Genomic DNA, 115,843 nt, shown 5'->3' with positions numbered 1-115,843 from the left:
AGGACGAGTCAGGGAGAGGCCCCTTGGCGTGAAGACCAGAGAAGGCCTCGGGGGGAGGTGGCCCTGAGGCCCAGGCAGCAGCCACAGGCTTGCAAGGGAGAAGGGAGCCCCTGCCTCACTCCCAGCCCAGCCTCTCCTGGACCCAGCTGATGTCCCTTCTTAGCCTTGGGCCAAACCCCGAAGGACTATGGCTGACCCTGGTCCCTGTCGCAGGGCACAGCCCTCAGACAAGAGCTGAGGGAGTGACAGGACCCAACTCTTGGAACCAAACCAGGGTCCAAGCTACTTTCCAAAACAGAGCTGAGGGCTTGGGGCCAGAGCTGCTGCATGGGTGGGAAGAGGGAAGGAGCCTGGTGGGGGTTGGGAGGGTGGAGGGGGTGGGGCCTGACCCAGCAGCTGGAGGTGGGAGGGCCCAGAGACAGTCCCAGCAGCCCCGGCCCCTGTCTGACAGGATCAGCTCTGAGCCACAGGTACCACGGTTGACAGGGCCCATCAGCTCTGGGGGCTTCGAAGTTTTCTAAATCGCAAAGGTACTTCTTTAAGAAATAGACAAAATCACAAGTACAAAATGTCTGCGTGGAGGCCCCTGACACTTAAGCTTCCTGTCCCTTATGGCCCACACGTGACAGTCCATCATGGCTCAGTCCCCGGGCCTGGCCCGCACACCTCTACTCACACTGCCCACCAGTCAGGCCTGCTTGCCCTATCACCAGGCCGATTTCTGGGGACTCACACTTGACATCACCTCCAGGAAGCCGGCCTTGATTTGTGCCCCGCTCCAGAGTGCCTTTTGGTGTTCCCACGAACCCTCCTCATCCCTGTGCCATTTACAATGTCTGCCCATCTCCACCCCTTGCCCAGTTGGTAAACTCCAAGACGGGACAGACTGTGGCTGGCCCAGTTTCCCCTGGTACCTGAAACCCAGGAGGCACTCTGTCAATATTGAACGACTGTGTGAGGGGTGACAGCTGAGAGAACACAGGGCTGAGAGTCTGTCCTGGCACCTGTGGGATGTGGGACCGTTCATCTGAGGCCCTGGGGTGAGGATCAAGTGAGATTATGGCTGGAACACCTCTGGGTCCCAACTCCTCTTGGGCAGCTACTTTGGGACGTGGCTAGGTCTGGGCCCTCCAAGCAGCCTGCCCCACACCGGAAGGAGGCGGAGGACCGCCATAGCCCCCATTACACAGGAGTGAACAGACAGCCTGCTCGTTCCTCGTTGGTTTTGGGGTTCCCTGCTTGAGTGGGGGCAATAACATGCCCACAAGCTCCCTCCAAATCTAGGATGCTGTGGCTCTGGTAAGACTGCCCCGATTGTGTCCTCTGAGCCCCCAACCTGCAGTGACCCCCGACTCCTGGCCCAACATCCAGAGCCCTGCACCATGTGGTCCAGATGCCGGCCCCAGTGTGCGCCCCTCACCCCACTCCAGCCTCCCTAGGGCCTTCCCCCCTGAGGGAGCCCACCAAGCCTTTGCCCCTCAGAGCCCCCTGCAGCCACTGGCCCTCACATGGCCCCCCTTCAGGTCGGCCTCCCCTCCAACCCTGGGCTCAGAGGCCAGCCCCTCGAGCTCCTCGGGAAGCTCAGGCTTTGGGTCAGATTGAGCTGGGTTCAAACCCACAGCAGGGCCATGTCACAGCCCCGTGACTGGCAAGCTCGTTGGTGGGTGCTCTGAACCTCATTGAAAATAGGGTCTGTGACCCTGACCTCGTGAGGGTGAGCTGAGGGCACAGGTGGTTGCCTGGCTGGGGGAGCCCCAACCCAGGATAAGGCCTGTGATGGTCAGTGTGGGACTCAGTGAGGGTGAAGAGCAATGACCCTGAGTCCCCCGTTCATATTCACAGCTGGACTTGGTCACTCAGAGCTGAGTGACCTTGATCGCCGGGGCCATTGTTCATGTATAAAATGGGGTGAAATCACTGAGCACGCAGGGAGGTCCTGTGCAACACTACCCCTAAAGGCTGCGGCACCCCGGTGGTGGGCTCCCTCCTCCCTGGGCTCCTTCCCACCCCTCTGACTCCAACCAGGGCTGCAGCCAGGGACAGGCTGGACCTCGTGTCCAGCCTCCTGCCAGGAGAACTAGAAGAGGTGTAGAGGAGTAAGGGGCAGACTGACCTCCTTGCCTGTACTCCGCGTCCGCGGGGCCGCCTCCAGGTCCTCTGGCCCAGCCGTGAACCCAGCCGGCCTCTGCAGGTTACACGTGGGGACCAGGACAGGACAGCGCTGTATATTCGGAGACTCCCGTGTCTTCAGGTCTCCACCCCAACCCGGCCCAGCGCCCGACGGCCCTCACCCGCTTGGGTTTGGGGCGGCAGGAGGTCCCAGCGGGCGCGCGAGGCATAAAGCAGGCAACGGGGCGGGAGACGCGTGGGACCCGCCGCGCCCTGGGCCCTCGGTGCGCTGCGGTGAGGCGCGGCTCTGATGCACGCGCTGTCCGCGGGCCCCACAAGCCCCGCGTGCACGCGATCGTGGACGCGAGGCCCGGCGGCCCCGGCAGGGTCCACCCACCGCCGCCCGCGGGAGGGAGGCCGGCGCGCCTCCCCCCCCCCCCCCACGAGCGCGCCCCCGAGCTCGCGCGGCGGCGCCCGCCCCTCACACCTGCGGCGGGCGGGGCGGGGCCGCGGCTGTCCCCGCCCACCCGGCCGGAGCCCGGGAGCCCGGGCGGAACCGTGCAGCGGGGCCCGAGCGGCCGGCGGCACAGCGCGGCGCAGACAATGGGAGCGGCGCGGGAGGCGACGGAGCGGGCGGCGGTGGTTGCGGAGCTCCGGGCCCCGCGGGGACGGAAGGCCGCGCCATGAGCCCCGCAGCCGGGCGCCCCCCTGCGCCGCGCGCGGGCCGAGGCGAGCGGCCTCTGCGAGCCCCGGGCCCCGCCCTGGGGCTGGCGATGCGCTGCCAGGGCTGAGGATGATGGTAGATTGCCAGGTGAGTGCCCGCGCTCGGCCCTGGCCGCCCTCCCAGCCGGCGGGGGTGGAGAGAGGACCACATGTCCCGGGCCCACACCCCATCCGGCGAGGAGGGAGCACGGCGCCCGGTCCACGCTGAGCGCGCGCTTACGCAGTTCCGCGTCCAACCCCTCCTGGTACAACTGGGAAACTGAGACCAGGAGAGGCGGGGACTGGCCCGGGGCGCGTGAGGTGAGCGGAGTCCGGAGGAGAAGGGAAGGTTCTGGCCTCCCAGGCCAGGGCTCAACCCTCCCATGGGTTTCCAATGGGATTAAGAGCCCCTAAGATCCTGGGGGACCCCGTTCACCCCCTCCCAACTGGGGCCGTTTCCCCTGAGCATCCCCACGCGCCCACAGGTACATACACACATTGACTTCACAGATGGGGACCACGGGATGGGGTCGGAGGAGGAGTGAACACTGGAAAGGTGACAAGGGAAAAAGAAGAAAGGCATTGGAGGAGCCATGGGGCAGGGGCATCCAGTCTCCTGGCAGCATGCCCAGGACTCATACATGGGGAGAGGGGACATGTCAGACTGATGACCAGGGGGTCCGCAAGGTGCCCAGGGTCCCTAGGGCTCCTGGAGAGGACAGGCTCTGGGGTCCTAGGTACACCATTCTGGGCACCTGGACTAGGAAGACACCCCCCAGCCTAGTGCGGTCGGGTCTACAGGACAAAAGGCCTCAGCTTACTCTTCTGTCCGCTGGGCTGTAGAGATGGGCTGTCCCTAGGGTCCCACGGGCTTGTGGAAGAATCTGTTGGCTTTGGATCTCTGTCCCTGACCCGCTGTGCTCCCAGTCCTGGGAAAATGCTTTGTATTCCCTCAAGGTCCTTTTGAGCAGAGGGCAGCCTGGGGCTTGGGGGGCTGAGGACCTGGGTATGCAGAACGTGGCAGAGCACTGACCACTGGTCTGGGGACCAAGGTCAAGACCCTCCTTGGTGCAGCGTCGGAGTCCCCATTTGGAAGAGGTTCCAGATTCCATGTTCTGGCCAGGGTGAGGAGGCCTTAGGAAGGAACCGAGCACAAGGACAGGGGAGAGAAACAGGGACAAGGGAGGCTTCCGAAGTTCCTCACATCACTCCTGGAGCCCCCAGGTCCTGCTCCTTTACCCTCTAGGGCCAGGGAGAGCCCCTGCCTTGGCTACACCCAAACAAAGGTGTGTGTTTTGTTTTCTGGTTTTCCTGCTGGGGCTGCCATGCTGGTGCTGACCACCAGGGGTCAGGCTGTGCCCACGGTGCTCCCTGACGCCACCAGAGCAGGGAAGGGACACCCAGGGGTCATGCTGGGCGTCCCCTGCCTCCACCCCAACAGGCACCTCTGATTATTAGCCTCCACGTCCACGATGTGAGCTGCTCAGAGGCAGGAGGGGGCTCTGAGACCCTCTCGTGGACTCATTCAGCTCCTGTGCCCCTCACACTCACCCTGAGCAGGGGCTGTGCTAGGCCTGGGGGGGGGGGGGGCTGGCAGGTCCCTGGGGGGGGGGTCCGCTGTCCTCCAGGAGCTCCCAGCCCAGAGGGGGAGATGGACCAAAGCACAAGAGCAAATCCAGGTGAAAGGGAAGAACAGACGCTGCAGGGGAGTGAGGCAGGGTGAAGGGGGGCAGGCAGGAACCCCTGGCTGGGGTCTCACTGGCCTCCGGGGTGAGCCCGATGCTGGGAGCAGAAGGACAGCAGGACCCAGTCCCGCACACGTCTGCTAGCAGTGGCTGCGGGGCAGGGCCAAGCTGCAGAGACTCCGAGGCAGAGAGCATGTGGCCAGAGAGGAGCTGAGAGAGAGCTGGGGAGCGCTCTGCAGGGAGGGGGGCAGGGCCCGACCCCAGCCTGGAAGGCTGTGCTACTAGCTGTCTGGGCCCTGGGACACGCTGGCCTCCCTTGGACCATCTCACAGTTCTGTGCCAGAATCCCCCCCGCCCAGCTCAGTGGGGAGCCTCTGCCTCCAGGTCACCCAGGAGGCCGGGGCCTCAGCCTCCACTCAGGCTCCACTGGGGCAGGGTCTGTGTCCCAGACCATTCACGTGGTATTGGCAGGATTCATCTGGGCAATGGGTGGGCACAGAGAGATATTCCAGAAGGAAGTATCCTGTGGTCAGGCTTGATTCAAGGCGGGGAGGCTGAAGATGAGGATGATAATTGGGGCCTGTATCTATTGTGTGCTCGTATGTGCTCCGTCCTCACTGCCCTGGGTCACCTCCTGAATTGCCATCAGGTTCCTGGGGCTCTGCCTGGAACACTGGCGTGGCTGCACTTGTCCAGGGTGGCCGAGTGGGGGTTGGGACTGCGGGAGGGGGTGTATTCAGTTTTTGTTGCCGCTGGAACAGATTTGGGTGGCTCAAAACAGAAGAAATGTATATTCCATCAGTTCTGAAGGCAGAAAGTCCAAAATCAGATGTCGGCGGTTCCATGCTCTCTCTGGAAGTTCTAGGACAGGGTCCTTCCTACCTCTTCCAACTTCTGGTCGTGCCAGCAACCCATAGCGTTTCTTGGCTCCATAGGTGCATTGCTCTGAGCTCTGCTTCGGTCTTCACATGGCCTCCTCTGCGTGTCTGTGTCGTTTTCCCCTTTTTCTAAGGACACCAGTCATTTGATTCGGGCCCACCCTCCTCCAGTGTGTCCTCCTCTTAACCTGATGACATCCGCAGAGACGCTATTTCCAAGTCAGGTTTATTCACAGGTGCTGGGGTAGGACGGCAACATAGCTTTTTGGGGACACAGTGCAACCCACAACAGGAGCACTGGAGTGATTCCCGCCCCGAAGCCCAGGTACCCACGTGCCCAGGAGGCTGGGGGGAGCAGTTGGGGTCTGGGGAGGTCTCAGGGACCCCTCAGGGGCAGAGGCCCCTGGCCCCGGGGTTGTGGCTTGAGTGCCCTCTGAGTGTTGCCCTTAGGAACAGCAGGTGGCGCTGTGACCCCCTTGCCGCATCCCCAGCCCCACTTCAGGGCTGGGGTAGACAAAGGTCTCGCATTCCAGTTACGAAGAGACAACACTCAACTGTAAACACAACAGGAGCCCTGTCATTTCAAGGGGGACACGCACCGCAGAGGAAGTCAAATAAGGTGGGGCCACAGGGTAGTGACGCGGCGGCTCCATGGACGGGAGGCCCGGGAACCCAGCAGGGCCAGGCCTCCCCGGGTCGGGAGCTGGTGTTTCCTTCTTCACCTGCAAGCCGAGCCGGCCCTTCTCAGCCGTTTTCAAGGCCCAGGCTTCTCCCAGGGCAGCTTTGATTACCCTTTGTGGTTTCCTGGCAGCTCACCTGGTCCTGCCGGGCAGGACTGCTATGTCTTATGTCTGAGGGGCACGCAGAAGGCAGCCATCTGATGGGTGGGGTCCCTGTGTCCAGAGACCCTCCCCGAGGGAGGGGGGCAGGGCTGCCTGAGCTCCCCCACTGCTCACCTGGTGGGATTCTGCCCTGTCCTCACACAAACCGGAGAGGGCCACCTGGGGCTGAGGAATAGGGGCCCCCAGCTCCCCATGGGAGAGTAGGCTCCTAGGGCCATCCGTGAAATGAAGCAAAGTGCCCAGGGTGGTACTGGCCCCAGAAGTGAGGCCCCTGGGCACTCCTGGGTCCCATGAGGCTGAGGCTGCTAGCCCTTCACAGTGGGTCACCCGCTAATTCTCCCCACGGATACTAACAAGGGCGTCTGTGCAGAGTCCGCCTTGGCTCCAGGCTGAGAAGACGGGACCGTGGAGAAGAAATACAGGAATGGGGGTGTAGGACAGAGAGCGGGTCCTAGGAGAAGGCATCGATCGGGCTGGAAGGCTGGGCATCTGGGGTCGGTGGCCGCCCTGCCATCGGCAGCACACCAGCCGTGGGACTGTGCTCTGCAGGGTAACTCCCAGACCCTCCCCCCCTTCCGCAGGGTGCTGTGGACAGCCGGGCTGTGGCGCCTTCCCTGCGCCTGGCCTTGGGCTGCAGCGTTTCATCATATCCACAGTGTAGGTACCACTGCTGTCTTCATGTGCAGAAGGGGAAACTAAGACACTGGAAGCTGAACGGACTCCCCAGCTAGGTCGTGACAGGGCTGGTGGGGACATGTCCCTCTGTGCAGACATGCCTGGGAGGGGCTGGGCCTAGGGGCTGGCACCAAATTCCTTGCAATTGCAATGAGCTTCCAATGTCAGGGCTGGGCAGGCCCCAAGGTGACGGTTAACAGCGGGAGTGGAGACGTAAACAGAGTTAATGAGCCCCTTCGTCCTCTCCCCACTTTAATGAAGGCCTTGAGCTCTGGGCTCTGCATTTTCTCAGGGTTCTGGGGTTTTGAGCCTCGGTCTTCACTTAGGGTCGCTGCTGGGTGCGTCTCTGTGGGGGTTGGGGAATGAGCTTCTGGAACCTAGATGTCTCCTCCCAGGGCAGCCGAGCCAGAGTGAGGAGGTGGAAAAGAGAGGGCATCCCCCTAAAAATGACAAGCCCCAGAAGGAGGGAGAGTTCCCATGGTAACCTGGAGCAGTTGCTTGGTAACTACAGGCCCCCAAAATACTTGCGGGCAGGAAGGCTCAGGGCTGGGGCTTTCCAGTGGCCTCTGTAGACCCTAGCTGTGGGGTCTGATCCACCCCCACCCAGCAGCCCCCGCCCTGGATCCTTCCTGAGGGAAACCCCAGTCTACTCCTCCCTCCTGCCAGCCAGCCACCTTCTGTCAGGCCATCCCCCTAGCAACAGAAGCTACTTCCTGGATACCTGAGTGACAGTTGGTGGTGGCACGATGTCAGAAAATGTCGGGTCAGAGGGCAGCGTAGATAGGGCCGGGTGCCAGCCAGGGGAAGGGAAAAGCTGGGCTTGGTGCCCTGGACCTTGTACCCCCTGCAGCCGTGAGTGACCTGGGCCTGGGGACAGGGTGGCAGGGCAAGGTGTGGCTGGGAGGGTGGAGTGGTTAGAGCCCCTGGAGTAGGGGACTGTGGTTCTGGCCCAGGCCAGCTGAGATTGACTAGCTCTGTGACCTTGGCCTCAGTTTCCCCATCTGTGGCCCCATCTTCCCCTGTGCCTGTGTGTTCACCATTCAGTGCATGAACACTGCCCTGTGAATCATGCCACCTACTAGGACTTTGGGGTGGCCAGGACCAGACTAGCTTGTGTTCCTCCTGCTGCCGGCCTGCTCCCTATCTGGGTGCTGGGGGAAGGCACGCGGCTCATGGTTAAGGCCATCGGCTTTGGAGACAGACACCTGTGTCCGGAGCCCAGTGCAGTGCTTGTTACTGAGTGTCCTGGAATGGGCGCGAAACCCCTCTGAGCCTTGCTGTTCCTCCAGCTGTAAGCAAAATGTGGAGACGGAAGGAAATCCAACCCTCCGGGCTCTGGTAGGGCCTGCTTTCCTTTGTGGGTGCTGACCCCGTCCCCAGCAGTGAGCACACAGAGCAGGGTTGTGTCCGCAGGGAGGGAGCAAGGCCCCGGAGCCCCCTGCCTTGCCTTGGAATGGAGGAGAGAGGGCCTTTGGGGTCCAGACTGCCCTGGGGGGTGGGTTTTGGAGCTGGGAAGGGTGGGAGGCCCAGGTACCCTCAGGTGTTCTCTCTGGGGAGGGCAGTGATGGGTGGTCCTGTTGGTGACCTCAGGGCTTCCCCAGTGTCCTCGGGGAGCCAGGATTCTAGTCTGACCTTGATGATCCACTCACTCTGTGATCTTGGGCCATCACCCCATCTTCTGAGCCTCCCAGGCCCCAGCTGTAAAACGGGGAGGGGGCGTGCCCACCTCCGGCCTTGGGAGGCGCTTTGGGTGGCATCTGCCCCGTGCGGGGTGCACGTTGGATTTGGGGGCGGCGGCTCTGGCTCCAGTTGCTCCCACGCGGCACCTCTGCCCACTCTGCCCAGCCGCCCCTCACTCACGAGCGCGGCGGGAGGAGGGGCGGGGTGAGGGCGGCGCAGACAATGGCCCAGGCCCGGGTGGCGACGGCAGTGCCCGGAGCAGGGCGGGGCGCTGTGGGGCCGGGCGCTGGGCAACAGCAGGCGGCGCGCTCCTGTCCTCGGCCCCAGGCGGGGTGCAGCCCCTGCCCGCGTTCATGCTTGTGGTCCCGCCGAGCGTGCGGGCGGACGAGGTGAGCCCCAGCCCCGCGGGCAGCCGGGGAGGGGACGGGGCAGGGCCACACAGCAGCCGGTGGCTGCCGCCGGAGCTGATGCGGAAGCGCTGCCCCCGGCCTCCCAGGCCTGAGAGGGGCGAGGTCCCCCTTGAGGCTGGAGGGCACCGGGTTCTTCCCCCTTTCTGGGTTGGGAATGGGAATGGGTTTGCCTGGGGAAGGCACAAAGTATCTTCTTTGCACACCACCTGAGGTTCCCGGTGTGCCCCCCTGACCTGTGTGTGCCCGCTGGGGTGGGGAGGGCGTGGTCCTGGCCTGAGAGGGGATGAGTCCAGAAACCTACTCCCTCCCCCGCCCCCGGCCCCTTTGGGATTCTGTGGCGTGCAGGCCTGCCTTGTCCCAGGAGGTCCTTTACCTGTAACTGTGCAGGTCAAAACCGGGAGGGCGGGGACCAGGGTGTTTAAGCCCTGGGAACTGGCACCGCGTCAGCGGCCGCTGTGGGCCCGATTCCCGCTCCACCCACGGCACCTGGCTGGGCTGTGGTGGGCGGAGGAGGAGCCCAGCCCTGAACGTCTCTGTCCACAGCTCTCAGCATGCAGGCGGTCAAGGCTGTCTTGAGGTCAAGGGGGAGAGAGAAGTCTGGGAAGGCCGGGTGGGAGTGCAGGCTTGGACTCGCAGGATCCCAGACAGGTGGTTCCCTCAACTTCCCTGTGGACTCATGGACGTCAAGGTGTATGAAATGTTCCTGAAGTCCCTGGTACTGTCACCAGCGAGCCCTCCGCAGGTGGCAGGAGATGTCTGTCCCCTCCGAGGAAGGCAGATGGTGGTGTGGCCCACCAGCTGTGAAGACAGGTGGTGCTGACTGCCCTTGGGGAGCTGGGGGCTGGCCCTGAGTTGAATCCACAGGTTTTTCTAGGTGGGGAAACTGGGGCCCAGAGAAGCTGCGTAGATCGCTGGGCGCGCCGCCTGCAGGTCGGACCCACCCGGATCGCCTTCCTCCCTGAGGCCAGAGTTCCAGGGTGTGCTGCCCCGACAGTTGCCCGGGGGTGCCCTCCGGCCCTCTGGTGGCTCGGGGTTGAAGTAGAGGGTGAGACAGTCCACCTGGCCCGGGCACCGGGTGGCCACAGGTGGCAGCTGCGGGCTGCAGAGCGAGGCGAGTGGAAGGGCAGGTCCGTGGTGCCCGGTGCCCGGTGCGGAGAGGCTGAGTTGGCAGCATCACCCACCGGCCCCCCCGCCATAGCGGAGGATTACAGTTCTCCAGTATTTCCAGGAGTTTCCTTTGCGGCCACGTGGGGCCAGGAAATCCTTGTACAAAACACGTGCGTCCTTCTCCTTCCCTTCTCGCCAGCCCTGCCGGAAGCAGGCACGGGGTGGGCCCCGAGGGGGCATGCCCCCCCAGGGTCTGGGGACGCAGGGTGGCCACTGTTGTCAGGCAGCTGTGCGGGAAGTGGGGGCTACAGCCGAGGCAGTCCTGCACCTGCCTGTGGTAGCGTCTGTGGCCACGTGCGCGACAAGCCCAGCGGTGGCTGAGCGCGCCTGTGTGTGAAGGGACTCGTGCGGTGCAAGTAGGAGCACATGACTGATTACGGGGTGGGAGGAGACGCGCACGTGGGGCACGAGAGTGCATGCGTATGTGCGTGCGCACATGTTTGCATCTTGCTCTTTCGAAGCGTGGGGCCTGGGCGGAGACCCCGAGGAGGCCTGCGTGTTCCTGCCCCGTCCACTTCTCCGTATCAGTGTGTGAAAGGGGTTAATAAGTGTACGCGGCTCACACGGTTGGGGTGGCTCTGCTCGGCACCGTGCCTGATGGTGGCGTGGAGATCGGTACCGCCCTTGGAGGGTCCCTGGCAGGGGCGTCCCCCTGGTGCCTGGCCGTCCTTGCCACATCTCCCATGTAGGAGCAGGTAGAGGCAGACAGGAGAGGCCCAGGGACCTTGCCAAGGAGGAGAAACCAAGGAAGGAGCAAAGTGGTGGGCTTGGCAGAGGGTCAGTAGGTGGCAGGAGGGGGGACAAAGGCTGTGTCTCTGCAACTGTCACTCAGCCCCAAGGCCCTGCCCCCATCCTCCCCTGCATCCTCCCCTGCCTCAAGGGAAACTTCCTTGCGGGAAGACTGTGGGAAAGAGGGCAGCAGGCACCAGCCCCACCACCTCCCGGCAGCCAGCTGGAGCCCCAGATCCCTTCCAGAGGCTAGGGCAGCTCAGGAGGTCCCCCTCTGAAAGGGGAGCCCTGCTTCCCAGGCCCTGGGCCCCCGCGTGCAGTCAGCGGGTGGGTGGTGGCACCGGGCACACGGTGTCCCTGGCACGGCGGGCAGCCTCCTCACCACAAGGGCCCATTTGTCCCAACTCCGCCGGCCCTGAAGCCCCAAATGACCAGGCCTGCTGGGCACAGGGGCCTGACTGTGGGCTCAGCTCCCCCCACTCACCCCGCCTCAGCCAGCCCCGTCTGTACTTCCGGGGCCGGCTCCTTAGCACAGGCCAGAGCAACCTCTACTTACCCAATGAGCGGAGACCCATTCCCTAAGAGTTATTACTGCGCTAGGAGTTTCCGAAGGAGAAAAAACCCCAGGTTGAACCAGAGCTGAACTGCCTGCCTGCCTCCCCACCCTGACATCCCACGGCAGGCTGGCTTCTGGGAACCTCCTGGCTCCCGCTTCCCAGAAAGCCTGGCTTGCCTCCAGCCTCGGCTCCCAGCCTCGCTCTCTGGAAAGCACTCGAATGGCAGGCTGGCAGAGAGCGCCTTGCCCTTCCTGTGCCCTTCCTCCTTGCCGTCGCTGGGGTTCCCCTCCAGCCTTGCCGCCTCCTCCAGGAAGTTTTTCTGGTGATCTCCCCACAAGCAACTCATTAGCCCCGAACTCTGAATATTTTTGAATCTAGGAACTTTGAAACCGGAGGAACTGTCTGGACCATCGAGCTTACCGGTGCATCCTACGTATTTGTCGAGAGCCCACTGTGTGCCAGGTGCTGTTGTAGGCATCGGTACCTCAGGGAACCGAGTCCCTGCCTGCTCTCGAGGAACTTACACCCCTTCCAATTTTTAAAAAGAGGGAAGAACTGAAAACACACTTAGAACACGCAGCGCTCTTTCCACTCCTGTGATGGTGTGTGCGTACGGGAGTGGTATAGTCACCCGCCCACCCGTTAGCAGTTATGGGAATGCGTCATGGGCCAGGCACTCGGGTATGAGGGGTGAGCAGGACAGATGCTGCCCCCAGGGAGCTTAGAGCCCAGTTGGGGGGGTTATGAAGCCACCCCACAGGCTGTGAAATGTTTTCTTAATCCCCTTCTCGCGGCTTTCCCCACATGGCACTTTCTAGCTCGCCCACCCTCGTCCGCCAAAGAACACAGCATGCTCAACCCCTCGGACCCTATTCTGCTTTTTCTTCTATAGCACACTCACCTTCCAACACGCCTTTTACTTCTTACACCCCCCAGACCAGAAGGTGATCGTGACCTGTTTTGTTCCCTGGTGTAACGCTTGCACCTGTACCCGGTCTGACACCTCGCAGGGGCTCAGTCAGTCGTGTGGGCTGAATGCTGTGGTCGTAGCCTAGGGCTGCTCTGGTCTGCAACGCCGTGCTACAAACTGTGGCTGGTCCCCAGGGACATGGGGTGAACGGAAATTATTTAGAGACTCTCACAGCAGTTTGACTTTGCTGGAAGGATTTTCTATTGCATTTTCCAAAGTGTCAGTTGTCCCCGACTTGGAGTGTCCTAGGCTGCTTCAGGGTAATGTCAGGCCCCATCCTAAGGGCTTCCATCCACTCTTTCAAGCTTTTGGAGGCGGAGGCCATCCCCACGTGTAGGCCAGGACGAGGATCAGCAGGTGGCAGGCTGGGGGTTTGAACCTGGACTCGGTCTACCCAGAGCCCCAACTCGTAGCTGCTGCTCTAATTCTTAAAGCTAGATGTCAGGCTCATTATCGAGATGGGCATGGGGCAGGCCTAAAGGGGCGGGGAGCTGTCCTCGGTTGCTGTAGGAGGGGGGCTGGTGGTGCCCTGGGCAGTGCCGGATCCTGCCAGGCAGGCAGCCAGAAGGAGCAGCTGGGGCAGGGCCTTGATTCTCGGATCCTCAGCCTCTTGGCAACCTGTGTGACTCAATGGGCTGGTAAAAAGGGCCGGCCGGCGGGCAGCCAGCACAGGGGAGCCCCGGGCAGCGGGTGAGTCAGCAGCTGGAGCAGCCCACCAACCTAGCACTGGATTACTGTTCTGCCTGGAGTGGGGCCAAGCCTCAGCGGCCGAAATAACTAGTCCCTCCTTGCCTTTCTCCCTGCCAGCTCTCCTGGCCGGTGTTTCTTGTGGTCTCCCCAGCCTGGAGCCGGGGAAAGGGCCTTCCTCTGGCCCCTCTTGGCCCTTACATAAAGCAGGGGTCCCCTGCCCACAGAAGGGCACCGGGAGGATAGAATCACACTCAGCCCTTCCTGTAGAGAGCTGAGAGCAGCTGAGAGCACCGTCTTCCAAGCCAGACTGCTATGTGACTTTGGGGGAGTTTGGTAGGTCTCCAGGCTCCTGTCTCTGAGCTCGCCTGCACACCTGCCTCTCCCATCGTGACACTTAAATTATACCCACACGGCGCATCAGTGAATGGTAGAAATATTGGGGGGAGGGGAGGTCACTGACTCCGGCTTAGACACAGGGTTGCGCAGGTGGGGGGCAGAGTGACGGGGGAAATCAAAGTCAGAATCCCGAGCTGGGCCTCATACAGGGGGCAGACCACCCACCCTGCGGACAGGGACCCAGCAGCCCCAAGCCTGCCTGTGCTGCCAGGAACAAATCCACGTGTGATCTTTAGCCCCGCCCAGAGTGGAGGAAATTGAGCTGCCCTAGGGGCCAGAGAAGCCAAGGCATGCACCTGGCCTTGGAACTGACCGCCTGTGCATCCTTGGGCAAGCGGTTTGCCCTCTCTGGGCCTTGATCTTCTCAGCTTTATGACAGAGATGATCACTGGGGCTGCATCTGTTTGACAGATGGTTCATGGAGGAGTGCTTTGCCCCCATCGAGGAGCGCCAAAGGCAGAGCCAAGCTGGGCTCAGGGAGTCGTGGTGGCCTCAGGAGCTGCTCATGCCTCCAAGTGTGGGCAAGCCTTCGCCTTTGGCTGCAGGCAGCGGCTTGCAGTGCCCTGGGTCCTGGGCCTCTTTCACAAAGAAGGAGGGGAGTAGACGCACTCCCACTGCGGTTCAAAGCCCTTTTCCTGGTTCCAGGGGCTGGTCTCTCACGTGCAAGGCTGCAGTGTCACCTGACCTAGCAGAGCCCAGCCACCGCAGGTCCCCAGAGATGAGGGGGAGGGGAGCTGGGCTGTCCCATGCCCCCAGTGGGACCCCGAGTCAGGTCAGGAGGCTGCAGGAAAGAGGAGACGAAGCCAGCCAGGCCTCTCCTATCTGCTTCCTGGACAGGATGTTGTGCTGAGTAAACAGCTTCGAGAAGAGTCACCACTCCGGCTCTGAGTCACAGCTCCTAGCGACAGCCACTAGTGTTTATAAACAATGTGCTTTGCACCCACCAGGGCCTGCCCCCAGGAGCCCGCAGAGGGTGAGAGGAACCCCCCAGATGTCGAATGCAGCAGGCCCACCCAGGAATCCCTCCCCGCCAAAGGGCTTGGGTCTGGGTGGCGAGGAGCGGTGGCTCGCCTGTGCACGCAAGCGGGTTCAGGACTGGGGTTTTGCTACGTCTGGGCTTGTGTGTGGCTGCCCAGGTGCATTACCTAGAGCCATCTGGTACCGTGGGCAGGGCTAGGACCGTGGGCAGGTCACGAGACCTCGGGTCCTGAGACAAGCGTCTCAGGGATGGTGCGAGTGTTCCCCGAAGCACTGTGGGTGCACAGGAAAAGCTTGTGTGCGCTTCGGTTCTCTGCGGGCCCAGCCCCAGAAGGGGGCAGCGCGGTGGGAGCGCAGGTGGAATGCCCCAGCTGTCCCCAGCCCCCAGAGCCCTGGTGCTCCGTGGCTGGTCTTTGGTTCCAGGCGGTGACAGTGATGTGGCGCACCATGTGGTGACACCAGACTGGCAGGGAACAAAGGCGCCTCTGCTCTCCCCCTCTGGCTGGGAGGAGGGGTGGACGCGCCCCGCCCCGCCCCTCCCTTGCCCCGCCTCCTCAGGGCTCCCGCTCTTCGTGCCTCTTCTTGCCAACCGCTGGCCTCCCGCAGCCGCTGCCTGGGCCTTCCCGGTGGCCCGGCCCCCAGAGGAATAGCTCCAGACTGGGTTCTGAGGCCAGGCGGACGTGTGTGGGAAGGCTGGGATGGGGGAAGGGCAGGTAACAGGTGTGGACGGCTGGGGGATCTCTGGACAAGAGCACAGAGCCTTGTTTGACACCCAGGAGCTACGGAAAGAGAGGTGGTCCCTTGCAAGGGGCCTGGTCCCTGGGAAGTGCTCAGTTAATGCTTGTAGAATCAGAGGCGTTAACACGGATATACACCTAAGGTGCAGCCTGGTTCCCACTGGTTCCCACCCCCAAGAGCCTCTTGAAGCTCCCCCCCCCACCCCCAAACACGTTTGCCCACTTGGAAGCACTTGCCCATCCTCTGTCCCCTTCCAGGGCACTGGGGTCAGGGGCCCATTTTGAGATGGGGAGGCCAAGCCTCAGGAGAGGCCCTTGCAGCCCCTCATTTCATCTAGTGCCCCCAGAGGCTTGGCGAGCTCGCCGGTCCACGCAGAGGGCAGCCAGGCTGCATCAAGCAATGCCCCGGGTCCCACAGCCAGGCAGCCGGCAGCTCGGGGCTGAGCAGCCCAGGTTGTGAACAGCCTCCGCGCCCCAGGGCCATCTCCTTCCGTGGCGCTCTCCTGCCCCGGCTGCGCCCCGGCCTCTGTTTGCTGCTTGTAGACAACACACATTTCGGAGTTATCCACTGGGATCCAGTTGCGGGGCCCATGCTAGCACTGGCAGCAGTACCCGCCAACACCAGTTGAGTGTTCATTATGTGCCAGGCACCGGAACAGGCCTGCGACTGCGGGAATGCTTAGAATGCACATCCCTTGGGTGCCGGCCACCAGCCAGGCCCCTGCTGAGCTCTTGCTGAGTCCCCAGGCACCTTTGGGGCTGATTTTACAGATGAGGAAACCGAGTCAGTAAGTCATGCTAAGTCAGGGGCCCAGGGGCTCAGGGCGGGCTGATTCAGGGCCCGGTCACCTCTGCTGTTTCTCAAAGGTCAGGGTTAATTTAGGCGTCACCGTGTGCAGGAGGCCCTGGTGGCTGAGGAGGGGTAGGGGCCGCCTGCGTAGAGGGGAGCACGGGGAGGCGCCTGGCGGCTGGCGGCAGGGAGGACTGGGATTCTCTTGTGTGCAGGACAGAAGCTGTTGGAGGGATTTGGGTGTGGGGGAGCTGGTCTCTGGCTGTAGGCACGAGGGTGGCATGGGGGGCATGTTTCACCAGGAACCTCCAGCTCAGTGTCTCTGATGCCCACCCAGCCCCCATCCCCAGGGATTCCTAACTTGTGTTCACAGAGATTCTTTCTTCCCTAAAAGAGATGTCCTCTGGAGCCCAGTGATGAGAATTCCAGGTCAAGGGAGGCAGTGAAACCAGGGGTGGGGGAGAATTTGTGTTTGAAAACCTCCGTTTTGCTCCCACACACCCCCAGATCCATAACAGATCAGGAAACTGAGGCTTGGAGAGAAGAGGAACCTGCAGGTCCCACAGGGAGGCAGGGCTGGGTGGGGACAGGAACAAGGTTGGGCTCTGGGCAGCCTGCTCCGCCGGGTCCCCTGCACCCCACAAAGCCACCGGAAGAGGATGTGAAACTCGGAGAGGCAGAGCGAGTGCTGGCGGGGCTCTGTGTCCGGGCGGCATGCTGGGCCCCAGCCACCCCACCGCAGCCAGGGGACCTGATGTGCCTGCAGGCCGGCTCCGGAGCCCCTGTGGCACCCTCTTTGCTCCCAGTCCCCGCGGCCCCCTGGCAGCCAGGGGTGGGACGTCCACCCGGCCACAGTCCCAGCAGGGTAAGGAAAACACCTGGCCCCTTGGCCTCTGTCTTTGCCTTGGGACCTCTGGGTTTAGGGTTCAGGGCTCTGAACGCCGGCGGAAGGAGCGTCTGTGGGCTCTGCAGAGCTGCAGACAGAAGCAAGTCCTGGGTTCTCCCTGTGAGATCTCGGGCAAGCCCCTGCTCCCCCTGGGCCTCGGCTTTTCCATTTGTCAAATGGGTGTATTGGACTTGATCAGTCATTTCCAATGGCTGGTTTGCAGCAAAATGAGAAAAATGGGCACAAGGTTGTGAGCTTTTCTTAAAGCCAAGTGCCTGCATTTAACGATTGCTAAATGGTGTTTCTGATGGTATGTCTTCCTAGTTAACTTTTGGTGGTGTCTTTTCTGGAATAATGGTAACGATGTTTGTGTTTGGGGGTTTTTTACTACCCTACTTGGCAGAATGAGCAGTTGGCAACCCTCGGTTCGTCCTTACAGTTTAAAACACGATCTTGTGCCTGGCTCCCAGGCCAGAGGGGCTTGAGGGCAGAGAGCAGGGAAGGCTTCAGGAATGAAGCGGTAGCTTGGGGTAAGTGGGGATCTCCTGTGCTGCCCCTGACGGCACCTAGCTGGGCTCACACCTGCCTGGTGGCCCCACTGGCTGTGCCCTGTTTCGATCTCATACCCGCCACTAGGGTGATGATTTCCCAGCAGGCAGGGGGCTGGGGATGGGGCTTTGGGGTACTGGAGGAGACAACGGGGCCCACCCCAAGAAGAGCTGGTCTGAGCTGGAGCTGCTGGCCCAGCTCAGGAAAGAGCCCCATCCCCCTGGCCTTGGCTGGCCCATGGCCTGGTATAAGCGGGAATTCCTGGCCCTGCCCATCATGGGAGCAGGTATGACAGCCACGCCGATGACACCAGGCCTAGGCACTCGGGTGTCCAACCCATCAGGGCAGGCAGGCAGACAGACGGGCAGACTGGCAGAGGGCCTCCCCGGGAGCCCACCCCCTGCCTGGCTCCCGTGCCGCCATGGCCCGGGAAGCCAGGCCCACTGCGCCCAGGGTCAGGAAGGGCTGGGTATTCTTTGCCTGTGTCTCTGTGGTGACTGCCAGGCGCTGGGCCACCACCCGCCGCGCCACTCTCCGAAGCCCCGCAGCTTGGCCAGCCCCCGTGCCGGCGGCAGCCCCCGAGGTGAGTTTCCAGGGCAAGCGGGGCCTCTGCCGGGAGGCCAGGCGGGTCACAGGCAGGGCCCGCTGCCCGTGAGGTGGTTCCCCTGACCGCCTCCCCTCTATCGGAACTGGTTGAAGGAGCCCGGTTGGAAGCCAGTGGGCGTCCCCAGCCCCCATCCGGCTGTGAGAGGAGGGGCACAGCGGGCACCCACCCAGGCCGACCTGCCCCCAGCCTGCTCGGCCGCTGCTGGCGGACTGTGGGCTGTCCTGGCGGCTCCTGTTCCTCTGGTGCTTCTCAGGTTTCCAAGGGCTTCTGTGCATTGTTTTATCATCTGCTCTCCTGAGAGCCAGGTGATGGCGTTATTAGTATCACCCCATCTTCCTGATGGAGAAACTGAGGCCAAGAAGGTACAGAGCAGGGACTTGAACACAAATCAAGGCTCCAAATCTTAAGAGAGAGATTCCGAAACCTCCAGGCCCCCTCCTTGGTGTGCACTGTGCTTCTCTGACGCGGGCTCTGCGAGCTCTGTTCGCCTCTCCCACTGTCCCCTCTCCCTGACGCTCTGTGTTTTGGGTTCTTTTGCATTTCCATCTATTTGTTCCTCCTCTGCTTCTTTCTCCTCTCCTCCCTTCACCTCTGGCCATCACAGGGCAGATGGGCAATGTTGAGAAGTGTCCGGTGTCCGTGATCCCTGGGGTGTTGGGCACTGAGCACTCCAGGAGCGGGGGGACCATTGTCAGAGTGACCCCCGCTCCCCACTGTGTGGATGGTGTTTATCACGGTGAACGGGCTGCACTATGCTCCTCTGAGTGCCCCCCCCCAACACCCTGGGAGTTGGTGTCGGGGGTGGTGAGCGCCCACTTCCAGGGGAGGACAGAGAGGCCCCAGAGCAAGCTCAAGGCTGATCCGGAACCCTCAGCATGCCAGTCCTGGGCCGTTTCCATGGCTCCAGGCATTGATGTATTTTGTTCTCATTGCCCCGGGACAGTAACGCCCTGTGAGATCAGAGATTGGGGGTGATAATGATGTCACATCCCTCCACCCAAGATGGTCTCCTGGAGGTTTGGATGCTTCATTTTCTGCCTCCTGACCAACTCTGAGCTCGCCCTCCCACCCGTGGGAACCCTCCCCCCAGGAGGAGGAGGAGGAAGAGAAGGAGGCCCCCGAAGGTTTCCAGGAACCCGGAGACAGAGGAGGTGGGGCTCAGCCTACGCTCTTGGCCCAGGTACATCACTCCTGCCAAGGTGTGTGCTCACCCGCCCACTTAAGGCCAGCCCAGGAGCCAGGCAGGCCAGGAATGGTGACGCTGACATCAGGAAGTGACCCAGGAGCCCAGACAGGCTACACCCTCTTCATGTCCTCCTCGGGCTCTAAATATAGACCGTGAAGGGACAGGGGCCCTCCACCTGCCCAGAGAGACGTGAAAGGTCTTCCACCGAGGCCTGACCCAAGTCTGGATAGCCAGCTGCTCTTCCTCACTCGGCCACCAGCACCCTCTGCGGCCTTGGCCGAGCCCAGGTTGGAGGAAGTGATGGGCAAGGCCTGTGGTTGCCTAGACATTGCCTTGAGCCCCCCTGTGGTTCTGAGGCCTCCCTAGCACAGCAGCTGGACTCAGACCCCATTCCCCGGGACCCTGTGCCAAGGCAAAGCCGGGTCCTGATTTGTAGGCTGGCTGGAGCAGCACATATGAATCACCTGTCATGTACTGGACGGGGGTGGGAGGCGGGGGCCAGGCAGGAGACAGGGAATGGCTCGAGGCGCTGGGGACCATCGCAGTTCTGTGTGAGCCTGGCTGGGCGCATGAAAGAGGGCCCCCAGATGCAAGCTGGGGCCACACCAAGCGGTTTGGTCTTTTGCCCTGAAGGTAGTGGGGGCACTTTTGAAGGGTCAAGACCCCTCTGGCTGCCGTACGCTTGTGGGAGCAATGGTGGGTTGGGAGCAGGAAGGAGAAGGGGTCCCAGAGGTTTGGCCTCAGTACCCCTCTCCCTTTAACTAGAGGCGGCTGCTCAGGGGGCTTCCAAGCCAGGGAGTGATGGAAGGCCCGGTGGGGCCTGAGCCTTGCCCAAAGGAGACAGCTGCCGGTCAGCTCCCACCCAGCCTCCTGTTGCTCGGAAACACAGATCCCATGTGGCCAGATTGTCTGAAGTTACGGGAGAAGCCAGAAACGTGGATTTTTATATGAAATCACCTGACCTTTTACTGTTGGCTCAAAAATTTAAAAATACTTTGCAAGCCAAACAAAACACACGTGTGGGCTGGATGTGGCCTGCTTCCAGCCCCTGTCAGTTCTCAGCCTGTCTTGGAAGCTTCCTCTGCGGGGAGCATCCTGGCTGCAGAACGGTCTGTACAGCGTAGCGTTGTTCTCGGGGCTTCTCGTGACCCCCAAGGAAGGGCAGGTGCACTCCCCAGGGAAAGATTGGGAACCTGGGACTGCTGGGGGTGGGGTGAGCTGTGAGCAGGATGAGGGATGAGAGATGAGAGGAGGGCCCCAATTCTAATAACCCCACACTTTCTACAGCGTTCTGTGCTGTTTCTCCCAGCAGACCTTCCAAAAGGCAGGGGTGATAACCTTGGTCTTCACTCACCCGAGGTCACTGGGCTGCCTCCAGCTGCGTGGGAGCTATGTGGCTCAGTTTCCCAGCCTCCAAAGTGAAGCCCCCAGCCTTCTTTGCTGTAAGGATGCTAGGAGTGGCCCTGGGCGCGGGGCAGGTCAGGAACACGGAAAATGGGGAAGCTGGCCAGGTGTCCACTGCCATGACCTGGGGTCTGGAGACTGTCGCCCTCCCTTGATGGCTGCTGGGAGCCTCAGGGACTTCCACGGTGAGACTCAAACTCTGTCCTTTTTCCTTTTCTAATTTCTATAATGGCAAATTCCAACTAGACAGAAGAGTGGAGAAAGTGCATAAATGTATCCGAGCTGTAATGCTCCCAGTGTGCGAGGACACTCGTTTCCGCTCCCCGCTCACAGCCCTCACGTCCTGCCGTCCCCGGCGGCAGACAATGTTTGCGCAGATCCCGGGCATACACATTCCAATATGTTACTCTAGCCGGAACTGCATTACCACGATCACACCCAGAAGGAGATGTTGAATATCAACAAATACCCAGCACTGTTCAAATCTCAATTGTCCCTTAGGTTTTTAGTGTTTTTTTTTTTAAATAGTTGCTCTGTTCAACTCACAATCTAAAATCCGCATGTTGCATTTGGTGACATCTCTTACCTTTCTTTTAATCTATGGCTTCCCCTTTATTTTTTCCCCCTGGAATGTATTTGTTGAAGAAACGGGGTGGTGTGTCCCTTAGAGATCCCTCCAGTTTCGAATTTATGGCTTGTATCCTCATTAACACGTTCCTCTCTTCCCCCGGGGACCTCCCCCAAATGGTAGTTACATGCAGAAGGCCGGTTGGATTCGCGGTTAGTTTCTGGCAAGAACACTTTGTGGGTGACTTTGTTCTCCCATCAGACGGTGCCTACTGCCCTGGGCCCCTCTTTTGGGCTCCCCCTGCCCGTGGTGAGGGGTCTGCCCCACAGCTTTGGGGCAGGATTACGAAGGGAAGCGCGGGACGGCTCAGGAGAGGGTCTTGCGAGCCCGAGGCGCCCATGGACCGCAACCCCGGTCACTGACAGTGTGGGGCAGAGTCTGCCCTGTCTGACGTGGGGGCACCGAGCACCTGTGTGACGTGCTTTACCCGTGCTGTCTCCTTAGTGATGCTCTGCTTACGCAGGAGAAAGCTAACTTGGAGCGGAGGTGATTTGCCTGGGGAGAGGGGGTCACACGGTAAGAAAAGGGCGGAGCTGGGTTGCAAACCCAGGCATCTCCGTGTCCCAGCCTGCCCTCTGCTACACCAACGCTCTGGGAACTAAGGTGTGTGTGGTGTGTGTGTGCCCGCGTGTACACACATGTGTGCGTGCAGCTGGAGTGGTAAGCAGGCTTGTCAGGACCCCACGGGGGAGCCACAAAGTTAGGTGTGGGGGAACAAGGCAGGGAGGGGGAACCAGGCAGAAGGACTGGTCGACTAAGGCTATGCCACCCTGCCCCCTCCCCCCAGATAATGTGCAGGTAGGGCAGCCGGGATGGGAGGCAGCCCAGCCAGCTGTGCTGGTGGGGGAGAGGGGTAGTGCTGGAATTCCCCACTCCTCACCTCTCCAGCCTACCTGGGCCCCTCCACTGCGGCACCTGGACCTTCAAGGCTGGAGAGGTGGGGACATCAGGTGCATTCCTCCAGCCCTCGTGAGTCACTTGGCCTGCATGGGCCCTTTTCCATGCTGTAAAATGGGCTTGAGCTTGCTTCCCAGGCCCCTCCCTGGGAGAAGAAGATAAAGAGAGCAGAGCAGAGAGAGATAAGTGAGGGCAGGCAGGTGCTGGATTCACTCCGAATTCCGAGAGGCGCTGAGGGCTTGGCCCCAGGAGAAGGAGTGGGAAGAGGAGCTTCTAGCCAGAGGGCGGTGGCCAGTGGCCAGGTCACCCTTTTGTTGCTCTGTGAGGACCTCCTTCGTCTAACTCTGCCTCCCCAACTCACCCTCCCTGGGGGGAGAGCCCAGAAGCTTCCTAAACAGCGTCCTGGGGACCCTCACCCCAAACTAAATCTACTTATCTTGCTTAAAAAGAAAAAAAAAAAAAGCAAACAGTATTTATTACATGTGCGTGATTATTAAAATATTGTAGAAAAATTAGAAAATTCTGGAAGTGAAAAAAAATGTACAACACTGCTCAGAAATAACCACCATCACTTTTGCAAAGCAGCAGCGTCTGGTCTCAAAGCATGTTTGACAGCCTGGTTTTCCTAGTCCGTGGTTACAGCCGAGCGTGCCCTGCACCATGGTTCCCCGGGGCACAGTGGCGCCAAGGGTCCTGTGAGTTAGCAGAGGGTATTTGAGTTGGTTCAGTTTGGCAGAGCTGTAATCCACGTCTCCATAAATATGCTTGTCCAGAGACCCATGTTCATCCCTCTGTGTGTGTCCTTAGCGTGAATTCCTAAGAGTGGATCATTGAATCAAAGGGCAAGAGCATTTTTAATGCCCTTAATAGAAACTGCCAGATTGTTTTCTACCTGTCTTTGTCAAGGCCTTGCTTGCTGGCTGGATGGTGCTGGTGCTCCCCTGGTGGGTGGGGCTTGCTGGGGCCCCACTATGCGCGGAGATCTGAGGCTTGGCACACAGTGGGAGCACACGATATGCTTATGGAATGTGTAGTCTGGTCCTGCCCTCTCGTTTTACAAATAGAGAAACTGAGGCCCAGTGGTAGGAGACGAGTTATGGTGAGGTTGGTAGTATTGCCTGGGCTGCTAACAGCAATGGCTGGGGCTCTTTGAGGGCTGAGGGCTGAGGCCAGCGGCCAGGCAAGGCCCCAGCAGTGGGTTAGGTGTGCAGGACTGTCCCATTCATTTATGCACCTATAAATACCCTCTTGACCCTGCTGTTAACGCTCAGCCTCCCTCTACCTCACGGGCTTCTAGAAGGTGTCGCTGGGTCTCCCTAGCCCTGCAGCCTGACTCCCAGCCTGACCGCTGCACTGAGATGTTGAGCACTCAAGCCACCAGTGGCCCCAGCTGACCAGCCAAGGGACGGGTGCTCGCAGGCAGTTGTCCCTCTTGACCCCTTACTTTCTTGAATGTCTGGAAGGCTCCAACCCCGGTGACATCTGTTGTGTTCTACCCCACCCCCCACCTCCCTTCTGCTCCTACCTCCTCAGCACGGCTGTGGCTGTGGCGCTGACAGGTAATAGCGCAGACAAAGCAAGGGTGGGGCTTCTCCCCACACACCGAACACACATCAACACGCGCCTGAGCGCTGAGCACACAGCCAGGCGCAGGCACCGGCCGAGCGCTGCACATCAGTTCCGCGGTGAGATCCTCTCCGATGAAGAAACAGGCTCAGAGAGGTTAAGCAATTTATCCAAGGCCACAGAGCCAGACTTAACTGGAATTCCTGGGAGGCAGTTCTGACACCAGGGCCGCTCGACCGCGTGTCAACACCCACGCAACACAGGCACTGCACCCACGCAGGGCGCCTAAGCGCGGCCCCCGCAGCACGCACCGCACGTGCACTCCCGGGCACGGCCGGCCGGCTCGCGGGGGCGCGCGCGCGCGCACAAGCCCCGGCATCTGCGGCCCCGCCCCCCGCGTCGCCGGCCCCGCCCCGAGGCCCCGCCCCCGGCCTGACCTCCGCGGGGGCCGGGCGGCGGGCGCAGAGCGCAGGCAGCGCCGAGCCGCGCTGGCCGCCGCCGCCCCCGCCGCGCGCCGGGCCGGCCCCCCGCCCGCGCCGCCCCGGGTCCCGCGGCCCGGCCGGCCGCCCACGCACCCGCGAGCCGTCCATGGTGCAGCGCATGTGGGCCGAGGCGGCCGGGCCTGCGGGCGCCGCCGAGCCACTGTTTCCGGGCTCCCGGCGGAGTCGCAGCGTGTGGGACGCCGTGCGCCTGGAGGTGGGCGGCCCCGATAGCTGCCCGGTGGTGCTGCACAGCTTCACGCAGCTCGACCCCGACCTGCCGCGCCTGGAGGTGGGTGAGCCCGACCGGGAGGGAAATCGCGCTCCTCGCGCCGAGCCCACGGGCGGCGAGGCGGGCGTGGGGGCTGCCGCACAAACGGTCCAAACGTTTGGGGACCGGAGCCGGCATTTCGTGCCCCCCTGTATCTGTCCCGGTGCCCGGCCCCACCGAGCCTAGGTGTGCCGGCCCCGCGCCCGGCCCAGGTAGATCTGTTCCCGCGGGCTGTCACTGTCTGTTTACGCCGGCGAACTTCTGACAGCAGGGGCTGGGCCGCAGTCCTCCCTCGCCTGCCCAGGGCCTGCACCAGTCGGCAGGCTTCGCGGTGCAGGAGGTGAGCTAGTGGTTAGGGTGGCAGACTCCTAGGTAGTTGGGCTACAGGGGTACCCCTTGGGGGCAGACGTGGATCCGGTGTTCAGGGCTGCCCAGAGAAGGGAGGTGGAGGGCACACAGGCAGGCTTCCAACCTGTGCAGCTAGGTGTCCAGGCAGCGAGGTTGCGAGAAGGGCCTCTCAGGCCAAGGGGGTGACTCATTTCTGCTTGATTAGAAAATATGCCGACACCCTGAATTCATAAGGATTCAGGAGGATTCAGAAAAGGGGGTGTGCCTGTCACGAATGGGGGTGGGGATAACTAGGTGAGGGCTGGGTCTCTTGTTTCTGGTGTGCTCTGGGCAGTGGGGCCCAGTGGGTCATGGGGTCACGGTGGGGGGGGTGCCCTCCCCCTCCCATCTGACTGTTCACCTGACTGCCACATAGGTGGTGGAATCCAGGGATGGGCCCCCTGGCCGCATTCTGTCTGGGCATGGGGCCTGGACAGAGGCCGTCTCTGGGTCCAGGGCCTCAGCGCACATCTAAGCCAAGCCAGAGCCTTAAGGGTGAAGTTTGAGCCCCTTGCTGGTTAGGCACCCCTCCCTCTTGGTACCCCCTCCCCTTTCATCACTTTAGGCCACAGTACCTTGTAATTGCTGGAGGTTGCCAGCCTGGATCTTGTGCCTCTTGTAACCCCAGTGCCTAGGCAGGGCCTAGATGCGTATTTGCCCAAGGATAAAGCATGTCTCCATGCCCGGTGTGGGGGGAGGATGAGGGTAGGGGGAGCTCTTGGTGGGGGAACTGTGGGCCTGGGAGATTCTTCCTGAGCTTGGCGGGTGGCAGGGCCAGGCGAGTTCTCCAGCCCTCATCCACCCACAGCTCCAGTCTTTGGCGGCTGGAGCGACCCCCAGGGAGGGTGGGGGTGGGAGCCCTGACACCAGCCCAGTACTCATCTGACTTTCATTACGTCTGGCAGCGGCTTGGGCTTTGTGTGCTGGGAGGGTCTGGCCTGCACGCTTACAGGGGCTGGGCAGGTTCCTGGCCTGGGTGGGGCGGGCCTCTGCTGCTTCTCTTCCTCCCTCTCTGTCCGTCTGCATCCCAGAGGAACTGAGCCCGACCCCTGTCCAGGGCTCTGCCTTCCCTCCATCTCCCCCTCCCCTCCCCCTCTCCAGCTCCCTCTCTCGCTGCTGCTCTCCCTCACCCGGCCTCAGCACTGAGATCCAGGCCATGGCCGCTGTTTAGAAATCAAAGGGGAAGCTTCTGGCTGGGGCAGGAAAACCAGGGTCCTGGCAGGAGAGGAGCCACTGCCGGAAACCAAACACAATGACCATTTACCATGGGCCGAGGGGAGGGGGGAACGGGGAAGTCCCTGTCCCTCCTGCCAACACACCCCCACCCCCCATCCTGGAGCTGATTTCCTGGTCTCTGTAGCATGCCAGAGCCGAAGCAGCCCTGCTTGGGGTCCCTGTCCTCTCTGGAAACCACCAGGGAGTTTCTGCCTGCCCTACCCCCGTCCCCATTTCCCTACCCCGCCTCGACCCAGTCCTTCCCTCTCCGAGCTGACAGAGGTCCTTGCACATCTGGACATCCACTCATCATCTTGATCGTAAGCCAAGTCGCTGCCGACCCAGCTCAGCCCGAGGGGTTCTGTGCTTTCTCGAAGTCACCTGGCCCATGCCCTTGCCTTGGGCAGGCCACTGCCTTGGCCAGGCAGGAGATCTCGGTCTGTAGCCCCTACTGGCTGCAGCACCACCCCTTCACTCCAGCTGCCGTTGCCCAACCCTGCAGAGTATTGTCGACCCCACTTTATAGTAGATGGACTATAGTAGATGGGAGCTCAGAGAAGTGAAGCCCCTGATCTTAATGTATGCACAGCTAAGGAGGACGTGCAGCCAGGATTTGAACGTGGGCCGTTCTTTATTGGGCGCCTACTGTGTGCACGAGCCCGCTGCAAGGATCAGAGAAGAATAGGGCAGAGCTCACTGTTGAGGCAATTATAAGTGCATGGGCATCGGGAGGGCAGGCAGTGGAGCTGTCGGGGCAACAGAACCAGGCCCAGGCAGCCCAGGAGCCCCCTGGTCACGTGAAAGGTAGCGAGGCAAAAGTCCTCTGGGCCAGAGGACACTGGGAAGAGCTCCTGGGAAGGAGCAGGCCTGCAGCTGGACCCCAGAGGTTTAAAAACATAGCAAACAAGAGCCAGCACTTTGTGGGAGGCCCTGTGCTAAGTAACTTACATGCATTTTTGTCTCTCTGGGGTCAGGATTGCCCATTTAACAGGCGAATCACCTGAGGCCCTGGAGGTTAGATTGCACAAACTCACCGAGCTAGGGAAGTGGCAGAGCTGGGACTCTGACCCCCACCGTATGACCCTGTGAGCGCAAGGTCTGAGCACAGTCTGGGGGGAATGGAATGAGGAGGGCTTCTCTGTTCTTCAAATAGGGATAAATAGGAGAGTCCGCACCCCCCCCCCCCCCCCCGCCCCAGCCTCCTGTCTCCTTCCTGATTGTCTGCTCTCTTGATCACGCTGTGGGCCGCTCAGTTTAAGCCCCAGGGCTCATTTGCCTTTGACACCCGAGGCCCTAGAGGCATAGCCTTGTGGGGGGTCTTTATCTGGCTGCAGACTGTAATCTGTGAGGAGAAGGGCTTCTTTGCACACTCCAGCCTCGGGGCCTGTGGAGTTCTGGAGGGGACTGACTGCCACCTGCTGGGCCCCCACAGACCCTGGGGTTCCCCTCTTGCTTGACTCCTCAGGGGTCCCAGAAGAAGAGGAAGAGGGGCCAGGCTGGCTGTTCTGGGCCCTCCTTCCTTCTGTGGGTGGGACACACTGACGCATGCCACACGGTCTCCACTGGCGGGGCTCAGGTGGATCCCCCACCTGGAAGTCAGACGTGTGTTTCGGACCCCGTCTTCACGGCTGGTAGAAGGAGTTGGAGTAATGACACACTGGCCCTGGACAGCTCTGAGCAAGCCAGTGGGGGTGCTTTCAGGACCCTGTGCACAGAAGTCAAGGACTGGCTCCCGGGGGCTGCTGGCCCGCCGCCCAGACGGCTCCCAGGGCACGGCACCTCGCGGTGGCCACCCTGTCCCGGGCTCGGGCTTCCAGCCTCCTGGGCTCAGAAACGCCGTGTTCCCGGACACGCGGCTCTAGCGAAGCGACTCTCCCCGCTCCCATTCTGCGGGCACGGAGCTGAAACCTCAGCCTAGTGCAGGAGGAGAGAACTTGGAGCAGTCCCAGTCCTGCCGGTGTCGCAGCCGGCCCGCGGCGGGGAGTGAGCGGAGGCGAGCTAGAGGATTGCTTGGTGAGCAGGGCAGGTGCACGTGGCTCAAGGGCCTGCGTGTGGGGGGGGCTCTGGGGTGTGGGTGTTGCCTGTGCGCTCCGGGGGCCCGGGGAGGGGTTGGATGCTCGCGCAGCACTGTGTTGCCACACCTGGAGCCTGAATGTCCTTTGAACCAAGGGGCGGAGTCACACACCAGTCAAGAGCTGGGGCGCTAAGGGGAGAGAGCTGCGGGGGATGCAGGCGTGGCCCCTCACGGCCCTAGACTTCCTCCCATTCCCCGGAGCCTCGGTTATCCTCATCTGTAAAATGGGCTTGGTACCAGTTCCTCCCCTAGGGTTCAGGTGAGGACCAAGTGAGACTGGCAGCTTGACAAGGTCCCCATAGTGTCAGAGCCAGACAGGTGGCGGCTGCCATGATTGTGTTTTCTGACAAGGTGCCAGGGGCGTGCCCGTGCCCTGGGCCTTGGGGTTATGCTGCCCGCCGCCCGGCACGGTTGGCGTGGTGCTACTCAGGCCTGGTGCTTCTCAGGCCCGGTTCCTGTAGCTGAGCTGTGGGCCCACAGCAGGAACCCCAGCAAACCACCCGCTCCGTGGGAAGGTGCCAGGTGCGAGGAAGCTGGGCCCCGCCATCCCCAACCAGAGGTGTCGCCTGAGGAAGGCCTTCCCACCTCTGGCCTCTGCTCTGAGCCTGTGAGTACGGCAGCCACAGCGGAGCAGGGTAGGGGACGGGCCTAGATGGGAGGTTCATGGGCTGAGGTTAAACTCCCTGTGCTGGCTGCCACTTCCGGGCCTCTGACGTGAGTGAGTTCCCCACCCAGCTCCTCCCTCACCTGTCAAGCGAGGTGTTGGGAGGATTAGATGTGATGAGTGTGTGAAAAGTCTGGCCCCCAGCAGGTCCCACAGACATTGGACTCTGTGGTTGGTGGTGGACGCTTGGTTGTGGCTCTTGGGGCTGGACCTTCAGCTGGCCCTGCCCTGCACCCCCTTTGGGACCGGGCCACCCTCCTCCTCAGCTGTCACCCGCTACACTCCCTCAAAGGCCTGATGTGTGGTGGCCTGCTAGCCTGACAGTGGGGAGCTGGCCTTGGATGGACAAGAGGTCCCTTCGCCCCTCCCCACCCGGGGTATCCTTCCTTCCTTCTCTTAACATGCTCATGAGTAATTGGGCTCAGGCTGGTGGGCAGGGCCCTTGGGGACAGCCTCTTTGGGGACTTGGCAAGGCTGGTCCCCAAACTCCAGGAGCTGGGGTCACTGAGCTCCCTTGTTGCCCCGGCAAACCAGCAGGTCCCCAGCCCAGGCTGCCTCTGTGCCTGGGGCCAGGAGTGTGGCCCGCCCCCTGTCCAGGGCTGACCCGGGGTTCCCACTTGGTCCTGTCCGTGTCCTCAGGCTCGGGTCACCTCAGGACACCCACCAGAGGTCAAGGGCAGGGCCCTGCTACACACCAGGAGGCTTTTTCTTTTCCCCTACTTGTAGCTTATGGTCTAAGAGATAAATCGGGACTTGGACTTGAGAAGTCCTGGGTTCTCTCCTCAGCCCAGACCTGCAGCCACGGGCCTTGGTCTCCACTCTACAGATGTTTGTGGGATGCCACAGTTAAACTGTCCCAGGAGCCTCAGATCCCAGGAGGGCTGGTCAGGCCCTCTGGTCTGTCTCCCGTTGCGGCTCCTTCATTTGAGCAAAAAGCCAAAAAGTCGGGAAGCTGCAGGTCTGGCTTCGGCAGTTTTAGGAGTCCCGCCCTCTCCGTAGGGGCCCTGAGGGTTTCCCTGCTGGGTGTCTTTCAGCACCTCCTGGGGGCTGTGGTCGGCAGGTGTGCCCAGCATCATTCGTTCCTGTTTCCTGGGTGCCCAGGGCTGCAGGGTGCTGACCAGTGTCCAGGTGAGGGCCTGGGGTGGCCTCTGTGACTCCGTGGCCCTGGGCAGTGGCTCAGTGGGGTACAGTAAGGACCCATCTGATGCACGTGCAAGCACTGTGGTCGGAGCCACCCCCGCCCCACCCGAGTGGGACCGGGGCTCTACACGCGGCCTAAAGAGACAGGAGGACCCCGTGGTGCAAGCTCGAGCCCTTCTCCATGTGCCCCAGCCCTGGACCAGGTCTCCGTAGGAGAAGCCCGTCTGCAGAGGACGCACCTGTGGGCCTGGAGGCCCCTTATGGCCCCTTGTTGTACCTTCCATGGGGAATATACACCCAAGGGGAGCAAAGGGGTGATGCGAGTGAAGGTGCCATCTCCATATGCGCTGGCACGAGCCGCCTTCTGGGAGAGATGGCGGGGCTGGGGACAAGCCAGCGGGGCCCCTCGGGTCTATCCCAAAATAGGGGGTGGGATGGGCCCTGGCGACCCCATTATTCTCCCTTGAGAGAACGGGGCCTGGCCTGCAGTCCGTTGGGGACAGGAACCCTACTGAGCTGTCACCCTGAGAAGGCTGATCAGATGACACCCAGGCCGTTTCTCCTTCTTGTCCCTGGGGCTCTGGGCTGCACTCAGAGGGACAGCAGGGTGCCCATTCTGTTGGCCTCTGCTTACCAGGGCCTGGGGGCACCGCTGCGCCCTCACTCCCCTTGCCCCAAGCTGTGGAATTCCGGGCAGCGTGTGGGAGGCCCAGCTGTCAACTGGGTCCCAGGGCCCTGGGGACATTGGCCCCCCAAGGACACAGCAGTCCCTGTGGCCTTCTGTTCCCCTAGAAGTCCGCCAAGGGCCGCCCTGCAGAGGCCTCCCCTGGGGACATCTGTTTGGTGGGCCACTCCCGTCCTCCCCCAGGAACCCCCCAGCCGTGTGGGCCTGCACACACCCTGCTCTGCCTGTCCTGCCCCAGAGGGCTCTGGGGGGCAGATGCCAGACTGTTGGCTGCTTTCCTTCTCTGTCCCTGGAAGGGGGTAGGAGCAGGAAACAAATGTCCCACTCCGCCACTGTCTGCCCGTGCCCGGGGCCTGGCCTTAGAGCCGGCCCGTGTGCCATCTCTCGGGAGGCCGTTTACATGGCGCGTGCACTCAGCGTTGCTCTGAGGATCTGCTTTTGTTCCGGCGGCGGCGGTGCTGAGACACCCACCAGAGCAGCTCCGCGTCTGTGTGACAGGGCGGTGACTCCCCCGGTCCCAGCCAGTGTGGCTCCCGCCATCCCGCCCCGCCCCCCACCCCCCCACTGGCGGCAGAAGGGGGCCCCTGCGGGGTGGGGGAGGGGCTTGGGGACCATGTGATGCTCAGGCCAGCTGCTCTGACAGCGAGGCCCTCAGCCCGGAGTGGGGGCTGCTCTCTGGACCTGCAGGGGATGGCCACTGCCTGTCTACAGCCCCCGCTGTGGCCGGCCTGGCTGAGAGGCCTTGACGGAGCCCCACTGGGAGCCAGGTGCCTGTGGAGTTCAAGTGCAGGGCCCTCTGGCGGCCCATCCTACATGGGGCCTCCAGATCACTGCCCGCAACCGGAGTGTTCCTCCCAGCTGGGCCACGCGTGGCTAAAATAACCCTGGAGAAGGCCAGGCCCTTCCAGCCCGGGCTGGGCCTCTGCGGGAAGTAGCCTTGGACTGCTGAGGACATGCCAGGGTGGCCGGGCCCGTCCGGGGTGGCGGGGGCAGCTGGTGGTGGGGCCCCGTCTCGGGGGGCCTGCTGGTCTCTGCAGCCTGTCTCCTCTGAGGGCTCTTCCAGATGGGGGAGGGAACATGGGCATATGTCTCAGCTTTTCTGCTCTGGGAGGCGTCTCCCCTGCTCAGTGGACCTCCCCAAGCCTGGGTCATTAGAGGGGTGTGGGTGTGGGGGGTGCCGCTCAGGGGGCCCTCCACCTGTGGGTTCCCTGCTAACTTCCCAGAAATAGGCTTGCGCTCTCTCCGGAGAGAATGTGATGGCAGCGGCTTCCCCTTTGGTCCAGTGCCCAGCGTGGGAGGGCGGCCACAAGTCAAAGGAAGTGCCCTTCTAGAGGGCAGCTGGCTTCCCGTGGCCCACAGGGCTGGGCAGGAGGTGAGAGGCCCTGGCACCCCGTCGCTGACCCCAGGGGTGCAGCACGGCCCAGCTAAGGCCGAGGGCTTCAGGGAAGGCTGTGGGTGGGCTGAGTCAGCACTTTGGCCTGGGTCTTCCGTAAGCTCCACACCCACCTTGGGTTAAGGCAGTGACCCGTGGTCCCAGCTGCTGGTATGGACCTTGCAATTGATGGCCCTTTGCCAGCTGGCACCTCCCAGCTCCTCCCCAAACCTTCAGAGGCCCCCTACCTCACTGCAAGCTCCCCCTTCCCTGGACAGGGGCAGATGGGCGAGGGGGCTGTGAAGCCCAAGCCCATGTGGCTAAGCAGCCTTAGCCAGCTAGGGCTTGGTTACAGCCCCCAGACCAGTCTGCCCAGTGGGAGGGGTCACTGCCGCCTAAAACAAGGGCCTTTCCTTTCTGCTCAGGGTCCAGGGAGCAGCCAGATGATCCCGCTTCTTGTCCCAGCCAAAACCCCATGGTTTTGGGTCCGGTGACACCCCAGTCATCTGCCCAGACACTTGCACCGTCACTGTTTGCACCCTGTCCCCATGCATGTGATGTCAGACGGGGAACTGGGAACTCTTCTATTGCCCAAGAAGGCACCAGGGCATGAATGAGCAGAAAGGGAAGGAAGTGGCCTCGAGTGTGGCCGTCGGGGATGCCCTGCACCTGCCCCTGACCCGTGATGCTGACTCCAGGGCTGGGCCAGGAGGAGCTGCCCATGCCTGCTGACTCAGCTGGGGTGGGGGCAGGATGGGCTGGGGAGAGATGAGGAGGGCCTTGGGGGTCCTGGGTCTGCCATTTGCCCACAGCAGGCTTGACTTTAGACTGGCTTTCTTTCTCTTAGTCTCCACATACTCATCTATGAAATGATGAAACAGCAATACCTATCTTGGGGGCAGGGGGAGTGACCCCGCCTGGGCGTGAGCAGATTGCTGGCAGCTTCAGGAACCTGGAGGGCTGGTCTTGTTCACACCTACCTTGTGGCTGATGGGGTGGGAAGGCGAGGGCTGGGGGCAGCATTCACCAGCCCTGACATCACTCCCGAGCCCTTGAGCTGCCGGCCCATTTCATCCTGGCTTGGGAATTTGTGTGGACGCTGTGTCTCAGCTGGGGACCGGAAGGCTCATGGGGCACTGTCTCTGCAGAGCTGCACGCAGGAGATCGGCGAGGAGCTGGTCAACGGGGTCATCTACTCCATCTCCCTGCGAAAGGTGCAGGCGCACCATGGAACCCACAAGGGCCAGCGCTGGCTTGGGGTGAGTGCAGGCGCGGGGCCTCCACCCCCCGGACCCTGAGAAGGCGCCAGGTTCCAGACTCTCTGGCCACTCTTTTGGGCTCCCTCCCGTGGCTTCCTGCCTGAGAGCCCCACAGTCCCACTCCTGAAGGAACCTGGGCCTCCACACCCTCCCCACTGTCTAGGCCTGGGCTCGGTCAGGGGCAAGGTCACTGCACAGGGGCGCCTGCGAGGCTCAGTCGGTTGAGCGTCTGACTCTTGATTTTGGCTCCGGTCATGATCTCAGGGTCATGAGATCGAGCCCTGCATCGGCCCTGCGGGTGCATGGGACCTGCCTAGGATTCTCTGCCTCTTCCTCTGCCTCTCCTGTGCCCGTGCACACACGCTCGCTCTCTCTTAAAAAGAAAAAACAAAAACAAAAAAAAACCGCTCTGCACATACCTGCGTGAACATCAGAAAAGACACTTTTCTACTGTTCCACTTCACATTGGGCCCCAGGTGATGTTGTATTTTCCCCTGTCTGTTTTAACTCCTTCCCCCAGTTGTCTCAAGTAGCTGGCAGCCCCTCCTTGCACACCTGCGAGCCTTCCACGTCACCACGCTTAGAAAGGCGAGTTTCACCCCAAAGGCGTGAGGCTCAGGCTCCTGTACAGTTTACTGTCCCCTGGAGCACAGCCATGTGACCCCTCCAGGTCAGAGGTAGGGCCTGGCTCTGCTGCATAACATTCCAGAAGGGAGGCCAGTTGTCACGGTGATTCAGCCCTTCTGTGCCCTGGGCCTGGACGTGACCCCCTTGCCGCAGCCATTCCCCGGTGCGGCCCGAACACCCAGGATCTCCCCACCCTAGAAGGAGGCTCTGTCTTCTCGTCTCTAGAATGGGCATGTTTTGCCAGGGCTCACCCGGGGAATGCGCTTCCTCCTCCGGCTAACAGGCTGACCCAGAAGGGTCGGGTCTGTGTTTGTCGTCGTTCCCCATCTCAAATTCCGCTTCCAAAGCTGAGCATGTTTCTCTGCGGGGGACGCGTGTCTGAGCTCCAGTCCCCCACCCTCCTGGCAGCCCACGGTGCTGCCGCTGACCACCCGCCCCTCCTTCGTCCCACCGCAGTGTGAAAACGAGTCCGCGCTGACGCTGTATGAGACCTGTAAGGTGCGGACGGTGAAAGCGGGCACGCTGGAGAAGCTGGTGGAGCACCTAGTGCCCGCCTTCCGGGACAGCGATCTCTCCTACGTCACTGTCTTCCTGTGCACCTACCGAGCCTTCACGACCACCCAGCAGGTCCTGGACCTGCTGTTCAAAAGGTGAGCAGGGCCCCTGTCCTGCACAGCAGGCGCCGCTCACCTGCGGGCTGGGTGTGTCGGGCATGGCGCGTCCCCTCTCTGACATAAAGCCCCTTCTGGACATGTCGCCTAATTCGGTGCACAGGGCAGACCATCTCCCTGCCCTCCCGGGCTTCCGTTCTAGTCGGGGAGTCAGCCGGTAACCCTAGACATCATAGCAGGTACGGTAGACGTGACGCCCTCACGGCCTCCTCTAGATACGGATGCATCCTCCCTTATTCTGACGAGGACGGCGGACCCCAGGACCAGTTGAAAAAGTGAGTGGACTTTGGGTCTGCTGGGAGGGTCCCCTGTGTCCCAGGTGGGGGACATGCGGGGCTTTGGCGGGGCCGGGGGTGCCGGGCAGAGCCCTGGCCCCCACACGTCTCGTGATTGCTGCTGGAGGATGGGGGTGTGGGGGCCTCTCCTGCAGAAGGACAGGAGTCAGACAGCTGGGGCTGCGGTCCCGGGGCTTAGGGAGCAGAGGGGAGGCTGGGGGCTGAGGCTGGGCCCTGAGGGGAGTGTGTCCTGTCCGCTGCCCACCCCAGCCCTGCGTGTCCTGACCCGATCCGGGGGCCACCTGCTCATGCAGGGGCCTCACGCCTCGGTCTCCCAGGCCAGCTGCACGTGGGGCCTGGACAGGCCGGACAGCAGTTCCCGAGAATAGTGTTGCCGAGAAGAGGAGACCCCACGTGCCTGAAAGGGCGTCAGGCAGCCGTCGGAGCAGGAGCTGGGGGTCGAGGGGCTGTGAGAGCCCGGGCAGGCTGGGCAGAGGGACGCTGCCTGTTCCGTCCTCCCTCACAGGCCTCTGCAGGGCCTACTGTGTGCACCAGGGCCGGGACAGAGCAGACACCACCCCCCCCCGACCCTCCTGGAGTTTCCAGTGCAGCAGGGAGGGACCCAGACAGACAGAGGAGTGGGTCAGGCTCCCCTGAGGAAGGCAGGGGTGCTCACAGCAGTGATGGAGGGCTCCCTCCCGTGGAGTTGCCGGCTGCACCTGCTGGCTGGACCTGCCCCTGCATGGATGGCGGTGGGGGTAGGCTGGGCGGGCCTGGCCTCTGGACGGAGCATCCCCAGGGGTGTGGCAGGGGGCCGTGTGCAAGGAAAGGCCAGGCACTGACTCTGCTCCCTGTCTGCCTACCTCCAGTGCCATCTCCTCCATTCTGGGCACCTGGCTGGACCAGTACTCGGAGGACTTCTGTCAGCCCCCAGACTTTCCCTGCCTCAAGCAGCTGGTGGCCTACGTGCAGCTCAACATGCCTGGTTCTGACCTGGAGCGCCGTGCCCACCTTCTGCTGGCCCAGCTGGAGCACGCAGGGCCCCCGGAGGCTGAGCCCGAGGGTGAGAAGGCTGGGGCTGGGTGCGTGCGGTGTGTGGGGATGGGTCGGTGCTGGCCCCACAGGGAGGAGCCCCCAGAGGCTGGTGTGGGGCCAGGAGCAAGGACTGGGCTCAGAGCACCCAGCGGGTAGAAGGCAGTCGGGGAGACGTCCTGGGGAGGGTTCCTTCCTGGCTGCGGCTTCTCTGGGCGCCCCTGGCCTGGGCTCTGTCTCTGCAAAGGCACATGGAAACTTCTCTCCTCCTGTAGCTCTGTCTCCAGCTCCAGCTCCAGCGCCAGTTCTAAAAACAGCTCCAGAACTAGAGCCAGCTTTAGCACCAACTCTCCTGCCTGCCCCAGAGCTCCAGACACCCCCGGCACCCACCCCAGAGCCCGAGGCAGCCCCAGCACCTGCTCCAGAGCCCGAGGCAGCCCCAGCACCCACCCCAGAGCTTGAGGCAGCCCCGGCACCCACCCCAGAGCCCGAGGCAGCCCTGGCACCCACCCCAGAGCTCGAGGCAGCCCCGACACCCACCCCAGAGCCAGAGGCAGCCCTGGCACCTGCTCCAGAGCCCAAACCATCTCTGTCACAAACTCTCGAGCTGGAGGCAGCTCCAGCACCCGGGCCTCCCTGGCCTTCACCTGTGGCTGCAGAAAATGGCCTGAATGAGAAGCCTCACCTCTTGGCCTTCCCTCCCGACCTGGTGGCAGAGCAGTTTACCCTGATGGATGCGGTGAGCACCTCTCCCCGGCAGGACAGGGCAGGGCAGGGCGGGGCAGGGGCGCACCTCCCTCCGGCCTCTGGTCCATTCCCTGACATCCCCCGGTCCAGAGCGGATGTCCTGGTCCGTATCCCGGTTCCACCAGGACTCACTGTGTGATCTCCGGACTGTGGACGTAGAGATGGGACCCTCCGCACCCCAGCCGTCCACACAGCGACTGTGGATTACGTGGTGTGGGACAGTTGCGGGCTGGGCGGGGCCTGGCCCACATGGTGAGGAGTGGATCTCCCTGAGTGCATCCAGCTCCACAGTCAGCCCCTCGATCGGCCAGTTATTAGGCACCTGCTGTGTACCAGAGTTATGGCAGGCAGCAGAGCCTGTAGGTGTGGCCCCCGCAGCGAGTGTGCATCTGGGCGGGGCAGAAGTGAGGCATGATGGGGGAGCTGGAAGTGCCACCCGGTATGGGCAGCTGTGAGCCACCTTCTGGGGCTTGGAGTTAGGGAGGACAGGCTGCTAAAAACGCCACACTCTTTCCTCCAGCGCGTCCTCCTGGGTCCCTCCTCTGTGGGGCGCCCGTGGTAGGCAGAGGACAAAGCCCAGACACACCCCCTGCCAGCCCTGCAAGCCTCGAGCCGCATGCTGAGCTCGGGGGTGTGGCAGCTGGTGACTCTCCCCCTGGTCCCCAGGAGCTGTTCAAGAAGGTGGTGCCCTACCACTGCCTGGGCTCCATCTGGTCGCAGAGGGACAAGAAGGGCAAGGAACACCTGGCTCCCAGCGTCCGGGCCACTGTCACCCAGTTCAACAACGTGGCCAACTGCGTCATCACCACCTGCCTGGGGGACCGGAGTGTCACGGCCCGGGACAGGGCCAGGGTGGTGGAGCACTGGATCGAAGTGGCCAGGGTACGCCTCCGAGGGGGCCTCGGGGAGCCCCTGTCTCACTTCATCTGGCCTCAGGGTGCTGGACCATGGTCCCGGGCCCCGCAGAGACCCCAGCATTCCTTCCCAGGGGCACTCCGGCCTGCACATCCCACTGCCCCGGTGATCTCTCCCCCGTAACTTCCTCCCGTGGCTTGAGCTCGGCTCCTTCTCCCGGGAGTGCTGCTTACCGGGGCCCAGGGGATGCTCTCGGGGCTCTGCGGGCATCCGTCGCCCCCAGGACGGGAGGTCCCGGCCGCGGGGACCGCAGTCACACCTCGGCCCTTCTTTTCCTCCCCCAGGAGTGCCGCGTCCTCAAGAACTTCTCGTCTCTCTACGCCATCCTGTCAGCCCTACAGAGCAACTCCATCCACCGGCTGAAGAAGACGTGGGAAGAAGTTTCCAGGTGGGCCAGCCTCTCTCGGCAGGAGCTCCAGGGTGACCCGGGACCTGCCAGGAAGCAGTGAATCCTGGGCCAGGCCTGCTGGTGGGGCCTCCAAGGGTCCATTGGCCTTAGGCCAGCAGTTCTGCCTTGGGACTCAGTTTCCTTACCTGTCAGCCACTAGACTGAGCCACACTGGAGATTTTCCTGTGTTTACTCGGCAGCCACACCACTCTATCCACTTAAAATCAAAACGGGTCAGAACAGACCCCCACACACAGAGCTCCCCTCCCCGGGCCCGCAGAGCGCACCCAGCCGGGCAGTTTGGGGCCTTGGGCTCTAAAATGAAGTGGATTAGCACGCACAGCTACGTGCGCCATTCCCAAGCCTGTCCTTCCTTCCCACAGGGACAGCTTCCGAATCTTCCAGAAGCTATCGGAGATCTTCTCGGATGAGAACAACTATTCTCTGAGCAGAGAGCTGCTCATCAAGGTACAGCCGGGCAGAGGACGGAGGTTCTCCGCAGGAGTTGCTCTGAAAAACTCCAGGCCTGTCTTGTCTGGACTTCGGGGAGAATGGGGGCTTTTCGGTCCGTGGCCGGTGGGGGACAGTTTGGGGAACAGGAGGCCCTGGGGATGGGGTGGGGGCAGCTGGGGTGTTCCAGAAGGAATGGGTGAGCTCATAGGATTAGCAGGTCACCTGCTTCCTCCAGGCTGGTGGGTGGATGGGGTCAGGGCTGGGGGGCTCCCTCTGTCCACACTGCAGCTCAAGGGGAGGGCACCCTGCCTGCCTAGGGATGCGGTACCGCAGGGGGAGCCAGAGGCCACATCCCAAAGGGGTTGCCCAGCCTTGGGTCCATATGAGCAGACCCGGGAGGCAGCTCTGGGTGCACTGGGGGACTCTGCCCCGGGCCAGACACTACAAATGGATCCCAGGGAGTCTTGTTGGGCTCTTGCCACAAAGGCTTCAAATTAGCCAGAAGATCAGTTAGCGGGAGCAGGTCTCAAGCCAGGAGGGAGGAGCCCGCTCTCCTCTGAGTCCCTCTGGGACCTCGGGCGAGTCACTGCCCCTCTCAGAAAATGGAAGAATGAGGAGCCTAGGGTCCCTCTGGTCTCATGACTCGTGGGGAAGCAGCGAGGTGCCAGGAGAAAAGGAATGTGCATGAGTTTTGTGCGGAGCCCCGACCCCTGAGCGGGCGAGGGCAGCAGGAACAGGCATGGATGTCGAGTGCCTGGAGACCCCCAGGAGGCGGGGGTCGTGCCCACCTGCACTCGACAGACGAGGAAACAGGCTCAGGGAGGCCAGGCTGCTGGCCCACATTCCCCCGCCCAGTGAGTGGTGTACCAGTGACCGAGGCCCAAGGTCAGGTCGGCTGGAAGGGAAGCTGGGGAGGAGAGGAAGATCTCACTGACCCTGTCCTCAACCTGGCAGGAGGGGACCTCCAAGTTTGCCACCCTGGAGATGAACCCCAAGAGAGCCCAGAAACGGCCAAAGGAGACGGTGAGTGTGTGCGAGGCCTGGGAGAGGCAGGGGGCTGGCCTCCCAGTGAGGAGAGGAGGGGGTCGCCCCCAGCCCTTGCCCCCTGCTGCTGCAGTGCCTGACCTGCCCGCAAGACCTGACCTCCTCTGGGAGGCCGTGCCCTGACCAGCTGCTGTCTTGATGGTGCCAGGGGCAGCTACCAGAGCAAAGGCCTGGGAGAGCCGGGCCGGGGTGGGTTTAGCAGTGGGGAAGGTCCAGGAACCACAGAACCTTGGTGATTTGCCAAATACCGGGCCTGGAAGGTGACTAAGGGGAGTTTGGGATCCGTGGCCACTAGGAGGGAGTCTGGGGAGACAGCTGAAGATCCCCGGGCTGCTCTGAGAGGCTGGGGTGGAGACTTCGGCTGAGGGGAGCCTTGGTCCTGGCTCATCGGCCCCACGCCCATGCCACAGGGTGTCATCCAGGGCACTGTTCCCTACCTGGGCACGTTCCTCACAGACCTGGTGATGCTGGACACCGCGATGAAGGACTATCTGTATGTGAGTGAGCCCCAGGGGCCCGGCTGGGGTGGGAGTGGGGCCGGGGTCCTGGAGCCCTGGAGGGAGGTGCCCCTCACTGAGCCCTGAGCTCTCAGCGCTGGGCACACCGCATCTGAGAGCCCCCAGCCGTCCCCAGGGGCCAGGGCACCTGCCCATCTCACCAGTGAGTAAAGAGCTAGGCGCCCAGCTGGTGAGGCCTAGAGCTGCAGGAGGGTTTGGCCCAGGGGCACGCAGCCCTCCCTCAGGCAGTGGCCACGGGCGGAGAGGGGCTGGCCCTCCAAGGTCAGACACGGGGTGCCCACGGTGGGGCAAGAGGTTCCTCGAGGCTCTGCCCACCCCCCACCGGCCGGCCCCCAGATCCTAGGACCCACCCTAAGCCCCAGTGCGTGTGCCCACCTGCCCCCTGGTGTTTGCTCTCGGGAGTGCAGCCTGAGAGAGGCTGAGGGGCGGTCATGGGCAAGGGGACACTTTCTGATGGTCGCCGGCCCTTTGCCTTCCAGGGGAGACTGATCAACTTCGAGAAGAGGAGGAAGGTGAGCCACTGCAGCCCATACATGTTGGCGGGGGTGTGGAAATCAGAGACCCGCCCGGGTAGAACACTTGGCCGCATCCGGCTTCCTGTTATATTTGTGGGGAGAGTCGGATACACAGAGGAGTGGGGACCTCTCCCACTGGAGGGGGGGCGCAGGAGGCCGGAATCAGGGATGGCTTCCTGGGAGGGGCTGTCTGGACCCAGCTCCGAGAACAGGGTGGGCCTGGGCAGGAGTAGAGAGTAGGGGGGCCCCAGAGGCCCTGGGCCCCAGGCCACGCCCAGCACCCCATCCGTGCCAGCCCTGACCTGCCCTTCCCTCTGGCCCCAGGAATTCGAAGTGATCGCCCAGATCAAGCTGCTACAGTCGGCATGTAACAACTACAGCATCACGCCCGAGGAGCACTTCGGGGCCTGGTTCCGGGCCATGGAGCGGCTGAGCGAGGCGGAGAGGTGCGCCTGCGCAGGAGCTGGGCGCGGCTGCGGCGGGCTGTGCTGTGCAAGCTTGGTCGGCACCGGACTGGCTCTGGGCGTCCGGACCTCCGCTGCCGGCAGGTTGCGGGAGGGAGGCCTGGGTGCGCCTCCCCGTGGCCTCACAGCTGCACCTCTGTCCTGTAGCTACAGCCTGTCCTGTGAGCTGGAGCCCCCCTCCGAGTCGGCCAGCAACACGCTCAAGGCCAAGAAGAACGCGGCCATCGTCAAGCGCTGGAGCGAGTGAGTGCCAGGGCTGCGGGAAGGGCTCCCTGCGGGCTCGGGGGCGCCTCGGGCTGAGCGTGCCCCTGTGAAATAGGGTGACCCTAACTCGACAAATGTGGGACAAATGTGGGGCTGGTGATGGACTGAGCACTTGGCACAGAGCCTGGAATGTGGAGCGGAGGGGGCAGGGCAGGCTGTGTCCCTGGGGAGGCCCCCAGCTGAGCGGACCCTTCCCTGCAGCCGCCAGGCCCCCAGCACGGAGCTCAGTACCAGCGGCAGCTCGCACTCCAAGTCCTGTGACCAGCTCAGGTGCGGCCCCTACCTCAGCAGCGGGGACCTTGCCGACGCCCTCAGCGTCCACTCGGCCGGCTCCTCGAGCTCCGACGTGGAGGAGATCAACATGAGCTTTGTCCCAGAGTCCCCCGATGGTCAGGAAAAAAAGGTGACTGTTCCACTCCTTCTCCCCCGAGGCCCTTCCCCGGGCCCAGGCCCCCACCCCGCCCTCCCCGCAAGGGGCCGGGACGCCCCAGCTCCTACCCAGAGCTCCCCGGAGGCCCCGGTGCCGGGCGCTGGCCCGGGCGCCCTGCAGGGTCCGGGGCTCCTGCTGATCGTGCCATCCCCGCAGTTCTGGGAGTCGACCTCCCAGTCGTCCCCGGAGACATCCGGCATCAGCTCGGCCTCCAGCAGCACCTCCTCCTCCTCAGCCTGCACCACGCCCGTGGCCGCCGCGCGTGCGCACAAGCGCTCCGTGTCCGGGGTCTGCGGCTGCGGCGCCTCGCTGCCGCTCTACAACCAGCAGGTGGGCGACCGCTGCATCATCCGCGTCAGCCTGGACGTGGACAACGGCAACATGTACAAGAGCATCCTGGTGAGCCCGTCCCGCGCCCGCCGTGCGCCGCCTAACCTGCCAGGGGGGCGGGAAGGACAGACGGTCAGCGGGGATGATCGAGAAGCTTCCCTAGAGAGAGGGCCAGGGAGAGCCTCACCGAGAAGGCGCCTGAGGAGACACGGGGAGGCAGGGAGGCCCGGGGGTTGGAAGAGCAACAGGAGGCCCGAGGTTGAGGGCCCAGGACTTGGGTGTGGATCTCCTCAGAGGAAGACAGAAGCTCCCGGTGGTTGGAGCGGAGGGCGGGCAGCGGGGACTTTGGGCTTCTCTGTGGGGGTGGGCTGGGGCCAGGAAGTGCAGGGAGGCCTGCGAGGAGGCTGTGACCAGGCCAGGCTGGTGGCCTTGGGGGTGGCCAGCGGCGTCAGACCGTGAATGTCGTGCAGGGCTTATCAAGCCAAGGGGCTTTGTCTCCAGGCACTGTGTGTGTTCGGTTGGGGAGGGGGGAGAGCGACTCTTCTCACGTTCCAGAACTCACTGCAGAGCAGCCATGTGCACTCCGCGAAGGCCCCCCATCCGCTCACATTGGGTCAGGTGCCCCATGACACAGCCACCCTGTGCTGAGCTTCCTGCCCACCAGGACCTAGCCCGACTGTCGTTAACAGTCGGCTGTGTGACTCCATGTCCAAGGCCTGTCTGCATGCTGGCCTTTGGGGTCAAGGCAGGATGGGTTGGCCTGTGCTGACCACCACGGCAGCCTCCAGCCAGTGCAGGCCTGGCACAGACGCAGCCCCTGGGCATCTGGCCAGCTCCTCTCTTGCCTCCAGGGCTGGAACTAGATGCTGTCTTTTCCCTGGGTTCATTGATCCCATTGTCCTGCAGGGGCGGGCTCGAGGGGAGCGGCCCCCAGGCGCAGGCAGGGTTCCAAGGTGGCATGGGAGGAGGTAGCAGGCTTGTACGAGATTGGGGGGCAGGAACAGTTGGGACAGGCCCCCCATCCCTGCATGGAGGCCCCCCGGGGCAGGACGAGGGGGAGAGGCCCCCATGGACCTAGCTGCAGCCAAAAGCTGGGCCTTTGTATGCAGGGCCAGGCCACTCCAAATGTCCCTGGGGCTGCACTCCGAGGGGGCTGCTCCAGGCCCCTCGCCCTGACGGTCTGCCCCTTCCCGATCTAGGTAACCAGCCAAGATAAGGCTCCGGCCGTGATCCGCAAGGCCATGGACAAACACAACCTGGACGAGGATGAGCCAGACGACTACGAGCTGGTGCAGGTTATTTCCGAAGATCGGAGTAAGTCGGGGGGCCAGGTGGGCGGGCTGTGGGGACGCAACACCACGCCCCAGGCCCACGCCCCAGCCCCAGGCCCACACCCCAGCCCCAGGCCCAGACCCTCAGGCCAGCCCCAGGCCCACCGCCCAGCCCCAGGCCCAGCTCCAGCCCCAGGCCCAGCTCCAGCCCCAGGCCCACAGCCCAGCCTCAGGCCCACAGCCCAGCCTCAGGCCCACAGCCCAGTCTCAGGCCCACGCCGCAGCTCCAGCCCCAGGCCCAGGCCCACAGCCCAGCTCCCGCCCCAGGCCCACAGCCTCAGCCCCAGGCCCACACCCCAGCCCCAGACCCACACAGCCCATGCCCCAGCCTCAGGCCCACGCCGTAGCCCCAGGCCCACGGCCTACAGTCCAGCTCCAGCCCCACGGCCCACAGCCCAGCTCCAGCCCCAGGCCCATGCCCCAGCCCCAGGTCCACGCCCCAGCCCCAGGCCCACAGCCCACGGGCATGCCCAGAGCACAAGCTGCCATGGTGGAGGCGGGCAGCCTTGTGCGGGTGCTGCCCTGCCCCGGGGCAGCCTCCTCACCGGCCCCTGGCATGTGCATGCCCTTGGCTGGATGTGAACAGGCTGTGGGAGACCTAGTTCAAAGCTAGCAGCACCAAGGAGTGAAGAGAAAAGGCTTTTCTTCTGGGCCAGGCAGCCAGATGGCCAAGCCCATGGGCCATTCACAGGAGCACCCTGGCTGAGATGGGAAATACGTGCTTCAGAAAGAATCTTGCCAGCCACGGACCTGAGCCTCAACTATGTTAAAACCCACGCGCATGTGACATTGTCTCCGTCTGCTGGGGCTGCTTGACAACCCACCATAGGCTGGGGGGCTGGTCAACTCCCGAGATTTCTGTCCTACAGTGGTAGGGCTGCAAGTGCACGAGGAGGGTGCTGGCATGGTCAGGTTCTGGCGAGGGCCGTCTTCCAGAGGCCATACAGACGCCTTCTCCTTGTGGCCTCACGTGGTAGACGGGCGAGGGGCCTCTTGGTGGGGGGCCCCTTTTATCAGGCGTCAGTCCCATTCCTGAGGCTCCACTCCCACGACCTTTCCACGGCCCGAAGGCTCCATCACTTTGGGCGTGCGGATTCCCACACAAGTCTGGGGGGACACAAACATTCAGACCACAGCAGACATTAAGCACAGGCTCTGAGGGCCCAGCGCAGTGGGTGAGAGCCAGGAAAGCGCCGGACCCCAGGGGCAGCACGGACTTGGAGCAGGATGACGGGGTCGGAAAGCTCGAGCTCGGCCCTTCCGCCGTCCCGCCTTCCTCCCCCCACGAGGGAGATAACGAGCAGGGGTTAACCCACACGTGCATCTGGAGGCACGTGCTCTTCTTTCCCTGAGCTGCCAGCCGTGAGCCCAGACAATGTATAGTGACCCCCAGCACCCCCCGAAGTTGTCTCCTGAACCTCTCACCTTCTCGCACCATTTTGGTGGGGGGCAGGGGGGAACAGGGCAGGTGCAACCCCCGGGATGGGAGGACTGAGGCCCAGGGCAGGGTAGGGAAGGTGAGGCAGGGGCAAGAGCTCAGTGGGTCTAGGCCGTAGCAGGCTCCCGTCCACAGCAGACGGGAGAGGAGGAGCCACGCAGGGGGCATGGAGGCCTCCTGGGCCCTGGCACAGAGGACCGAGGCAAGGCCCAGCCTTTGCTAGGCCCCCAACCTTGGTCCTGAGTAGGGCAGGGCTTAGGGGAGGTGTTCTGGATTCTAGAAAGCTGCTTCCAGCTCGAGAGCGTGGTCAGTGATGGCAGCAGGGGGTGAGATGGATGGCCCTTTGCCAACTCCAGACCGAGGTGGGGACTTGTGGAGTCAGAGTCCCTTTTTAAACAAGAGTCACTGGATTTCCTGAGTGCCCAGCAGTCCCCTCGGCAGGCGTCATTCAGAGGGGTCATCAGAATTCCTGAGGTTGGATTGGGGGTCTCAGGTCTTTGGCTCAGGCCTGCCCTAGCGGGGCCCTCAAGTGGTGGGTGTTCTGTGGGGCCCCCTTTGCAAGCATCACTGACTCTCCCTCCACCCTCTCCCCGCAGAGCTGAAGATCCCTGACAACGCCAACGTGTTCTATGCCATGAACTCCACCGCCAACTATGACTTTGTCCTAAAGAAACGGACCTTCACAAAGGGGGCAAAGGTCAGGCATGGCGCCAGCTCAACTCTTCCTCGCATGAAGCAGAAGGGACTCAAGATTGCCAAGGGCATCTTCTGATTAGTCCCTAGTGCTGGCCGGCCACAGGACCGCTGTCAGGGGCTGGCTGGCTGGGTGACTAAGCACTTAGAGACTCCAGTGGCCCGGGCCAGGCGGGCGCCTTCTGTCTGACCTGCCAGCTCAGGCCACCCCCAGACTCCAGCTTCACCCTGAACCTTTCCTGCTGCCGGGATTGACGCCTACTGTTTGCTAGGCTGACCTGGCCTCCCGTGGACCACTCGCTGCCTTAGGTGCCTTCTGCTCTCTTGAACCAGAGGACTAGCTGACTTTTGCCAAGGAGCACTGCCGATGGGCAGGGAGCCCTGCGTGCTGCTGGGCTCTGCCCTCTGCGGGCTTCCCTCACACCTACTCAGGTGGGGGTCACTGCCATCTGTGCCCACGGGCACCCCAGGGCACCCATTCATCCACTGGGTCTGACCACTGCACTTCTCTCCTCGTGCCCACGGGCACCGGCCCGTGCCCTTCTCGGGTCCCGGGCCCTCTTTCCACCATGCTAGCCTTTCCCAGGCTGCACCAAAGATTCCACCGTCAGGGCCAACAGAGCGAGGGAGTCTCACCCACCCCCGCCCAACCCTCCCCCAGGAGAGGAGGAGGGGGACCCTCTTCACAGATCCCACTCTTCAGCCGGTGAGTGAGGACGGTCTCAGCCGAGTCCCATTGCCATGGACTCTCATCACACTGCAAGTGCCGTTCACCACTGCGCCCTGGGCTTCACGAGACCACGCGAGACGGGGGTTAGTGGGAAAGGAGAATTGGGGGAAGGGGGGGGTGTTGAATATTTGTATAAAAGGCAAAAACAAAACAAAGTTTACCGGTTGGGGAGGGGCAATATTTATTTGTTGTAAATAGCAAATGCTAGACTTGAAGATTATATTAAAATCCGGTTTCTACTATAGCCTGGGAGCTGTGGTTTGCGTCTTTCACTTCCTGTGCTAATTTAAATGAGACACACACTCTCACATTCCACGTTCAAAAAGGAAATCTTGCATGGTTACCGTTTATTTGTGTAAGGAGAAGCGAGAAGAGCCGGCCACCCGTCCCTGGGTCACTTAAGGAAACATGCGAGCCTGTCTTTCACAGAGCAAATGCTCACCTCAGTGTCATTACACTGCGCACCGAGCTGGGTCAGCCCGCCAAGCACGCCTGGGATTCAAGGTTAGAGGTGCTTTCACAGGGCGTAGCAACAAGCCCTGAAACTTGGGTGTCTTCAAACATAACATTTGGGGGGCTCAGTTGATTGTCTGCCTTCAGCTCAGGTCATGATCTCAGGGTCCTGGGATCAAGCCCGCGTCAGGCTCCCTGCTCAGTGGGGAGTCTGCTTTTCCCTCCGCCTCTGCCCCTCCCCGCCGTCCGTGTGCTCTCTCGCTCGCTCTCTCTCTCAAATAAATATAATATTTAAAAAATAAAATAAAAATAACATTTGTGAGAGAAAATTATGGAATAAGAACTCCAGGGTCAGTCTCTCCCTGGAGACCATTAGTCTGGGGGGCGGGGGGAGTGATCAGAAGGAACCATCTGGGGACTCCGGAACCTCGTCCAACACAACGGCCAGGGGAGTGCTTGGTGACAAACACAGCCGTGGGACCTCAGCAGTTGAGATCTCTGCCGGGCCTCACCCTAACCACCAAGGCAGCAAGACAGAAGCTTCAGTCCCTGAGCAACAAAGAATACTTGGAACAACATAGTCTGGAAAAGTCACTATAGAAACGGAAGACTGCAGCTCTCAAACAACAGAAGTAAGCTTGGAGGAGGGGGACAATCTGGTTTCCAGAGTTACCACATTGTCATCCTCAATATTCAGTTCCCAACAAATTACAACACATACAGAGAAATAGGAAAACAGTGCTGGTACGTAGGAAAAAGAATTTGACAAACTCCCTGAGAAAGTCCAGGCATTGAAGTTACTAGTCAAAGACATTAAGTCAACAGTCTTAAATATGCTCAGTGAGCTAAAGGGAACCCCAGACAGAAAGCAAAAATCCCTAAAGGAACTCAAGAAAGTGATGTAAGAACAAATAGGAAACTTAATAAAGAGAAATTATGAAAAGGAACCACACAGAAACTCTGGAGTTGAAAGTACAATGACTGAAATGAAAAAACTCACCAGAGGGGTTCAATGGCAGAGTTGCACAGGCAGAAGAGAGAATCGGTGACTTCGAAGATAAGGCTATTGACATTATTCTCCCTGAAGAGCAGAAAGGAAAAAGAATGAAGAAACATGAACAGTCCCGTCCGGGAGTCAGGTGACATCATCAAATGTAAGCATACCGAAAGTCCCAGAAGAAGAGAGAAAGGAGCAGAGATGATCTGAAGTAACGATGGCCGAAAACTTCCCAGATTTGATGAAGACATAAATCTACACATTAAGAAGCTCAACAGACTCCAAGCAAGATAAACCCAAAGACACCCACACCGAGATACGTGGTAATAGAATTGTTGAAAGACAAAGAGAAAATCTTGAAAGCAGCAAGAAAGAAGCAGTCACGTACAGTGGGTCCTCAATAAGATTAAAAGAAACCATGTGGCCACCATGGTGGCCAGAAGGTAGTGGGATGACATATTTATATTTAAAGTACTGAAAGGACTTTATCCCGCACACCATCCTTTCAGGATGAAGGGAAACGAGGACATTCCCAGATAGAGGAAGTTAAGGGATTTTGTTATCAGTAGACCCGCCTAAAAGAAATCCTACAAGTGAAACTTTCAGGCTGAATGAAAGAACGCTAGATAGTAACTCAAAGCCATATGACAAATAAAGAGCACTAGTAAGAGATCATTAGGAAAACTTGTATGGTTTCACTTAGGTTTGTAACTCCCTCTTTTTTTTTGTATAATGTAAAAAACAAACTTTTAAGACAGTGCAAATCTGTGTTAATGGGAACAGAATACATGAAGATGTGATCTGGACAGTAACAACACAACGTGGGGATGGGAATTTATACGAGCTGAGTGTATACTACTGAATGAAGTTGGTATTATTCAAACGAGGTTGCTCTTAAGTGTGAGATGTTAATTGTAATCCCAAAGGTGACCAATAAGAAAATCTTCTTTAAGAAATATATGCAAAACTGCAGAAGGGAATCAAAAGGGTGGACTGTAAAAATAATCAGCTAAATCCATAAAAAGCAGTGATGGAGGAATTGAACAAAAAGCACATAGGACATACAGAGAACAAATAGCTAATGGAAGAAGGAAGTCATCAGTAATTATATATAAATGGTTTAAACTGTCCACATAAAAAGCAGTTTGGCAAAATGGATTTAAGAAACATACTCCAGCAATATGCTGTATTCAAAGAGACTTTGTTGTTGTTTTTTACGATTTTATTTATTTGAGAGAGAGAGAGAGATAGCAAGAGAAAGCACGAACGGGGAGGAGAGGGAGAAGCAGGCTCTCCACAAGCAGGGAACCCGATGCTGGGCTCGATCCCAGGACCCTGGGATCATGACCTGAGCCGAAGGAGACGCTTAATGGGCTGAGCCACCCAGGCATCCCCAAAGAGACTCACTTTGAAAGAAATCTACAAAAAGTTTAAAAGTAAAAGGGTGGGACAAGATATTCCACAAAAATGAACAGCTAGGGTGGCTGTATTATTATCTGACAAAATTGATTTTAAGTCAAAAAGGTAACAAGAGACAAAGAAGGTCAGGATACACCGATAAAAATTTCCATTCATCAAGAAAAAATAACAACTGTAAACCTCCATCCCTAAAGCAAAAATTGACATCTCTGAAGCGAGTTGGAGACTTGACTACCTCACTTCCAATAATGGCTAGAGACATTCAGGTGGAAGATGGCTACGGACAGAGGATTTGAACCACGCTCTCTTAGACCTAGCAGGCAGACACAGAACGCTTCACAATGCCAGCAGGGCACACGTGCTTCTCAAGGGCACATGGAACATCGTCCTGGACACGCCATCAGTGAGGCCACAAAACAAGTCCTAATAAATTTTAAAGAATGAAATCATACAAAGTCTCTTTTCCAACCAGGTGGAATAAAAGCAAATGGCAACAGTGGAAGGAACACTGGGGTACTCAGAAGTACGTGGGAATTAAGCAGTGCACCCTTCAATAACCCGTGGGTCAAAGAAGAAATCACGAGGGATGTCAGAAAATGCCTTGAGACAAGCGGAAAAAAAAACAACGTACCATAAGTTAGGGGACACAGCAGAAGCAGTGCTAACAGCAGAATTTCTAGCTGCCAATGCCTACGTTACACAAAAAGAGGGATTTCAAATTAGTAACCTAATGATACACTTGAAGGAACTAGAAAAAGGACAACCAAAGATGGCAAACCTTTTAGCGAGACTGACCAAGAAAAAAAAAAAAGAGATACTAAAATCTGCAGTGAAAGTGGGAACATTACTACCAACTGCACAAAAACAAAAAGGATTGTAAGGAAGTGCTATGAATAACTATGCCAGCGACACCCACTGGCATACGATTCAGCCATCAAAAGGGATGGAGTTCTGGGGCACCTGGGTAGCGCAGCGGTTAAGCATCTGCCTTCGGCTCAGGGCGTGATCCCAGCGTTCTGGGTTCGAGCCCCACATCAGGCTCCTCCGCTACGAGCCTGCTTCTTCCTCTCCCACTCCCCCTGCTTGTGTTCCCTCCCGCGCTGGCTGTCTCTCTGTCATATAAATAAATAAAATCTTTAAAAAAAAAAAAAAGGGATGGAGTTCCGATGACGCCACAACAGACAGACCTTGAAAACACGGTGATCCCACTTCAGATATATCTAGAAATATCTAGAGCAGGCAAACTGATTGAGACAGAAAATAGATGAGACTACCGGGTGGGGGAGAGGAGAAAGGAGAATGGGGTGTTATTGATCAATGGGTACAAAGTTTCTGTTGGGGGTGATGAAAAAGTTTTGGAACTCGATACGGTGATGTTTGCACAACAGTCTGAACGGCACTAATGTCACTGGATTGTACTCTCAGTGGTTAAATTGGCATATTTTATGTTATATATATTTTACGTTGGTTTTTAAACAATAACATTTGCAAGGACCATTTCCTGACCCACCACGGAGGCTGCCTTTCAAATCTTTGGAAGAAGAGGGAACATTTTCTCCTTGTTTTATTGGGGTTTCTGTTGACCAGCAATTAGGAACTTACAGGTTTCAGGATTAAATTTGAATTCCATCAGCATTAAGCGGGAGGGGGGTGGGGTGGGGATTGTAAACAGATCAAAACATGCAACGTGGGAGGGAAAAGGCCGGGGGGGGGGGGTTATTAGCCAGTGGACTATGGTCGGGCAGGACTTGGCACGAGTCCATTTACCTGGACTAGAATCCTCCCAGCATCCTCGCCTCTGTCCTTAGACTTTCTTCTCCTGCTTGCTTTGAATCCAGGGGAAAGATCTGTAACGCAGCCTTAAGGCTTCAGCTGAGCCATATTCCATAAGCATTTCTGCTACCTATGAACTAGGATTTTCAGCCTCCCTGCAACTCTACATATAATTGATTTTGCCCAGAAACACGCTAGAAGCCCTCACTCTCAGCCAGGCTCATGGTGGCCACGCCTCCTGGCTGGAATCTGATGAGTCCCAGCTGAGTGCTGGTTTGTGAGGATAACGATGCTGAGCCTGCCTGTGAAAGACCACCCCACTCCCCCTCACAGGCCAAGATGAATTCCTAGGCTACGTGATTCTGAAGTCCACTGTATCGGGCAATCACCAGCTTATGCCTCAGCCCTGTTGTACCAACTTATCCTAAAAGGTAGCTAGGCCAGAGCCCTTAGAGCTTGCAGCCCCTGGGATGGCTGTGTTCTTTGTCCAGATCTATGATTTGGTTATGTCATGGAGGAAGTGGGTGGTTCGAACCTTTCCTGCAGGGAGGTTTGAAAGATGAGGCATGGGAGGGAGGAGGAGGAATCCCAAGACTGGCAGCCCAAGGGCAGAGCCTCACCAAGGAAATAGTGAGGCATGTCACCAGGGTGGTAAACCGGTGCTGTCCTCAGCTTCCGCAAGTGTCCTCCTTGGGCTTCACCATTAAAGGTTAACATAAAGGGTTAACTTCTGGCTTGTAGGGGAGCCTTCAGGACCCTGGACAGCCGCCAGCTTGCACCTCCCTAATTAGAGTTGACCTTGAGCAAAGGACACAGGTTTGAACTGTTCGGGTCCCTTTCACACAGCTTTTTCTCCATATAGTCCAGGACTATAAATGTATTTTCTCTCCCTTATGAGTTTCTTTTCTTTTTTTTTTTTTTTAAAGATTTTATTTATTTATTCGACAGGATAGAGACAGCCAGCGAGAGAGGGAACACAAGCAGGGGGAGTGGGAGGGGAAGAAGCAGGCCCATAGCAGAGGAGCCTGATGTGGGGCTCGATCCCATAACGCCGGGATCACGCCCTGAGCCGAAGGCAGACGCTTAACCGCTGTGCCACCCAGGTGCCCCCCCTTATGAGTTTCTTAACATTTTCTTTTTCCTTGCTTTCTTATTGTAAGAAGACAATTTATAATACATACACAAAACGTGTTAATCGTGTATGCTGTCGGTAAGGCTTCGGTCAACAGTAAGGCTGTTAGATGTTAAGTTTTGGGGGGTCAAATGTTTTATGTGGATTTTTGACTGTTGGGGGGGTCAGCACCCCTAACCCCCGGGTTGTTCAGGGATCGGCTATTTTCCTTCATCCTCCGGCTATAGGCCGTAAAGGCAAAAGCCCAATGAGTTGTGGATGACCCGACAGCGGCAGGTGTCCCCCAGACATATAGCAAGGCTGGCCTCTGCCAGAGAGGCCTTCTCTGTGCAGCCCAGGGGCTAGGCACACACCTGGATCCCAATGCCCCAGCCGTTCTGACGTGGACTAGCCCTCCAGGGATGTGATTTTCTGAATGACAAGCAGGCACGACTGTACTTTCCCCCAACAGGGACATGCCCCATCCCAGGGCCAGTCCAGGGCCGGGGTTCGAGAGGTTTCTCCTGCAGTGCCGGAGGCTCCTGAGAGCAGACAGAGGCACTCAGAGAAGTCGAGTGCATACTAATGTGGCAGAGGAGGGACACACTGTTGCATCCTTGCAGAGACGGTCACCGGGAGAGGCCCACACTGCCACCAGGTCCATCCCCCCAGTCTATGACAAGGAATCCCCTCTTCACACTGAGAGCCCTCTACCAAGTCAGGAAGCCCAGGGTAGCCACGGTGGTCACAGGCCAGCCCAAGTGCACCCTGCTTCTTGGGGGGACGGGTTTGCCCCCTGTGCAGCTCTGCTACGTGGGGCCATAGGACTTGGTTCCCCAGACCACAGTGTTCCCTCTAGAGGGGGAAAGTGTGCTGGCTGCCTCCTGGGTGCTGCTGTCCCCAACACCACCCCCACCAGGCAGAGCCACTTAGGACTCCAGAATCTTCTCTCCTTTGAGCCCTCAGCACTGCCCCACAGAGTTGAAAGAACGGGGAAGACACCCCCCCCCCAAAATCATTTTGAGCACTAACTTTGGAGTTTCATGACCTGGGGCACGTGACCCCCTCTCGGTGCACCCCCCTCCCCCACTGTGGACATGGTGACATCAGGCTGATTAATTAAGCACTTGGCTCAATGCCCCATGCCCAGACTCCCAGATGTGGGAATGGCCCTGATTCTGCCCTCTGCCTCCTCCCCCCCAACTCTGCCAGAGCCACTCAACACCCAGCCCTCTTCACCTTTTGCTTCTGACCTTCCAGGGTGATACTCTGTTCTCTCTTCAACTCGCATCCAGCTGGAAGCAGAGTCCATTTCTCCTCCTAGGCCAGGTGCCCAGACAGAACACAGAGGTCACTGCTCGCACCCTAGAGGACTTGGGGAGGCTGGGATCCACCGTCCGGGGGGGGGCCACAGCTCACAGAGCCCAGCTCCTCTCTCACCTGTGGCCACCGGCCGTCCTATCCCCTGGGAACCAGCATCTCAGGGCGGAGGGACCCGCACCTGAAGCCCAGTCCTTCTCTGACACTTCACTTCTTCAAACCTGCTTCCTCCTCTCTAGAATGAGGGTGGCTGTCCAGACTGATGGACACCATGGGGAAAGGTGGTGGGCCCAGCGTCTGGGGCCGCAACATGACTGAGACACCTGCTTCCTCCAGCTGGGGCCTCAGGAGCAAAGAAAAACGCCAGACAGAGAGAGATGAGGCTTTATTCAGGAAGAGCTCTGGAGAGGAGGTGGGTCCCCTGGGTCTCACCCTATGGCTTCTTGGGGCCGAGGACATTAGAAGCCGATGACTGCGGGCATCTGAGCCCCTTCAGAGTCCCCCGAGGGGGGCGCGGGGGCGGCATCAGAATCCCCGGAGGGGGGAGCGGGGGCGGCATCGGAGTCCCCCGAGGGGGGAGCGGGGGCGGCATCAGAATCCCCGGAGGGGGGAGCGGGGGCGGCATCGGAGTCCCCGGAGGGGGGAGCGGGGGTGGCCCCATTTCCGGTCACTGTGGGCAGTGCCTCGTAGGTCAAGGTCCAGTAGCGCAGATAATTAGTCCTCAGATGCTGCTTCATGGAGTTGCGATCTATCTTCTTGGTGATATCCAGGTAGTTGCCATTTTCGACGGTATAGGGATCCCACAGTGTGGGCACAGCCGAATGTCCCATGTTGGGGTCCCTGCAAGGAGGAGAAAGGCTGGGTGGGGGCTGGGGGCTCACAGGAGGCTGGAGACCCCCTGGGCCCTGGCTTGCCTGGACAGTCCTCCGCCCTCTGCACTGACCCTTACGGTCAGGGCACCTCACAATGTGGTGTATGGGCATGTGGAGCGCGGAGAGGTCTGATCTCGGGGCCCAGGCAGTAGCCCTATCCTCACAGACAGACAGAGGTAGCAAGGCTAAGTGTAAGCGAGGGAACGGGAACTGGAACCAGGCCTGTGGGGCCAGGTGTCGGGGGCTCCGGGCTCAGGCTGCCTTACCCGGTTCTGGCAAAGTTGGTCCAGTAGGCAATCATGGCCTTGGAGACAGTCCTGTCTTGGGTCCGGTAGCCCAGGGGGGTGGCGAAGGGCTTCCCAAAGACGTACTGGATATCATCCGCGTGGTCAGCCCCCACCCATTTGGGGTAGGTGGGCATCCGAGAGGGGTGGGAGAACACGTAGGTGTAGGTTTTGGCACTCCTGGGGAAGGCAGGGGAGACCACCCAGGTTGGCCAGGGGCTCACCTGGGGCCACCCAGTGCAGGGATGGGCTCTGGAGGGAGCCATGGGGGGAGCAGGGAAGGGTCTGGGGAGTCCCCACCAGACTCATGAAGAAGCTGGGATCCTGACACCTGGGGACGGGAAAGCTGTGGGCCAAAGCCACGGACTCGGGGCTTCTACGGTTTCAGGTGGGTTTATAATTCACCTCCACAAAACACACCGGGGCAGCTTCCTCCTGCAGGTCAGTATCAAGAAAGATCTTTTGTGTTCCGCAAGTGAATCTGTAGCTCAATTTAATTGGACAAGATGCATGCCCTCAGATGTTTCCCTTTTTGCCTTGACTGACAGGAAGCTCAGAGCTGCATTTAGGCCCTGAGGAGATTTCCTTCTAGATTCTAGGTGTAATATTGTCTTCCTACTTTTCAAGCATTCCTAACCTTTTTTAAAAATTTCATTGGCTATTATTATATGGAGATTTTTAATGTGGTCCCAGGCTGAAGTTATTCTGAAAGCTGGTCAAGTGGAAACCCACCACAGAGATCCTCATCACCCAGGATTCTTTCCTTCTGCACAGCATGAGGGGTGGAAGGTCGACTCAAGAACTTTCCAGTGGGAAGGACTGTGGGTGAGGGAAGGCACACGGTGCCGGGCTGGGCAGAGGATTGCGGGAGGGTTTGGCAAAGCCGCCTGAGACTGGGAGGTGAGGAGGGGCCCTTTCAGGTCTTGTCAGGCCTGGGCAAGCAGGTGGCGCAGAACCAGGGGGGGACCTGAGCCCGGCTTTCCTAGGCCTCGCAGACACTTGTGAGCCAGCCTTCTGAGAGGCCTCAGGGCGCAGGTGCACCATCCCAGGTGGGTGGGCCTCCCCAGGGAGCCTCCCTGCCCAGGTCCTCACTTGGCATTGGCTCTGTGCTGGGCCACGGCAATCTTGGTGGGCATCAGGAAGAGGATGTCAGTCTCTAAGTCCACCACGGTCTTCTTCTTGGTCTCCTGGGACGCGTCGAGGGCCCAGGGCTCGGTGTAGATGTCAAAGGTGGTGTTGGCACCCCTGAGCCCCTTGGTGATGGTGAGCCCGCTGACCAGCTTGTAGAAGTCCTCTCTGCGGGGACCATGCCAGCACTGGACCCTCCACCCAGTGCCCGTGGGAGGGAATCTGCACCCCCACCCAGCAGAGGGCCAGGGACGGCCCCTCCCCCCGGGCCCTGCCCCCTGGGCCCTGCACCCACTGCTTACTCTGTGACCTCCTGTCTGTCCTTGTTGATGGCCGGCACATCGATGCTGGCAAAGATGTGGCCGTCCATGTCGTTGGTACCTGCCAGGTAGTCAATGTCGGCCGCGTTGGCGTACAGGTTGACGGGGTCATCGGGGATGAGGTCTCCATCGACAACAGGGAGAAAGCCCAGATAGTGCAGCGTGGGATCTGGGGGGGCGGGGGAGAGCGGCAGGCTCTGACACCTCTGGTACCCATGCTCCTCCCCTCAGCCTCTGGGGCAGGACTCAACTCCAGCCCTGTCTCCTGCCTCCTCTGATCTAGACCCGGCTTCCCCGGCCTCAGCACTGTCGACATTGCGGGCAGGCTAATTCCACGTCCAGCGCCCTGCAGGATGTCCAGCCACATCCTTCAACCCGCGGGACGCCTCGGGCTCCCCCTCTGCAGTCGTGACAACCAAAACTGTCTCCGGACGCTGTCACACGTGCCCTGGAGCAAAACCGTCCAGGTTGAGAACCACTGGTCTGGAGCCCAAGGCTGTCCTCCCTCTAGCCTCTCTTCTCACCGGGCCTGAATCAGGAAGGAGGAAGACAGGAAGGAACTGAGAGGACCGACGGAGAAAGAGGCAACCCCTCTCGGGGCTGGGTTCCAGCATGTTTGCCAGAAACTGTGAGGTCCACATTGCCCTCCAGACCCCTGAACTGACCCCGAAAGGACCGTAGAGCTGGCTCAGGGTCAGTGGAGACACTGGCCTTTCGGAGGCCCCGCCCGGCTGGTCTTCCTCCCGTGCATGCCAGAGGAAACGACTGGTTTGCATCTGGGGCCACGTGTTTGCTCGGCTTCCGCTTGGCTTTAGCACTTCTGGTTTAACTGGCATCAGGTAAAGATGCAAATGATGGGGCCTCTTACGTAGCATCAAAAGGGTGAGCAAGAACGGATCCCAGCCTACTGGGCTGATGAGGCCCCCAGCATTCCGGGGTACAGAGGGGCAGAGCTGGGAGGGCCAGATGCTCCTGCGGGCACTCAGTGGGTGAGTGCCCGATGCATGAGTGGCAGGAAGAACAAAGGACCGTCTAGGACAAAGGCTCTTGGTTTTGGGTCCATGAACATCCCTACAATTGTGCACAAATGACCACAGATGTGTGCCTTGTCGGGGGCTAGAGCCCACATATTCATCAGCTTCTCAAAGGGCTCATGACCCTCGGGGGATAAGAAGAAAGAATGGCCCTCCTCCTTACAGGGGGGTCACTGGGCCTGCGAGGGTAGCAGCAAGCTGCCCAGGGACGCCAGCAGTCTGGGGCGGGGCCAGCCTCAGACCCGGCGATTCCTTTCTTCTCCAGAGCATGGCCCCCCCACCGACCGGGAACCCCCAGGCGCCCCCAGCAGCCTCCACTCACACTCCACGCCTGCCAGGGGCAACTTATAGGCCAGCGTCAGGGCACGGGGGTCGGTAACCTTCAGGCACTTGGCCATCCTGGCAGTGTCGTCCAAGGGGCAGCCCACCTTCTCGGCGATCTGGAGTGGGGGGCGGGGTAGGCAGGTAGGTGAGGCCAGTGCTCTGGGCAGAGGGTGATGGAGTCCAGCACAGGGTTGAGAGGGGGGAGGCCCCTCCCCTGCCCACCACAGCTCCTCCTTACCCTCTTGGCCCAGAAGAGGGGGTTCCTCTGGATGGCCCAGGGGCACAGTGCCACGCCACTCTGGCTGATGGCTCGCTGGATGAGGCCCTTGTTGTGGGGAGAGAGGGTCTGCAACACACAGAGGTTCTGTCACCAAGGCCTCGCCCCACCTGCCCACCCTGGGCTCATCCAAGGACACCCCACACATCAGTTCGAGCCCCTCTCCTCCCTGTCCTCACTGGCTCCCTCCCATACCCTTGGGTCAGGTCCTCCCTCTGGGGCCCCCAGACCTGCAGAGAAACGCTGGCACCTCCAGCAGATTCCCCAAAGAGAGTGATGTTGTTGGGGTCCCCCCCAAAGGCTGCAATGTTCCTCTTCACCCAAGCGATGGCCATGTGCTGATCCCAAAGGCCATAGTTACCTGGGGGCAGGGTGGGGGATGGGTCTTCATCAGGGACCCTTGGCCAGGGTGGGGCTGGGGGTGCCACAACAGTGCACATGGGTGGGATGAGAATGCCCTCGACTGCACAGAGACCCCGTCTGAGCCCCAGGGTGTTGAGTGGTAGGTCCCCTGGAGGCTGGCTGTGTGGTGCTGGGGCAGGTGTGGGGCTCAGGCTGGGGGCGGGGGCGGGGAGCAAGAGGGCCCGCCTGCTCTTTCCTCTCCCTCCCTGGCCCAGCCCCCCTTGTCTGTCCAGCTGTCTTGCGGCTCCTGTGTTGCTGCCTTAATGTCTTATCTTCTGTCTCTTTCCCACGGCTCCCTGCACCTGCTCCCCTGGACCTCTGGGTCCCACTGTCTGTCTGTGTGTCTGTCTGGCAGGCTGGCAGCCTCTGTTCTTTCGCTATAGCTGCCAAGGGGCTCCGGTGTCTCACAGCACATCTCCAGCCCTGGCTCTGCGAATAGCCTTCTGGGCCTTTGCAGGGGGACGGGCAGGAGCTGTTCACGCACGATGGGAAGGCGCGTCCCCGCCAGGCTCAGCGCTCATGGGGCCGGGCGCACTTGCCCCCCCCCCCCCCCCCCGGCGCCCAGGACCCCGGCGGACCTGGCAGGTTGGCGTCCCCAGTGCTGAGGAAGCCCAGCGGGCCAACGCGGTAGTTGAAGGTGACCACAATGACGTTGCCCCGCGTGGCGATCTCCTCCCCGTCGTATAGGTAGTTGCTGAGAAAGTTGGCCCCGTGGCCGGCCCCCATGAGGAAGGCGCCCCCATAGATCCAGATCATGACGGGCAGGTTCCGGGACACTAAGGCAGAGCGGAGCAGGCCCAGTGACCCCAGATGCCCGTGCCCCCGCCCCCCTGCCCCCTGCGCTGATTTCAGGGAAATTCGGCTCTGGAGCCCCCCAGGCACAAGGGGCAGGGCCTGGGCCTCTGGCTGCTTGGGGATCTCCCACAGAGTGTGGGGGGCGCGAACCTACCATCCTTCTTGCCCTGAGGGACCCAGATGTTGAGGTAGAGGCAGTCCTCCTCCCCGTAGGTGCTGTCCTGGGTGATGGTGGCCTGCAGGCACCGCTTCTTGAAGTCCTTGGCCTTCAGGGTTCCTGTGGGCGGCCGACGGGCCCGGTGTGAGGGTGGCGGGCGCCCCGCAGCACCCCCAGGCACAGGGCCTCACCAGCACCTGCCCGGTCCCACCTTGCCAGCCGGGGTGCCGCTGAGGGTTCTCCAGGGCCTTAGGGGGGGCGGCGAAGGGGATGCCCTTGAAGATGTCGACATAGTCGCCGAAGAGGCCGAGCTTCTTGTTGACGCCTTCCACGAAGCCCCCTTCCGTGTACACCGCGCCCAGCTGGGGGTGGAGGCCGGGGCTCAGGCGGGCTCAGGCAGGTCTCCCGAAGAGGGCGGGGGCAACCTGAGCAGGCCCCAGGGTGCCCAGAGGCTCCGCAGAGACGGCTTCAAGGAGGGGCCAGTCTGCACCTGAGCCCTGCCACTTGCCCACGTTGCTAGAGGAACAGCTTAGCACCTTGGTCCTGGCCCCTGAGGGGGTCCTGCTCCCTGAATCTTGGAGGAAGCGGGGTTGACCACTGTGGTCCCACTTCGGGGAACCTTCCGAGTACGCCCGGAGAAATGGGGTCGAGGTTTGGATCTCGGCTGTGGCCACCTAGCTGTGACCGTGAGGCCGTTTCCCCATCTATAAGATTGGCAGCAGGAATGCCTCCCTCACAGCCTGTTGGCTCCCCTGGTGTCCCCCCCTCCCCCAGTGTCCAGCTGGCCTGGAGTTGGTGGCCTGGTGCCAAGTCCTCACAGCCCTTGTACTCACTGCTGGAGAGAGCCCCGCCCCCCGAGCCGTCAGAACCACTGCTGTGTATCCAGCCCTGGCACTCAGCTGGCCCCACGAGGCCAATGCGGCCAACCTCCACTAGGGTCCTGGGGGCTGGTGCTCATCTACCCATTGTCCCAGAAGGGAACTGAAGCTTTCCTGCTTGAAGTCACCCTGTGGGAAACAGCCATCTGACCGCAGAGTCAGGCTCTCGTCCCCTCCTAGGGCCACCTCCCCATCCGTCTGGTCCCGTGGCCGGTGTCTGCTTCCTGGCTCTCACCTGTGCTAGGCTCCAGGGCCCAAGGGCAGCCCTGCACCCCCAGGCCCGGCTGGAGTCCCAGCACCCTGTAAGGTCTGGGCTAACAGGGGAGTGGGGAGGCTGGAACCGGAGAGGAGGCCAGAGCAACTCCTGCCGGGTGCCTCAGGGGTTGGGCCAGGGCAGGTGCAGGTCTGCTCCCCCACCCCCACCCCATCTCTCAGGATGAACAGCCTTGTTTCAGGCCTCCAGGCAGCTCTTCTGACAGGCTTCCCGGCTGCTGGGTTGGGACAGCAGGCCCGGTCAGTGCCTGGGGACTGGGAAGTCACCTCTCAGAACGGAGACTGGCCTAAGGGCCCTGGGGGAGGGGGGCACCGGCTGCTGGAACAGCAGGAATTAATTCCGGTCCTCTCTGCCCTCAGAGAAGCCCCCCGAAGAGAGTGACCTTTTGGGGGCAGCAGGGGCCCAACGCTAGCACCTGAACCTCCAGGGCCAAGGGGCAGGTTCCAGGGCAGCTGGGACTGAGGTGGCAGGAGGAGGGTGGACACCGTGGGGGCTGCGTGTCTGTGGGGTTTCAGTGCCGAAGGCCCTTTCCCTCCTTGTTCCTCATACTGTGGTCGATAGCATACACGAGCCAGGAGGCCTCCTGACTCCCTAGCAAGCAGGTGGGGACCTCCCTTTTGGGAGATGGAGGTTACATGGGGAGCCAGACTCGGGTTCCAGGTTGCTGTTCAGCCACTGGCGGCTGTGTGAGCTTGGGCAAATTGCTCGTCTGCCCTGGGCCCGTCTCCCCTTCTGTGCAAAGGGGACCCCATCACCATCTCTGGAGATGAAAGAGCCAGAGAGGTGTTAGGTTCCCAGACTCGGCAAAGATAAACTGAGGACTCCCAGTTACATTTGAATTTTAAATTGACTTTTTTTTTTAAAAGTATATCCCAAACATCGCACAGAACATACCCACACCAAAACCTTTTCGCGGTTTGTACGACATTCAGATTTAATTTGGCATCCTGTATTTTATCTGGCAGCCTGTCGTATGAATGAGAATATACACGAAGCATGAAATGCCCAGGAAATGCCATTTTCATTGTTGGGGTCTCTTTCTCAGGCTGGCTCTTCCTGCCGGTGACCCTGCTTGTCTTCCGTCTGCTGTGCCCTGTCCCATTTCCAGGTCTCGCTTAGTGAGAGGAGAGAGGGGCCCCTCTGCTGGGCCCTCGCTTACCTTTGCTGCACTCACTACTGCCCAGCAGCAGGTCAGGCCCAAGACGACCAGCCCCAGGTGCCCCATGGTGTGCTCCAGCCTGTATGTGGCCCTCCCCTCTGGCCCGCGGGTATTTATGGGGTTGGAGCTGGCCGGGAGTCCGAGTTGGCAGCTGCCCACAGACTCTTCCCTCCTCCAACCTCTGCCCCTTCCTCCAGGCTGGCCACACTCCAGGCAGTGTACCTGGGGCCAGGAGACAGCTGCTGTTTCCACTAGCCTCAGGCTGGGCCAAGGCCACACGGCAGGTCACACGTGTGCACACACACACACGCACACACACGGTGCAGGGACAGGTTGTCTTTCCCAGGGCTGGCTGCCCCCGATGCCCTGGTGCCGCAGTGCACCTGTGCGGGTCACTGCCTACCTGGGAGCAAAAGCAGATGGCACAGGGCAGAAGGTCGCCGGGCTGTCATCGGCTTGCCTGGGTGAACAGTGCCCTGCATTCTGGCTCACTGATCTACAAGGACTTGGTTCTGCCCTCAGAGAAATGGGCATGCTTGGTCTCCATGGCCCGCCTGCCAGCTCAACAGAGGGAGCTTGTAGGGCACTGGGCATGTGACTTCTGTGACACAGATGGCTGGGTGCCACTGGTCAGCCAGTGTGGTTGACCCTTGTTACCAAGGGCCCACCGGGCCTGCAATCTGAGCCAAGTGTGGGGACGCAGAGCCGCCCAGGTGATCCTGCCCTCGGGGTATGGGGGAGGCCTCACGTGCAGTACAAGTCCTGGGACGGGAAGACAAGAGGCTCAGGTGGACAAGGGAAAGGGGGAAGTGGGGCTCGGGCCCAGCCTCGAGGGCTTCCTTAAGGAAAAGGAAAAGCCAGGCTTTCTGGCCACATAAATGGGCCACACAAAGACCCTGGGGCAAAGCCAAGCAGAGATGGAGACCAACCGACAGACAGCAGAAGGGCAGAGGCCAAGACAGAGTCAGAGAGAATGGGAGGGAGAAAACTGAGCACAGTAGGGGCGACAGCAAAAGCAGCCACTATTCTCTCCTGTGGCTGTGCAGGACTCTGGTCACCAGGGTTACTTATTAGAAAAGGTAGGCCACCAAGGACAAGGCCGGAGACTGGGCCTTAGAGTCCGGCTGCCCCTGGGGTCACGGCTCACCAAGGATGTTGAGGCCCCACTGCACAACGCTCTCCAGTGAGGGGGCGCACTCAGGAGCCAGGGACCAGCGGAGCCCCGTCAGGCCAACAGCTCTGCAGACTGGCGCCCCGGACGCAGGCCACAGCCCCGCTACCGGGGTGCCTGCTGCTGCCACCAAGCCTGCCTGCCTGCCTGCCAGATCCAAATCTTTTGGGACAGAGAGTGGACGAGAGGCTAGAGAAGGGGGGGAGGGGGGGAGGGGCGGGAGGGGTGGGCAGCTGTGGGAGGGAGGGAGGGAGGAAGGAAACCAGGAAGGCGCTGTGCAGGCCAGGCCGGGGCTCGTGCTCGCTCAGCGGGGCAGTGTGAGGATAAGGGCGGACAGAGCTTGAGGCCCCCGCCCCGCACAAGGACAGGGATTCGCTAACCCACGCCTTCTGTCCAGCTCTTCCGAGAACCTGCTCTACAGGAAGTTATACTGAATATGGGGGAGGCGACCCTTCCTGGTCCACAGCAGCAGGGAGCGGGGCCACCAGGGGCGGTCAGCCTGGCCAGCTCCCCCTCCACAAGACAGGTGGCCAGACTAGCCACTTCAGGCCAACTGTGAGCCACCGGGGCTCCTGATCTGTCCCCCGAGGGCATTCCCCAGGGGCCTGGGCAGACTGGGGCTTGCCTGAGGCATCGGACTTTAGAATTAATGTGACTCTGGGACCTGTCACCCTAGGTGGCCCAGTCTGCCAGCTGAGGAAGGGGGTGACCGGGCTCATCTCTGGCTCAGGCTGCTCTGCGGGACTGTGGCACAGTTGCCCCCTGGTGTGGGTGAGAGTGTTCCCGAGGGAGGGCAGGCTCTGTCCCACCAGATGCCTACATGGTCTCTGGTTTCACAGCAGGCAGCTGAGACGCAACCAGGGCCTGTGTGCCCGCGAACTTCTCAAGAACACATCTAGAGCAGTAAGGGATGAGTGAGGCTGCAGGGCCTCTGGGACCTGGCGTCTGGGGTGCTCCCAGCTGCTCTCAGCCAACCTGCAAGAGGAAACTCTCCTCTGGCTCCCACACCCCAAGAGAGACACCGCTTTCTCCTCGGGAAAGTGTATTTGATAAGAACAACTCCAGCTAGGTCCTAAATGGATGGGACCCAAACGCAAGGACAGTCTTCACCCACCTGTGACCACGGCCCAGCTTCCGTGCTGGTCACCAGTCATCAGCTCCAAGGCGGGACCGCCCTTCCATGGCCACATCATCTCCACCCCCAGCTTCTGTTCTCAGCCAGAGAGAGGTGCTGGGCACCTGCTCAGCTGCTGGACCCTGGACTGGCTCATGGCTGCGTAAAGCCAGGTCACACCCTCTGGGGATGTCCCTAAGCACCCGGGGCAGAGGGCAGCCCCACGCAGCAGATGTCACAGGCAGACGGGCAGGACCAGGGTCAGCAGCGCCCGGAGCCGGGCCCCCAGCTTTCCTCTGGTGGGGCTCCTAGGGCCGCTCTGGTTACTGTGGGCAGCACTGGGGAGCCACGGCTTGTCCCGGCTCCGTCACCAGTGTTGCATGATCAAGGAGGCCCGGCCTTGCAGTAGGGCTGTGTCACACGTAGTCCAGAATCTCTGTCTCCATCTCGTTGTCACTGCCATCAGATGGCTTGAAGTCCTCCTCCTCCTCTTCCTCGTCCTCCTCGTCTTCCCCGGACTCGAACGTCAGGGGCTCTTTCCCCCTGTCGGCCTTGGCCGGGCTGGAGAAGAGAGCTGGGGCCAGGAGACAAGGCCATGTGTATCCCAGCACAGGCTTCCTGCGTGGCCCCCAGACCAGCTACTGCTGGCCTCAGCCTGAGAGAGGTGCCGGCCAGCCCAGCGTCCAGACCAGCAGTCAGCTTGCAGGAGGCCTATTTACAATGATGGTGTCTGGGCTCAGGCCCTGGAGAAGCTGCCTGGGGAAGTGCAGGGCCGGGAGCCTGGCAGTCTACAGCCTAACAAGCACTTCAGGGAATACGGAAGCCAAGAGCTTTGATAACCACTTCCCCAAAGGAGGCTGGTGGCTTCATGGGTCCAAGGAACCCCGAGAGTGTATAGGACGTGCTGTGTGCTTTTTTCTGGGGAGAGGGTCCAGAGCCTCAAGCAGATTCTCAGATGGGGCCGTGTCCCAAAGGAGGCTGAGAGCCCCTACTCCCGCCAGCTCCGTGGAGTCTGGCGGGGTCCAGGAGGAAGCCGTGGGAGGGGCCCTCTCACTCACGCTTCCCCGGCCTCATCAGACACGCAGACCAGCAAGTGCTCCCCTTTCCTCACATCCCCCCACCACAGGCCAGTGGCCAGGGCTGCCTGGTCCTGGGAAAGGGCCAGGCCACGTGGGGTGACAGGCCCCCCCCCCCCCCAACTGCTGCCCCTGCTTTCCGGGGCAAGACAGGCCGGACATGCCCACCAACAGCTGGAAGGTGGTGGGCACAAAGCGGGCTGGTCTCCTGCCTTGGACCCCCAGGGCTGAGCGGCAGGACTCCCACCCAGGGAGAGGCAGGCAGCCTGGGGGATCTGGCCCCCGGAGGGACGATTCTACTTGGGTGTAATTTCTTAGGGAGCAGGGCCTTTAGGGATACTTGCTGTGTCCCAGAGCGAGGCCCCCTTCACCCCGAGCGCTCTCACCAGGCCTCTTGGAGCGGATGGTCTGCCGGATCATGAGGGACATCGTGTCCCTCAGGTCATCACTGGTCTTGGGGAGGCACCAGCCATCTCGCTCGGTGCAGCAATTCTCGGCCCCGTCATTGCGGTGAATGATCCTCTGCAACCTGGGGGGGGGGGGGGTGTTTCAGGCCGCGGCTTCTGCCCACAGGTGCCCTAAGGGTCTGCAGAGGCGGGGCAGGGCCGGCGCTCAGACAGCCAGCACTGAGGCACCCCCACGGAAGCCGGCCCCTCCCAGCTGGGTCCTGACTGGTATGGTCCCCGCACCGAAGCTGCATACAACGTGGGGGGCGGCCACGCATCTTTCCTGCGAGAACCCTGGGCTCTCACCTGACTCAGCTGTGTCTAACGTGCTCCCGTCTCTTCCCATCCCAGCGCCCCCACACCCCCTTTTTAAACCTTGCTAAGGACAACTGGCTGGGAGGCTGCTAGGACTGTGGTGTCGGCTGGGAAACTCAGGTGATGTGTCCCGAGCCTCCAGGTGGCCGGAGGAGGAGGAGGGCCCAGCATGGCGGCTCAGGGATGCAATGCAGGTGGACCCTGGAAACCGCTCCTGCAGGCCACGAGGCTGATGGAGGTGCCCCCAGCAGGTGCCCCATCCCAGGCAGGGCTTCCCGCCAAGCCCGATGCTGAGTGGAAGCGGCAGGGAATGCCTTGGTCCCGAGCCCCACCGTGCCCACCCTGGCGGTGTCAGGGCCCCTCGCTACGTACTCTTCCACATTCAAGTCACATAACTGGTAGAACATCTGTCGATAGGGCGGCAAGGCCCCCTCCCGGAAGACGTAGACCGAGTCCTGGGGAGAGGACGGGAGGGCGGGACAGTGAGTCAGAGCTCGGAGCTCTGCCTGGCCGGTCCGCACCTGGCGGGCCTGGCTCCTCCCCGCCCCCGGATTCAGGGGAGCCAGGGGCAGGCGTGCAGAGGCTCCGACATCCCCGGGCCTGGGGCCACATGGTACGGCGTGGACTGTCACGCCAGCTTCGCGAGCCTTCTGCAGTCCGCCCTCATTCCTCACCACCTCCTACCAACAGGTCCTGTTCTGTGGCCCCACAAGCCGCCCACTGAGAAACAGGGTTTACCGAGTATCCGTTTTCTAGAGGTAGGGATGGTGGCCCGAGTGAGAGTGCTTGAGGGGAAAGATGGCCACTGAGGTGAAGACGTGGCTGCCCTCATGAGAAGAGGACGCCGACGGCACCTGTCTCTGTGCCCCCCGTGCCCCCCACCACGAGGCAGTCGAGCCAGGGCTGGGGGTGCAGCTGGCAGCAGCCTGGGCGGGTAGAAGGCCCATAGACTCCCACCATCGGGTGTGCTGAGGACCCCCGCGAGCCCGTGAGGGGTCCTGGGCTCTTGGCTATGAGCACCCCGGCTGCCCACACCGGGGGGGGGGGTCTGCCACAGCTCAGCACGCACGCCCCCACTCAGCCCATCTGGGCAGCGGCCACGGGCTCACAAAAGGCAGCCACGCACAGTTGCTAGTGTCGCCTATCCCTCCCTGAGACATGCCCAGACGGCCCTCAGTGCCCGCAGCGCTGGGCGGGTGACACTGAACTCTCACCGTGCTTCCCAAGGCCGTCCTGGAAGCCGGGAGTCATGCAAAGGCACCGGTGGGCAGAGCGGCCTGTCAGAGCCCTTCCCGGTGGCCCAGACCGGGGACTCGGGGAGCGCGTGTGCGCCCAGCCTGCACGAGGGAGGTGCCTCCTCTCCACGGTCCACTGCGCCCTCAATCGGGGGGTGGCTGCTCTGCTTTGGGGACCGGGGCACCCACCTTGAGCTTGTACTTGTTGGAGGTCGATTTCCGTGTGCTGGCCATCCCCGATGGGCCCAGGCCCTGCTTCAGGTCGTGCATGGTGACGAGCGGGCTGGCTGCAAGGGGACAGCGCAGTACTTTGGAATATAGGGGAACGTTTCTCCCCGACCCCTCCCCGGCACGCTGGCCGCTTGGGAAGCCCCACCGTACCCCAGAGTCCAGATGCCCACCTTCCTCGGCGTCTCTGTGAGGGCAAATCAGCCGTGGCCCGCAGGGCGCGCAGAGGCACTTACGCATCTTCTTGACAGTGATGGGAAGGCTGTAGTTATAGGTGCTGCGCTTGGCCTTGACAGGCATGTCACTCGGGGCGTAACCTGCAGACGAGGAAGGGCGTGTCGGGTGCAAGTGGGCGCAGAGCCCCTTCTGGCGAACAGAACTGACTTCGCGCTCAGTGCACCAGGGGTTCGCTGGGGCCAGCTCCTGAGAAAGGGACGCCAGGCCCCTGTGCACCAGGCACCAGCAACCACCATTCCAGCGCCAACCACACAGGACTGCGTGCAGCGGCTCACTGCAGGCCCGGGGACCGCACGCTTACTGGGTGCCTGGCCCCCACCTCAGGAACCGGAAGTAAGCGGAATAACCGAGTGGATGAGTAACGGGTTCAGCAGCTCGAGGGCCAACGGTGGAGCCAGGACTCAAGCTGGGACCTTCATTTCTATGCTATTCTGCAAAGATCTTACCAAGGAGCAAAGAAAGCCTTTTTTTAAAAAAATTTAATTTAACTTATTTTATTTATATTATTATTATTTTTAAAGATTTTATTTATTTATTTGACAGAGAGAGAGAGACAGCCAGTGAGAGAGGCAACACCAGCAGGGGGAGTGGGAGAGGAAGAACCAGGCTCCCAGGAGAGCAGGGAGCTCGATGTAGGGCTCGATCCCAGGACCCTGGGATCATACCCTGAGCCAAAGGCAGACGCTTAACGACTGAGCCACCCAGGCGCCCCAAGAAAGGCTTTTTTATCTTCACCACATGGATACATTCTTATTACGAAAGAGAATGCCAGCAGAAGAAAGATATTAAGAGAAAGCTAGAAAGGCAAGGTTTTAGTAATTTTTACCATATTTCATTCCACAACGGATTCGGAAATCAAGGACTTGATAAATCTTGGCATCTGGGTTTTTTCGGGGATCATACCCATATCGGATCCACAGGCTTCTCCAGGGACCTGTTATCTGGAGACCAAAGATGGGAGTATGAAGTGGGGCCAAGGCTGGTCCCTGGCTCCCTCAGAGATGCAGGCCCAGGCCGGGGCAGCTGAACACACTGAGAGTTGGCGGACACAGCTCTGGAACCCCACCCTGGCTCTGTTGTGTGTGGCTCTGTCACCTTGGGCAGGTCGTCTGGCCTTTCTGAGCCTTGGTCTTCCTGCTGGAGGTGACAGGAGCCCCTTTCCCGTCGCTTCTGTGAGGATTACATGAGATGATGCCCTGGGAGCCCTTACCACTCCACCTGGCACACAGGACGTGCCCAGTGCATGTTTCTGCCACCCCAACAAGCAGTACTTCTAAAGTCCTTAGGTCTAGAAAGCCAATGCTAAAAGACAAAGAGCGGCTCTCTGAAGTCTGGGGTCTAAGCACAGGAGGGATGAGCCTTCCTTGTGCTCCACTTGTCATCACCGTCATGGTCACATCTCAGGCTTGCCTCGCCAGGGCTCCACGTAGGGACCCTTGGCAGGTAGGATGCCTTCCTCCAGCACCTTTGGGAACCGTGGCAATGATACCCCATCCCCAGGCCCTCCTGGACTGAGCCCAAGGTGGACCTACCCCTCCCACCCCCACCCCTACTCAACCCAGGCAGAATGAGCCAAGGCTGGTAGACCTGTGGTTAGGGGGCCTGGGCTCTGCGCCAAACAGGCTGGGGTCCCAAGTGGCTCTGTCACGTGCTGGCTAGAGGACCTTGGCACATCGAGTCACCTCTCTGAGCCTGGCTCTGCCTCAGAGGTAAGAAGGGAATGCTGCTGCCACCCCCCAGGGAAGAAAAAAAGGATATAATAGGTACACAGCACTTAATCCAGCATCTGGTCCTTAGAACGTTCTCAATACAAGAGCATTTAAAAACGTATAATCCCTTTATTTAAAAGTACATAATTACTCTTTACTCCTAAAATCATCCCAGTATAGCTACCGTTACTAGGAGATGGTGGAGGGACTTCCTGGGGCTATAATGAGCTGCCCGCGGTGCCCAGGGTGCCCGAGGGCACTTGCTCTGGCTGTAGCTCTGAGAGATCGTATCAGTGATCAGGGCGACCCTGGTGGGAACGAAGGCGAGAGGCTGGGCAGGCACTCACCATGTAATAGGCCATGAAGGGCAGCAAGACCTTGAGCTTGTCAGGGTGGACGCTGATGTTGGCCTTGACGGCGTTTCGTGACCAGATGGGACGGATTTCAAACAGCTGGGGGGTCAAGGCAGAGACTGAAATGAGCACCAGCAGCTTCCCGCCTGCCTGGCTCAGACTCTCCAGCATGGTCTGGTCCCCAGCAGACCCTTCGGGAGAGGAGCTGGAGAGCAGCTGGAGAGCAGGGGCTGACCAGGCAAGGGGCAGCCTCTAGGAACGGCTGCACCGACTGCACACCACACCCAGCCTGTGTGCCTGAAATGACCACGAAGGACATGGTCTCTGTCCTCATGCAGCTCACAGGACGGTGGGGGAGGCAGATGACCAAAGGAGCCAGAGCAGGGCCAAGAGGGGAACATGCCAGAGTTCTGGGACCCCGAGCCCCAACCTAGAGGGTGGAGCCTCAGTTGGGACGTCGTGAAGGCTGAAGAGGATGGCCTGGCCCAAGGGAGAACTGTACCAGGCCAGTGTGGCTGGAGCGCTTGCGTGGGCTGGGGATTGGGCTGTGTCTGGAGGACTAGCAGGGCCCTCGGATAGTGGTCCCCCATGGTTCCCCTCCAGTGACCAGTGATTGCTGAGGCCAGTCAGGTGTCCATACAGTCTCTTTAAGAAATAAACCCCGCAAGGAAACAGTCTGCTTCAGCAAGGGCAGAGGTAAGCCTCCGTCAGCAGCAGGGTGGCCTCCCCGAGAACCTGCCATCCATGCCCGGGAAGGCATGAGCAACAGAGGCCCCGCTGACTCCTCCCAGGACCTGCCAGCCAGGGTGCAGGCGGAAGGCCGCTCTGTCCCCTGCAGCACTAACGGGGATGAAGCATCAGGGGGCACACAGTAGGTGCTCCATCTGCTTTCTTGCCACTAGTGATGGATAAATGAAAGCTTCTTGAACCCCAGAGCTCCACTGTGAAGTCACGAGCAGACAACGCAACAACTGCTTACCACCCCTAAGAGACCTCTCAAGAAAATTCTAAGGAGTATTTTCAACCTTGGGAATGTAGGGCTTATCTTGGCGTGGCTTTGAGATGTGACATCTGGAGATGATACGTTCCCATATGCTGATGAACCAGTTTTAAAAAGTCAGTAGAGCCATGGGCAAAACGAGGGAAGGGCCCAGGTGGGTAAACGGGAGGTGGTCAGTGCAGAAGCGAGCCCCGAGCTCACCTTCCTCAGCTCCTCCTCCACCTTCCGGTCCATGGGGTTGGTGGAGATTTTCCTCCACGTCTGGACTGCGGCCTCCAGCGGCTGCGTGGGCACCTCGTCCTCCTCAAAGTTGACAAAGATGGCGTTGTGGGGGCGCCGGGCCCTGCTCAGGCCAATCAGGTTCTCTCCTGAGACGGGGGGATTGTTGTAGCCTTCCCTGGGGCAGAGAGAGCTGCGGTGGGCTGGAGCACCAAGAGGACCCCAGGCACGGGCCTGCCGGACCAAGCAGGGAGCCCGCCAGCTGGTGACGCCAGCAGCCCACGTGGGGGTGCCTCTCCCTGGAATCTGTGTTACGGGTTGGGGGAGAATCTCAGCACCTGTGTTCTCAGGCTGACAGCCGGGCAGGAGCAGGGGCAGCAACTGCTGCAGAGAGCTCAGAGAGGCCCCGGGGCCCGCAGCTCGGAAGCCGGGGGAAGCCGAAAGTGGTGAGGCTGCCGGTCTCACAACCGCATCGAGTCACACACAGCACCCGACAGCCCGTGGAAAACGGAAAACCGTCAGGCAGGAGTGGGGCGGGCAGGTCAGCCACACAGGACACGCTTGGACAGCTGTCAGGCAACGCCTACACTTACTGACTTCTACGATTCACTTCCTTAGCCGTCAAAACAATCCCACGAGGAAGGAACCAATTTCCTACGGAGTAACTGACAACAGCCAGAGACCTACCTAGAGTCAGAGCTTGGAAGGACAGAGCTGGAACTCCGGGCCCCATGAACCCTGTCCTGCCACCCTCTGACGGAGCACGTTTGGCCCAGAAGCATCAGGATGACAGCTGGGTGAAGGGAAAATGGACATTACTGAACAGCACTGTCCTATAGCACGGGGGTCAGAAGTGAGGGTTCTAGCACCAGCTATGGTCAAGCCTCTCTCTGTTGGCACCGGGCCAAGATGCTCAGGCGATTACCTCATTAAGGTAGGATGTTGGGGGCACATGGGGGGCTCAGTTGTTGAAGCCTCTGCCTTCGGCTCAGGTCATGATCTCAGGGTCCTGGGATCGAGCCCAGCATCAGGGCTCTCCTCTCACTGGGGAGTCTGCTTCTCCCTCTGCCCCTCCCCCAGCTCGTGCCCCTCACCCTCAAATATGTAAATAAAAAATCTTAAAAAAAGAAAAAAAGCTTGGCTGTCAGGAATGTCAAGCCCATACTAAGGGGAGAACAGTCTCAAGAAGCCCACCAGCCATCATGAGGTTCAACGATTATCACCACTCGGCCAATTTCATTTCACCCGCACACCACTCCAAACCCACGAAATTATTTTGAAATACATTTTTTTACCTTTTTTTTAAAAAAAGGATTTTTAAAAAGATTTATTTATTTTAGCTGGGGAGGAGAGAGGGAGAGGGAGAGGGAGTCTTAAGCAGACTCCATGCTAGCGAGAGCCTGACCTGGGGCTCGATCTCATGACCCTGAGATCAAGACCTGAGATGAAACCAAGTCAGAGGCTTAACCGACTGAGCCACCCATGCACCCCTTGAAATACATTTTAAATTATGTCCCGGATATCACACATTTTCATTCAGGTGATTATTACCTTTTATTTATTTTATTCTATTTGGGGGGGAGGGCAGAAGGGGTGGGAGAAAGAGAGCCTTAAGCAGGCTCCACAGCAATCTTGAGCCAAAGCAGGGCTTGATCTCATGACCCTGAGATCATGACTTGAGCTGAAATCAATGGCCAGACACTTAACCAAATGAGCCACCCAAGACCAGCCAGGTGACTTACCTGAGTTTGTTTCCATTCTACCTTAATTTTCTACACAAGTAGAAACCGTCTGCGTATTGACAAAGGACACACAGGAAAACAAAATTACAAAGACGACAGCAAGCCTGCGCCTCTTTTATAGAGTGCATTAGAAACCATCCCGAACAAGTGTCATATTACTGTCTTTAAAGACATCCCCCAAGACCCTGAACACCCCCAAGAGGGAAGGCCCCAATGGCTCACTCCAGCCTGGGCAGCCCACCGCCAGGGCCTGTCACCACAGGGAAAGGGCTCCTTGGCCGCCTCGCTGACTTCCCTACTAACTTCCTGAAGGAGGAGGGACCCCTGTGAGGCCAGCCTCCAAGCCTCTCCTCTGCCCACGGTCTTGCAGGAAGCTCGGCTTCCCTGGACCCGTGGAGGGTCAGCAAGGCTGCGGCCTGGCCTCCCCGCCAGCCCGGTACACCCAGGAAGGCCAGTGGCGCAGGAAAATCAATAGTGGCCCTGGGAAAAAACGCAGGTTCTTTCCATCTGCTGGAACATCCATAAACCACATGGGGAGGATAAAGGGCCTGGGGTCCAAGGGCAGCTGCCCTGCCTCCCTCGCCCTTCTCCCAGAGGCTGGGGAACAGCTGCCTACGGGCCCCACAGGACAGAGGGGTGACTCAGCCGCTCCAGCCCGTGCCCAGGCCGAGCGGTGCGGAGAGGTCTAGTTTCCCTTATGTACTTTTGTGTCTGTTTCTGACTCTGAGGGGCAATGCTTGTGGGGGAAATAATTAAAGCATTTCAGAAATATGCAAATCGTCTCTCCCCCACCTGAAACTCCTGAGGCGAGTACTACACACAGAAAAAGCCGTCACCGCTCCCGGAGGGCTCCGGCTGGGAGGGGTGCGGCCCGACACCTTCTGCTTACACAGTTGTTCTGTACGGCCCTGGAACCACCCCTGCTCCTGTGGTCAGAAAGGGCTGGGGAGGGGGCCGTAGATTCAACAGGCCGGAGCACAGCGAATGGAAGCTGCTGGGAGGCCCGCTTTCGGCTGGGGAAATTGAGGGAGGACCGGCACCGGCAGGCGCGGGGGAAGCCGGTATGCTCGCTCGCCCCGGCAAGAGCGCGGCAGGTTCATGTGAGAACACAAGTCCTTCCCGTGGGAGGCACGCAGACTGCTTTCTCGAGGGCGCTCTGGGAGGCTGGGGCCGGGCCAGGCGCAGCCAGCGGCGGGCGGCACAGCTGGGCCTCCGCGGGAGCGCTCGCTCTACTTCGGGCTGTGTTTGGAACGCTCCGTATTTTTTTAGGGGAAGAGAACTATACACTTTCCTTCTCCTTAGGATCAAATCTAAGCCCCCCACCATGGTCTATGAGACCCTCACCCCTACCGCTCTCCCAGGCTCCCTCTGCAACCCCTCCTTCACAGGCGCCAGTCCCCAGGTCTAGGATGTTCTCCCTGGATCTTCACCTGCCCGGCTCTGTCATCATTCAGGTCTGTCTCAAATGTCAGCCCCTCTGACGGCCCTGAGCCCTTACCCACTCATTGCCCCTTATTACCTGCACCCCTTTTGTCTCCTCTAAGACGCGCATCTGGCCACAGGCCCATCGGTCGCTCATGGTCCACCCGTGCTCCATCCACTCCCCACCACCCAGCGTGGACCTCATCTGTTCTCTGCTGGCGCAGGGCTCTAAGAAGTGCCCCGGGCTAAGACCCGCAGTCGGCGCTTGTGGATGAAAACATTTACTGAGGAAAGAGAACATTTTTCATCCTCTCACCCCTCTACAGATAACTGTTCTGGGCCCCATCTTCCAGATTTTTCTAGATTTCTACGTCATAATTTATTATTATACCATAGAATGTGCTCCTACACCTGCCTCTTTCATAGAGCAAGGTACCCTGGGCGAGCGCCACATCAGCCCACGAGCCTGCTCTCCCACACGCTGCACGGTGTTCCCGGCCTAGAGGGCTGTAAACTCATTAGCCACATCCCAATGGATGAATCACTTGTTTATTCTAAGAACTCTGCCAGACACTCACCGTTCTAAGTATTTCAACGTGCATGCTTTTGGGCATGAGTCTTCCACGGCTTAAGGTGACATCCTGAGTCCCTCCCTGTGGCGTGGGAGCTCTGAGCAAGGTCTACGTCACCAGTTACGCTGCCTCTGGAGGCACTGGAGGCACTGGAGCCACGGGCTTGCAAAGCCAGCAGTGCCGACTGCCTGACTCGGGAGTGGCAGAGTGGAGCCTGGGACCCAGGCCCTCTGACCACAGGGCCCTGGCTCTGAACCCTGACGCTGCAGGGGCTGGGGTGGGGGGCAGGGGACGGGCTTACCGGTGCTGCGTCTCTGGTCGATAGAAATAGTCCACTGGGGTGTCCAGCCGAGAGAAGATGGGTGGGGGGATGTAGAGCGGCAGCTCTTGGTGGAAGAAGCTCTCCTTCTCAGGCCTGAGCATGAGCACTTTGTCGTACATGGACATGTGCCTGCCGCCGGCCTCCGTGTGCACCGCCAAGTACTGGAAGTCGGACATTCCTGGAAAGAGAGGCGGCCAGATGGCGGACTCCTGACTACACCCTCCGGGGACGGGCAGCTGCTGCACATCGACGCCCCACGTCCTCGGATGTGCCGAGGGAGCCGTGCAGCGGCTGCTGCCGGGCCATGGTGGGGGAGCCGCAACAGCACCGTCTGAAACACTTCTGTGCACGCGACTCCGCGCACTTGGGAGTCTCCCGGAGGGGCTGGGCTGCGGGGGCGATGCGGTGCGTGAGGGTCCAGGCTAGGTCAGTGCTTCCTGAAATGCAGAGTGCACACGACTCACCCGGGACCCAGCGAAAGACTGTGGGATGCTGTGCCTCAGACAGGCCCCAGGGCGGGGTGTGGGCCCAAGCAGACAAATGGAACATGTATCCCTGGAAAACCTCACCCCTGGAAGGACGGCCCTCTTTGGGGAGCACCGCACGCCACCAGAACGACCGACATTCCAAATGCCCCGCGCAGGGATCCCAGGTCCTGGTTCCGTCCCTCTGAGCCTTCCAGCCCCCCTTCTCCATGTGTGCTCTCTGCAGATTCTCTCAGAACTGCAGCTGACGCCGTGCGCTAAGGTGCACTAGTCATCTGCCAAGTGCCTCCTGCGTGCGAGAACCGGCCCTTGAACAGCATCCCCGGGCCCGACCCTTCACAAGGGCCTGAGGAACCCAGGGTCCCACACTGTACGACAAGAGCCCGAGGCTGAGGGAAGCTGAGCACCGACCCAAACAAACTGGCTCTTCATTACTCGCCTGCCCCACCCCAGCCCACCCCTGACCACCTCCTCACTGGGGTTCCCTGTAGGTAGCAAACTGATTGAGGACCACGGGAGACACCCAACTGGCTAACAGTTCAAAGAAACGTGAGGTCTCAAGGGGCTGAGGTGACCTGGGAAGGCTTCAGAGGAAAGGCAAGACCAGCACCAGTCCAGACTTAGAGAAAGTTCCAAAACACTGAGGGTCAAAAATCGGAGACCTGCTAACCAGTTTTAATTGGCCCCACATAATAGCCTTAAAAATTAGGGGATTACTCATAGAACGTCGGCTTTTCTTAAGAATGCAGAAGATGGAGCAGCAATGAGCCCACAGTCCGTTGAGAGCTGTTGCAGGGAGGGAGGAACGTGTGCCTCTGGGACAGGGCCTGCGCTGTCCTGCTCGGCTCATGTCCCGCCCCTCATTCCTGGGCATAGGCTGGCCCCCTTCACGGTGTGGACGACCCACACAGCACCTGCAGGAATGTGGACACAGGTCCTAACATAACCCAACGCACTAAGTTGCAGTTACCTTGAAACTTGTAAACGGTGGAGATGATGCCAAGTGTCTCTATGTCAAATGTGACCTTAGGGTGGGCCTCAGGCCCCGGCACCTCCCTTGGCCGCCTGGTCTTCCTCCTGATCCGGAGCAGCAGGCTGCTGGTACTGAAGCGGTTGGCGCACACAGGGTGGCAGTAAGGGTCCTTGGGCCGGAAGTACAGCTCCAGCCTCTTGGTGGGGTCTGCGTAGATCTGTGGTGAGGCCACGGAAGACAGTGAGGCAGTGAGCAGCTAAGCAGCTGGCAGAGAACCGCCCCTCGCTCAACAACAGCCTGACGGTGACCCAGCTGACAAGGCGCGGGCCAGGGGGCTCGTGGTTCATTCTGAGCTTTTAATTCTCAAAAGACCCATTTTTTGAACCCAAGTATCTTAGTTTTTATCTAGTAGAGAACATGAGGATAGTCTCTTCCTTCTAAAAGGCTGGAAAGCTGGGGACGATACCTGCCAGGTACGTAGAGCCCCTCTCCCTCAGGTGCCCGTTCAGTGCGGGGAATCATGTGCCTCCCTGGCAACGCTCCATGGTGTGCTTCTCACCCCCGAATGAGAACTGACCCTGGCAGGGTGGAGTGGCTTGTCTTGACCCTCCCACCCTAGGCACTACCTGCTCCAAAGGGTCTTGCTATTCGGTCTCACGTGCAAATGTTTCTAGGTCCCAAGGAAATGAAATCAATTAGTAACAAGCACTTTGGCTCTGGCTAGCTGTCACTTATCCTTTCCAAGCCTTGGTTCCTTCTTAAAATGGAGATATGAACAGTACCTACTCACGGAATTGTTACAATGATTAAATGAATCGTTGAATCATTGAATATGCAACACGCTTAGTCTGGTGTCTTAACTCGTGGCGAACACTACATGTGTCGCCCACCCGTGAGTGCTTGCCCCACAAAGGATAGGAGGGACACAGTAAGTGTCAGCTGGGTGCACATGAAAGCTCCAACAAGGCTCACTGGGCCAAGAGCATCTGCCGTGTAGCTTGCTGGCTCCCCAAAACTAAGGACACAGTCTGGCCCTTCGGAGGTGCTCAGGAAACATCGAGGGAAAGAAGGTTAAAAGGAGCCCGAACCTTCAGGAATCCCTTCTTACAAGACATGGATCTACGAGACTGTGAGTCTGGGAATAAACCCAGCCGTGGGCCTGGCAGAGACAGTGCACAAGCTGCATGAAAGGGACGAATCAATGGCCAGTCTCTTCCAAAAGGCTCACACTGTAGTCGGGTACAAATATCCCTGGGGTTAGTGAGAGCGGGGTCCTGTCAATGTCCAGGTAAAGTGAGTCAGTCAGGATAAAAGAACACAGCACGACTAACTGGGTCTCTATGGCATCCTGTGCTTAATGATGGGTTTTCAATATTCATTAAGCATGAGGAAGCAGCAGGTAAGAATTCAGACTTTAGAGGGGAGACCTGCATGAGTTCAAATCCCCACTGTACCATGTGGGCGTTTCTTTGACCCAACTTTTCCTGCCTGAGTCTTTAGGTAAAAAGGGAATAATGGTACCTAACTCACTAGATTGTTATTAGGATTCAGTCATGCATTTGACAAATATTTTGGAAGAAGGCACTATTATGGATGTTAGGACTGCAGGAGTGAACAAGAGAGACCAGGTCCTGCTCTTGTGGAGTTTAGTCTCAGAGCCAAGAGGCCAAGACAGACAATAAAATGTGTTAAAACATAATTTCAGATTGGAATTAACAGGTCAGGGTGCCTGGGTGGTTCAGTTGGTTAAGAATCTGCCTTTGGCTCAGGTCATGATCCCAGAGGTCCTGGGATGGAGCCCCACTGGGAGCTCCCTGTTCAGTGGGGAGCATGCTTCCACCTCTCCCCTGCCCCCCCCCCCATGTGCGCTCTCACTCAAATAAATTTTTTTTTTAAAAAAAGGGAATTAACAGGTCGAGCAGGCAGAGACGAACTACTAGAGGCCACTTTGATTAGTGCAGAGGAGTCTCTACAGAAGAGACGTTTCAAGACCTGGTGCGTGTAAATCACTTCCCCCGAGCGTTGCACCAGGTAAGAAGTCATCCTAGCTCCCTCATTTTCCGGGAGACCTTGAACAAACTATCTCGGTTTGCTAGTAAAATGCGGACAATGTCACTTGCTACCTAGCACGGTTCTAATGAGGATGGAATGTAAGTAAAGCACCTGGTACCACCCTTATCTTTTTTAAAGATTTTTTATGTATGTATGTATGTATGTATGTACAAGCAAGGGGAGCAGCAGGCAGAGGGAGAGAGAGAAACACACTCCCCGCTGAGCAGGGAGCCCAACGCAGGCGCCCCCCATTACCACCTTTAACCCCAACAACACAACACCTGGTCCCCTCTCCTGTTAGGCAACGATTCCTAACCTCCCGCGTTTGGGTCTTTTCCTCTGCGAATGAGGAAATGGCAGCACAGCACGATGGGAGGGGGGGCGCGGCTCCCCGGATCGCCGGAGGAGGGGATGGAAAGGACACCCCGCCCCTCTCTGGGTCTCCACTACAGCCTTTTCCCACTGCTTCCAGGCAAAAGCTGTCCTCCCCCGCGCAGGAGGCAAGTCCCCGCCCACCGGCCGCCCCAGCGCCCGCCCCGTGTTCCGTTGCCAAGGAAACCACACTTCCCCAGGTAGTCCCGCCCCTCCGGCCGAGGTCCCGAGACTCGGTCTCGCCTACGGTCCCGGCCACTACCCCCCCGTCCGGCTCCTCACCCGGGAAACGCCCTCTTCGCCGCCCAGAGTCCGCAGCATCTTGGACACGTCGCGCACCACGCCTGGATACTCCACGCACACCATGCGCCGCTCGCGCCGCAGGTCTAGGGGGATCGCGACCCCCGGCCCCGCGTCCGCCCCCGCCGTCGCTGCCGCCGCCATCCCTGCCCGTCTGGCCCGGCCTGGTGCGGTCCGTTCCCGCGCGCGCTCCTAGGGGCCTCGCCGCAATGGTTCCGCGAAAGAATCGTTCCGGGCTCCTTCGCCGCTCGAGACTCTACATCCCTGGGCTCAGCGAGACTCGAGGCCTCTGAAAGCAAAGGCCCGAGTCTAGGCCTCCAGGCTTCGGGGTGAAGGACCGCCTGGTCCTCGATTTGGGGTTTAAAGAGAAGAGGGTAGCCCGAGGGCCGGGGCAAGGGCTTGTCACTCCTAGCAACCCTCTAGGGACCCGAAGGACTGTGAGACACCGCCCAGTTCTCGATTTCAACCAATGAAAACCCGAGGGCCCACGAAGCATTAGGGGGAATCCGGCTTTCACCTCTTCTCTCTAGACTCATAGGTTTCAGCCAATGAGAAAGCAGAACTGGGCCGGGTCCCCGCCCCTTCCTAGGACTCCTTCCAATGACGGCTCGGGGGCGGGCTCGAGGTACACTTCCGGCGAGGGACGGTCCTCGCCCTGAGTAGATTTCCGGCCGACGGCGGCCGAGGGGTTTCCGCAAGTGTTTGACTCCGCTTTTGCTGTCCGCTCGGGGAAGGGGTCTCCAGCGTGTCATGGAGGCCGCGCGGAGTCGGATGTGGATATGCGAGCGTAAGGAAACCGCTTCGAATGCTCGCCCCACCGCCACGCCCAGAAAACCCCGAAGCGCCCTCCGCCGCGGAGCTCGGGTAGGAAAGTGGGCGTCCGTCCCTCTTTCCTTAGCGATTTAAGCGCGTGCTGTGTGGGGACAGAACTGTGGGGAGCAAAGTGGGGGACACGGGGGGGTCGGAGGTCGACATCGGCCAGACGGAGCTGAAAAGTGGGTACGCCTCGCGGGTGAGCTGTCTCTGGGAATGCGACGTTGAGCCCCTGCAGGGTTTTATACCTGGAGTGCCGGACCTGGCTGATGCGTAGGGAATGGGTCAGAGAGGCGGGAAGCAGACTCAGGTGCAGACCCCCTGGGAAGAAGGGGCTGCAGGAGATAGAGCAAGGAACCCCTGGGACGTGGGTACCCCAAGTTTCTGAAATGACTTCTGAATCAAAAGAAGAGGACTTCGTTGTTCCAGATGGATGTAAGAGGGCCGAATCATCGGCTGCGGTGGCTGTTACATAGGTTTTTAAAAGGAAAATCTGTAAGCTGTGAATGTAGGTCATTATAATTGGAAGACCCAGCCAGTAGCCCCAGAACTGAAAGAAAGGTCCCCTCTGACGGTAGCGTGAGCAGTCGACCAGCAGCAGCTGATGCATGAGCTGGAGGAACCACAGCCTCGCCAGGGAACTTGCCCGTGAGGGCTCGGCAGTCCTTGACCTGCCTCTCTGGCAGGAACTGGTGCATCTTCCATCACCAGAGAAGGTTCAGTACAGCGAGGCCGGGATAATTCTCCGGAATTTTTTCATGCCTTGAGATGAAATTAACTTCAAATTTCTTGTGTCCTTTTGTTCTCATTCCATGCTCACCAAGCAATGTTCTGGTGGTTTAATTTTCCAGAAAGGAGACTAAATAACAGATATGTGTTGTAAATTAATAAATTGGTGTATTTACATCAGACTCCTGTGAGTTTGGTACACAGGAAATCAGTCCTGAATCCTGGCTGGGGAGCTCCTTCTTTGGGGGGAACTTTATTGATTCTGTGTTAGGGGAGGGCAGGGAGGGCTTTGGAAAATATTGTTAAGATTTTATTTATTTATTTGACAGAGAGAGAGAGCGTGAGTGGGGGCAGAGGGAGAGCGAGAAGCAGGCTCCCCACTGAACAGGGAGCCCCACTCACGGCTCCATCCCAGGACTCCAGGATCATGATTGGAGCCGAAGGCAGATGCTTAAGGGATTGAGCCACCCAAGCGCCCCTAGAAAATGTTTTCTTTGGGCCCCAGAATCTGAATATTCCTTTCTGGGCCGCTGGGTCAGTGTGGGAAGCACACAGTAGGTGTTTACGATTCCCCCGCTGGGACTGGATTGTTCGGCACCCTTAGAATTGGAGAGTAGTAGTGTTCACTTTTGGCCACTAGGTGGTGACAGAACGTCCTTGCAGGCAACACTGCCACCTCGTGGTCATCGGTGCCCGTGACACCTGGAAAAAGGCAAAGCGGCTGCTGAAGGACGAGAGATGGACTGGGGGCCGCAGGGAACAGACTCCTGAGTCCTGTGCTGGGCGGGGGTCAGCAGCCTGCTTCCGATCACGTCCGACCGCAGGGAGGCCACGCCTCTTCCCCAACGCACAGACGCACACCCAGGGCCTGGGATCCTCTGCCACTGGCCAGCGATGGGGCCCCCGGAGTGGGGCTCCTCCAGAGGCTTCAGTTTTCCTTTTAGCTCCAAGTGGGACGAACTTGCCGAGAACATTGGCCTTCCTAGTCAACTTGGCTTTCCAAAGCAAAATCAAACTACATGCACACAGGACAGAACTTCAAAGGTTCTTCATAAATTGCGTTTATGTTGCCAAGTTAAATAGTTTCAGATACGTGCCAGGCAGAGGTAAATTTACAATGAAGCTAATAAACTCTAAACGCCAGGGCACCTCAATTGCAGGTACTTTTTTCCCGAGGCTCTGGGAAGTGCCCTATCATTGTGTTCACACAGGCATATGTTTTTATAAATTTTTTTAAAAATAAGGTATTTCAGCGGCAATTGGTTAAGACTTCTGTCTCTACCTAACCTGCCCTCCATCACACTTGCCTGTGTGTTGGAGACATCACAGCGGCCACAGGCATTTAAGGGACTTGACAAGGGGGACGTCCAGCTAGGAGTACATTCGGTTTGGATTGCATGGAATACGTGTGCGGTCTGCAGTCACGTCTCTATAGTTCGGCTATTGCTGGCCATCCTATGCGGGATTGGCTTCCAGGGATACCCACTCTACCGTCCTCTGTGACACCTACTGGTGTTGCAGTATGAGGGTCCAGGGCCAAAGGTAGTTCAACTGTCAGAGCCAGAAGCTAGTCTGGAAAATTCCTTCAATTAACAGACACAAGCAGAGAAAAGTAAAAGGTACAGCTACTGTGGAAGAAAGTTAGGGCAGCTCCTCAAAAAAATTAAACCTAGAATGACCACATGATCCCGCAGTTCCCCCTTCTGAGCGTATACCCAAAGGGATTAAAGGCAGAGTCTCAAAGACATACTTGTACGCCCATGCTCACAGCAGCATTATTCTCAATGGCCAAAAGGCAGAAGCAATCCCAGTGTCTATCAACTGGTGATGGACGAACAGAGTGTGGTCTATCCATACAATGGAATATTACTCCGTCTTGAAAAGGAAATGTTGACACACGCTACAACATAGATGGAGCTTGAGGATGTTACACTACGTGAAATAAGCCAGCGGCAAAAAGACAAACACTGTCATTCCACTTACCCGAAGTGCCTAGAGCGGCTGAATTCACAGAACCAGAAAGTTGAGCGTGGGTTGCCAGGGCTGGGGGAGAAGAGGGAGCGGGGAGCTGGTGTTTAACGGCTCTAGAGTTTCAGTTTGCAGGATGAACAAGTTGGGGGGCCGGCTGGTGACGGTTGCTTGACAGTGTGTGTACCGAACACTACCGAACCACACAATTAAAAATGGTTCAGATGGTAAATTTTCCTGGATATTTTGATGTCATGTAGAATTATTTATCATTTATTATGCTTTTTCCGCCTCATTCTAAGTAGTAATTTGCTTTTACACCTAATTTTGTATTCTTACTTTTGTTTTCTTCGGCGTGAAGAAGGACCTTACGATCGCGTGCGCTTCTAGCACCCCCAAATCTCAGACCTGCCCGGAACTGTTTCACTGTTACGTGGGAACACGTGGTCTTTCACAGCTTTCTAAATGCTAACTCAAAGTGGAACTTCTCTTAGGGTCTTTCCAAAGTCTGTACTGCCTGTCAGGGTGTCCCCTCTATTCCCTCCCTCCTCTCTGCTCCGTCCCTCCCTCTCCCTGTCCCTGTCCCCTCACTTGAAAATGTTTCCAAACAGCCATTGTGATTGTTTTCCTCGATCCATGAGTTCTTTAGACGTCTCTTGCTCGATATCCAAAAATTGGGGAATTTTAAAATTATCTTTTCTGTTCTTGACTTCTAGCTTAATTTCATAGTAGTCAGGGAGCGTATCCTATATGATTTCAGCCCTTATTTAAAATGCATTGGGACTTGTCGGGGCGCCTCGGTGGCTCAGTCGGTTGAGCGTCAGACTCCTGGTTTGGGCTCAGCTCATGATCTCGTGCCATGGGATGGAGCCCGGAGCCTGGCTCCGCATGGGTACAGAGTCCGCTCGGGATTCTCTCTCCCATTACATTTTATGTATTGGGACTTGCTTTATGGCCCAGCATACGGTCAGCCTTGTGAAGTGTTCTGGGTACATCTGCAAAGAATGTGTCAGGTTCGATGTCCTATATCCTTCCTGGGTGCGCCTGCGTGCGTGTGTCTGTCTGTGTTCGTCTGCTCGGTCTATAAGAGATGTGTTAAAATTTCCCACTGTAATCATGACTTTGCCTAGTCTCCTTGCAGGTTTGTAATTTTGCTTTGTTTCTGACTGAGGTCCGTGTTTTTGTGTGCATGTAAATTTAGAAATGTCACACGTGCCTGGCAAATTGGCCTTTAATGGTCGTGAAATGTTCTCTGGTCTCTAGGAAAGTCTAGATTGTGTGATGTGACTGTCACTACGAGAGGTTTGTTTTGGTTCACGTTTTCCTGATATCTATGGTTTTCTATCGTTTTACTTCCAGTGTTTCTGCAAGCTTCGATTTTTGTCTGTGTTTTGTAAGCAGGACGAAGTCTGCTCTTCCTTTTGTCTAATACCCTCTGTCTTTGAACTGGAGTATTTAATTGTTTTATATTTAATGTAATGCTGATCTATTTGGGTGTAAATCTTTTATATTCCTATTTGCTCTGCCTGTTCTGTCTTCCCCTCCCCTTTCACTTCCTCTTTTATACTAATTATATTTTATTATTCTGTTTTCTCCCTAATAAATAGCTGCACATACTTTTACTGGTTACCCTGGAGATTATGGTATGAATCCTTGTTCTATTAAAGTCAAATATGAATTAGTGCTCTTACCGTCTCCACAACAATGCAGAGACACATGTGCACTCCTCTTGCCCTTTGTGCCACTGTAATCACACCTATACACGTGCACAGTTTGAACATATTACATATAAAATATACATAATATGTGAGTATTATATATTAAAATATATCTACTTTTTTTTAAAAGATTTTATTTATTTATTAGAGAGAGACACAGCGAGAGAGGGAACACCAGCAGGGGGAGTGGGAGAGGAAGAAGCAGACTTCCCGCTGAGCAGGGAGCCCGATGCGGGGCTCGATCCCAGGACCCTGGGATCATGACCTGAGCCGAAGGCAGACGCTTAACGACTGAGCCACCCAGGCGCCCCTAAAATATATCTACTTTTAAATCAACTTTATTGAGGTATAATTTATATGCAATGAAATAGACCCAGTTTTAGAGTATCGTTCAGTATATCTACAAATATACGAGTGCAATCACCACCTCAGTCGTGATAGAGAATATTTCAATCATCCAAGGAATTCCCTGGTTCCCTTTGCAGTGACTCCCCCATCCAATCGGGCAGGGTCGCTTGGAGAGCCCAGGGCTCACGCAGACACGCAAGGATGGTGTTGGCAACTGCCCTCTCTGAGACCACCCACAAGGGAAAGTTTCTCCACAAAGGAGGTGGAGGGGGTCCTGAACAGTCGAGGGGAAAAAAGACAAATGATACCCAAACTGGATTCCTCCGTCTCTCCCCAAACCCCTTCCTCCTTTAGGGGGTCCTTTCTCAGGAATAGAACCAGAAATTTGAGTGTCACCTTGGATTCCCCAAGCTCCCTGGTCCCCCAGTCCATCCACTGCCACGTGGTCCACTCCATCCCCTAAATCAGGCATCCACGTTCTCTTCCCCTCCCCCATCGCCCCAGGCAGCTCACATCACCTGTCCGCATTACACCTGCCTGCAAACAGCCCTTCACTGGCCTCTGACATTTTTCCTCCAGGGGGATGGGTAACGATACTCTGGGTTCAAAATCCAAAGGACGCCAAAACCTACGAAGAGAAAAGCCCCTCCAACTCCTTTCCCCAGATCATGTTTTCTCTTAAGGTGACTAATGTTATCAGTTTCTTGTTTGTCTCCCTGGAGATAATCTGCATCATTATAAGCACAATTATATATATATATGTGTGTGTATTTTTTTCTCCACCCCCTTTAAAGAGTGAACAGCTAACCCACAAATGGGTTATTATTATGTTTTCCCCTCTAATAAATAGTTGCCCATGTTTTTACTGGCTTCCCTGCGGAGATAATAGGACTCCTTGGTCTATTAAAGCCAACTATAAATTAGTTGACCACAAGTGGTAGGTCACCATACACTCCCTTCCGTCCCTTCCCTTTTCACTCGACAATATATCATTGGAATTACTCTGCGTCAGTTCACACGGCGCTTCCTCATTTCTCTGAACAGATGCCCATTATCCCACTGTATGGTTGGCCCTTGATTTCTTTCACCAACCCTCTTGAAGGGATACTTAGGTTGTTTCCAACCTTTTGCAAATACAGCGGAGCAATGAATCACTGTTGTGCGTCCTTTCACACACGGGCTGGATGTCTGGAAGAGATTGCTGGGTCAAAGGGCGTGTGCACCTGTGATTTCATTGCGCGTCACAACATGTTTCCCTGTTGGGACCTGCACCATTTATGATCTCTCCCTGGATGAGGCCAGGCTATGTCCTGGTTGTGGGGACTTCCCCAGCACCGGCCTGCCAGGGTTCCCTAGACCTAGGAGCCGTTTCATCTTGAGGGGCTGCCTGACCCCCTTGGGCAGCCTCGCCTCCCTCGGTTTCAGGGCCTCCCCGACTTCCCCCTGCAGAAGCCAGAGGGCGCTGCTTCCCCTCCATCGCAAATCCGATCCCTCCCCTGGCTGCCTGACACCTGCTGTGGTTCCCTACTGACTGAGAGTCTGAGGATCCAGCGGCCCCAGATTTTCCCGCCTCCTTCCAACCAGACAGCTTTTACCCCCCATCCCCAATTCCTGCCCCCCCAAGGCCTCCTTGCCTTTGACCTACCTTCTCCATCTCGGGGTGAACTTAAGAAGGGGTGTCCTCCTCGCCCTTTGAGGCCCCTGTGTGCGGCACATCGGCTGCCCCCCATTCCCCAGCCTGACTGCGGGGGCCGGGTCTCCTTGGCCGGTTTCCCAGGCAGAGAGACACCTCACAGGGCAAGGGAGAAGGAAGGAGCACCTCAGCAAGCAAAGGGGGACTGGCCCGAGCTTGGACCCTCAGAAGCGGGGAGTCGTGACCTGTGCAGTCAAGTATGCCAGCAGTTTGGGCCACAGCCTGGAAGAAGGAAGGAGGGGGGAATGGAGAGGACAGGGTGAGAAAGGAGAGAGCGGGAGCAGGGAGTGGGGAGGCGAAGAAGGAGACGCTGCCGCCTGGCCAGGCCTGCGGGTCTGCAGGTCCCAGGAGAGAGCGGCCGAAGCCAGGACATCCCTCAATCCCATGGGCAGGGCTTGCCTGCGGATTCGAAAGCCTTTGGGCAGAGATTCTATAAAGTTCTACCTTGGACAAGGCTGTGCCTCAGTTTCACCGCTGGGAGGGACATGTGGCCCCCACTCTTTATGTGGGAAGCGCTCAGCGTGGACCAAGGGTGCCATTTGGGGTGGGCCTTCCAAGCAGGTCAGATCAGACGGTGGGCTGGGAGGGCCCTTATGTCCTCCCCAAGGGTGGGGGTGCTGCCCTCCAGGTGCAGCTCTGGGCTGAGGTCCCCCCTGGCATCCTCTCACTGATGTGGGGGCGGGGGCATAGGTCCATGACCCACACAGGCTCAGGTCGAGGGGCAAAAGATTAGAAAGCACCCCTCACCCCCAGCTACGCTCTGAATCCTCACTGTGCATCAGCCCCTTAGCCCATTAATTTGTTTGTCCATCTAGCCATCTACCCACCCATCCATCAAAACAGCCACCATCCATTCATCTAACCAGCCACCATCCATCCACCCATCCATCCATCCATTCATCCATCCACCCATCCACCCATCCATTCATCCATCCATCCATCCATCCACCCATCCACCCATCCAGCCACCATCCATCCACCCATCCATCCATCCACCCATCCATTCATCCACCCATCCACCCATCCACCCATCCATCCATTCATCCACCCATCCATCCACCCATCCATTCATCCATCCATCCATCCATCCATCCATCCATCCACCCATCCATCCACCCATCCATTCATCCATCCACCCATCCATTCATCCATCCATCCATCCACCCATCCACCCATCCACCCATCCACCCATCCATCCATCCACCCATCCATCCATCCACCATCCACCATCCACCTATCCACCCACTGAAAGTATCTATGTGCCAAGGGCTGGGAAGCAGGGGAGACCCGCGTGGAATGTATTCAGACAGCAGCACATAGAGCTATTTAGTGACAATTATGATCAGCGTCAGATGGGGCAGTCGCTGGGAGCCGGGAGTCCATGACAGCAAGGCAAGGCCTCCTTACAGGGTGCGTGGGGGCTGAGGCTAGAACGAAGAAGTAGTGAGTCAGGTGAGGAATTGAGGCAACTGCTTTCCAGGCAGAGGGAGCAGTGTTCCAGGAGCCCAGAGGCAGGCGAAGCCCATCCGGGAGAAGGAGGAGGAGAAGGATGGGGTTCTGGAGCTGCTGCCTGCTGGGTGCTTAGTTGCTGACCCCAGGGAGAAGCGCCGCCCCCCCCCTCACCCCACGGCTCTCCCACAGCCCTGGAGGTCCCTCCCGGCTCCAGCCCAGAGCAGGGCCCCCTGGCGTTGCTGGCCTCTGTGGAGGGGCCTCTCCACCTGGACTACAAGGCGTTCGGGGCTGGGCTCCGGTTCTCAAGCCTGTGTTCAGCAAACACCAAGGCTACATGGTGACCCCCAGCTTTTTGTTTATGGCGCTAAAACATACAGAACGTGAAATTTGCCATTTTAACCATTTGTATGTGTACAATTTGGTGGCATTAAACGTTCACACATTGTTGCGGGGGGGGGCGGGGGGGCAGCCATCGGCACCACCCACACCCAGGCTCTCCCATCTGGCGAAACCGGAACTCCGTCCTGTTAAACAAACTCCCATCCCCTCCCCCCTGGCCCCTCTTTGAGGTTGCGTAGTATGCCGGTGTATGGACAGACCACATTTCGTGGGTCCATCATCCCTCCGTGGACACGTGGGCTTTCTCCATCTCTCGGCTGCCCTGCATCATGCTGCTGCGAAGCCTCCTTCCCAGCTCAGCCCCTGGGGCCAAGCACACAGCCAAGGAGCAGTTGGTTTTTTGTAAAACTCTAGAGTGAAGGGAGCATAGACTGTGTCTCGACCAGCTCTCGACCAGCTCTCTTCCTTGGGCATCTCGAGGCCCCAGCGGAGGAAAGGGACTTCCCCCGAGTCACAGGGGGCATTTGAGGAGTTCCAATCTGCTTGGGGATTTAAACAGCGTCCTGGGAAGCAAGCCTGTGCCTGGAGCTCTGTCTGTGGCACCTCCCCCACACGAGCCAGCCTCCCCGCCCCCTGACGAATGACCTCTGCCAACTTCCCCCAGATAAAGCACGAGAGGCAGCAGACGCTTGGACAGCCGGGCACTTGGCCCTGTGTGCCATGCACTGTGTGAGCCCTTGTTCCAAGGTCACTCCCATTCCAACCAGATGCTCACCCCCGCTCCCGCTGCCTTGGAAACGGAGACGGACCAGAGGCCGTCTGGGGCCCCCTGTGTTGGGCACGCACACACTGAGTCTCCAGGACAGCTCTACCGGCGAGTTTTATTACCGTTCTCATTTTACAGACAAGCAATGGGCGCAGAGCAGAGAAGGGACTTGCCTCGGGTGACAAAGCCCAGCATAAGGCCCAACCTCCAACCCATTGTCCGGTCAGCCGTCTACACCGGTGAAGGAAGCCGGGTGGCCTCACTGGCCCAGCCTCCTTCTCATGTCCAGAGGTCCCGGGAGATGGAGCCCAGGCCTGGCCCATCTCCAGCCTGGACAGCCAGGATTGCCCCTGAGGACGTCTCCAGAGCTGATGTGGTGGCGTCAGCTTTGGCCTATCCCTGTCCTCCCCGGCATCCCGGCTCCTCCTGGCTCCTCCTGGCTCCTCTGAGCTCCCGCGAGGACTGCTGCCTTCACCTCCTGAGCACGACGGGGCCCTGCCTGCGACACGGTTTGCAGGCCACGCTGGCAGAGGGGCTCTGGCGGTGGCGGGCATTGGTGGGCCCTCCCAGTGAACTTTCTGCGGAAGCCCCCGCCCTTCTCTTTCTGCTCTCCAGCCAAGGGGCCAGACGGCAGCACCTCTCTGGCCTCGGGCGCTTCCTCTTTGGCCGGCGGGCTGCGCGGTGGCCGGGCCCTGGGCCCTCAGCCCTGGCAGGGCCACCCAACGGCCTGTCTCTGTCCGCCAGGCTTCCTAGAGGCCGGGCCTCTGCGCCCCACACCTGCAGCAGCCCCCCGCTGCTTTACGAGGTTTATCTGCCAGAGGGGCTTTGAGGGCGGGAGCGGGGACCCTTATCTCCCTGCCAGGGGCCTGCCCTACGGTTGGGGCTTTGTAATCTGACATTGTGATTTTTTCACCCTTGTTTTCACCCCCAGGGAGGGAAGATTTGCTGAATCATCCCGGGGAGGTGGTTGGAGGGGGCTGGGGGCAAGGCAGGTGGAGGGCAGTGATAAGTCTGAGGCCTGGCTGGGGGGCGCTGGGGGGCCCGGCCTGGAGGAAACCCCGAGCTGTGACGGTTTCCAGCTAAGATTGTTGGCTCCTGCAGGGCTGCTTTGGGGACACTCAGCTCTGGAAGCCGGAATTTCCCTCCCAAAGGAGGTCAGAGGAGGACTGGGCCGCAGATGGGCACACTGTGAGCCATGGGGGACTGGCCGGGGGACCCTGAGACAGTGGACCATGAGAGCCGACGGTGAGGCAGGGCGAATGTGGCTGGTCCCCGAGCCCCCACAGGATGGCTCCCGGGACCCTCTAAAGCACCCAAGCTTTACACACTGGGCTCTTGCCTTCCAAGAGGGGCCCTGGCTAGCCCCCAGACCCCCAGCAGGTTGGGAATGGAGCTAGGGGCTGACCTGAGGCCTTTGTCTCCCCAGGGCCTTTGCACCACCATGGCTCGGGCAGTCCTCCTCACTTTTGATGTATCAAATTCTTCTTTTCTTTCCGATGTCTGTTTTCTCCAAGACTTCTCTGGCCCCAGGGACTGGGCTTGGTAGCCCCTTAGCCCCTACAATCCCCTAGGGGCCCCTTCTCCTAGCTCTTACCCACCAAGGCCTGGCCCAAATTGGACACCCAGCAAATGCTTGTAGAACGGAGTTTGGGGTTCTGTCCTCAGAACCCCGAGAGTTGCCATCTATGGGGACTCGAAGTCTGAGATCTGCAAGTGGTGAGGAGACCCCGAGAGGGTGCGGGCGAGCCCCTGGACCCCCTCTCTGCTGCAGAGCTGACCCAAGTTCAGGGAGAGGCGGTCCCAGCCTGGGCCTTCCCTGGCCCTCCACTGTGCCCCTCACTCTTCCTGCAGGGTGGTCTGACCTTTCTGTGTCCTGCGGGGGCCGGCAGCCTATAGAAGACAGATGTCCCATCAGCATTGGTGGTGGCCCACATACCGAGACGGGGGTCCGACTGGACACACGTAGGGGGAGGGTCTGGAGCAGAGGCCCCGCTGGACACGCGGGAGCTTCCCCAGAATGCTCTCTGCTCCCTGATTTCTGATTCCCCGCAGAGTCTGGTGGGCAACCGCAGGCTGGGGCAGAGGGGTGATTGACACCCCTGAGTCAGTGGCCACATCCCCTGCTGCTCCCAAAAGGGGCTTCTGGGGCAGGAAGAGCTGCCCACGGTGGTCGCTTCACTCCCTTCCTGCTGCCCAACTGAGCTCAGAGATAAGTCGTCGCTGGGCTGAGGGAGGCCTGGGGGCTCAGACCTTCTCCAGAAATCATGTCAGGGTTCCTTGTGTGGAGGAAGGAGCCTGAGGGCCACGATAACCCCTTTATTTTTAAGAGATCTGGGAGGAAGTCCCAAGTCACCCTTTGCAGAAATAGCTCCGAGCTTCATTCTGGCGTCTGTGGCTCCAGCTGTCAGCAGGGACAGCCCAGGAGAGGAGCCCGGGTCCGTCTACCGCACGACAGCAGGGAGGACACCCCGGCCCCAGGAGCCAGCCCCGGGCCCAGGCTCCAAGGTCACAGCCATCAGCCAGGACAGGAGCTAGACTGACTTGTGCACAGGGGCTGGCCCCAGTGACTGCCTGGCGACCTGCAAGTCACTTCATTCCCCCCCCGGCACCCCCCACCTCTGTGTCCTTCCCAGGAGCACGGGGGTGATGGTGTCTCCCTCACGGAGTCCACGTATGTGAGGTCCACGCCATGGCTCACACAATATTACATACCAGTTTAATGTCAGGAGTGCCGAGCAGAGGTCTAAGCTGCAAAAATGGGTCAGGCTCCGCGGTTCGGTCTTCCTCCACTTCAGGCCGAGCCCCATGTGCAGGCCCTCACCAGCACCCATGTGCCCTGCAGGGCCGAGGACGGGCAAGCCACCAGCTGCCACCCCCACCCCTCGATCCCCTTATTCAAGAGTTGAGGAAAGGAAATCTGGGACTCTGGGAACTTGGGGCATGCAGACTGAGTCTAGAGACTTCCAAAGACCACAGGTGTCATTTTACAGGCAAGACAAATGAGGCCCAGAGGGCAGCGCCCTGAAGTGGGGGCCAGAGTGATGTTCCAGCCTCCTGACACCCGGTCTGGGGCTTTCTCCATCCCTACCTTTCTCTTACGGGAGGGAACAACTAGCCCCTCTTGGTGAGGCCCGCCCTGGCCACCTGTGGAACCGGAGATCCCCATGTCGCCCCCACTTCCTGTTCCGTGTCCCCTCGGCATCCCCACTGAGCTCCAGGAGGGCAGGCGTGGTGTCGGATCCCCCACTAGCCTAGACCCGTCTGTGTGCCTCTGGGAGGTCACGGGCCTGGACCGTCACAGGGGATCCTAGGGAGTATGGCCGTGCACTCCGCTGGGCAGAGGCAGGGCCCCTGCCGGCTACTCCTGGCCATCAGGAGCTCTTGCCCTCTCTCCTCTCCCCTTAAAATAAACAAATCACCTTTCTCTGCCCCCCCCCACCTCCTGCCAAAAAAAAACCCACATCATGGAAAACCCAGAAAAAATCTTTCTAGAAAAGGGAATTTAAAAAACCTACCATGATGCCACTCTCACCCCCCAATATAGCCCCGCAGACCTTGGGGTCTGCCTGACCCCCGACGGGCCGTTTCGCAGCTGAAGTCAGGCCTTCAGTGCCCTGAGCGGTGGCCCGGGAGCAGCTTCCCCTTACAGGTCAGGAGCTTGTCTTGCCACCTCTCCCGACCTGAGGGTGGTCGCTCAGCCTCTCATCCCTCCTGCGCCTCATCCACACTCGCTGAGACTCAGTTTCCTTTCTCAAGGCAGGGTTGATGAGGTATTTGACTCCAGGAGGGTGACCAGTGCCAGGCTGGGCGTTCGGGGGTCCGGCCTGAGCCTCTCACCCCGAGACCACACGCAGGCACAGGGAGGAATGGTGGAAAATGCCCTCCTGCTCCTTTATGTGTTTGGGGGTGGAGAACCTTCCAGAAAAGGGGACTTTTTCTTTGGGCCTTGCGGAGGGGCTAGGCAGCATCAGCACCGCTCTGTGACCGGGGAGAAGTGGGGTGTCCAGTCTGCGCCTGCACGAGGCTGATTCCTAGCTGCATTTGCTGGCACGGCTGGGAGGTCGAAGTCCCCCCAAGGAACCCCAGGGGGCCTCTTCCTCCCTGGCTCTTGTCGTTGGGGTGAAGTGGTTGCAAGTCTCTCTCTGTCCTGCTCCCCTTCTCCCGCTCTCTGGGCCGCCAGGCCCTTGATAACACTTGGAAGGCGCTATCGGCTGGGAGCGTCCTCCTGCCCAAGCCCGCTGGCCCGCTCCAGGCAGACGGTTGGCAGCCGGCACCGTTTGATAAAGTTATCAGGCTAAACCTGAGTACGGCCGCTCAGTACATGCCCCTGCCTCAGATTTCCCTCCTCCTGCCTTCCTGCAGCTGCTCCCCCTGCACCGGAACCCCGGGTCCTGCCTGGCTCCCGCCTGGGGCCCACTCTAAGCGGGACACCAGGCAGGTAGATGGGAGGGTGCAGCCCCCCGCCAAGGCCAGGAGGAAGAGCTGCATGTCCAGGGTCTGCCCCCCTTGCTCCCAAGCCGGGGGCGGGGCGGGGGTCCTACTCCACCTGTCACAGAGGACCCAGGGGCCCTGCGGGGGTTGACCAGCCATCCTAGCCTTAACTAGACACCTGCTAGGTGTTGGGCCCCAAGTGGAGTGTTAGGACACAAAGGATTGGGCCCAGTGCCCGCTGGGAGGTGGCTCACAGGCTTGGGGGGCAGGGGCAAGCCCCGCAGCCCGTCAGGAGAAAGGAACCGCCCCATGGTGCTGTGCACAGACATCTAAGGGAGCCCTGGGCCGGTAGCCGGGGGGGAGGGGTGGAGAGGCAAACCTCAAAGCAGGGAAATGATGTTTGAGCACAGGGAGCCTTTTTTTAATGCCAGTGATAATGTTATCATGTGGGCCCACTACAGAAAAATAAAACATACACACTGAAAAATATGGGGGAAGAAATACACACAACTCCTGTTCTCGGCAACAGCCAGGGTCGATACGCCGCGTCTTATCCTCGCAAACTTCCTTCCTCGTGTGCAAGGAACAAAATGGAATCGGATGGTGTATACTGATTTTTAAACCACTTTTTCACCGAAGATATCATGAACCGCTTCCTATGTCGACACATTTATTCTGCAAAATCTATTTTCTCTTCATTTTTCTCGGTTAAAAAATAGAAACACATACACGCAAATCCAAGTGTCCTTTAGAGAGAGCACGGAGGGCGCAGCCGGGCCGTCCTCCCAGCCCCCTGAGACAGCTGTGGTCGTGGCTTTGGTGGATTCACTTCAGATTTGTTTCAGTGACCTGCAGAGGTATGCTGGTCTCTTGTCAGGAAACCAGCCTGCTCTGCCGAAACGGGCATCCGGTTCTGGGCAGACCCCAGTCCCCTTCAGGTCAGTCCTTGCGAGGCACGCAGGCCCCTTCCGACGGCTGCGAAGTCCATTGTCTGGATGCACACTGCTCACGTAGCCCAACCCTCTCCTCTCGTGGGAGTTTTGGGTGGTTCTGATTCTTTCCCCCATTGCCCGTGGGCTCCAGAAGAGGCTCTCAGAGCTAATCTATGTGCCCATCCGTGACTGGCTCTTTAACAGAAACTCCCGGGAGTGAAGTGGACGGTCATGGGCTGAGCGCACCTGGCTGACAGCTTTCATGCCCTTGAGCTGGGCTTGAGGCTGAGAGAGGGCTCCCGGAGGGAAGAGGGCACTCCTAGCAGAGGGAACACTGGGCAAAGACGTGTGTGAGGCATCGAGAACTCTCTGAAGGCCTTTTGAGAGGAAGGCTTTGCTGCTTGTTTGGAATGCCAGGAAAGCAGCTCCGAATGACCTTGGTGTTCTTACGTGTGTCCTGCCCTCCTTCTTGGGGAGCCCTCCACTCCCTGACCGGCCTGGGCAGGGAGCTGGGGAGGAGCTCACGCTCCCCCACTGCAGTGCTCCCCAGGCCACACCACCCACCCACCGGATCCTCTTTCTAAAGCTCAGCTGAGATGTCTCTTGGGCTCCTCCCCTGGTCTCCAGATCAGTCAAGGGCTTCGGTGCCTTTAGAAGACTCTTGTGGATCTTGGGTCCCTTACGCTGCCCCCTGGCTAGCACCAGACTCTGCCCCGCTATGGGTGGCCACTTGGCTTCATACAGCTCTGGCCAGACCAGATCCTCAACATTCTGTGGTCACGTCTCCTTGATTCCCTGCTCACCCCCACCGCTTTATTCATCCTGCTCCTTCCCTCTGGGGTAATGTGTCCCCACACCAAGTGAGGGCCCATCTAGGGCAGTGAAGGCTATGTCATGTGAAGGCCTGGGGTTTCATTCCTGAGGGGATGGAGGGAGGTACATTTGCTTTCTAGGGAACATTCAGAATAGGTCCTATTCTTCTAGATCCTTCCACTTCCTCCCCTGCCCCAGCACCAGACCCTGCCTCTTCACCTCGGTCCCTCTGTTCCTTCCAGGCCACTGCACTTCACTCTGGGTGGGGACAGGTGGGGACAGGCTGGGGCAGGATGGGGCCAACTCAGCCACACACAAGCTGGGCTGACACATTTCCATCCTTATCAGTCATTTCCATGGAGGGTTCCTCTGGGCATCTCCCAGTTTGTCCCTCAGGGGCCCTGGTCCCAGGGCTGGCAGGGGCCTGGCTGCCGTGTGGGACGTGGCCACGTGCTGGGGTGGATACGCCTTGAAGCTGCCACCACTAACAGGACATTTCATCTGAAAATGAATTCAAATGTTGCATTCTGTTCCCTAACATGGCTGGTCTGTTTCAATGTTAAAGTGTGATTTTAATATTGTTAACTTTGCTATTTACTGTTGAGTAAATTGCTACTCTCGGTGGAGTTGCTGCGGACATCCTGAGGTCTCCTGTGCCTCAGCCGCAGCCACTCAGCCCTCAGCAGCCAGGCCAGTGCAGCAGCCCCATGTAACTTTGGAGGCCACCGCGTGTACCCGAGTCTATGTAAACAGAGTCCTCTAGATTTGTGCCTTGGGTCCCACAGCCCTGGGGAAAGGCCACTGGACTGGCTTCTGAGGGACACTGCTGCTAACAGGAGGTGTGACTTGGACCATGATCTCCCCTCTCTGAGCTTCTGTCCCCTTATGTGGCAAAGGGAAGCCATGGGCGGTCTTCACAAGGGGGTTTCAGAGCAGGTAGGCAGCAGGAGAGGAATGGCGAGTGGAGGGTGGGACCGTGGAGCTCCTCTGGAATCACAGACGGTGGGGGCGGGGCCCCGCTGCACCTGCTGAGCCGGCCCGGCTCCTGGCGCTGAAGGAGACAGAACTTCGATGGGGAGCTCATGGCATGCAAAATGCTGGCTTATCTACAAGCCTTCTCCAGGGAACGCGGCCCTGCCTGTGATGCCTGTCCTTCCTGTGACAGCCTGGGCTTCCTGCAGCCCCGGGACGGTTCGGGGTTGGGAAGGGGCAAGTGGCATTAGTCTCAGGCTCAGGGCACACGCGGAGCAGCCCGCAATCCCCCAACGACTGTCTTCTGGGGCCATGGGAGCCCTGAGCCAGGGCCCTCCATACAGGGCTGACTCTTCCCCAGGGAGCAGGGTTCACTGGCCCACACCCTGGCCTCCTTTCTCAGCAATGTGCAAATGGGGCTCTGGCCTCCAGGGCTCTGAGGCTGCAGTCGCCCCCCCCCGAACCCCCACACCCTGTGGGCACTCAGTGGAGGCGCTGATCGCTGGAGCCTGAGCAGACGAAGAAAGGTGCATTGTCTAGCTCAGCTTCTCTTCCTTGCCCCGCCTTGCTGCAGAAGTGGCCAAAATCCTAATATTGGTGTGGTTTTGTTTAGCAAACAAAGAGCATGCAAAGCAGTTCCCCATCCGAGTGCGTGTGTGTGTGTGTGTGTGTGTGTGTGTGTGTGCCCAGCACCCTCCCTTACCCCAACACGGGGCAATGGAACACCCATCCCAGGCCTGGCCCCGATGTGTGGCTCCCCGCCTCTGGCTCCACTGTGTCCATGGGTGGAGAAGAGGAGAGAGCAGGTGGTCTCCAAGGCTTTGCTGGAAACCCCCACAAAGGGGAGCCTGCAGAGGAGGCCAGACCATCCTCGTATGCAAATCTCAACCCCCTACCCCTGCTTCCACAAGCCTGAAAGGGCGCTCTGGCTGGAGTAAACAGAAAGAGGCTCTGGAATGAAGTGTAGTAGGAGTCCTGCCTGGCCAGACCCAGAGCCTGGGAGTCGGGGGCTTGCCACTCCCCAGAAGGCCTCAGAACCCCATAGATTCACAGCAGAGGAGCGGTGTGGGGGGCAGCGTCTGTAGGTATCTTTGGGAGGAAGGCAGAGACTTGAAGACCATCTTGCCTTGGAATCAGATTCTAATCCCAACTCTGCACTTGCCTGCTGTGTGATCTTGGGCGAGTTGGCCAACCTTCCTGAGCCTCCACTAGCCCCCTCTGTAAATTGGGATAATGACACCTCCTTTGCCAAGGGTTGTGCGGGTTCAAGTTGATGTGTGGAAACCCTGGGCCCCGCTCAGTACCTGGAAGAGACTCATTCAGGAGTGTCCGCTGCTGTGGGTTGGTGCGGGCTTGGTGCTGAGGGCATGGGAGAATACCTTCTGGCAGGGGAGAAAGTTACCCACATATACCTGTCATTGCAGGTCCAGTGGGTCCTGAGCTTTAAGCGGGGAGCCCAAGGTGCTCAGCCTTCAGAGGTGGGAGAGCTTCTGGATGGAATGACCAAGGGAGGCTTCCTGGAGGAGGCAGCATTTGCGCAGGCCTCATAGGATAGGCAGGACTTCAAAAGCGGCTACTCATGGCCTGGCAGCACCTAGCAGGGGCTAAGCCCTGCTCACTGCCATGCACACATGGCCTCAGGGAATCCTCGCAACAGACGGAGAAGCTCTGTCACGTCGTACAGCTAGTACACCAAGCTTCAGTGAGTCCTATCTGCAAAGTCCCTTTGGCCACATAAGGCTCTGGGGATTAGGACATGGATGTCATCCTTGGGGGCTACATCAAGAACCTTGAGATGGGAAGACTGCCCTGGACTGTCCAGGTGAGCCCCGTGGGATTACAGGGGTCCTTCCAAGAGGAAGGCAAGAAGGTCAGGCAGAAGAACGAGGCGGGTGATGGAAGCAGAGGTCAGAGCCGCCTGCTTTGGAGACGGACGAACCCTGGAGGCCCCGGCAGGAACGCAGCCCTGCCGACACCCTGCGTTCGGCTCCGGAGGACTCATTTTGGGTTTCTGACCTTCAGAACTGTACAAAGATAAGTGGCACTGTTTTCAGCCGCTAACCTTATGGCAGTTTGTTGCAGGGGCCAGCGAAGAACGATACCGTCCCCCGCTGCAGGAACATGCCTTCCCCATCGTCTGGCTGCAAGGGGCTCTTTCCCTTCTGTTCCAGCACTTACCAGTTTGGACTGAGTCCACCTCTCCCAACCCGTCTGTCAGCAACTCCAGAGCTTTCTCTGACTTTTTTTTTTTTTTTTTTAGTTTTCAATTTTTTTTTAGTAATTTCTACACCCAACGTGGGGCTCGAATTTACAACCCTGAGATCAAGGGTCGTGTGCTCTACTGACTGAGCCAGCCAGGTGCCCCAGCTTTCTCTGCCTTTTGAAGCTCCCTACTATCCCTTCCCAAAGCCTAACCCGCACCCAGGGGGCACTTAATAAACACTGTCAAATGTAAATAAATCTGTGTTTTTGTTTTTATTTACAGCAGTTGAGAGGAACAGGCTCTTGATAGCAGTGACTGCTTGCTTCTCCAGCCCCATGGTCCAAAAGCAGAGCCGGAACCTCCGTGGCCAGCTGCGTGCCAGTCAGAAGTGGGGGCCGGCCAGCACATCTAGCTGAAGCAGAGGGGTCTTAGGCCTCCCACTGGGGCAGGAGGCAGCTCTGGCCATCCGTGGCAGCTGGAAGGAGACCCACTGAAAACCGGATCCTAGCACAGTAGGCAGCAGGCAGAGGGGGAGGACTTCTCTGTGGATTCCAGTTCTGGACTATTCTTGGCATACCTGTGCACAGGGGGCTATGCTGGCTTTCTGGGCTCTGCCCTAGGGAAGGCGCCCAAGCTCTTAGACCTCTAAACAACTTCAGCTCAAAAAGACCCAGCCCAGGTCCTATATTTTACAGCAGGAAAATATTGGTCCAGAGAGGGAAAGCAACTTGCTCGAAGTCACACAGCAATTTCGTGAGTCTCCAAACAAGCGGAAAGATTCCTGCCCAGCGCTGACTCGGAGACAGGGCATCTGGATGCAGGAGGCTGGCCTCGCTCTGGGTCCCGGGACCTCAGGGCAGGCTGGCTGGGAGCCCGGGGCAGGGGCAGCCTCACTTGAGACTGTGTTGGCTCTCGCGGTGCCTCCGTAGGTCCACCTTGCGCTGGAACCCCTTGGTGCACAGCTCACAGCTGAAGGGCTTGAAGCCGGTGTGCTTCCGGCTGTGGGTGATGAGGTTGGAGCTCTGGCTGAAGGCCTTCCCGCACACCTGGCACTTGTGTGGCTTCTCACCTGTGGGGCAGCAAGGACCGGGTCAGGGCTGTCCGGGCCAGACCCGCCACCCACTGCCCTGCATCTGTTTGTAAACTCTGCTGTGTGTTATCTCGCGGCCAGCCTACATGCACTTTGGGAAAGAACTACAAAAGGGGGACAGAAAAACAATGCCCCCTGGGGTTGCACCCTGGTCCGACGCAACTGGGTCCATGCTGTGTACCAACGGGCCGAGCACCTGGTGCGAAAGAGGCACTCAGTCACCAGCCAACGATTGGAGGAATGAATGAGCGACAAATCCACCTGCTAGTCTCACTTCCACCCAGAGATCACACTTGGGCTCTTTCCTTCCCGGTGTTTTTCCTACGCCTTAAGTGTGTACTTAAGTCACAGTGCGTCCAGCTCTCCGCGTGGAGGGGAGCGCCCCTCTCTTTGTAACGGGACCCCACCCCTGTCCGAAGCCCACGTTGGGACCTTTTAGCAGTGGGAGGGAGGGGTGCGGGGAGCGGCTCTGCTTGGGCCCGTGCGGGCGTGGCCGGGGAACCCCGGGTCCAGACGTGGGGGGGGGGGGCGGAGCGCCTCACCCGTGTGGATGTAGGTGTGCTTCTTCATGTCCGACTTCTGGTGGAAGCGCTTGCCGCAGAACTGGCAGGGGTAGGGCCTCGTGTCCGAGTGGATGAGCAGATGTGTGGACAGGGTGGACGAGCGCTTGAAGGCTTTGCCGCACATCCGGCACTCGAAGCTGCGCTCCTGCCGGAGGAAACGAGGCCCCGGGGGGTCAGGCGCGGGCGGGGCCTCGAGACCCGGGACTGCCACGCTGGGCGCAGGACCGGGCCCTGCCGGGATCCCCTGAGGAACAGGACACTCGTTGGGGGGGCGGCCTCGAGAACGGGTCCCGGAGGAGCAGGACCCAGAGGCCCCCATTTCTGCACCCCAAGGTGGGGCTGAGGCATGGGGCATGAGATGCCTCCTGTGGGGTTTTCCCTGTAACCTTCACAGTACCCCAGTCGAAGTAAGCCTCAACACGCGTTTGTTGACTGATCGATCGACTGATCTGGGGCATGATCATCAGCTTCCCAGTGCTTTGGTTAAGAGTCTGTATTTTTGGGGCCCGATTTTGGCTTCTGCCCCTTAGAAGCCACGTGACTTTAGACAAGTCATTTAACCTCTCGAGACTCAGTTTCCTCATCTGTACGTGAGAACAGCAGTAATGAGCTCACAGGGTAGAGAGCCGAGCCGGCAGTAACTGGCACATGGCGTGAGCTCACCATTGAAAGTTCTCACGACCAGATCCTGCTCTCCCACCTCAGCTTTTACTGACTCTGGTGTTAGCACCGTGGGTCATTTCGGGTACTTTCCCTGGAACGGAATATTCAAGAAGAGCTAAGTGGGACAAGATGATCACTTAAGCCTGACCCCAAGATTCTAAATGTCGAGAGCCTCAAAGCTGAGGACGCCTGTCCTGACACACGGATGGCAGGATCATCTCTGAGCATCAGAGACCACTCTCTGCCCCCCAAATTCCACCGGGCCAGGAGCCTCTCCCAACGGCACACGAAGCTGATTCGGTCCATCCGGGGTGGGAGGGGTGTCGGGAAAACTATAACGTAACTAGCACTAAACCACAAATATTCGTTATCAAAACACATTAAAGTATGTATTATATAACAATTCTAGAAAGAGGGTTTTGGGGACCCAGATGAGGGAGTAAAGGACCTCAATCTGTGTCACCCTCAGGGGCAGGGCGAGAGACCCAGCCATAGCCCCTAGGTTTCCTGCGGGAGGCACAGAGCAGGAGTGGGAGGAGGGGGTCCTGGGCTTGGCCAGCTGCCCACCTGGGAGTGGACGTGTGTGTGCTGTTCCAGGCTCACGGCGTGGCCGAAGGTTTTGCCACAGACGTCACAGGCGAAGGGCCGGGTCCCACTGTGGGAGCGGCGAACATGGACTTCGAGCCCGTGTGGGGTGGAGAACACCTGCAGGCAGGGTGCAGAGCGTGAGGCCACTGGGAGCTGTGGAGAGGGAGATGGGCCTGGGGTCCCAAGGCCACCCCCACCCCTCCACGTCCAGGCACAGATGGGCATAAAGCAGGAGAAGCACGGGAGTGCCGATTCCGCTGGCCTTTGCTGTGTGTCCTGGGAAGGTCAATTTCCCTCTCTGTGGCTTGGTTTCCCGTCTAGAAAATGGGGGCCGTGGGAGCATGTAAAAGGCCCCTCCTGGCCCTGGCTAGAGACTGAATAGCCCAGTGGTGAAGAGCCAGGAATTTGCCAGAGCCACGTTTGCATGCTGGCACTGACGTCTACTTGCTGTGTGCTCTTGGGCCAATGACTCAACCCCCCTGAGCCTTTTGTCCACTTCCTAGGGTTCAAGCATGTCCAGTGCTTTGCACGGGGCTAGCACACAGCCGGGGTTCAACAAACCATGGTGAGGACGAACATTCTAAACCCTCGACCCCACCAGACGACCCAAGATTCACAGCACAGGGAGCAGCCAGCGGCCAGGGAACAGAGAGGGGATGCAGGGCAGGGCCCGTGAGCCCACCCACGCCCCAGCTGCCCACCTTGTTGCACCTGATGCAGCGATATGCATCCATGCCTGGGGAGCAGCGGAGGCTGAAGTCCAGGGGCGGCTCAGTGCTGGGCACCAGAGGGCTGCCGTAGAGGCTGACGGAGCGCTCGAGGAAGGCAGACTGCATGGTGGAGGGGGCCTGCCGGTAGCTGTGGCCGTAGGACGAGGCCAGGGCATCCCAGGAGAAGCTGGGCTTGTAGAACGGGGGTGAGCTGGAGTCCCGGTCCTGGGATCGGGGCATGACAGCAGGGCCCTCTGTGGAGAGTGGGACACACGTCTGGTGGGGACTCATTGATAACTAGGGCACCGCGCCCACCACTCTCCACCTAGAGACCTCCTGCTGAGGGTTGTGGTGTGTAGCCCAAAATATTTACTGTGGGGGAGGGTCTGGGTCTTCATTGTGGCTTCTCGGCTTCTCAGCCTGGAAACAGGCCCCCAGCACCAACAGAGCGCCCACCTCACCCACTGCATCGGCCTGCCCACCTGCTTCTTCTGACCCGCCACATAGAAGCTCTCATCTGGGAGTGAGCTCCCCGTCCTAGAGGGGCCCAAGGAGAAGCTGGAGAGCTCAGATTGTATCTAGATGGCCTTGTTGATCTTTCCTGACTCCACAGCTCCAAGGATCCCTGCTTCCATGAGCCCATCCACCCTTCATTCCACTCGCACTGGCTGGTGGGGGATGGCCAGGGGTTCCGGCCTGGGTACCTGGCACCAGGGCCGTCCTGCTCAGGCTCTGGTCCAGGTCCAGCTCTGGCTCCCGTTTGAGGTCAGTCCAGGTCAGGCACTGGTTTGGGAACAGGGTGCTGAGGACAGGATCATTGCTCAGGACCTGGTCCCTGGCCCCTGTGGGGAGACAAGATCATCAGAGACATCAGCTACAGCTCCTAGGAGGATGGGGACCCAGAGACGCACTTGCTGCTGTCCCCAGCTGCTCGCATGCATGGGCCCTGCCCAGGATGGCGGGAGCAGGGTGGAGGCTGAAAGGAACCCCCTCACCCACCCAGGAGAACTCCTGGACCAGTGTTAGTTTTTGGAGGGCCCGACCCTAGCCCTAGATCTTTTCTGAGTCTGGTTAGGACCCACATGTCGGCTGCTGAGGACCAGCTCCAGTCCTGATGCTCCCATCATCCAAGGGGTCAGAAGAGATGGGTGCATTCATTCATTCGTTCACCCAACATATACTGAGCTTCTGCTTACAGAAGGGATACCGTGCATCCCCAACACTGGGGGCAGGGAGCCCTGGATGGGTGCTGAAGAGGAGCTCTGACTCACCGGGGCTAAGGGCAGGAGGCCAGACCGGGTCATCTTCCTGGATGCGGGGCTGGTGGTAGGTGTGAGCCTTCTTGCTCTTCACCAGGAAGGAGCGCGGCATGGTAAGCGTGTGCCCCACACTTGCGAGGGGAGAGGGAGAGAACAGTTAGGAAGGGCAAGAGGACAGCAGCCTCTGTATTTTAGATTCCATCAGAATCCACTGTCCTGAGTCGAATGGTGTCCCCCAGAAGTTCATGTCTACCCAGAACCTGTGAATGTGACCTTCTGTGGAAATAGGGTCTTTGCAGATTTAACCAATCAAGATGAGGTCATACTGAGTTAGGCTGGACACCAAGTCCACTAGGTCTAGGGTTCTTATAAGAAGAGAAAACTTTGGGCGCACAGACACAGACACGCAGGGAGGACACCGTCCAGAGGTGGGAGCAGAGATGGGAGGGGGCATTGAGGATCGCTGGCTCCCCCAGAAGCCAGGAGAGAGGCACATGGCAGACCCCCTCCCCACCGAGCCTCCAGAAGGAACTGACCCTGCAGGCACCTTGATTTTGGATCTCTAGATTCCAGAACCTTGAACGAATAAATTCTGTGTTGTTTTAAGCCACCTGGTTTCTGGTAGTTTGCCACAGTGGCTACAAACCCTAACCTCCCCCCACTGCTCCCTTGCTGGGAAATTAATACACCCACCTTCTAGAAAACCCCCAGGGTCAGTCTGCTCCGGCCCACATGCCCTGAGTCGCACCGGGAGCAGAGAAGAAAGGACAGGAGTGTCTCCAAATGTGACACACTCCTGACCCCGCATCCTGAGAACTGCTTTTGTGCCCCTGTGGGATCTGCATTCGGAGGCCATGGAAGGGGTGGTCTGAGCTCAGGTCTTGGAGTCAGACGCTCACTTCGAATCCCAGCTCACCCGCTGTGCACTTTGGGGCAGACGCTTCACCTCTCTGGGCCTACTCCCTTTTTTGGAAGGTGCAGCGTCCAGGCTGTTGGTGCCAGTGAGTGCATCATATGTGCTCAGTTCTTATCATGGTGGGGGGTGGGGAGCAGGTTGCAACAATGGGGGGCACCTCGATGGCAAAGCCACGTTACTGCGGCACAGATGTTCCCAGAGCAGGGCTGCCCCTTGTCCGTGGCCCCAGCCCGGAGTCCGGTGCCCAGAGACGGAGGAACCTTCTCTCTCTGTCTCTGAGTGGGGTGAAGGGGGGATTGGAGTTGCATGTGGGGCTCAAGGTCCGAGAGGACCCCCATGCCACCCCACTGGGAAGCCAGAGGGCATTTGTGCACGTGGAGGAAAAAGCCAATGTCCACCAACTGTAAGAACTAAGCAGTGGGCAGCCCAGCTCAGTTGCATCGTCACCGAACCCACCGGTCAGGGGGTGGGGGAAGACACGGAGGACCAAATCAGGAAAGGGCCCTGCACTTGGTCCTGGGCAGGGGTCGGGGCATGGCAGAGCCAGCCAGAACACCTCAACACTCCTGGCTTCGCATGAGGAGAGCATCTCCTGCCCCCTCTCCAGATGTTTCCCATCCTTGTGCTCAGCCCGTGAGGCTCCCCTGAGGGCTCCTGGGAGACAGAGAACATCTGAGTGGTCCTCTCTCCACCCCACCCCTAGGCCATCCCCAGGCAGGAGCACAGGAAATACTTCGCCAATGCCATTCCCGGCGGCTCCTCTGCAGGTCCCATTTCCAGGCCTCGGAGCAGGAGCCCCTTCCCCAGGCCAGCCACCACGCGGGGCTGCAGGGACGATAGGGCCAAGCGCGGGAAAGGGATTACAGCTGCTCTGACAACAGCCAGGGTTGGGTGATAAGGCCAAGGCGAGGAGCCGGCTGGGAGGAGGGAGATTAGAGAGGGCAGCTTGGAGCCCTGCCTTTGGAGCAGGCCCAGGGAGTCACCCCTTCCCCCAGGCGTGACCCCAAGCCAGGCAGGAGAGGGAACCCCAGCTGGACCCAGGCCTGTCTGCCCCTCCCCAGAGCCCCCAGGGCATCAGGAGTCTGGTGAGGCCACTCCACCCTGGGCAATCCTAGGTCCCGCCCTCCCCACTGTAGGCCTCAGTGTCCAGATCTGCTAAATGGGGACCGCAAGCCACCTTCCTGCGATTGCTGGAGCAGAAAGGACCTCTATTACAAACAAGCGTGCAAAGTGCTCGGTGTAGTGCTGGGGCTGCAGGAGCACCGAGCAGGTGGTGGCATCACAGCCCGCAGGAGAAGAAACTTCAGGGAGGCAGGCACAGCCCACGTCCTGTCCTGTGTGGTTCCATCCCCAGGACTCCCCCCCCCAAAGCAGGTTCGCTCTGAGGACAGGGATGAGCCTGGGACCAGGAGCAGGGACTTGCTCCAGGCCCTTCCCCTCTGGGATCTGAAATGAAGAAGTGGGACTGGAAGGCTCTGGGGTCCAGTCCAGCTGTCAGATTTTGCCCTCCCAAGGCTTGCCTGTCCTGCTGTCTCCCCCAGGCTTGTCGGGAAGCCCACGGTGGCCTTATCTGCCAGGGGCAGTCTTCCTCTGCCTGCTCCCCCTCCCCCAGGGCTCCCCTCACCCCCCTTCCTTCCCCCTTCTAACTCTTGGCTCCAGGAATCCCCTGGGGAGGCCAGACCCTGGGCAGAGCCAGAGACCCACACACGCCAGGGGAGGCGGGGACTGCGTTGTTTTGTCTCTTGTTCTGGGGGAGCCTCCGAGGGCCACGGTCTCTCTATCCAAAGATGATCTACTATTTTTTACATAGTATTTTAGCAGTAAGCCAAAGAGAACCAAAGGTAGGCATGAAACTGCTGGAATGCCAGGAGATCCTTCTTGTAGCCAGGATCTGCGTAGCCTTAGCTCCGTGAGTTCGGACCTGGGAGCTGAGTGGCTACTGCCCCATTTCACGGAGGAGGAACGAGGCTTGGAGACTGGCTCCTGATCCCAGGCAGATCCCAGGCTGTCCCCCAGGCCTCTAGACTCTCGACTGTCAGACCACGGGGTGGGCACTTGGTGCGGAGGGAAGTGCGCAGACATGCTAAGGGAGGTGTCTAAAGCTCCCTGGTGTGCGTTATGCCACGGAACTGATACCCACTGAGGGCAAGGGAAGCAGTGATTGTCTTCCAGGCTTACAGGGGGAACTGAGGCTGAGGGAGGAAAGTGGCTCATCCAGACCCCGCGCTCCTGTCCTGCTGGGACTTGACTCCTGGCCCAGGGCTCTGCCCATCGGCACCTATGGTCTTCCCGGACACCCATGAAGACGGCCTGCCCGGGGCAGAGAGAGAAGGCTGGTTGGTGGGGCAAGATGATGGAGAGATCAAATTCCTTTGATCTCTGTCTTTTCTAGAACCCAGAAGCTCCACATGGATTCCTGGAGAGTTCTGAGTGGAAAGAAAGACCTCCTTCAGGAAGCTATAAGCTATGGTGTTCCCTTGGTCTCAGAGCCTGAGGATACCATAGAGGTCAACTGGTTAGGCGTCAGGACAACACAAGTTCATGAGCAAGGGGTCCCAGCTTCCGGGGTCCCTGCCTGGAGGAAGGCAACACTCAGGGCCTACTCTCGGGATCCCCTCAGAGCCCCCAGTGCCCCAGTGTCCCCCTCCCTCCCACCCTAGAATGTTCCCTCCACCAAGCCCGGCTGAGTGGCACAGCCAACCCCATGGCCCAGCCTTCAAGCTCCCTGTGGGGGCCAGACACACCAGGAGAGCTTCCTTTTGGCCCCTGTTAGCACAGTGAAAAAAAAAACAAAACAGGAACCAATCACCTATACTGCAGTTAATCAACAACCACACCGTTCTGATTCACACGAACCGTTCTGAGAAAGAGCTCAGAGCAGAGATTGTGAAAGAACCCTAAGATTTCTTCATGAAACAGAGGCCTCGATGGTATCGGCCTCCGGAAAGAGACTTGCTGTTAACATCTCTTCCAAAACCGTCCATCCCGATGGAGGGTGCCCTGACCCCGAGTCAGAATCTCGGCCCCGCACCCCCACGTCCAGGTGGACATGGAGCCGCAGCCTGGTGACTTCCGTACGAGGCCCCGCCACGGCCTCCCGTGGGGCTGAGTCTGATTTTGTGACCTTGAGCTTGACCACGTCGGCCTCCAACCTAGGGCTTGGTTTTCCTATCTCTCAAAAGGGACCGTTGGACTAAGAGATTTCTAAACTTCCCTTTTGCTCCAAAATCCCATGCACGGTTTGTTGACCTTGAGCGCGGGACTGACCTACCTTGACTAAGAACCTCATCACTCCGGTTCCCTTTTTGGGAGGGTTGGGTAAGACTCCGTTGTTTCTCAGAGTCCGTGACAGAGGACCCTTTGGACTTCCTTTATGTTTAAGACGTGACTCAAGCAAACAAACAAACTGAAAAAACCCTTTCCATGTAGCAGTTAGGGGAAATGGGCCTGTTTCACGTTAGGGGCCCCGGCAGAAAGGGGTCATTATTTTTATTCAAAATGTGCAAGCAGTTCTCAAATGTCTCCTCCTGAGTTCAGAGACTGCAATGTCACAAGTGAGTGAATCGACTTCTGAGTTTACCCCCAAAAGAATTGAAGGCAGGGGCTCAGACATATTTGAACACCCAAATTCACAGCTGCATGACCCACAATCACCAAAAGAAGGACGCAACCTGAGGCCCATCAGCAGACGGTGGAGAAACCAAACATGGCGTATCCATACGATGGGTCGTTATTCAGTCTGGAAAAAGGAAGGAGGTGCTGGCTCATGGCACGATATGGATGAATCTTGAGGACACCATGTAAGCAAAAGGAGCCAGGCACAAACAGAAGAATGCTGTAGGACTCTCCACTTCTATGAGGTCCCCAGGGAAGTCAGATTCATAGAGACAGAAAGGACAGCGGTGAGAGCCAAGGGCCGGGGGACGGGACAGGGAGGGGAGTTCGTGTTCAATGGGGACAGAGTTTCAGTTTGAGAAGATAAAGAGAGTTCTGGAGATGGATGGTGGTGACGGTTGCCCAACATTGTAAGTGCGTTTTCACGCTACAGAAGCGCATGCTTGAAAATGATTAAAGTGGTCACTTTCTTGTCATGTGTATTTTGCTACAATAAAAAATGAGTGAACCAGTGGCGCAGCGGTTGGGCATCTGCCTTCTGCTCAGGGCGTGATCCCGGCGTTACGGGATTGAGCCCCACGTCGGGCTCTTCCGCTGTAAGCCTGCTTCTTCCTCTCCCACTCCCCCTGCTTGTGGTCCCTCTCTCGCTGGCTGTCTCTATCTCTGTCGAATAAATAAATAAAATCTTAAAAAAAAATGAGTGAACAAAACATTTCCTGAACATTTCTGAATTGGAGCAGCTCCCATTGGTTTGAATTCCCGAAAACAAATGAACAACAAAAAAAAAACTCCCTCTAATTTAAGGAGGGGTAAGGTTTTCTATTGTTTCTGAGAGGGGACGAGATCATACGTGGTCAGGCTGTTTTCCCAGGGGCGATCAGGTCCCAGAACCTTCAGGAGTCCTTGTGGCTTCCAAGAGGACCCCAACCTCACCCACCCTCCCGAAAACCTCGAGAAAATGTTCTGCACCAGTTTTGAGTAACTCCATGCATCAAAGCCAAGGCAGATACGGCTTTCTGGTGCTCCCCAGGCACCTTCCGCAGGGAAACCCGCATACCGACCCCCCAATCTACAGGACCGCACTCTTGTCGGAAGACACCTCACACATCTCCTTATTTAAAGAGTCCCTTGGGCACCACCTCGGAAGACAAGAAACTCGCCACCTCACTAAGACTGGCATCTTCTACCCGTTCATTGCCTCCTGAGAACTATTCAGGAGGTGTGAGCCCCCGTGGGCAGGCGTGGCTTAGCGAGATCCAGGTCCGGAGCCTGCAAATTAATTTGCCCTCTCCAGGAAACTCATGAAAGATGCAGACCTTCCCCGCAGAAAAACGTACACAAGCAGGTACCCGTGGCTATTCTATAGACCCCCCCCCCCCTTTAACAAGCCTTACTTTAGAGCGGGCACCTCGCCCCAGATGCCCAGATTCTCAACTTGGCCTTTTTTTTTTTTTTTTAATTAGGTAGAAAAGACTGAGATCCCACCTGCCCTTCTGCAGCCCTCTTGTTTCTGGAGGCTGGGGGCTGGGGGTGGTGGACAACGCATTTTCCCTTCTCCCCTCACGGGGCTCTGGATGGGAGGGCACTCACTCTCAAAGTGCCCCAGGGACTTGGGTGAAGGGCACTGGGGAGTGTGGGATGCTGGGGGTAGAACTTCCCTCCGACGTCTCTCAATTTCACTCCGATTTTATAGACAAGCTCAGGGTGATGGGGGGACAGGACCACACTAAGCCAGGGGCGTGAATGAGTGTCACCCCACGCTCTGCCCAGGTCCCTGGGAGAGCTGGGGTTGCAGGTATGACCTCGCACACACAGGTGATCCCCATCAGACCCGACCCGGTTTTAGAAAGGCCGTTTATGCACAGTTGCCGGAGGGCGGAACTCCTATAGGGCTCTGCCTCCCACCACCTCCTCTCCGCTGGGTTCAAGGGCTGAAAGCTGCATCCTGTGGAAGAGATATCCCAGTCCACCTTACTCTTCCTGTAACTGCCAAAGGGCCCGGCTGACCTGCCTGGAAACAATCTAAGTCAGACATGCAAATTTAAGAAGAAGAAGCTGGGATGACAGCACTCACCTGTCCCCAGCTCCGCCGTCTGGTCCTGGACGCCGTCTTGGTCTTGGTGGGAACCTCCCAGCCTCTGGGGATCAGCTCCACTCTGTCAACCTCGGACTCTCTGCTCAAATAGATACTTCTCCTTTTTTTTCTCTCTCTCACTCTCTCTGGTTTTTTTTTTTTTTCCTCTTCTGTTCCCCTCCTTGATTTTCAATCTGATTATTTGTGTCAAAATCTGGCGGTGAAGAAACAGCCAATAGAGAGCGCCCGAGTGCTGGGCTGCATTTGCTTATCAAAGCTTCCCGGGGCTCCCACTTCAGGCTCCTGCCAGCCCTCCACCCTGGGTGCCACGCTCTGTGCCCGGACATTCTAACTAACGCCTCCTGGAAGAGAAAGGACGGGCTAAATCAGTCTGTTTATAAACTTAAAACAAAACACTTGTATACCTGATTTTGCATAACTCATAACTTTCTTTAGTCTTTCCTTCCTTCCTCTGTCTCTGTGTCTGTCTGTCTCGGTCTGTCCCGAGCCAGGGGCACTCTGCTTCAAAGCCACTGCAGACCGCTCTTAGAGAGGTCCCTCTCGTTCTTGCAGAGATGACCTTTGAGAAGAAGAGCCGAATTCACGCTTCCCCAGCCTTGACCCCAGAAGACGTGCCCAGGTGCTTCCCAGCGTCCGCAAGCCCTCAGTGCACTCAGGCCCGCGGCAGGTGCACTCGCGTCCCAGGCCCTGCGTGTGCCGCCATCTGGCGGCCGCAGAGGAGACGGGGGCGGCGGGAGGCCCGCGGTCGGTCACGGGGTAAACTGGCACAGCCAGGATCGGACATCACATCTCACTTGGCACGGAGCCCCATCCCCGACCCCCCACCTTTCCCCTCCTTTGCCCCTCAAGCCTGATTTATTTCAGGAGGATTTGCATGAGAGGAGAACTCACAGAACAGAGCACTGTTAGGTGATTTGCATGCTCTTGCGGCCCAGCGCTGGAGAGATTATGTTTCCCTCATCAAGAAAACAAGTTTGGCGACCGGAAGCCCCAAGTTAAACTGCAGGTCCGGGCCGACATGAGGAGAAAGGGGGCTTCGGGCGAGGCTCCTCTGCGGGGCCGGGCCCAGCCTGGAGGTGGGCGGGGCTTGCGCGATGCTGGGGCGTGGGTCCCGACCATCGACCATCGCCCTCAGCCCTCGGCCCTCGGCCCTTGGACTCCCCTTGGTGGTGAGAGTGTGGGAACATCTGGAATATTCTTTGGATCTTCCACATTGCCAACAGCCAACCGGAACTCTTTATCATTATGCAGAAAACTCAGAACCCAAGGACATTAAGAAAAAATTCCCATTTCTTCCTATTCTCCCTCCATTATGCAGGCACATCTACGTCTTGCTTCTCGGGTCTTTCTTTTTCCACTGGCTGTTATCTTCCTCAAGTACCTCCCAGATTATCTTGCGGCTTTGATGAACATATGTAACGGTATTTCGGCTTTTCATGGTTTGCCTTAACAACCACTTTCTTCATTTGGGGAATAGCGTGGTTGGGGTAAAGCTGCCCTATTGGGTACAGGCTGCTCCAGGGTTGTGATCCCACTTCGGGTCTTTATCTTCCTCCTTTAGTAACCGATGCAGGGACTCCCTTGCTAGACCAGGTCCCCAGCCTGGCAGTGAAAGCGGGCCTTCTCTGGAGCCACCGGGACCCCTTTGCGGGAGGCAGTGTCCAGGCCTCCATACTTTGCGGCCTGGAGCCGCTATGCTGTAGCAGGTAGGCCCTGGCAGCCTGAAACCTCCCAGCCCTGGGGTCCCCTCCAACACCACTCCCCTTAGTAGGCAGCCCCGGAGAAGAAGTGCCTTCATTTAGCCTTTCCCAAGGGCGAAATCACTGCAGCATCCTTGTGCCCGTTCATTCATTCATTTAATCCAGTTAGTACTGGTACATGTCCTGTTCCAGCGTCCTTCTCCCCTCTGCCCCCTGCCTTCCTCCCTGTCTTAGTCGTCTCAGGCTGCCATAACCGAATACCGCACGCCAGGGGACTTCGACAACATTTCTTGCAGGGAGACCAAGGTCAAGGTGCTGGCAGATTCTGCTTCTGCTGAGGACGAGTTTCTTGATTTGTAGCCCGCTGCCTCCCTGCTGAGTCCTCACTTGGGAGAGAAGCAGATGGAGAGGGAGGGAGGGAGGGAGGGAGGGAGGGAGGGAGGGATGGAGGGAGAGCAAGAGAGAGAGAGAGAACTCAAGCTCTGGATTCTTTTCCTTTTCATTTAAGGACATTCATTCCATCCTGGGGACCCCACCCTCATGACTTCATCTAACGTAATTACCTCCCAAAGGCCTCACCTCCAAATACCATCACACTGGGGGCTAGGGTTTCCACATGAATTTGGGGGGATAAAAACATTCAGTCTCTAACTCTCTCAGCTAATACTTGTTTATTGAGTGCCTGCTAGGTACCCGATGCTGGGGTTTCCAACAAGAGCCAGATGGGAGCCATCGTGAGTGCCGTCCTGGTCTAGCAGGTGGGATGGAGTACCCTGAAATTTACAAATCGGACTGATCAGTGCTGTGATGTAATCATGGTATGCAAAGGAGTGTGGGGAAATGAACTCGGACTTGGAGAGTAATGAGAATTAATGAAACTAATGGAAGTGACATCTAGGTTGATGCCAGGATGACTTAGTTGGGAGACGGAAAGTAGGGAAGAACGTCTAAAAAGAACAGCATGAGCAAAGAGCTGGAGGCAGGACCTTCGGGGAATTGACAGCAGCCAAGTTCAGTACCGGTGGATGGTGGAGGGCAGAAGAAGGGAAGCGAGAGATGATCCTACAGAGGAAAGAAGGAGCGTGATCAGGAAGATTCCTCCCTGATTTAAAAACCTTCAGTGATTCCCCTTTACCTAACAGGACACAAAATCAGCTTCAGAGATCAGCATTCAGTGTTTTTCACAGGGTCAGACCTCTTTCAAATGACAGCACTTTTTCTTTTCTTTTCTTTTTTAGGATTTTATTTATTTATTTGACACAGAGAGAAAGCACACAAGTAGGGAGACTGGCAGGGGGAGAGGGAGAAGCAGACTCCTTGTTGAGCAGGAAGCCCGACACAGGGCTCAATCCCAGGACCCTGGGATCATGACCTGAACTGAAGGCAGATGCTTAACCAACTGAGCCACCTGGGAGCCCCTGACAGCACTTTTTCTAATGCAAGTTGCAGAAACCCACTTTATACTAGTTTAATAACAATAACAAAACAATTAGTTCATGTCACTGAAAAGTTCCAGCTTCAGGCATGGTTGGATCCAGATGCTCAGATAATAGTCTGGATCTCATTCGTTCCTGCCTCAGGACGTTTGTATTTGTTGTCCGCTCTGCCTGGATGGCCTAACTTCCAGATCTCCCCATGGCCGACTCATTCAGGTCTCAGTTGAAATGTCACCTCGGCAGAGAGACTTCCTTGGCCATTAACTAAAGCAGGACCTTCCCACCCCAGCCACTTTTGGACCCATCATCCTACCCTTTGTTCTTCTTGGCAATCATAATTATCTGAAAACGTCCTGTTGATTTATTACCTTTTTATTGGTCTCTTGTTTGTCCTGACTGTGCACACGGAACGTAAGCCATACAGGAGCAGGGGTGGAGTTTGCCTGGCTCACAGCCAAGTCTCCAAGGCTGACAGCAGTGTATGGTAGCACTAGTGATGTTTCTACAGACTGAATGGATGAACGAATGAATGAATCCGTGCATGCATCTCTCTCTGTCTCCATCTCTCAGCTTTCCTTTCTGCTCTGGGGCTGAGATACAAACACTGGCAGCTGTCGTCTATCATCTTATAAACAGCAGTGGAAAGCAAGCTCCATCTTGGGAGGCCCCAGACGGACTCTGACTGGCCCAGCCCAGTCACAAGGCATCATCCCTGCACCAATCATGGTGGCCGGTGGGAGGGAAATGGGTCTCTCATTGACCAGGACTGGCTCACCCTCCTGCCCAAACCTGGAGGAGGCAGGGTTGAGTTTGGGGAGGAAAGAGCAGTTGTCACCACATGAGTAAGGCCAGAAAGGTGTTTGGGCCATGGCTTCCACTTTCCACTTTCCAAGTGTCTTCTTATTGTCACCTAAACATACTGCGTTCTTTCCTGCTGGAGACCGAATTCCAGCCCCTGCCCTTGCCCTTCCTATTCCCAACGTCCAGAACGTCCTTGTCTTCAACGTCCTCCTTTGCAGCCCAGTTCTGCTCTCACCTCCTTCAGGAAGCCTTCCTAGATGCCCGCAATCTCTGGGGCCACCCAGGACAGCCCTTGGATTCTTTGTCAGGGGGCACTCAGCTGCTGCCTGCTGGGATCAGCAAGTACTACGGGCAGGAACGCTGCGGAGTGCTGGGGGGGGGGGGGGCAGGGCACAGCACAGACTGACCTCGGGGATGTGGCCGAATAAGGGAGAGCTGCTGCTAGAGCCTGGCAGTGTGCAGAGGCCCCTGCCCCCATGGAGATATCCCAGGCAAGTACAGGCGGGCTCCGGAAGCGGCGAGGGAGGTGGGGGGGTGGGCAGCAGCGGGGTCCAGGCGGAGGTCCCAGCTCCAGCGGGCGGTAGCTGTGTGATCTTGGGTACCCTTCTGGCCTTGGCTGAGAATGGCCACAGAATGCAGAATGCAACACACATGAGCTTAGTCCACCCACCCCGGGACATGAGGATGGACTGGGTGGCCCTTACTCTGGGGTTGGGGGCGCCCAGCGGGCCGCTGCGCCCCAGGGCGATCCTCTTCTACCAGAAAAGCTCCCATTCTCTGCCCTGCAGCGATTCAGTCGTTCCGGGGAGATTGTGGAGCTCTTTCCCAGCCCAGGCTCCTTGCCAGGAGCTGCAGGCAGTTGAGGTGGCGGGAGCCCCGCTTGCAAACGCAGACTGCCCTGGCGTAGGGCAGTGCCCTGAGGGCCAACCACCCCACCACCCAGGTACCCCTGCGCTTCCGGAGGAAGCAATTCACCACATAGCCACACGGTGGCGCTCTTTCTCCCTTTTCTTCGGCAAAAACCAGCCTGAAAACGTCTGTCCGTCAGTCCATCCATCCCTCCACCCACAACCACCTAATTACTGCTTAAATTACAAGAGTGATATACGATCAGAGTAGAAAGAAAAAAGTAAAAGAGTATTCATCTGGCCCTGATGTGTATTCTTTTGGTTCCTCTTTCTCCCCCGCCCTCCTCCCTCCCTCTCTCTCTGACCTGGACCTCCAGGCTCCCTCTCCCCTCTCCACAAATGCATATGTGCCTATCATGTTTTTCAATTCGAACAAATCTTTACTGACCCTTTGCTATTGAGTTCCACACAGTCAGGCAATGCCTCCCCCAATCTGTGAGCTCCCCCGTCCTGCCTCCATGAATCTCATGATGGGGTCCGGACACACCCTTTGGAAGACCATGAGGCCGGGTTCGGGGTGCACTCACTTCACAGGGCAGTCGGTTGGCCTCAGAGAAGCACGGAAGGCCGGGTGCCCTGCTTAGGCAGGGGGTGTGGGCGAGCAGCCTGAGGGCCTGAGTTCCTGCCCAGTGCCTCCCAGCAACCCTGGCAGGGATGTCAAACAGGGTAGGTGGGGACCCCGTTCCTAGGTTTAGGAAATAACAGACGACAGAAGCCCACCCACTCCATCCACCTCAGCGGTGACTTCTCACCGGGACGCCTCAGAAAGTTTCCAACAATTCCTCTCGAGCAAATGTGAAACCCTGTGCTGAGGACTGGAGAGGCAGGGGGACCACAGATCCCCCCATTCAGCCACCTGAAGTTTCAGAAGGGGAAACTGAGGCAAAGAGAACCCTAAGAAGCAGATCCAGAAGTGGGACCCTGGCCTCCCAATCTTCTTGGAAGCCCTGATAACGGGGACCGTTGTTTCCTCACCTCCAAGCTAGGTGTGTTAGCTGTGTCTTGTAAAACATAACTCCAGAGAGGATGTCTAGTTCTCCAGTCCCTGGGGTGAAATGGAAGCATCATGTGGCGTCCAGACCTGGGATGGCAGCCTGGCCTTGACATGCACTACCCTCCCCTGAGCCTCAGACTTTACATCTGTGAAATGGGGCTAAGGACAGTGCTTCCTTGGGGTTGTTGTGGGTAGCAAATAATGCAAAAACGTTTATAAGTGTTAAAATGCTCTATAGCTGTGAGTTATCATTTCTCAGCGGAAATATTTAATAGCTGGTGATAGGATTCTTCGATTTCTCTCTTCAATGAGACAGTCAGGAGCAGCCTTAGCTGCTGGGGACAGAAAAGATAAAAAAAAGAAAGAAAAACAGGGCAGTGTCAGCCTGGCGGCTATCAGGTGGGCCATGCTAATTTACATGGCACGTTGATTATTAATGAAACACCTGACGTTTGGTTACTGCTCCGTCAACTCCTGATGACTTCCGCGTTCATGTCCCCTGATGCTGGCCGGAAGCTCACTCAGAGGCTGCAGACCGGAGGACGGGATGAGAGCTTGCGAGCATCTACCTGGGCCAGACAGAGTGGAGGGGCCTCACAAGCCTTGGCCCTTGAGTCTGGGGGAGCATTTTGCCACTTGGAATTATTGGCTGGATGATGGGAAACCGAGAACCAGCCCCCAGGTGCGGCTGGTACCACCGACAAGTCCACAAAGCTGTAAGTGGGGCGATGTGTCTGATCCACTGGGACAGACCCCCCACTTTTACTCCCCAGGGTTTCCCCAGTGCCACGCCTGGCACATCACAGGATCATTAAGCGTGGGCTGCACGAATGCAAGTCTGTGCAAGCCGTGTGTGTGTGTGTGTGTGTGTGTGTGTGT

The 115,843-nt window shown here is 58.8% G+C and overlaps 4 protein-coding genes across 11 annotated transcripts; 1 reads left to right on the top strand and 3 right to left on the bottom strand.

Annotated features, from left to right (window-relative positions):
* The first annotated feature begins 2,851 nt into the window (after positions 1-2,851).
* On the top strand, positions 2,852-46,373 carry RALGDS (ral guanine nucleotide dissociation stimulator). 8 transcript variants are annotated; one of them, XM_057313814.1, is made up of 18 exons: positions 2,852-2,920; positions 33,154-33,264; positions 34,348-34,541; positions 34,739-34,837; positions 35,707-35,900; positions 36,145-36,608; positions 37,283-37,498; positions 37,816-37,919; positions 38,303-38,387; positions 39,327-39,395; positions 39,827-39,913; positions 40,414-40,446; positions 40,774-40,895; positions 41,061-41,156; positions 41,379-41,580; positions 41,764-42,006; positions 43,137-43,251; positions 45,303-46,373. In XM_057313814.1, the coding sequence occupies exons 1-18, from the start codon at positions 2,903-2,905 to the stop codon at positions 45,476-45,478; spliced, it is 2,628 nt and encodes an 875-aa protein (XP_057169797.1). In that variant the 5' UTR covers positions 2,852-2,902; the 3' UTR covers positions 45,479-46,373. The 8 variants fall into 8 exon arrangements, with proteins under 8 accessions (XP_057169797.1, XP_026370052.1, XP_026370051.1 ...); XM_026514267.4 differs by lacking the exon at positions 2,852-2,920 and adding an exon at positions 16,643-16,860 and having other exon boundaries at positions 34,778-34,837; XM_026514266.4 differs by lacking the exon at positions 2,852-2,920 and adding an exon at positions 16,646-16,860 and having other exon boundaries at positions 34,742-34,837.
* A 7,199-nt stretch (positions 46,374-53,572) lies between these two features.
* On the bottom strand, positions 53,573-62,411 carry CEL (carboxyl ester lipase). Its single transcript, XM_026514264.4, has 11 exons — positions 61,107-62,411; positions 59,007-59,157; positions 58,793-58,915; positions 58,422-58,619; positions 57,672-57,802; positions 57,403-57,510; positions 57,163-57,280; positions 55,789-55,975; positions 55,451-55,654; positions 54,341-54,538; positions 53,573-54,042 (listed from the first exon to the last, which is right to left on the bottom strand). The coding sequence occupies exons 1-11, from the start codon at positions 61,170-61,172 to the stop codon at positions 53,661-53,663; spliced, it is 1,866 nt and encodes a 621-aa protein (XP_026370049.2). The 5' UTR covers positions 61,173-62,411; the 3' UTR covers positions 53,573-53,660.
* An 891-nt stretch (positions 62,412-63,302) lies between these two features.
* GTF3C5 (general transcription factor IIIC subunit 5) lies at positions 63,303-78,875 on the bottom strand. Its single transcript, XM_026514262.4, has 11 exons — positions 78,432-78,875; positions 75,723-75,942; positions 74,247-74,445; positions 70,192-70,387; positions 68,985-69,089; positions 67,755-67,869; positions 66,865-67,008; positions 66,653-66,750; positions 65,601-65,683; positions 64,854-64,996; positions 63,303-63,965 (listed from the first exon to the last, which is right to left on the bottom strand). The coding sequence occupies exons 1-11, from the start codon at positions 78,591-78,593 to the stop codon at positions 63,808-63,810; spliced, it is 1,623 nt and encodes a 540-aa protein (XP_026370047.1). The 5' UTR covers positions 78,594-78,875; the 3' UTR covers positions 63,303-63,807.
* Positions 78,876-97,983: 19,108 nt separating this feature from the next.
* GFI1B (growth factor independent 1B transcriptional repressor) lies at positions 97,984-109,193 on the bottom strand. Its single transcript, XM_026514260.3, has 7 exons — positions 109,105-109,193; positions 102,512-102,630; positions 101,945-102,082; positions 101,232-101,494; positions 100,510-100,647; positions 99,259-99,523; positions 97,984-98,695 (listed from the first exon to the last, which is right to left on the bottom strand). The coding sequence occupies exons 2-7, from the start codon at positions 102,609-102,611 to the stop codon at positions 98,517-98,519; spliced, it is 1,083 nt and encodes a 360-aa protein (XP_026370045.1). The 5' UTR covers positions 102,612-102,630; positions 109,105-109,193; the 3' UTR covers positions 97,984-98,516.
* Positions 109,194-115,843: the final 6,650 nt, after the last annotated feature.

This window comes from Ursus arctos, unplaced genomic scaffold (assembly GCF_023065955.2).
Source record: "Ursus arctos isolate Adak ecotype North America unplaced genomic scaffold, UrsArc2.0 scaffold_18, whole genome shotgun sequence".
In the NCBI taxonomy this organism is placed as follows: Eukaryota; Metazoa; Chordata; class Mammalia; order Carnivora; family Ursidae; genus Ursus; species Ursus arctos.
Note: the sequence above shows the minus strand (reverse complement) of the source record. Positions and strands in the feature narration are given on the sequence as shown.

Excerpts from the sequence above, each read along its gene's own strand:
- RALGDS (XM_048223331.2), top strand. The coding sequence starts at position 24,307 with ATGGTGCAGCGCATGTGGGCCGAGGCGGCCGGGCCTGCGGGCGCCGCC. Across the intron at positions 24,490-33,153 it reads CCGACCTGCCGCGCCTGGAG|AGCTGCACGCAGGAGATCGG; the intron begins GTGGGTGAGCCC and ends CTGTCTCTGCAG. Across the intron at positions 38,388-39,326 it reads GCAGAGAGCTGCTCATCAAG|GAGGGGACCTCCAAGTTTGC; the intron begins GTACAGCCGGGC and ends TCAACCTGGCAG.
- CEL (XM_026514264.4), bottom strand. The coding sequence starts at position 61,172 with ATGGGGCACCTGGGGCTGGTCGTCTTGGGCCTGACCTGCTGCTGGGCA. Across the intron at positions 54,539-55,450 it reads CAGCACAGAGCCAATGCCAA|GAGTGCCAAAACCTACACCT; the intron begins GTGAGGACCTGG and ends TGCCTTCCCCAG. Across the intron at positions 54,043-54,340 it reads ACCAACTTTGCCAGAACCGG|GGACCCCAACATGGGACATT; the intron begins GTAAGGCAGCCT and ends TCCTCCTTGCAG.
- GTF3C5 (XM_026514262.4), bottom strand. The coding sequence starts at position 78,593 with ATGGCGGCGGCAGCGACGGCGGGGGCGGACGCGGGGCCGGGGGTCGCG. Across the intron at positions 75,943-78,431 it reads GCGAAGAGGGCGTTTCCCGG|ATCTACGCAGACCCCACCAA; the intron begins GTGAGGAGCCGG and ends GCCTCACCACAG. Across the intron at positions 67,009-67,754 it reads CCGTTGTGGAATGAAATATG|GTTACGCCCCGAGTGACATG; the intron begins GTAAAAATTACT and ends CCTCGTCTGCAG.
- GFI1B (XM_026514260.3), bottom strand. The coding sequence starts at position 102,611 with ATGCCGCGCTCCTTCCTGGTGAAGAGCAAGAAGGCTCACACCTACCAC. Across the intron at positions 102,083-102,511 it reads GCCTCCTGCCCTTAGCCCCG|GGGCCAGGGACCAGGTCCTG; the intron begins GTGAGTCAGAGC and ends GTCTCCCCACAG. Across the intron at positions 101,495-101,944 it reads CAGGACGGCCCTGGTGCCAG|AGGGCCCTGCTGTCATGCCC; the intron begins GTACCCAGGCCG and ends CACTCTCCACAG.